Source organism: Mus caroli, chromosome 15 (genome assembly GCF_900094665.2).
Source record: "Mus caroli chromosome 15, CAROLI_EIJ_v1.1, whole genome shotgun sequence".
NCBI classification, from domain to species: Eukaryota; Metazoa; Chordata; class Mammalia; order Rodentia; family Muridae; genus Mus; species Mus caroli.
The window spans coordinates 67,086,306-67,218,846 of NC_034584.1; the positions used below are offsets into that span (position 1 = coordinate 67,086,306).

Consider the following 132,541-nt stretch of genomic DNA (forward strand, 5'->3'; position numbering starts at 1 on the left):
GAGAGAGAGAGAGAGAGAGAGAGAGAGAGAAAGAAAGAAAGAAAGAATGAATGAATGAATGAATGAATATGGGAGGGGGCCTCGATGTGTAGCTCAGGTTGGCTCAGAACTCACTGTTGAAGCCCAGGTTGGCTTTGAACTTATGATACCCCTGACGTATTCACCATATCCTGCATTTGACTTTGTGTTCTGAGCACTCTGTGTATGGGCAAAAGCAGAGAAGGGGACACACTGGACACCCAGTGCTCCTGGGCTTTCTGGCTCTGCTCTCAGCCTCTTTCAGATTTTTCTTTCCTTCTCACCATTTCCTAGAAACTTAGAAGAAATCCCGCCTCCCAGGCTGTCCCAATTCTCCTCTGTGGGTGGACGGGTGGGCAGGCTTGTATATTCTTGCCAAAGCCAGTGACTCACTGTGGAAAATAACTTAGGAAGAGGCCATTCAGACCTCCCCCAGGGGGTTGTAAGCAGAGAACCTCACCCCAAGTGCCTTATGGACCAGAAAAGATGGGCAGTGCTCTGATGTTTAAAATCGTCTCTCTCTCTTCTTCTTTTTTTTTTTTTTTTCATGTCGCTCATGAAAAGCCGTCTTGTTTGGGCTCTTCAGGCAGGAAGTTTTTTTTTTTTTTTTTCCCTTCCCCAGACATATTTACTTAGCAATTCCGGTCAAGAATCTTGCAGGAAACTAGCTTTGTGATTTATTTGTTCTGGAAGATTCCAAGAGCAGCAGTTTGGGCCTGTTTGATGTTAACAATTCTCATGGATGGGGTTAGCAGGGAAAGAACCTAGGAGCCCCTGGAGCAGTCCAATCAGGTCACCTCTTGCACACACAGCACTGTGTGCCTAACCTGAGGACCCATGTTGGCCTAGTCAGACTTGGGCCCAGAACAAGTTGTGTTTGCACAGGTTACATATGCCACCCAAGGGTGGAGATCAGGGTCAAAGCAGGAGTGGTATCTTCTGAGTGTCCCTGTCTCTCTCTGCAGACTTAAGAGTCTTGGGGTCTAGACCTATGGGCATGCCAAGTACTTGCTGTCCCAGATAAGACTTTAGAAGTCCCCCAGTGTGCATATTTTCGGAAATTCCACCCCTGTATTGAGGTCACTTCGCCTTGTGGTCTGGGTCCTGGGAGGCAGAGCTGTCTGGACAGCAGAGTGATACACTAGGCAGTGAGTGTAGTAGTACACTTGGGGGAGTTCCAGAATGCTCCTTCAAGGCGCCTTGAAGTACTACGTGTAGTGTTTGTCCCAGGGATGACGGAATCTTGACAACCTGCTTGGCTTCTAAACTCAGAGAAGGGCTGTGGTCCACATACAGGTGAACGGCTCTGTTTTCACAAGGAAAGGGATTCTGAGCCCTGGTACAATCCAGACGCTCCTCTAAGACAGTTGAAAGACAAGGCATACTTGGTGAGCTCACTCACAGGGGCTCCTTAGAGCGGTCAAAAATCATAGGAACCCAAAGTAGAATGAAGGATGCCACAGGCCAAAGGGAGGAAGAGACAGTGAATTAACCTGGAGTGGGAACACGGCAGACTCAGAGGTGGGTAGCTATGAAGGTTGTAGAGTAAACAGAACAGATACTGTCGTAAAGCGTGCATTGTGGCCATTTTCTTGCAGTTCAGAGAAGTAAGAGACAGGCACATTGAATCAGATTTACCCATAGCCAGAACTCCCAGCACCCTGTGCTTCTGTGGAGGTTGCATGGAGCAGGATGACCTAACCCTGGCACTGCCTCAGGGACTGCAAGTACATGTGTAGGATTTTCAAGCCGTGTGCCGAGTCGGAGTCTTACATTTTAAAGGTGTGTGCAGACTTGGAGTCTTAGGTTGACCTCTGCCTTCCAGGAAGCTGATGGTTTGGTCCTGATTGACATTGACCACGGGAGTGTCACCTGCTCCAAGTCTTCTGACGACAACATAGACATTCCTGATGTTCCCCTTCTGCTGGCACAGACCTTCATTCAGAGGTAATGTGAAATGGTATGTTTGAGCATGCCTGGGTTCCAAGTCTGTGTTTGCCACTTCCTTAATTTCTCATTGGGATGTATATTTTATGTAGTTAGGATTTGGGCATTGTATTAAATAATTCTCTTCCTCCTCCTCCTCCTCCTCCTCTTCCTTCTTCCCCCCCCTCTCCTTCTTCTTTTTTTAAGACAAGGTCTTACTATGTCGTTCTAGCTGTCCTGAATCTCTCTGTATAGACCAGGCTGGCCTTGAACTCAGAGATCCACCTGTATCTGCCTTCTGAGTGCTGGGATTAACGGCATGAACCACCATGGCTTGGCTCTAGGGGTCGCACCAGGACGTGTGTGTGTGTGTGTGTGTGTGTGTGTGTGTGTGTCAAATGCTCACCTGCTGAGCTACACGTATAAGCTCCCAGCCCTTATATGTGTTTTAGGCAGGGTCTCACTATGTAGTCAAGGCTGGCCTCAAACTCCCAATCTTGCTATTTCTGCCTCTGAGTGCTAAGGTATAGATGTGCTCTCTGGTCCCCTTTGGTCCTCCTGTTGGGGGCCCTGGAACGCTGGGCTGGGAAGCCAGGGCATTGTGTTTGAGCATGTCTGCTGGGCTTTCCTGAGCTCTCATGCAGGCTCTGTGGATATTCCCTTTCCTGGATGGTGCCTGCTAATTATTGGTAAAGTATCTCTAGTCTGAAAATCCAAGCTTTAAAGTACTTCAACATCTGTATTATTTTGAATGCTGACTCTGTGCCAGGAAAAAAATGTTTCATCCAATCTCATGTGACAGGTCACATTCAAAACACAGGTTTATGAGCCAGGCGGTGGTGGCACACACCTTTAACCCCAGCACTCAGGAGGCAGAGGTTAGTGGATCTCTGAGTTCAAGGCCAGCCTGGTCTACAGAGTGATTTCTAGGACAGCTAGGGCTACACAGAGAAACTCTTTGCCTAGAAAAATAAACAAAACAAAACAAAAACCAAAACCGTGGTAAAGTGCCTTCATCTATCTATGTCTTCATATAAATGTCCTTGGTGTTTAGGTTTGGGTCCGGCACTGAGATGTATAGTATATGACGAATATATACATATTCATAGGTGTATAGACTATATGCATATATGTTTAGGTACATGCAGGTATTCAGACTTTCACACCTGAAACACCTCTGCTCTCAAAGCTGGGTTCTTTGCTCTGGGGTGGGGTTAGAACCCAGGGCCTCAGCACATGCTAAGCCACATGAAAGACTCCACAGTCAGGCTGGAGAGATGGGCCAGCAGTTAAGAGCACTGGCTCTCTCCTCTTCCAGAGGACTCAGGGTCAGTCCCCAGCATCCACATGGCAGCTCACAGCTGTCTGTAACTGTGTCAGGGGATCTGACTCCCTCACACGGGCATGCATGCAGGCAAAATACCAGGTAGTGGAAAACATGGGGAGTTCACGGCTGCGGGAGCTACAGTTATAGCCATCTTCCTGCAGCGGCCTGGGGGGTTGGCTCAGGCTTCTGAGTGGATTCCTCTTGATAAGCATGGCAGAGTCATTCCATGCTGGCCTGGCTGTGCTGTTTGCTTTGGCGGAAGAACCTAGCATGGTTGGCATGCTTGCTTTTCAGAACTCAAGTACAGGGGTGTGGGGTTGGGTCCCTGCTGTGGCTGGCAGCCTCCTCCCCCCCCCCCCATGTGCCTGTGGGTGAAGCATCTTACAGAGTTTCAGTCCAGGACCACTGTTTTATAAACCTGACAGATCTATATACTTCTAAGCCCAATCCAGGCCATTGTGGGGGCTCCTTAACTGTCCTAGAAGACAGAGCAACACCTATATACACACATGTTTGGCTGGAGGGACACAGGGTAGGGTTTTTATCTCCCAGAATCCCCTAGAGGTCCTGGGCCACAGTGCTCTTCCTTTTCTTCTGATAAGAAGCTTTCTTCACTGTAGGTCAGGAATAAGGGCCCCTTTTTTGGTAGTGCCGGCTCTGTGTATGTGTATGTGTATGTGTATGTGCATGTGTATATGTATGTGTGTGTGTGTGTGTGTGTGTGTATATATGTGTGTGTGTGTGTGTGTGTGTGTGTGTGTGTGTGTAGGACAAGGTTCTACAGGGAACAGCTTCTTACTCCCAACTGTGCCCAAACAGAAGACCACCACACTGCAGGCAGCACCGCTGTGTTTCATTCAGGGGAGTCCCTGGTGTTCTGTCCCTCCTGTCCCCTGCTCTGTACTCTGCCTGGCGAATGTCAGTTTGGTGTTATGTGCAGTTGCCGTAACCCTGTCACACGGGGAAGGACCTGTGAGGCCTCACTGGTTAGGTCAGCAGGGCTGGGACACTCACCCAGGGCAGCCACACCAACCCGCACCTGCTCCTTTATGGTTCATGTGGTTTTGAATCATGCCGGGCCCTGCAAGCTCACTGTGCTCATGGCAGGGCTGTGGGCACCCAAGAGCATCTCCTCCGCCTTACCCCTAGGGGCCATGTACCTCTCTTCTTACAGAGCAGGGTCAGACTCTGCCTTTTCACGGTCATAGCCTCACCACAGGGAGTCTCCACTGGCCTTGATTATGTCCTGCTCTGTGGCTGGCTTCTCTTTTTTTCTGTTTCCCCCTATTCTGGCGTAAGATCCATGCAGTAGGGCCTCTGCCTGGTCCATACTCACAATCTGTGCCTGACCCACAGTGGGTGCACAAAGAACATTTGTGGAACAGACCTTGTGTTGCTCCTGCCTGTTTTAAATGACAGGCTTGTTTGCTGATGCCCAGGGCCTCCCTTGGGCAGATTTCATGTCCTTGAAATGCTGAGGACTGAGCCTATATCACCAAGCTTTTCTCAAAACATGGGCTTGAATGCTGATAGGAAGGCCTAGGCCTGGGTGGTGGCTTTGGCTTTGGGTGAGTTCCTCTGTGCCTGAGGACCTGCAGATGAGCCAATGGCTGCTCTATGCTAGAGCACTGAGTGGTGGCACTCAGGACCAGAGTGCTTCCGGTCCTGCCTGGGCAAAGGATGTTGCTGGGTCGCTGATGGGGCACTGTTGGGAACTATGGGAACCATGGGAACTCCTGGCAGCCCTGACACAGAAATTTCTTGTGTCCTGGAAGGAGGCCTGCTTGAATCTGAAGCAAGGCCTTCATGTGGTAACATTTGGAATTGGGAATTAACTTTTGTAGCCCTGGGCTCTTAATGCCCTCCCTCACTGATGACGGGCCTCAGAGCATCTTGAACTGTCTACTTGGCCTCTGCCCACGTCACACCAGGTACTCAGCTTCTCCTGCTTTTCCTCAGAGTCCAGAGTCTCCAGCTGCACCCGGATTTGTACCTTGCCCACCTGAGTGCCAGCACAGACTTGAACGAGGGCCGAGCCCGCCGCCGAGCCTGGCAGCAGACTCTCAACTGCAAGATTCAGCACATTACTCTACAGCTGCTCGTTGGCATCTTCAGGTATCACAGATCTGGGAGTGGCTACTGAATTCATTCCCCAGCCTTTCCTCATGACCAGCACAGCAGGGTCTGCTCTGACCTTGCCCAACACCCTCCCAGTCTTCACCATCTCTCTCTCCTATCACTGGATACACTTAAATGGCCATTTCCAAGGTGGCTTCCTGGGAGATGGTGCCTGTGTGCTCTGGCTGAAGGCTCAGGGTCAGTCCAGGGAAGGTGTGTCCCAGAAGTGAAGAGATACTGGGGAGGGTGGGGGGCATAGCCACAGGACTCAGAAACCAGCCAGTGCGCCATCCAAGGGGCTCAGGACAGATGAGTGTGTGCTTTGCTGCCGGGAAGCTCTTTGACATTGCCCACTTCATGGTGTGTGCCTGTGCTGCCTGAGCCCCGGGGCATCGGCTAAGTAGTCAAGTACAGTTTGTGTGTTGAATGTGACACTGTATAGGCGCTGAGTTCTTACTTCCAACAACTCAACCCGCATCGATTAAGGAGTTGTATCACGGCTTGGGGCCTTTTCTTCCTTCCAACTCTTACTTCTGTAGCATCCTGCTCCTCTCTTGCTGCTTGCTTCCTGCATCCACAGAGAAGGAGGCTCTGATGCAGGTTCTGGTCTCTTCTGACGGGTTGTCCACTCAGGGGAGGGGGTTGGCAGAGAGCCATGGCCCTCCCAGTAGTACTCTGATTATTTCCAAACTGAAACTTAAACAGCCTTGTCTTTTTGATGTCTTCACTTACAGAAAGCAAATTGATTAGTAAGAAAATGAAGTGGTATGTCAGAGACAGATTATATTGGTTTTTGTTTGTTGGTTTTTGTTGTTTTTTTTTTTGTTGTTGTTGTTAAAACTGTGGTCCTGGATATGTTTCTTTTTTATTCTTGGGAGGTACATTTTTTTGTAAAAAGATTTATTTATTTATTTATTTATTTTATGTATATGAGCACACTGTTGCTGTCTTCAGACATACCAGATGAACACATCAAATCCAATTACAGATGGTTGTGAGCCACCATATGGTTGCTGGGAATTGAACTCATGACCTCTAGAAGGTCTCTTATGCTCTTAACTGCTGAGCCATCTCTCCAGTCCCAGGGAGACCAATTTTTTTTTTATAACTGAAGCTGAGTTTCATAACTGAGTGTCTTTATTTATTTTTAAGCAAAACAACAACAAAACAGTTTATAACCAAGTATCCTGGTGCAAGCCTGTGATCCCAGAATTTTAGGAGGGAGGCAGAGGTAGGAAGACCCATAGTGCAAGGTGTATCCTCCAAGTTTGAGGCCAGCATGAGCAACATGAGAGACTAGTCACTCTGCCCCACACAAAACAGCTGGAAGAAAAGAAGATTCCAGGCTGTAAGACTCTGTCTCTCTAAGGAAGACACCAGGCACATCCACCCGGCCATACCCTGCAGGCCGTCGAGTATTTATAGCATGCCTCTGTAGCTTGGGGATATTGTAAACTGAGGTCCCATGGGCTGGTGGGACAGGTTATGGAGTGGAGAAGCTTGGCTGAATAGACTTGTGGCTGCATTGTGGGCAGCATTTTCATGCCCTCTACCTCCAAATTGACCTCTGCACCCAGTGGCTTTTGTAGCACAATAGCTGATTGTTGAGTCTTAATTGGCATAAAGAGCTGAGGTCCAAGGAGGCAGTGGCCCTGTCTCCCAGCTTCTTCCTGGTTAGAGAAGTGATGAGGACCACACAGTCCATCCTGATGCTGTCATCCTGGGATGCAGTGAGCTCCGAAGAGTGTGTTGCTCAGCACCATTCTGCTGCTGGACAGCATGACTTTGGGCATTGTGGTGGTTGAGTGCGTGGCCCACCTTCTCTTTGCTAGGGAAGTGAAGAATCACTTGAATTATGAGCACCGTGTCTTCAACAGCGAGGAGTTTCTCAAGACAAGGGCGGCAGGGGACCAGCAGTTTTATAAGCAGGTAAGAGGGGCGGGGCTGGGAGGCTCCACCCACTTATTCCTCCTTGTTGAACCGTTTCTCAAAGGCCTTTCCTGATCTAATCATGTCTTATTGTATTGGTCTTTTCAGAAGTTTTTTTGTTTTTGTTTTTGTTTTTGTTTTTGTTTTTGTCTGATTCCATTGCTACCTCATTTCTAAATTAGCTTTGTAGTATAGTACATTAATTAAGAGACACAGGATAAAGCATGCGGTTTGATGGACTGTGGCACATGTGCCTTCCTGGGTGACCATGTCCTCAGTCAGGGCATCAGGTCCCCTCTCCCTGACTTCAGCCTAGGCAGCCTTTGCTCTATGTGTGAGGAGAACTTGGCCCTGGGAGGGTTCCTTGCCATTGCCTTGCTAGTCTGAGAGCACCGGTTCTTTCTCTCAGAGACGGACCTTAGCTGTGTCTTGGCAGCTTCCTGACATTAGCCTAGGTTTGTGGGGGAGCCCTCTGTTTCTGCCCAACCCTTAGTGACTGGTTTGTCCAGTGTACAGAGCACAGGGGTCTTTGATCTGGCAGGCAGCCCTGTGCCCCCCCCCCCATGGGTCTGTTGTGACATATTTAAGGTGGGAAGAGCTGCCTGCCTCCAGGGTACAGCCCAGCCACTGGGTTAACTGGTATGACTCCCTCATGGCGCTTAAGTATGCCTCTCTTCTCCTTTTCTGCCCTGTGACCCTCCTGGTGTCCTCTGCTTTCTTATAGTAACCCAGGTCGGTTTGTGGACCCACTATCCGGGACAGGGCTCTCCATGCCAGCGCTGGGTTCTCTAGCTATTCAGACTGTTCCCTTCAACCTTTGTGTGGCCTATTTCTCTTTTGCATCTTCCTGCCTTTGCATACCTGGCTTGGGTATTCCTGGAACCCCACCTTGTGCATCTGGGTACCTTTTACCTCCTCTTCCTGCCTTTGTTGGGAGGAACCTGTAGTCCGAGAGCTTGCTTGCCTGTCAAAGCAGACAGAGCTAGTCTGGGCGCTGTAGAGTGTGCAGAGGTTCCTGGGATGCGGGGCACATATACCACAAGCACAGCTGGCCTAGTGGCCAGGCGACCTGGGCTTTTTTAGCTTTCGTGTTTTTTCAGGTGCAGGTCAGGAATCTCTGAGTCCATACGAACCAATTGCAAGCCTAGAGAGCTGGCTCAATGGCTAAGATTGTATTCAGTTTCTAGCACCTACCCTGAGCCCATAATCTCAGATATGGGGGATCTGACTCCTCTGGCCTCTGCAGGCACCTGCATATATTCACAGACACATTACTAAAAATAATAAAAATAAAAATGCATCCATTGTGAAGTTTCCTGTTTGTGCAGACTCCTGCCCAGTGGAGCCGGTGGGGGAGAGGCCATGCCTCAGTGGGGCTGCTGTTGGCTTTGGATGGAGGCCGGAGGACCATGAGCGCAGCATGACAGCCTTTCTCACATGCAGGTTTTGGACACCTACATGTTCCACTCCTTTCTGAAGGCCCGGCTCAACGGCAGGATGGATGCCTTTGCTCGGATGGACCTCAACACTCAGTCTGAGGAGGACAGGTGCCTAGCTCTGTTCGAGGTCCTCTTTGGGGGACTGAGGGTTCATATGTCCATTTCATTTGGACATACAAATGATCAATTCAGTGGGCTATTGAGCAGTTCACTAGGAACCTCCAAAGGTGCATCCTCTGTGTGTCCCCATTGCGTGCAGGCAGGCTTTGTGTGCCTGGCAGAGCATCCTGCCACACCCTGATCTCTGTCCGTCTTCACTTCCTTCCCATGTTCCCCACTCACCGGCCTATTTTTTTTCCCCTATGTTTTCCTGATTTCTCGTGTGCATCACCCACGGCCATGCCCTGTCCATCTCTGGGACTGTGGGCTGAGAACCTCTGTCCTTTCCCCCTGAGCTACTTGAGGCTGGACTTAGTGACAGGTTCTTACCCGTGCATGCCTCTCACCCTGCTCATTGCTCTGGGTGCCATAGGGAGTAGAGGCTCACGCTTACATCTTTGTGCCCATGAAGTGAACTCTTGCTTTTCCCTAGGATAGACAGGATGCTGATAAGTCCAAGGAGACCTACTGTGGAGAAGATGGCCTCTAGGAAGGCCTCACCCCTGCACATCACCCACAGGCGCATGGTGGTCAGCATGCCCAACCTGCAGGACATCTCCCTGCCCGAGCTGCCGCCCAGGAACTCATCGCTTCGGATAATGGACACCTCAAACTGCAGAAGCAGCAGTCCAGGTGAGGTGCTACACTCCTGCATCTATTCCCCCAGTGTTGCAGCTTAGAGATCATAGCCTGCTTCTGAGGGAGGGAATGTACTTAAGAATATAAACTATTTTGGCCAGGCATGGTGGTAAATGCCTGTTATCTTAGCAGCTCAGGGGTCTGGGGCAGGATTGGTGCTTGTGAGTTCGGGGCCAGCCGGGGTTTCAAGCTACCCTGTGTGAATGTGGTCATAGTGAGACTGAGTTCGTGCCTCCATAAAAACAAGGGGAAAAAAAATCCAAAAAACTGGTTTTTAAAAACTATTTTGGGGCTGGTGAGATGGCTCAGTGGGTAAGAGCACCCGACTGCTCTTCCGAAGGTCCAGAGTTCAAATCCCAGCAACCACATGGTGGCTCACAACCATCCGTAACGAGATCTGGCGCCCTCTTCTGGAGTGTCTGAAGACAGCTACAGTGTACTTAAAAAAAAAAAAAAAAAAAAAAAAAAAAAAAAAAAAAAAAAAACTATTTTGTGTCTCTGCCCCCACCACTGTGTGGGTGATAGATAAAATGCATGTCTGTATTTACAGATGTGTGATGGGATGCCCCTGGTTGGTCCCAGTCCCTTCCTAAAGGTTGCTGTTAGCTAGTTACAAGCTATCATTGTATTTCTGCAAAAACTTCTCAAGGCTCATCCTGTTCTGTGTGACATCATAGGCGTCTACTGTGTGTCCCACGGAGTCCTTACTGGGTAGGGAAGATTGTTGGGTGCTGTGCATGGCCTTGCAGCTGCTGGTCTTAGCTCGGGCTGTCTGTCTGAAAAGACAGTATGGAAATGACAAAGTCTCAAAGCTCAGAGCAGTAGGAGGAGGTGTGAGCCCCTTGGCAGCCACTTCCTGAGTGTCTGACCTCAGACAGACCAGTTCCTTTTCTGGGCTTGGCAGGTGTGTGCACACTCACTCTGGGACACAACCTGCCTGCCTTTTCTATGTTCATCTGAGCTCTCTGACCATTGCGGGCTCCACCTTCCTCCAGCCTCCATAGCCAAAGGACCACCTCTCGCATGGGTGTGGATGCAGCGGCTGCCTCTGGTCCCCTATTCCAAGGAAGCTTTTAGGAGGAGAGGGACTTCAACTCTTGGTCAGTGTTTAGTCCCCAGGGGGCTTCAGAGCATGCTTCAGAATGCCTGTGGCACTTAGCTCCGGTCTCTTTAGTCCTGACCTTTCGGATCTTTGCAGTGGGAGTACTGGGCTACCACTGCCCAGGCCACTGTTAAGGTGACAAATGCTTCTAAAGGCTGGGCCCTACTTGGCAGGCATATCTTGGCTTTGGTTATCAGCTTAATCTTCAAGGGCCCAGTCCTAGCATTTTTACTTAATATTCATAGTTTTAAAAACATAATTGTCCCATGGAGAATAGTTACTGCCCCTCTGGGAACAAATGGACTCTTCTTTACCTCTGGGGTATTGGGAATGCCCTGGAAGGGGCATGTGGGTGTTGCAGGAAATAGTAATAATTAAAAAATGAGCTGCATGCACCAGCAACTCTCTTACCGGTGGGCTGGCTGGCCCTGCAGTAGCAGGCAATGGTCGACTTGTTTTATCTCAAGGAGACTCTCTGGCCTGGAGCTCCTGGAACATCTCCACCCAGCTTGCTAAGTTCCTCCTGGTGGGTTGCTACCACACCAACCCCAGGCTTCAAATCCTCCATGACCTTTGTGGTGCACATCAGGCAAACTCACGTTTTGCCATCATACCTTTCTCTCTTGAACCCAGACGAGCCACCGCTGTGAAGAAGGACACAACACAAACTTAGTTCTGAAACAACAGTAACTCAATCACTAGGCACAACAGCTAAAATCCTAACTTGTCAGCCTTATTAAATCTAAATCCTCCAGTGGCAAATCCTGACAGATCCACCATTGGAACCCAGAGATGCTGTAATTACATCTTGTCCTCACTTTGTGCCTGTCCTAAACACCTAACTCTCTCCTGTTTCCTCTCTTCCTCTGTCCAACTCGGAAGTCCCGCCTACTTGCCCAGTGATTGGCTCCTTTATTCCTTAGGGAATTGGTTCACAAGAACAGTACCAGGCCCATCCACAACACGTGGGTTCTTGTCCAAGACACACAAAGCTGCCCTCAACAGTGTTATGGGTGCCTCTCTGCCTTTTCCAGGACCATGCTAATTACATGCATTTTTCCTTGTTTGTTTGGTTTTTAGTTCTCAAAGTGACCCCTAAGTCAACGTCTATGTTCAAGATCCCTGATATCCACTTCCCACTGGAGAGCCAGTGTGTTCAGGCTTACTATACAGACTTTATCACTCTCCTGAGCAAGACCATGGCGCTGTTGGGTCCTGGCGACTCTCTGCTCCTAGCGAGGTACTTCTACCTGCGTGGTCTTCTCCATCTGATGCAGGGACAACTGCTGAGTGCCCTCTTGGATTTCCAGAACCTGTATAAGACCGACATAGGGATCTTCCCGGCTGATCTGGTCAAGAGAACGGTGGAATCCATGTCGGCCTCTGAGCGGGCCCAGGCGGAGCGGACGCCTGAGCTCAGGCGGCTCATCACAGAGGTCTTTGATAAGCACGGCGAGGCCCCCAAGGCAGATGACGCCGTGAAGAACTTCGAACTGCCCAAGAAGCACATGCAACTCAATGACTTTGTGAAGCGAGTCCAGGAGTCGGGGATCGTGAAGGACGCCATCATTATCCACCGTCTGTTTGATGCACTGACCTTCGGTAAGAGGGCCCCACAGCATCTCTGGGTACCAGTGTCCTCCAGGTCTGCAGGTCTATAGCTGTAATTCAACCTCCTAAAGATTCAAGGTATAAAAACGATCTGTGTCCTCACTGAACATGGACACTGAACATGGACAGGCTTTTTTTTTTTTCCTTGTCACTGCTCCCTAAGGCCCGGCTGCTTAAATTCGTACTCATAACCATTTTCACCCGAGAGATTCCCAGAGAAAGTGCAAATATGTGCAAAGCAAACACTGACTGATACTAAATCACAAGGACGTGTATTTCTAATTATATTGTATACAATATGATATTAACATTGGTTGGAGAGAGAAGCAGGACTGGGATGTAGTGCCTGTCTAGTGTGCTTGAAGCCCTGGGTCCAACTCCAGCACCTACAATAAACTAGGCATGGTGGCGCACGACTATAATCCTAGCACGAGAGAGGGGAGATGGGAGCGTCAGAGGGTCAAGGATACTTGGTTACATAACAAGTTTGAGAACAGCCTGGGCTGTGTGAAGCTGTCTTAAAACTTTGTATTTTAGGGGGCTGGAGAGGTGGCTCAGCAGTTAAGCGCACTGACTGTTCTTCCAGAAGTCCTGAGCCATCATGTGGTGGCTCACAACCATCTATACAGGGATCTGATGCCTCCTTCTGGCCTGTGGGTGTATATGCAGCAGAGCATTCATATATAAAATAAATTAAAGAACATAGAAAAAAATCTATTAAAAAAAAACAGATGAAAGCAAATATCCCACATAAGGAGATGAATGTACTTATTTATTTTCACAACGAAAGTTAAATATTTTATTTTTATTTATTCTTAATGTATGTGCATTGGTGTTCTGCCTGCATGTATGTTTGTGTGAGGGTATTGAATCCCCTGGAATTGGAGTTACAGACATTTATGAGCTGCCATGTGATTGCTCATGTTGGAATTGAACCCGGGACCTCTGGAAGAGCAGCCAGTGCTCTTAATTGCTGAGCCATCTCTTCAGTTCCCCCAACCGCCCCCCCCACACCTCTGTTTTTGATACAGAGTCTTGCTGTATACCTCTAGCTGTCCTGGAACTGACCAGGTTGACCAGGTTGCCCTCAAACTCACAGAGATCAGCCTGCTGCTGCCTCTTAAGTCGTGGGATTAAAGGCATTCATACTCATACCTGGCCAAAAGTTAAACAGGGGGACATTGTGCCTCATATCTGCAATCTTGGCACCTGGAAATTGGAGGTAGGAGGAACTGTGAGTTCAAGGCCAGGCTAGACTACATAGTGGGTTTTAAGTCAGTCTGGGCTACAGAGTGAGATTGTCTTAAAAGAAAAAGAAAAAATTCTTGTAAAATCTTGACCAAATATTTGATTCTGCAGGGCATAGCCCATCTTCGGGGTTTTTCCAAGTTGCTATTTTGATTTCGTAATTGTCAATGCTTAGAATTCCACTTTGCATTAATACTTCATAAAAATGGTAGCTGTCTGAATGTTTAGTTTCAGAAATTATCTGAAATACCATCCTAATTCAAAGCCAAAATTCCCATAATGGTTTTCTTTAAATCAGCAACTCAAATTTAAGTCAGCGACTCAAGCTTAAAAAGCAATTTTGAGGTAAAATATTCTAAGATGGTGCAATGCAAAGATATACTAATTTGCTATTTACATGCTGAGTAACGACAGTAAGAAGATATTAGAAGTCTCTTTTTTTTTTTCCCCTGTAATGAAACCAGTATGTGTCTGTAAGAGCAGAAAACTCCGTACGTTAAAGACACTATCACTCGACACTATCACTCACAACACCCAGTAACTTCAAGTCCAAGTCAACGTCTTAGGCAGCTTTTGCTGGTGTTTATGTGGCCGGATGATATGCGCAGCCAAAGTGCACACGTGTTCAGAGTGAGGTTGCATGATGCAGATGGCTGACTTACACATGAGGCTAGCTGCCTCTGCAGAGTCATCTCACCCGGTGCTCACCCGGTGACTACACAGCTATGGCTCAGCTAAAGCACTCACGCATGCCCAGAAGCACAGAGGCAGCGTGCCAGGTGCCCGGGGAACCCACCTGACTAAGAAGGCTTTCCCTTCACCACGAGGCCCTTGTTCCTTGGGTTTGGCTTTGCTCTGTGTCCCCAGTGAAGCACTGTCCCCAACCCAGGCTCCGCTTTCTGTTCTGCTTAAAACCTCTGATGACAGATGCCCCCCGCCCCCGACCCCCAACAACATGCAGCAATGACTCACGGATCGTGTCCTGCCATCTGTGGAAGTTTGCGATCCTAATTTATTTCTCACTGAACCATGTTACCTGCACCGACACAGGCATCTGTTCTGTCTGCTGGCCATGGGGAGGAAGCCCAGCTCATCTATTGTCTTTTAACTGGGAGGGTCCTGGCACCTGTCCCTAGGGTCTGTGTAAGCTGGTTCCTCAGCTTAGAGCCAGGAGCTTGGTTGAGCTGAGTGCCAGCACCCTGACTGAGTGCCGCCCACTGCCTGGCAGAGCCTGCCTCATTGCCCCAGTGGTCTGCCTGTCCCATGTGAGCTAACACCGCCTGGCTTGTGTCCTCACTCATCTGATCCCATGCGGGCACTTGAATTTTGCATTCACCGGACTCTGCTGGCCACTCAGGTTTAGTCACCTGTCCATTAAGTTCGCCATCTGTAGATAGAAAATATCTGGAGAATGAATGTGCTTTCCGCTGAGCATGTGTGATGTTTTTCTTGTCATCATTCCCCAAGCTGTAAACTTGAACTTCCATGATGTTGGGCACATGACCCTGAAAGGGCTTAGAGCCCACAGGAGGGGTGTGCAGTTTCCTGTTAACACCATGTCACTTATAGAAGAGACTTGATATCTGCATATCCGGAGGAATAACTGTTTTGGGAGAGACAGGGATGATGGGCTACCTGTCACTAGCCAGGTTCAGTAGAATGCATACTTCTCAGGCCTCTGTGGGATAGCCTGCACTGCCTGGGGTCAGGAGGTGTGGACAGCTATGCGTGTGCTACTGTGTGAAGGGAGACAAGGCATTCACAGAAAGACCCTGAGGGGCCTACGGGCACACTTTTCCTCTTCCCAATGTGTGACCTCATAAGGATGTGAAGACTCTAAGGGTCCCCTGTCCTCCAGGGGCCCTCTGTGCAATGGCCTGAAAGGAGTGACTCAGACTCATATGGTTATCATTCTCCTGTGGCACCATGCTGAGCATGTCTGGTGGCCCCTCTGCTCGTCCTCAGCCCTGGTATGGCCTGGTCACCTAATTACTCAATGGCTGGTGGACCCTGGTGTAGGAAGAAAACCTGCCTTTCAGTGCCTTTCTTCCTCCTCTGTATGTGGTGGCATTTGACATCACCCCCTAGGTGCCTGAGAACCTGGGAAGTGAGTTGCAGCCCGGCGTCTGTTGTTCTGTAGTTGTGGACTTGGCCAATGAGCTATCAGTGGCCTTCAGTTATGTGGTTCCTTAAGTGGGAAAGTGCCCTGGGAAGGGGCAGGACCCCACTGTCACTGCTATGCGTGTTTTAGTTAAGTGGAGTGGCCACGCTGAAAGTAAAACTTGGCAAAGCTGAGTGTTCCCATCTGTCTTAATTAGGGTTTTACTGCTGTGAGCAGACACCATGACCAAGGCAACTCTTATAAGGACAACATTTAATCGGGGCTGGCTTACAGGTCCAGAGGTTCAGACTATTATCATAAGGTGGGAGCAGAAGACTGACTTCTAGGCAGCTAGGGTAATGTCTTAAAGCCCACACCCACAGTTGACACACCTACTCTAACAAGGCCACACCTCCTAATACCGCCACTCCCTGGGCCAAGCATATTCAAACCACCACCCCATCTTAGAGTGAACTCGGTGAGATCCAAGTGTACACAGGAGGCCTGGGGCATAGCTCAGCAGAGAGCTTCGAGACTGGTAGAGGCTAGGCCCAGCCAGTTTCACAGACCAAAGACCATCGGAATGGTTAACTAAGAAGTAGAGATTATATCATTTTGTCTCCAGACATGTGCTTTTGATTTTTCATTACATGTCTGGGGTTACAAGTTGAGTCACAATTAAAAAGTACAAATAGAACAGATTTCATTTTCATTATCGGCCTATAACTTCAAAGGATCTAAAGAATGCCTCCACCAAAGCAAGCAGGTTTATATAAGACAGTCTGCTTTTAGGCTGGCGGCATTTGCAGTTTTAAAGCACTCTAGGCAAAATATCTGAACCGGTCGTTTTATGAACAGCAAATCCTAACTCCTCTTACTCTCTCATTTCATCTATGCTATAACATAGGAAAAGTTATTTTAATCTATTTACTAAATTCTATTCCCCCAGGGCTGTACCCTCTATGACCCCTGTCCTTAAACCACATTTTCAGAGAGCTCTAAGCATACAGTAAACAGAGGCCTTGCATCTGTAACCAATTCTCCTGGCTAGTGGGAGTTTGTCAACTGTTTCTGAGTTTACCTGTTCCAATTATACTGCCTGAATATGTTTAGGGGCAGATAGACACCCCAAGAAGAGTCCGGGAATAATGGCCTCCTTTAGTGTTTATTGTGACCTCTAGGGCATACAGAAGGCTTCCAAATAGGAGCAGATGCTTCTATTTCCCTAAAAGCAGAAGGGACAGTAAGTTTAGGACATTCCTCAAAAGAGTCAGATATAATTTTCTCGGGAAAAGACGCAAAATGAATCATAACACAGAAAGTCCCCACGCATGCAACATGCAGAGACCAAAACTTAAAAGCGAGAGACAGACAGACAGACAGGCAGCGGTCACAGCATTCGGCTCAGCTTTGCTGGAACCGTGTCATACAGTTGCGCTGGCTTCACGACTTTTGCCATCTCCAAGAGACATGGCTGTGCCACAAGACCCTGGGTTCAATATCCAGTGTCCCAGTCCCATCCAAAAGAATATAATTTTAGTATTTAAAATGCTCATACACATTTGTTCATGTGAAGCCCAGTGCTGATGAGAATACACATTCTGCACTGCAGCTCACAAGGACTGGCCGTTCACTCCCTGTGCCACCTTCAGTGTCTGTAGCTGGCTCTCATGGGGATGCTGCCTGGAGGCTGCTGGGATGCGCCGGGGCTGGGCTGTGGAGGGAGGTGGGTGACAAAGTGGAGATCCACAGGAGTGGGCATCCTGTCTGTGGGTGTGGCCATTATGCACCTGCAGACTATTGCAGGTTGTCAGACAAACTGAGCATGCGTGTGACCATGTGCGGACATAGTGGCTGTGGGTGTGCACAGGGCTGGGGAAGTACCGTCCTGGCAGTGTTGTGGCATCCATGGCTAGCTGGTGTGCTGGCTGCAGATGGGAGAGGGCTGCCTTCCATCTAATGGGCTGTCCCTAGTCTTGTTGCTCCCATTGTGCATGTCCAGAGCACAGGAGCCCCTCACCTCCAAGGACAGGCAGGCCACTTGTCTATAAGAGGACATTTTGGGTTGTGCGTGCAAAGGCCTTACTGTGTGCAGCCCTGTTGACTGCTGTGGTGTGGGTGCTCAGAGGGTCTGTCCTCAGGGACGCACACGAAGGGTCCTTGGCTCTTTCACTCTCTCGGGCACTGGCGTGGTCTCGCCTTCCCTGTTCTGTTTGTTGGGCTCTTCCTGCACCACACGTAACTGAAAGACCTCTCATGTGATGTCTGATGGGGCGTAATGTGTGCTGATGGTTCGTTCCAGCTCTGTCAGTCTGCACCCTGGGGCCCCAGTAGGCTGTTTGTAAGGTAGCAGAGGAGGTCTCCAGCTGGGGATGCCTATCGAGCTGTCAATCACCTCAATGGACTCCTTGTTCAGTGTAAAAGGATGCAGAGGCTTGTCCCATGCATGGGGTCACCCCATTCCCTGTTATTTGTCTTCCTTAGTCACTTGTGTTAAACATTATACAGGTGAGTGCTGTATCCCTGCCCCAGGTGAGATTTACTTTCTCATTGGATGGATCCAGTGACATCAAAGCTTACATGGGGCTTGGGGTGTAGCTCAGTGGAAGAATATTTGCCTAGCATGGGCAAGGTCCTGGGTTCACCCCCCAATCTCTGCAAAACAAGAGAAGAAAATTTAAAATACATATTGTTCAACTACTTTGACTAGTAAAGCATAAAGAAAAAGAATTAGAAATGGCGCCACCTGGTGGACATTCCCATGCATGCATTCTGGTACTACCTAACTGATGATAGATCTTCCTTGTTGGACCACCTTCCTGTGGCCCCCAGCTGCATTTGTTATTTGGAAATTTCCTTATCCTTTTGGAACCTCTCACATCCTCCACAGCCCGCACATGGCTGTAAGCTTACCCATCACACAGTGGCAGCAAAACAGATGTACCAGGCAATTGTCACCATGACACTGTTACCACGCAGGCACGATGATGTGAACCCAGTGGGACTTTGTCCACCTCAGACCTGGGCCTCTGAAGGCTGGGCACAGGGAGGCTGGGCCTGGGGAGACGCACAGGTTCTGTGTAAGCAGGAACCAGCTGGCAGCGGGCAGGGTCTGTTCTTCCTCCTTCAGTTTCCTAGTTTGTACACAAGCCAGATAGGGGCTTCAAGGACGTGCTGGAGTTCTCTGTGAACCACACAGGTTGGGTGTTGGCAGATGCAGGTAGTTGAATTCACTGGTGCCCTGAGGGAGGTATGTAATGCAGCCAGAATAGCCTGCACTGTCAGGGAAGGCCGTGTATGGCGCTGTTTGCCTTTGTGTTGAGGGCAAGAGGAGAGCTTTTGTGGTATGATAGTTAGGATGAGCACATAACAACATGGCCTGCTGGGGAAGTGCTTGGTATGGCTGGGGTAGGATGTGAAAGGAAAGAGTGGACAGTCTGAGGGAACTTGAGGTCTTATGTGGCGGAACAGTCCAGAAAGGTTTGAATGAGGAGCAGGAAGGTTCACTTATGCTTTAAAAAGCAATTGTGGGGACTGCGAAAAAAAACCAGAGGCAGAGATGGCAGCAGAGAGGAGCATGGCCTACGCAGGAGCGAGGGCTTGAGACACACCAGAGCAACAGACAGGCTCCGGACGCATAAGCCAGGCGGGGGTAGGCGTGCAAAGTGAGCAGTTGGCAGGTGTCAGAAGCTGAGTGCAGGTGAGGGCTCTGGCCCAGAAGAAAGGAGCTTAAGACCAGAGGGAGGCTCTAAGCCAGGCACGGGGGAGCAGGACCTCAGAATACAGCAGGAACAGAGAATTGGCGCTCAGTGCGTGTCAGGCCAGCCTCAGAAACTGCTCAACTTTGCCTCAAAACAGTGTCCTTGTTGCAATTACTGTGACGACCTGTAGTAGGTCAGATTGCCCTCCCTCTGAGGGCTAGAAGGGACAGATGACCTCTACCTAAACCTTCTGCCCCACAAGCTGGGACAGCCAAAGGCCCTCCATCCATCCACAGAGTCCTGGGCACTGGTGCCACCTGCTGCCTGGCTTGGGTAGTGCCTGCTTAAAGTCCCTGGTGCTGATGATAAAGTTTCCTCGTTAAACTCAGGACATGAGAAGCAGATTGACCCTGAGACCTTCCGAGACTTTTACACCTGCTGGAAGGAGACTGAGGCAGAGGCACAGGAGGTCAGCCTGCCCGCGCTGCTCATGGAGCACCTGGATAAGAACGAGTGCGTCTACAAGCTGTCGAGCTCTGTGAAGACCAACCGAGGCGTGGGCAAGATCGCCATGACCCAGAAGCGCCTGTTCTTGCTTACCGAGGGGCGGCCCGGCTATGTGGAGATTGCCACCTTCAGGAACATAGAGGTGAGACGGTCCTGGCGCCAGATGCAGCAGGTCCCCAGGCTGCCGGGTGTCCTCTGGCACCTTCTGCACAATGGGCCTTTTGTGGCCCAGCTTGCTCAGCTCATATTATACACACACTCTCTCTCTCTCTCTCTCTCTCTCTCTCTCTCTCTCTCTCTCTTTGAGACAGGATGCTGATACCCAGCCTGGCTTTGAGTTTGCAGTCTTCCTGCCTCGGCCTCCTGAACATTGGGGTTATAGGTATGTGCTGTCATGCTTGGCCATATTCATTTTTTTAAATTTAAATTAAAAAAATTATATATATGAGTACACTGTAGCTGTCTTCAGATCCACCAGAAGAGGGCATCAGATCCCATTACAGATGGTTGTGAGCCACCATGTGGTTGCTAGGAATTGAACTCAGACCTCTGGAAGAGCAGCCGGTGCTCTTAACTGCTGAGCCATCTCTCCAGCCCCCTTGGCCACATTTATTTATTTATTTGAGACAAAGTCTCTCTATGTCATCTTGATTGTCCTGGAACTATGCAGAGCTCATGAGAGATCTGCCTGCTTCCTCCTTGGAGTGCTGGGATTAAAGGCACGTGCCTAGCCACATTACATTCTTCCAAAGGAGGAGGTCTGAGTCAGGTGTATTGGTGTGTGTATGTAATCCTGGCACTTAGGAGTCAGAGGCAGGAGGATTGTTGCAAATTTGAGGCCAGTGTGGTTAACAGGAAAAAAAAAAACAAACCCAAAAAGCTGGTCTGAATTGGGACCGGCTGATCTTATTTTGTGTCTTATAGTTATATTTACTGTCCCAAACTTGAAGCGCAGGGGAGTAGAGCTGGGGCTGCCAAGTGTCCTCAGTCTGAGTGGTCACAGCAGAGAGATGGACCGAGACCAGTGACCACTGGATTGCCACACAAGGCCTACAGCTGTAGTCCCTGCCTGACTTGCCAGCTGGCTCCAAAAGTCCTCAGGGAACAGTAAAAGGTTGTAACAGGCACTCATGCCCGGCATTGTGGCCAAACTCACCCTGTGTGGTGGCTTCAGGCCACTTGTTCTGTCCGCCATCAACCCAAGCATCCTCCCTGAGGTCTCATGTTGTCCTTGTCCCGCAGGAAGTCAGAAACAGCACTGTGGCATTTCTCCTCCTGAGGATACCCACCTTAAAGATCAAGACGGTGGCCAAGAAGGAAGTCTTCGAGGCCAATCTCAAGTCGGAGTGTGACCTCTGGCACCTCATGGTGAAGGAGATGTGGGCCGGAAAGCAGCTGGCAGATGACCATAAGGTCTGTCTGAGGTGGGGGAGGTCCTGTGGGCATGGGTGGCACCAGGTTCTGAAGGGGGCATCCAGAGCTTGCAGCACTTGGAAGGGAGAATTATGCTGTCTGCAGGGACACAGAGGCTGTTGTCCTGAGACCTGAGACCATGTGGCCTTTGGGGTATGAGAGGACATATGGGCTTCATTCAGTGCCCCTCTGTGTACACTCAGTTCTGGTGTCTTCCCAGTGAATGGGGGTAGGGTTGTTTAAATGGGGAGGAAACCATGTGTCAAACAAGCCAGGTGTGGTGGCATGTACCTACCTCCTATCCCAGGACTCAGGAGGCTAAGCTGGGAGGGTCTGGAGTTGGAGGCTAGCCTGGACCTTAGAGCAAGACCACGTCTCAAACAATCACATAGCCAAACCAAAGTAAATGGACCAAGGCTACGAACAGAGAACTCGCACAATGGAACTGCTGGTAAGGGTATGCAGGGACTTGTAGCCTCACCAGTCACCAGAGAGATGCAGACGACAATGGTGCCTACCTTTGGCACATCTTAGAAGGATCGGGCTATCTCGTGGCAGGAGAGGAAGATGGCCACTTGGGATGGGCTATTGCCTGTCATGGATCAGAAGTGAATTTGGATCCTCTCTAAGGTTCTGTATTTCATGAGCCCTGGCTTAGATGGTCAGTTCCACACCCACTGAAATACGATATGCAGATTAGCTATGCAATGGGGAAAGCCCACGGTGGGACCATTCCCACGCCTGTCACCGGCTACAGTCACAGCCAACTGTTGCTTTATGAAATGCCCCTGGCTATCATAGTGTGGTTGGGACAGGCATGAGGAGTCACGAGCTCCTGCCTGCCAGCATTTAGGGAAGAGAATGTGCTGGCTCTAGGAGTCAACCTCGAGGACTTCCCGTAACTAGAGAAGAAGATTACGTGACACAAACTCCAAAGTCCTCATCCATTCGGACCCTTCCGGTTGCCCTGACAAACACGAGAGGAGAAGTACTGTTCTCTTCAGTGAAGGAAACGCTAGGGAGACCATCAGGATTCGCACTGGGCTGACACACAGCTGCCTCTCTCCTAGGACCCACAGTACGTCCAGCAGGCACTGACCAATGTACTGCTCATGGATGCCGTGGTTGGCACGCTGCAGTCACCTAGTGCCATCCATGCTGCCTCCAAGCTGGCCTACTTTGTCAACATGAAGAAGAAGTGTAAGTTCTCTTGCTGAGCCGTGCTTCTGTGCTAAGAGGCTGTCTCACAAGAGCGTTTCTTCTGGTTGGCATCTATCACTGAGAACCCACCCAAGCTTTCTTGCCTTCTGCTTTTACTCTTTGGGGAGGGGGTAGGTCTTGCTTTGTAGCCCAGCTGAACACAGTCTCACAGTACTCATGCCTTAGTCTCCTGAATGCTGCTGGGATTACACACTCAGCTATAATTTTCTTGTCACTGTTGTGTGTGTGTGTGTGTGACTTGTGGACACACATACCATGTCACACAGGTCAGAGGACAACTTGCTGGAGTCAGTTGTCTCCTTCCACAATGTGGGTCTTGGAATTGAACTCGGATTACCAAGCTTGGAGGTAAAGTGCCTAAACTCTGAGCAATCTCAAGGGCCCTGGTTTGTCTGGAATAGCACTGTTGTTCATGTGTTTGCTTTTTATTGCTTGAGATGGAATTGGTCTAGCATAGGCTACCCAGGAACTTAGCATATAGCCCTGGCTGGCCTTGAACTCACAATCCTGCACCAGCGAGTGTTGCGATTTTTTTATAAGCAGTTTTAGGATTTTTTTTTTTTAAATATCACTTGTTGGCTTTCGTCCTCCCCTTCTTTATTTCATCTTGAACCTTGTAGCTCCTTGTTTTTTAGAATACACCTGCTCCTTTTTTTTTTTTTTTTTTCTGGTGTCCCATTTTACATTGTAAACTGCAGGTCCTGATCCTCAACTGAAGAATCCTTTGTCTGGCTCAGCACACTAGAAATGTCTGGAAGGCTGTAACTAAGAGCCTCTCTGGTCAGTGTTGGGGATGTGTGTGGTCAGAACCACATGTCCTGGATAGCCATGGCCTTTCTGCACTTGACTGCCTGTTAACAGATGGCAAGGGTAGCCCTGAATGCGTCTTCCTTTCCTTCCCTTCCCCTTCCCCTTCCCCTTCCCTTCTCCCTTCCTTCTCCGTCCCTCCTTCCTTCCCTCCCTCTCTCTCTTTCCCTCTTTCCCTCTCTCTCTCTCTCTCTCTCTCTCTCTCTCTCTTTCTTTCTCTCCCTTCCTCCTTTTCTTTCTTTGATTTAGTCTTGGGTAGCCCAGGCTGGTCTTGAACTCTCTCTGTAGCTGAAGATGGCTTGAAATTCCTGATCCTTCCGCCTCCACCTCCCAAGTGTTGGCTTTACAGCTATTAGTGGCCAAGCCCAGCATCTTTTTATCTTTAAAGGCTAGGCTCCTGGGACAGAAATCTCCAGCCTCCTTTCTGTTTGTTTCTCTTTGGCTCTCACGTTCTGAAGCCATCCTGAGGTCAGGGTTTCAAGTCTAGGATCAGTGTGCTAACAAGATGTCTTGAGCCTTCTCGGCTTCCGCTGTTTCCACTTTAAATGTCCTCCTGCAGCCTCCAGCTTTGAGACCAGCATACTAGAAATAGCAAACCTACGGAGGCCACAGAGAATGTGTAGCTTAAGTGACAATAGGAAGTTCATTTCGGAGCACGGGTTGGTGAAGTAGGGATGTCTGCCACACTATCTGGGTCCTGTTGATACTGAGATGTCACTCTTGTTCTGGACCCCTTTACCCGTGACTTCCTAGGGTTAGGGTACTTGAAGGGAAGTGCCACCATCCCTGTGATGGCTGACACACTCACGCTCTGCAAGAGGAATCCCCACACTGCTCAGCACCCCCTTCCGTGCCCTGATGGCCCGTTGGTTCACTATCACCGTGATCTCATCTGTCCAGGGTGTCTCCTGTAACCAGGAGCCTTCCTGACTCCACCCTTTCACTCAGCCCAGTGTTTCCTCAGTGACTCTGTGAGGTGGCTTGGGCTGGCACTTTCCCTTAAGGAAAATGTATCGATGGTGAGGTGTGATGTTTGTGAGTGGATGTGTGCGTGCCACAGGCGAGTGTTCATGCAGGTGTTGGTCCTCACCTTCCTCCTGGCTTCAGGTGGGGCCGTGTCACTTCTGTCACTTACTGCCGTGTACACCAGGCCAGTTGGCCCACAAGCTGTCTCTGCCCTCTGTCTGGCCATAGGAACAGGAGTTGCAGGGGCTCACCCGGCTCCTGGCTTACCATGGGTCCCCATACTCATACAGCAAGCAAGCATATATATATAACCCATTTCTTTCTTTGTTTTTATTTTACTTGTAATTCACTTCATATCCTGATCACAGCCCACTTCCCTCCTCTCGTCCCAGTCCCACCTTTACAAATCCCTCCCCTGTTGTCCCCTCTCCTTCTCTGCAGGGAAGGGGAGAGCTCCTTTGGGTACCACCCACCCTGGGGCATCTAGTCTCAGCAGGTCTAGACACATCCTCTCCCACTGAGGCCTAACCAGGCAGTCCAGGTAGAGGAAGGGGATCCAGTGGCAGGGAACAGAGACTGAGATAGCCCCATTCCACTTGTTAGAGCAACCATATGAACACCAAGCTGCACCTTTGCTACAGATGTGTAGGGGGCCTAGGTCCAGCTCCTGCGTGCTCCCTGGTTGGTGGCTCAGGCTCTGTGAGCCGCCATGATCCCTGGTTAGTTGACTCTGGATCTTCTGGTGGTGTCCTTGACCCCTCCAGCTTGCTCACTTCTATCCCCCACTCTTCCACAAGACACCCCAAGCACTGCCTGATTTCTGGTGTGGGTCTCTGCATCTGTTTCCATCAGACGTTGGATGAAGCCTCTCAGGAGACAGTTCTGCTAGGCTCCTGTCTGCAAGCAGAGCAGAGTGTCATTACTAGTGTCAGGGGTTAACTCGGTCACATGGGATGGGTCTCAGGTTGGGGTAGTGTTGTTTGTCTGCTCCCTCAGTCTCTGCTCCATCTTTATCCCTGCACATCTTGTAGGCAAGACAAACTCTGGGTTGAGAGTCCTTCATTTCTTTAGTGGCTATGATACTGTGTTGTTTGGCAGTATTACATATTCTCTACCCCTTCATCTGTAGTGGACACTTAGGTTGGATTTGCCTTCTGTCTAACAAAGGAAGGCTGCTGTGAATGTCTGTGAAGTGTGTGTCATTTCATCTGTCTTGGGTGTGCAGTCAGGTTTTACAAAGAGCTGTCCAAGAATTAGAAAATGACACCTTGGCTTAGCTTCACCTTGCCCTTTGTAATCTGTGTCACTGACTGTGTGGCCCTGATGGTTTCTGGTCATAGAACCTGTTCCTAAGCTGGGACAGAAGCCAGGAGGCTCAGGTGTCCCCAGGTTGCCTGGAGACCCATTGAGCCCTCCGGGAGCTCTAACAGTTTTGGGTCTCAACAGAACTGCTCCTGTGCTCAGATGAGAGTAAACTCGAATAAACACTATACTTCAGCTGTTTATACAACTTTAAATGCGCTCCTCCCTGGTGCCAGCAGTTCATGGAACAGCTTTCGAGAGCCTCTGTAAACAGTTTACAGAGTTGCCATAGTAACACCCAGCACACAATCTGTCATCATCACCTTGTTCCCAGGACGCAGGAGGAGCCATCTGAGCTCAGGTCACAGCACGCCGAATTCCTGATCCTGGTTTTAGCAAATCCAGAAATACCTTCTAATGCATGGCTTAACAAAGTGAGGACTCATGACATGAGATTCCAAGCTTAATTTGGAAACAGGGAGTCCACCTGTGATGGCAGGTCTATAAATATACAAATGAAAGGACCCGAGTCAGTCACCTGAGGCAGCAGGTGGAGAGGCAGTGGCAGAGGGTCCGGCCATCACTTCCTGCGTTGTTGGAACCCAGGAGCCATGCGGGAGGCATAGTGATTGGCAGGTTGCTGTTCTTCTACAAGCAAGGGACAGGACTTGGTTGTTTCTTTTGAAAAATGAGGACAATAACAATCACATCAGACGTAAAGCTTAATGAAAGGCCACCAGCGAGTCCCTAAGGCATAGCCTCTATTGCAGTGCAGGGGGACCCAGGGGACAGGAGGAAGTGCCTCAGGGTTAGTGGGAAGGCCACTCAACCTGGCAGGTGGTCTCAGAAACCTCCAGGGAAGGCAGTTTTTGATGGAAACGTGTTTGTGCAGAAAGAGGTGCAAGTGTGGTGTCTTGGTCATGTAACTAGACTAAGTGTCCATTCACAGATGAATGCAACCTCAAGCTGGCAAGCTGGCTAACTAGGTAAAGGCACTTGCTGCCAAGCCTGGTGGCCTGAGCTCAGTTCCTGAGATCCGCATGGCTGAAGGAGAGAACTGACTTCCACTAGTGCTTCTCTGATTTCCACATACATCCTGTGGTGTGCACACCACACACAAAAATGCTAACAACAAAAAAAAATAGTAACATAATAGAAAATGTAACATATACACAAAGGTGCACTGTTCAGCCAGAAAACATAAGTAGCTGCCACCTTCTTGCCTCTGCTCCGCATTAGGGATGAGGCCAGGGGCCACCTCCAATGCTACTCTTCATAACAGGTTTTCCAAGAGCGCCCTCTTCAGGCCGCGTACGGTTTTACAGTAAACTAACAGGCAAGCTTTACTTGTCCTATCCTTGAAAGGGGTAACCCAACTCTCGTGCCTGTGTTTCAGCACCCATGGCGGTCCCAAAGACCACCTCGGAGACCCTAAAACACAAGATTAACCCTTCAGCCGGAGAGACCGCTCCTCAAGCCATTGAAGTCCTGCTGTATACTCCAGGTATCTTGGTTGGGATGAACTTCTAGACTTGGGTTGGAGGTCAGCCTGGCAGCTGCAAGGGGAAACCCCCTTCTAGAAACAGCAAGGGTGCTTTCTGTCTATAGGATGGGGTCCTGACCCACAAGGGCAAAACTCTTATGGCCACTCTGCCCTCCTGTCGGTGTGGCACCTTATACTTGGGCAATGACTTTGGTGGAGACCGGAAAACTCACTCATCCCCTGCCCTCTATGGTATGGGACATTTCAGGTGCTACGTGTCAGCTCTTGTCTTTGGTTGAGGAGGATGCTGTTGGCAAATGGTTGTGTAAGCATAGGGCAGAGGGCTAGCCTATCTCCGTCTGGGAAGCCGGGCGCCTGCCCACTTCAGTCACCACACCAGCCCCAAGTGGACTGAAGTCTAGATGAGCAAGGTGCTTACAAGTAAGCGGAGTGAGTGACTCCCGGACCAGCACCCCCAACAGCACAGGCGTGACCTGGCCAGCCCCAAGTTCCTAAGCACTGAAGGACTCTATGTTTAACTACACTGGCGGTTTCTGGGCTGGTGAGGTGGCTTAGTGGGTCAGGGTGCCTGCCTGCTTGCCACCAACCCTGACAACCTGAATTTGAACCCACATCATGGAGAGAACTGACTCTCCCAACTTGTCATCTAGCTTCCATTTCTTTTTCTTTTTTTTTTTTCTTTTTTTAATTTTTATTACATATTTTCCTCAGTTACATTTCCAATGCTATCCCAAAAGTCCCCCAAAGCGCCTCCCACTTCCCTGCCCACCCATTCCCATTCTTTTGGCCCTGGCATTTCCCTATATTGGGGCATATAAAGTTTGCAAGTCCAATGGGCCTCTCTTTCCAGTGATGGCCGACTAGGCCATCTTTCGATACATATGCAGCTAGAGACAAGAGCTCCGGGGTTCTGGTTAGTACATCATGTTGTTCCAACAATAGGGTTGCAGATCCCTTTAGCTCCTTGGGTACTTTCTCTAGCTTCTCCATTGGGAGCCCTGTGATACATCCAATAGCTGACTGTGAACATCCACTCCTATGTTTGCTAGGCCCCGGCATCGTCTCACAAGAGACAGCTATATTTGGGTCCTTTCAGCAAAATCTTGCTAGTGTATGCAATGGTGTCAGCGTTTCATCTAGCTTCCATTATGTGTGCACGCACACAAACATACAGATAGATGATTATGATTATGATAATAATAATAATAATAATAATAAGGGGGCTGGAGAGATGGCTCAGTGATTAAGAGCACTGACTGCTCTTCCAGAGGTCCTGAGTTCAATTCCCAGCAACCACATGGTAGCTCACAACCATGTATAATGGGATCTGATGCCCTCTGCAGGTGTGTCTGAAGACAGCTAGAGTGTACTCCTAAATAAAAATAAATCTTTAAAACAAAAAAGAACATAATAATAGTTTCAAGAAATTACAGTCAGGAGAGAGGGAGCTCAGAGGCCGTGCTGGCTTGTGTAATCCTGGGATGTGACATCCTCCCCATGAGGGACTCCCACCCAGCCACTGGCGCCTAACTCTCTGAAACACAGACCTCATGGAGGAGGCCACCCTAGTGCTGACACTACTGGCTTCATGATGAGTTAGGGCAATGTCACACTCAAAGCTAGAGTCGAGCTGGACAGGATGATATTGGCCTATAGTCCTAGATACACAAGAAGTTGAGTCAGTACCAGCCTGGGAGAGTACTAAGATCTTATCTCAATACGCAACAAAGAGTATCCCTTAGAGTGCTCAAACTTTTAAAAAAATGTATGCCAAACTGGATGTGATATGGTGCATATGTATAACCACAGTATTCAGGTGGCTGAGGCAGGAGGATTATCACAAGTTCAAGGTTAGGGTGAGCTACATGAGACCTCATCTCAAAAACCCTAAATAAATAAGTTGGGCCCAAGCACTAAGTGTTGATGAGAACCTGAAGCAAGATGGTATGTAAGCTTTGGGTAGGTATGGAAATCGGTGGGCAGACAGTGCTCTCAACCGCTGAGCCATCTCTCCAGCCCGCCGGCCTCTCCCTTTCACGCCCAGTGTTTACCAGTCCTCTTCACACCTGCTTACCCGTGGACCCTGGTGCAACAGTACCTCCCCACTCGGCAGAGTTGTGAGTTCTAGGAGCTCACAAGACCCCAGACTCGCCAGGGAGTCGTCGTCACGCCCCTGCACTCTGCACTGGTGTTCTGTGGTTATCTGGAAGGCAGGCGGTGGCCGCTCCCCACCACCACTGATCTGACAGCTTTGTTGCCCCTTCAGGGCGCCTGGATCCTGCAGAGAAGGTGGAAGATGCTCACCCCAAGCTGTGGTGTGCCCTGAACGAAGGCAAAGTGGTCGTGTTTGATGCCTCCTCTTGGACCATCCACCAGCATTGCTTTAAAGTGGGTTCCTCGAAAGTGGTGAGTGCAACACCTTTAACCCAGTGGGATGCTCAGAGTGACTCAATGGCAGCCCTTCACCTAGCAACCCGGGGTGACTTTAAGAAGCCAGAGAGGCCTTAAGAGCATGCTGTCTGCAGAAGCCCTGATGGCTTGCTTGGCCATTCCTACAACCCATCTCCATTACTGCAGATTCAGCCACCTGCTAAACTTGTCTTTACTCCCCCTTCCTCCCTCCCCCCGCCCCCAAATCAATGCTCACTGTGTGTGACTTAAACAAGGCTCTGACTTGTCAGACCCTGCAGGATCATTGCTCTTATTCGCAGATTTGGGGCTGGTGGTACATGTGCAGACTGTGAACCTGGCTTGTACATCTCTCTTCCATCTTGGCTCCCCTTAGAACTGTATGGTGATGGCGGAGCACAACCAGGTGTGGGTGGGCTCCGAGGACTCTGTCATCTACATCATCAATGTCCACAGCATGTCCTGCAACAAACAGCTCACGGATCACCGTTCTCCGGTCACTGGCTTGGCTGTGCACAATGGAAAGAAGCCCAGGTACCAGGGTCCTATGGAGCAGGAAAGAGGAAAGGCTTGTCTCCCAGGGGTGTGGATGGTAAGGGGTCCCGGCCTCCTGGCCAGGCAAACAGTGTGTGGAAGGAGACATGCGTGGTCTGGTTCTGCTTGTGGGTAAAGAGGAAGGAGTCTCTTGAGATGGCATAAACGGTTTTGGCTCTCTGCTTTACAGCCAAGAGTACTCAGAGCAGCCAGTGCTTTTGGCAAAGTGGAGAGGGCGCACCCTCCAGGAAGTGCTGGTTGTGGTTGGATTTCTCATTCTTCCACACATCAGAAATCTGGCTTTGTATGAAAGAGCACCTCAGTCCTTGATGTTGACTCTCTCTAAAATGCCACTGTGGGATATCTCTCCCCTATGACCCCAAGATTCGCCAAAAGGCCAGCTGTTTGCAGGCTGATGGGGTCACTTCCCCCTGCTGAATCTGTAAGCTAGTGTTGTGTCCTGGGGTGGGTCTGGCATCCGGGTTACCTTTATTTTCAAACCCATCCAGCTTGCTTCAGGGGGGTTCCACCCTTGCAAGGCAGGCAGCTCTGGATGCTGGCACCAATGGAAGGTCACCCTGTCATGTGAACCCCATTTTACCCCCCAGTTTCATGACCAAGCCATTTTAGGAGAGATTTGACCCATGAAGCTCTCAAATTATGCTGGGCATTATGAGGGTACCGGGGTGGGGGTGCAGGGTGTGACCAGGATGGATGGGAACTGGGGTATGGCTCCCAGACTGAGGCTTCCCTATCTGCCCATCCTCCAGTGGAGCCAGCATTCAGAGGCAGGTTTGGGAAAGCCATGGAGGTCACCCACCTCAAGGCCACCTACTTCCGGGCTCACTTGTCCATGTATATCCTGATGGAGAGCCTCCCTTGTGTATTGGTCTCCCAAAGCCACAACAGTGCCCTAGACAGAGAGATCACTGGGGTGGGCTGGGCTCCCTCTAGATGCTGTGGGAGACTCTCTCTGGCCTCCCCAGATATGATGGTTGCCTTGGTGTCTCCTGGGTTGTATACATTATTCCAACTTCATGTTACCACACCTTCCCACAATGGCCTATGTCCATTTGTAAAGACCCCAGTGCTAATGGGTCAGGGCCTGCTGTAATGCTGGTATGTCACCTTGGCTACACCTGCAGAGACCCTGTTTCTGAGTCAGGCTGTATTCTGAGGTGCTGAGTGCAAGGAATCCGCTGTGTCATTTCTCGGGAACACAATGCAACCCATGATTGTGTCACTGTCTTTAAGAGTGCCAACTTCTAAGCGAGCTATCATACATGCCCGACAGCATGGTCAGATCTGACGGAGTAGAGCCCAAGGGAATTCTCGGAGAGCAAGGCAGGGTCTTCTAGCTGGGTGGTGCAGCCTCAGTCCTAGCAGCATCTGCCTATGCTTCGTGCCACCCCTATCCCTGTTCCCTAATGTGGTACCAGAGGTGCTCCTGTCCTCCCAGGCTCAGGTCAAGTGGGACATTTTGTGCTTACCTGAGAATGACAAGAGCTGGGAAGTCACAGGGGTCATCAGTAGTACTGGCCACTGCCCATCTCAACCAGCCACAGTGGATGCCTACCCCAGGGTGCTGATGTGCCTGCCCTCCCTGGCTCCTCTGAGCTGGATAGCCCTGCTCAAGATTTGGTGCAGTGAATGGTGGCACAGGGTTTCCCTGACACCCCATCAATCCCACAGGGGCTAGAGAGGGGAACTGAGCACCTAAAACCCTGATGTGTCCCTGGCGTGTCACACTTATCATCATCCCTACTGTGAATGGTGCCTTTCTTATCCCCAAGGTTAGATGTGAGGTGTCCCGTGGCCTGTTAAATGCATATGCGTGTTTGATCCCTCAGTGAGATCTACTCCTGTAGTCTGGATGGGACGGTCATCGCATGGAATGTCAGCACACTGCGAGTGATCAGCCGGTTCCAGCTGTCATACTTTGACCTCCTGTCCATCAGCCTGCACAATGACCGTGTGTGGTGTTGTAAGTTTCCAGGTCTTTGGCCAGTGAGCATGGTGCCCTGATGCTGCGTTCGCCCAAGCCCCTTTCCCTCACTGTACTTGTTTCCAGCTTTGATTCCTCCTCTCCCGACAACCATGCTGTCCCAGTAGCTTGGCTTGTCCCTCTCCATTCCTTGACATGCTGGTGTATTATAGATGGCTGCCATTCTGCTACTTCTCTGCCAGTCCCCGGCTCCTTTTCTGTACCCTGGCCCAGTGACCCTGTCTTGTCCCCTGCAACCTCTTCTGAGTATGCCACACCTGCCTCTGAAGGCAAGCCTGACCCGGCTGGCTCGGCTCGCTACTGTGTCTTGTGTCATTCCAAGCCCCTCCCTAGGACCCCAGTGTCTAGAGCCGAGTCAGTTTGCCAAGGGGTGGTGGGACGGCCAGGCTCTAGGCTGGTGGCTCGTGTTCCGGCACAGTTTCAGAACATCCTGGGGCACGGGAGCCACCTGTACTGTGAGGCCGCTCTGAAGCAAATGGGAGCCTTGAATGCAGTCGGCCATGTGCTTAGACTAACTTAGTGTGCCATCTCTGCATGTGCTTCCTTGCTCTATCTGTCTCTGTTGTTCCAGGGTCCTGTGTAGGTCACACTAGCCACAAATTCGCTAGGTAGCTATGGCTCGTCTTGACCTTGCAATCTTCCTGCCTCCACTGTCCCCAGCCTTCAGTGACTCAGAAGGGACCAGGCCTTGCCTAAGGAGAGCTGATGGACTCGAGTCTGCCAGCCTTGCACACGCTCTCTTACCTTGCCTGCCGCCACCCTCACTGAGTATTTTAACCCAACTCTATCTTCTTTTCTGCTCTCTTTTCAGCTTCCCTTCCCGCTTCCCTTTCGCATGGGTGCTCTTAAGGGTGGTACTGCGTGGTCTCTCATCACTGGGCAGTCAGCAGCCTTCAGAGAAATTAAGAGAACTTATTTTGCCAGGATGCCTAGTTCCTGGTGAGTCCCGCCACCCAGCTTTCCCCTGCTTGCTGTGCTCAAGAGGACTGAGCTTGGGACCCTGAGTTCCATGAAGTGACCGAGTCCAGGAAGTACCTGTCTGTGTTAGAACATCTCATGGGAACTGTGAGACAGGCTTCATGGCCATCATAGGAAGAGGGACCCAGCTGGGCGGGCAGTACCTGCCTTTCAAGGGAGACCTAGGTGCCGGTACCCCTGTAGCTCCTGACTCTGCCTGACTCTCGTTTTCCCTCCTCCTGACTTGTGCACACCCTGCCCACCCCTCCTCTTGGTTTTTCCTCCTACAGGTACAGCCCACAAGATCTTGGTGGTGACCCCTCAGGGCTTTGTTCGTCAAGAGCTGAAGCATCCGAAAGATGCCTCCTTCCTGGCCTTCCAACTTCTGCCTGAGGTACTCCAGGCCTGTATGCATAAGTCCGGCCTTGGGCTGTCTTGGTTGCAGTGCTATTGTCCCACGGTGATTTCTATCCCAGGAGCAGCAGCTGTGGGCGGCCTCTACGGGGCTCAGTGAGCTGTATATGTGGAGCCTGAAGGATCTGGACCAGCCTCCTCAGAAGACTGACTTACAAGACTGTGCTGAGGTCACCTGTATGATCCGGGTGAAGAGGCAGGTGAGGTGAAAGTGTCTGGCCACCAGCATCCCCTCCGGTTCCTCTGGCCTTGTCTTGGTGGCTCGGCCTCCTCTTGCAAGGTTCCTTCCCACCTTAGTGGGAATGAGTGGGATATGAGGCTGGCTGTGACACAGGTTGTCACGTGCCTCAGATTTCACGGTGCTCTGTCTGCCTCATTTCTTCCCCTCAACTGGAGTCCCAGTCAGTCAATCCCAGGAGTGGGCAGGCTAGCTGCTTTTCTGTGGAGCTTCTGGTGCCTGGCAAGGCCATGCCAGACCATCTTGGCTGGTGGATGCCCCTCTTCCATCTGCCAGTCCTCATGTGGCACCGCTCTGTATTTCCCCAAGGCCCTGGGCCACTGACGCTGGCCACATCCCACCTAGACTCTTTCCAACTCATTTCGCTTTCTGAAAGGGTGTGACTTCCTGGGAGACAGTCCTCACCACAGCATAGTCTGCCCAGTTCACAGAGGTCCTACATCCCTGGTACAGCCATATCCTCTCCTCCAAGCCGGAAGTCCCAGCCTACTCGTCACTGATTGAGAAGAGCCCAAGCCTTAACTGATAGCGTCAGGTGCCAGCCTTCCATCACCATAGCAAACAGCTTGAGGAGGGGAAAGGTTTCTGTAGGCTATGGCCAGCAGACCCACAGTGCCAAGGTCCAGCCTCAGCTTGTAGAGGGGTTCTGAGAGAAGGGGTCTGGGAGTGGCAAAGACAAAGGACTCAAAGGCAAACCCTGGGCCCAAGATGATGACTTCTGTCTGCTCCGGACAGCAGCTTCCCAGTCGGCTTTGTCCTGCGTTCTCTGGAGATCCCAGATAGCTCTCTGTTCTGCTCTCTAAGAGACAGCAGCTCTCCAAGAAGTTCTCTTCTGCTCTTCTAAAAGTCCTCTAGATCATACACCTGCTCTCTTATTTACATATTAGTCCAGTCATTTTACTCCAGGTTCCCCTTTAACTATCCCACAAATCGGCATCCCAAGACCCCAGCCCCTTAATTCTTTGGAGACAGCAAGCACACATTTTCTTTTAACTTTGCAAAAAGAATTCACAAAGATCTGCCTGCCTCGGTTAAGATAGCTAGGTGTCCTGAATTTTCCATTTCTACCACACCTGGGCCTAACCTCGCTGTGTCCCAGGGCGGCCCCAAGCTCAGGAATCTGCCTTTGTAAGTGTAAACCAAAACCTTAGCTGGGTGGGATCTCCTTTGCTCACCACTCCCTAAGTCTCTTCATCTCCTTTCTTAGTATCTTTCTGACAGGTGGAGTCATAGTGCAGCTGCCTTTGTTCCTTTAGATCTGTGAGGTCCCTTGTGCAATTCATATTGCATCCTTGTATTTTTGCATAGTTGAGAAATTATGTATTGTTGAACTCCTATTTTTAGAGTTCTTTTCCACAGCCTTAAGGGCTGTCCTGAAGGTCCCATTATTTACCATTCTGCTGAGACATCAGCCACACCTTCACCTCCCAGACTCCTGCCTTTTCTGATTAAAATAGACTCCTTAATGACAACTGGGAGGCCATTCTTTAAAGGAAGAACAGGAAAATATGTACATTATGTACAAACAAGCCTTCAGCCTGCAGCAGCCAAGGACACTCCTGGAGGAATTAAAAAAAAAAAAAAAAAAAAAAAAGACAGATGTGATAGGTCCCAGCCCTGACTAACATGTGGCAAGGTGTGGTCCCACTGTGTGGCTGGAGTCAGCTGTCAGCTGCTCTGCAGTGTGGATTTGGTGTGAGGCACACATATGCTCACCACTCAGGTTCCCACACCCATCCTCTCACAATTACAGCTGAAGTTGCCCTCAGCAGATCTCAAGTCCAGGAGACAGCGTGAGCTGTGGCCACATTATCCTGGGGGCTCTCAGGCCTGAAATTCTGTCCTAGGCCCTCCAGGTGGCCCAGCCACTTGGCCAGCAGGAAGGACACGCGTTTGGGGAGGTGCATCTGTCACAGAGCACTGAGCTTCAAGGGAGTATCTCTGTTTCTTTCCTGCAGATCTGGGTGGGCGGCAGGGGGCTGTCTCAGGGAAAAACCAGAGGGAAGATCTACGTGATGGATGTGGAGAAGGTGATGGTGGAAAAGGAGCTGGTGGCACACTCAGACACCGTGAGGACCCTGTGTTCTGCTGAGGACCGCTACGTACTGAGCGGAGCGGGCCAGGAGGAGGGAAAGATCGCCATCTGGAAGGTCGAGTGAGAGCTCCATACTGAACCAATGCTGTCTGTGAGGGACCGCCTCCCGACCCTCCAACCCTCCACTGTGTCAGTGGCCAGCTAGGTGGGGCCTGTCTGCTCTGGTGGCCTTCACCTCCTTGGGCGAGCAGCTACAGCTTACTGCTGATAACCTCCACTGTAAAGTTACCTCATATTACCTAGAAACTCCCAGAACCCATAACTAGAAGTCAGCACCTGAGCTGCCAACTCAGCTGAATCCCATGTGACTTGTGGTCCTCTAGGCTGGCCTCTCCTCTTCGTGTTTACCCTTAAACACTTGGGCTCATTGCCATTGGTGTAGGGCAAAGGCTAGTGTGTCACAGTCAGCCACAGAAACAGAGCCTTTCGGGTTTCCACCAACTTCCTGATTCCAGAGAGTCTTCTGAGCATTCGAAGGTAATCACCGACCGAACTGGCTTGCACCGACCGAACTGGTTTGCACCGGGCAGGTGATTCCTCCTTCAGGGAAAGTGACCAAGGCCTGGCCCAGGGAGGGGACAGTGCTGGCCAGATTTGTCTGTGTAAAAATTGGGCAGCTGAGCGGCTCTGTCTTAGCATTAAAGGTTTAATGAAGACACCGAGGACTACAGGCAGGAAGCACATCTCACAAGCACAAGCGTGAGTGACTGTGTCACTGGCTTGTGGCATAGCTGCACTTTGCGTGTCTCCTGCATGTGTGGATACAATGCCTCTCTCTATTGAACTGTACATAGCTATCTGCACGGAGGCTTGTGAATGTGTTTGCCACACTGGCCCAAATTCATTCTGCAAGTGTTCTGTGAGGTTTGTATGGATGCTGGACACGTAGAGGAAATGGCCTATCTCCTGTGTGTCCTCCTGTGAGTTCTGCATGGAGCCCTTGGGATCCCCTGCCTTGGGTTTTCATGATTCTATGTCCACCATTGGAGAGGCAGTCACTAAGAGGTTACCAGTGGTCTACGCCCGTCTCTGAGATCAGACCAGGGTCCAGAGGTACTTGAGCCCATGCTTGTGAAGACCCAGGCCTGAAGGGTCCGTGTCACTGACTGCTGGCTCACTCGAGGTGTGGCTCCCTTGAACACAGTGCAGAGGATCTCGGAGCCACACCTCTCCCTAGAGTCTGTGTTCCCTAAGGGGTGTCCCATATGTCCAGAGGGACAATGTGGCCAGCGGCCAAGGGCACAGGTTCACATTGTCTTTGTAAAAGTCGATCATAAATGCATTCTAAGTTATTTAATGCCAGTCCATGTATGACCAGGTGTTTACAACTTGTGATAATAAACCCTTTTTGTTAATAAATGCTGGTTGCTTGATTTGGCTGCTGTGAATGGATAGCAGGGTCTTGAGACTGGAAGTCCAGTTTTCTCTGCAGTGCTTGAGATTGAACCAGGGTCTGTGTCTTCCTGATAAACAAGGGCTCTAGCACCGAGCCACATCTTCTCAGCCATGGAGATGTCTGGGAGTTGAGCACTTTTGCTTTTGTGACAAGGTTGAACTCTGTAGCCCAGGGTGGCATCAACCCCCAGCTCCTGCCTTGATCAACCAAGTGCTGCCGTGATAGGCATGCCAACCATAGCTGGGACACATGGGAGACCATTTTGAATTTCTCTCTTTATTCTAAACACCAATCAAGCTGTTCCAAATCAGACTCATTTGTGGTGATTTTAATTTCTACGATCTCACATAGAACAACCAACTGGTACAAAGAGCCAGAGGCTTTAGGGAGTAGGCACTTGTACCAAGAGGAGAAGCAGTGGAGTGGCGAGGGCCATTCCCTGGTACCCAGTGGACTGGAGTGAGCACATGGCGTGATATTTGTGAAGGAGCCTTGTGAGGGATTATTGAGATGAAAAGGTGCACGTCTGTGCCTTTGGTTTCTCCCGTCTTGGATATAACCAGTTAGGGAGGGTAAACTCATCCTGACGGTGAGGAGCGTGTCTCGCTGGGTCTAAGTTTTTCCGTAAGGGTAAGAAGTTGTGTTGTGTGGCTGAGGGTCCTAGGAGTGGGCCTGCCATGGCTCTGCAGGGCTTGACAGTGGTCAGGCAAGGGCAGGCAGGACCAGTGGTGTAGTCAACTGTGCATCACTGACATCTCCATGTGAATGGCCGCAAAATGAAACTTACAGAATGACCTACCAGGCTGGGCAGTGGTAGTGTATGCCTTTAATCACAGTACCCGTGAGGCAGAGGCAGGAGGATCTTTATGAGATTGAGGCCAGCCTGGTCTACAGAGTCAGTTCCAGGACAGCCAGGGTTACACAGAGAAACCTACCAGGCCCAGTAGTGCATGCCGGTAGTTCCAGCCCTCTAGAAGCCAAGGGTCATAAGCTCAACAGCAGTGTGAGTTCAGAGCCAACTAGGGTAACTCAGTGGGGGAAAAGGTGGAGAGGGGCTGGGGTAGGGCTTAGTGTTTGCATTAGTTATGTTTCTTGTTGCTGTGACAAAATTTGTGCCAAAAACAACTCAAGGGGGGTGTATTTTAGCCCACAGTTTGAGGGTCTGGTCCATTCTAGTGGGGAAGTTGTGATGGCAGGAGAGGGTGGGACACTGGTCCCATTATATCGACAGGCAGGGACAGACACAGGTGATTGCTGGTGCTGAGCTGGGCCCCTAACCCTTGGGACGGTGCCCCTTGAATTGTATTAAGTGTGCATGGACTCTATTCTCTGATTAAAAGAGAAAGACTGGCTGACTACATAAAAATGATCCAACTGGGCTGGTGGGATGGGTTCAGTGGGGAAAGTTTGCTACCATGCCTGACAACCTGAGTTCACTTCCTGGGACCCACATGGTGGAAGGAGAGGATGGTTCCTTCCTGAATGTCATCCTGTGTTGTCTACCAGAGATGCGGTTGGTAAAAACATGGCTGCGATAAAGGGCAAAGGATGGGATACAAGCAACGTGCACACACCACGCATGTGGCTGTGCTCCTGTAAGACCCGACCACCTTCGGCAAACTGTCACTAACTGTCAATTTACAAAGTGAAGGCTGGGGTCAGGAGTTCAAGGTTATCCACAACCATGTAACTTTGATACCAGCCTCAATAAATAAATAAATAAATAAATAAATAAATAAATAAATAAATAAGACACAGTCTCATATTTAGTAAGATGTGTTAACAGAGACATGAAACAGAATATGGACAAACCCCAGACTAAGGATGGAAGCTATGGTATCTTCCTATCAGTGGCTTGGTGGAACCCCGAGGGGGTAGAATATCCAACAGCAGCAGTGTAGAGGGAAGGCTCAGGCTTCCCTGCTGCAGATGCTGGACAGTACAGTTGGGAAAGGTCTGACTCCCAGAGAACAGGAAGATGCTCTCTGACTACACAGCGTTAAAGTCCTAATCCAGCTCAGGAGGCAGAGGCGGGCTGTTCGGGGACAGCCTGGTCGACAGAGTGAGTTCCGGGACAGCCAGGGCTACAAACAAACAACAAAAGGTCCTGACCTTCTAGAACATGCTCTCTGACCACAGAGTTTCATTCGATATCGCTACACTAAGTTTATGAGGTGCAGTAAATCCCTAAAGGAACCGGGCTACACCCTCAGTTCTAGCCATGGTGTTTTAAAGTGTTGGCAGCTTACGAAGGCATTTCCTCAGAGCACCTATTAGGTACACACATGACCTAACAGGGAAGACTCGCTGCTTTTCCCAGGATGGGGAACAGGCAGGATGTTTGCTCTCATGTCCAGGCAACACTGCATGGAGGCTCAGCTACTACACTGGGCAACAACAGCAAACATACAGAGAGTGGACTGGTTAGGTGTGGAGGCTCATGCTTATAAGCCTAGCATTTGCGAGGCTGATTGCCAGGAGCTTGAGGCCATCCTGAAGCTATAAGATGAGACTTTGCCCACCCCCACCAGAAACAGAAGGAAAACAAGGGCTGAAGAGATGGTTCAGTGGTTCAAAGCACTGGCTGATCTAGACGATTTAGGTTTAGTTCCCAGCACCCACTCGGCCTCTTCTGGCTTATTTGAACACTGGGCAGGCATGTGGTGCACAGAGGTTCAAGCAGGGAAAACAGCCATCCACATAAAAGAGTGCAAAACAACAGCTAAGGAAGACTAGTCTATAAGGACCAAGGCTGTCTGCTCGCAGCCTTAACCTGAAGAATGTGAAACTCCCCTCGGTAATGGATGTGATGTCAGGACACAGGATTGCAGCAGAACACTGGAGAGATTTAAGCTGTACTGATAGGGTAGAGCAGCCTGAGGTGGAAGGATGGAACCAATGGAAGAGATGGAAGGCCAGACCTGAAAGCTCAGACACCCCGGACAGAAACTTTATAAAAGTCTCAAAAGACACATTGTGTTCGTGAACTGCAAAGCTTAATATTGTAAAGACGTTCTCTGCGAAGTGACTGGGATTCATGAATTCCAGTGGAGCTGGGATTACACTATGTAAAGAAATGCTAAGAAAACCGCCTTAAAGAGAGATCAGAGAAACAAATGGCCCAGGATGTGAGTTTGTAAGCATCCCTCCAGACTGCAGTGATTGGGGAAGCAATGCTGCCAGAAGGAACGCACACCAACAGGAAAGCCACTGGATGAGAAGCACAGAGATGTGGGAAGGGTATGCATCAGTGTTAGGCACTCCCCTGACATAATGCGGAGTTGGATGCTCTAAAGACAACTTTGGGAAACTACTGCAAGACTGCTTTCAAGAACATGTGAAGAATGCTACACATGACTCCATCGAAACACAGTATGAAAGTGGAAAAATGAAAACCCAGGCACACTGGCTCATACCTGTAATCCCAGCTTTTCTGAGGCTGAGGCAGGAGGATCACGGTGAGTCTGAGGCTACCCTGAGCTATAGAACAAGGCCCTGTTTCAAAATCCATGATATAAATGAATAAATTAAAATAGAAAAAAAAGGAACCATAACTAGGGGAAACATTAGATCTGACAAAAGCCTTTTTTTTTTTTTTGGTTTTTCGAGACAGGGTTTCTCTGTGTAGACTTGGCTGTCCTGGAACTCACTCTGTAGACCAGGCTGGCCCCGAACTCAGAAATCCGCCTGCCTCTGCCTCCCAAGTGCTGGGATTAAAGGCGTGTGCCACCACGCCTGGCTGACAAAAGCCTTTTTAAAAAAAATTTAAATCCCCAATATGTAAAGAACATTTACAAATTAAGATGAAAAGCCCAACTGAAAACTGAGTAAAAGGTACCTTACCAATGAAGCTACTTAGATGGCCACTTTAAAAAGATGTTCAGTGGGGCTTAGTGCTTAAAGGCACTTGTTTCTGTTGTCCTGGGTTTGGGTCCCAACCTCCATGTGTTGGCTCACAGGGCCTGCACCTGCAGCTCGAGGGCCTTTGCAGGCACCTGTGCACACAGGGTGACTGTGTAAACACACAGGCAAAACACTCATAAGTAAGAAACAGTTAACGTGGTTAGTTTTTATGCAACTTAAATCGAGTCATTTGATGGCCAAGTGTGTGACATCACACATTTTCATTAGCACAGAAAAAAGTGAACTTCCTCAGCCAGGAGCACTGTGCATACCTGTCACTCCAGTGTGTCCGGACACACATGGGAAGTCTATGGGGTGACAGGAGACTAGGGGCTCTTCGCCTCAATAGTCACTGCATACATACAATCTTAGAGATTGACCTTTGGAGAGCTAGGAGAGGGTCCTGGCCCAGGACTGCTGCCACCTCTCAGCTGAGGTTACACAGATAGGGTGTTTGAGCCATAAGTCACTCACTGTCTGACTGCTGCTAAAGGCCTGGAAGGTGTGGATTCTGGCTCCTGCAGCCAGCAGTGGGGTGGATGACCCTTCGGAGAAATTCTTTCCTGATTGCCACCCTTGAGATCCCCTGAGATCTCAGGCACTTGTCAGGGCTGGTTGATGGTAGGGGTGCCACGCCTAGCTCTCCCCGTCTGACTTGCGTGTGTATGAAGCTAGGATCCCAGGACCCTGAACCAGCATTTCCTGTCAGAAACCACTGTTCTTTGGCCCAACTGCAGTTTGTAACTGTCTCCAGGGTCCTTTAGGGCTCCACAGTGGAAGTTCGTAGCTAATGTAGCAGCAGCTAGAGGCTTTCCACGGGTATGTATGTGTATGACTCTAGCCCCATGCTCAGGGCGTGACCCAGGTTGAGAACCCTATCAAGGGTTGTTATAAACCGTAGCAGGTCACTAGGAGACACATGACACAGTCTGCCCCAGGAAGGAGGCATGGGACACCCATCTCCAGCACCCAAGGGTGTACACGCACACAAGGGACAGCTCCCACCAGACACCTCCCCCTTTGCTCATTGGAACCTCTCATTGCTCACCAGTTTCCCTACATCAGGGAGGGCCCCATCCTCCCACCAGGTACAGGCCCGACCTCCTCACCTCTGGGCAGGAATGACTCTGGGAGGCTGAACTGCAGGAGCCTACTTTGCAGACTCAGGGGAGCTCCGGGGACTCTGCTGTGCTTTGCAGGCATTGGCCACAGCCAGGAAGAACATTCTGCCTCCCACTGGACTCAATAGGCAGGCAGCCACTCAAAAAAGACAAGACCACACTGTCATCTGCAATGGTAACATTTATTGAATTAACCACAGCGTAACAGCAATAGCGGCAGGGAGACGCTAGCCTGGCAGGAAGGAGTCAGGCCATACACGCTGAGTGATGTACAGGGACCAGTAGCCCAGCATGTGACAAAGAAAGGACAAAGCCCTAGAGGGGCTCTGGACAGCAGCAGACATCAATATCCACCTAGTAAAAAACAAAGTTGTCGTGTGTGATAGTACTCTCTCTAGAATCTGTTTCTTCATAAATTGTAACATGTGTTTAACACACACTTAACTGTTGCTAAAAATCAGCAAGAGCTATTACAGTGCTCCAACTTAATAAGTTGATAACAGTTGTCCTGTTTCCAGTTCACAAAGGAACTAAATCGTTTTTTGTTCCGAGGTGCCTGGGGAGTGCCATTGTGCCGAGGCCTTTCTAACAACTGTTCTTCCTGCTACTGGGTCCCAGCACAGGACCTTCAACAGGCAGCAGGGGAGGCAGCTGGGATGCCCAGGTTGCTCTGTGCTCCTGGAGGCCCAAGGGTTGCTGTCAGAGGGGCTGTCTCAGGCTTCCCACCATGATGCTGGCTTTTCATGAAGTGGTGATGAGCTATGGGTGTGCACGCCCCCTGCCTGCCCCGTTTAATAAGAGTCAGTCCAGCAGACAGCATGGCTGCCGTGCTGGGCAGTCCCCAGGCACTCTCGAAAGCTCACATGCAGAGGGGTAAGCCCGTTTCTGGTGACAGCCATGGAGGAGGACCCACCGGTGGCTTCACCTGCACAATCCAGGTGTTGGTTGGTGGCTGAAGGCAGAGGTTCATGGGGAAGCGGCACAGCTAGGGGGCCATGGCGTTTGGTGTATGTGAGGTTGATGAGCGTCTGGTTTCAGTAGATGTTTTAGGACACTGACCTGTAGCACACATAGCCATGGTTGCTGCTCCTGCACTGACCACTGGCCACAGACAAAGGGAGCCATTAACCCCATGCGTTGCAGAAGCCAGTGGTAGGTACCAGGGAGATAAGGCAGCCAGGCTGCAGCTGATGGGAGGGGTCACTGCACCTTCTATGACATCTTGACCACTCCAGGAGGCTACCATCCAGATCCTGCTCTGTCACTCCCAACTTTGTCCAAACCATCTCTCACAGGGCCCTGAGGATCTCAAGGGTGGGAGTCTGAGGGCTGTGCACCTGTTGGTGTGAATATTCCAGCTGAGACCTTAGGCTAAGAACAGACAACGTCCCATAGCTAGCTTTCCAGATACCAGGAAGTGCCACCATGCCATTCTGCCCCCAGGCTGTGGACCACTTAACGGGCTTGTACTCTCTTGCAGGCAAACTTTAAAAAAATGTGTTGATTTTCACGGGAAAGAGAAGCGGGCTCCCTTCCGTTAGTAACCTGCATGCAATTCTGTGGCCTGGGACCAGTGGAATTCCTGCTAATCCCCTACCACACAGGTGCTTTTCACGTCTAAATCCCAAGGTATTACAAAGCTAACTCCTCCGTTTGCATCCTCAGCACTGGCCACAAATGGGCATCTGTTTGACCCTTCCAGTCCCCTGGGTCCAGGGAACCGAACCACCTTTCCTCTCAAGATCATAGGCCACGGAAGAGCTACTCAGGTGCACTCTCTGGGATCCCAGTGCCTGTGAGTGCTGGGTCTGCAAGTCCAAGTCAGGAAACAGAAGTACCTGGTCTGGTCTGAGCAATACAAGCTTTGGCATCACCCACTGCAAAGCCAGCCCTCGTCCCTTGGCATCTCAGTGAGGGAAGGGCTAGGCAAAAGGGCCTGGCTACTTGTTTACTCTGGTTGAGACATCATCCACCTCGAGGCCCATGGCTCACTATATTTATCTGTAAGGAAGCCCAGAAATCAACTCTGTTATCACCCTTGGGTCTCATCCCAAGGGCCCTCACACTGGCCAGACCCACAGACAGCGGCCTTTGGATGCAAACCCTAACAGGCTCAGGTCTTAAAAAGTACCAGATGTGCAGCCTGATCTGACAGTAACAAACATGCATGCCTCTGGCTGACTGTTCTTACTGGGTGTCAGCATTTTACTGGTGGCTTTGCCAAGACCTGTGCCATAAACACAGTATCCTTGTGGTACTTCAGCTTATGGTAAGTGGAAGCCATGGCATCCTAAGGTCTGGACCACTGTTCGTGGCGATCCTATTATCTCTTGCTCCTATGGGTGTGGTCTCTGCTAGACCTCAAGCCCCCTGTCAGTCATTCTGCTTCAGTGGGGAAGGTCTGCAGAAGCCTTTGGGTGAGGTGTTGTGAGCAGCGTGTGTCCTAGGACCTCACACTCATTTTGATGGTTCCAGGTTTTGCCCACCTAAGTGTCCTATGCGTCCTTGCCTCTCTCTGTGTCCTCCTATGGCAACGTGGAAAAGCAGGGTGCCTGAAAACAAGAGGCTGTAGTCCTTTGTTTCAGGAAGGAGGGAATACCATCTTAAAACTATGTTGCACAAGAGTGACCTGCTAAGGATGCTGGTTGGAGGGAGGAGCCCAGAAGTGCCTGCTTCCCCAAAGAGACAGAGCACCCCGCTGATGGGGCTGAGCTGGCTGGGGGCTTAGCACTGGGACTGTGTTTTGGAGTCCAACTTCCCCTACCCAAGAAGGAGACCTGCAATTCCATTCGCAACACAGAAAACACTGGAAGGTAGAGACAGTTCTCTGCAGGCATAGGCTCGAGGGAAGACCCAGGCAAGGGGAAGGTACCCTTGTATCCTGAGCTTGCCTCTGCTTCCCAGATATAAAACACTAAAGACGACAAAGTGCCACCTGTGTGGGGAATGTGGCAAGAGAGCCCAGGCCAAGGACATAAACACAGTGTTCCTTTGAAGACACAGAAAATTCAAGTAATTTATTTAAAAACTGCTTACTTTCATCTTGAAATATATATGTATATATATTTGCTTTAGAATGCTCATATTGCAGCATGATTCTCATGCACTTTAAAGTACTTTATGTAAAAACACCAACCGAGGCAACAAGAGCATGGCTCTGACTTCATCTGGGTACCATCCAGGGAGGTTCTCCCCTCTCCTGAGTGCAGACCGACTGTTTCATGAACCGAGAGACTGGAGTTGTTAAACAGAGACGTCGTTGGAAAGTCTTTACCCACAGCTGTACTTGCTGAGCCTGCTTCCCTGAAGCCCATGTTCTGCTCATGTGCAGAAACGGGACACCGCAGGGATCGTGGGTCAGCAGCCCGCCTGCTCAGGCAGATGCTTGCTGTTCTTTGCCTTCATCCCACTCCAGTGACCGTCAGCAGGAGCAGGTGAGGAGTTCACAAGACTTCAGTTAGGTTCCAGCGAGAATCAATGTCAGCAATGTGGTAGGAGGTAGGCTCGGCACCTTCCCGTGCCCTGCTCTGATGCCACTGTCTCCCACTCTCGAGGTAGCCGTGCAGCAGGACTTGGGAGCCGATGCTCACCCGGAGGAGCTCTGTGCCTGATTTCCAGCCAAACGTGTAGAGACAAGCTGAAGTGTCCCACGGAGCCAACAGCTGCCCTGTGGTGGCTTCTGGGGAGGACCACGAGGGTAGGGACTGGACAGACAAACTTACACACAAGCACGCAGGAGGCACACTGAGAGTTCACATTCAGCCCTGCTGGTTGGTGCTGTCCCTGGGTGGGATGTCTGGAGGCTGCCCTGGGGAATGGCTGCCTTCTGCTCAAACACCTCTGGGACCTTTCCCCAGCTTTGGTGTGTGGTCTCAGCTGTGCACAGGATTGCGAGCCTAACTCGCCAGAGATGATGTTCTTCTAAGAAAACCACAGTTGTGAAAAAGAAAATACTGTTTCTAAAATAAACAGAAAAATACTCTGAGGCGCTGCAATACCAGACTGATGCTGAAGGTGTCTCCAACAGACACCTGCTGGGCAATCTGGAAACTGCGCTGCTGTCTGCTGCCTTCAGATGGTATCTGCCAAGGGAGTCAGTTTCTGCACTTCCAATTACTGGTTTAGAAATGCAGACCCTTATGTTTTCTAAATTGCTTATTGACTATGCTGTGAATATTTCACAATTTAAAACATGCAGAATGATAATACCTGCAGAATAAAAGACAGCTGAAATTAAGTTCTTTTTCAATAAAAAAAGATTTCAAATGATTTTTTTTAATCGTGGGAAAGGTAATTAGTGTGATATTTTTGTCTAATAGCTCAAACCTACCCTACACCTAACACCTACTGAACTTGGACTGTGCTCTGGGAAGGAACTCCAGCTCGCACGGTATGGGCAAGCCTAACCCCCAGCGCGCCCTGCCCTCCAGTGTGGAATGTACCAGCGGGGGCTCACACCATGGACTCCGTCTCCAGCAGCCCCCGAAGGCCCCCTTTCCGAGACAGCTTCAGTACAGTGGGCTTCTCACTGCCCGCCCCACCCTCGCCTTCGCCAGCGGGCCCTGAGGACAGGCCTTTCTGTTCCTCCTTAGGCTCCTCTGACACCTCAGGGTAGATGACCAGGAATGTGGCTGTCAGGAAGCCCAGGAAAGAGCCCACAGAAGCCACTATGGGGATGACAACGATACTATTCACAGCGTCGACCACGCCTCCAAGGGCAGATGCAACCAGGATCTGGGAGATGTAGACCTGACAGGAGAGGATGGCGCAGTCAATGCCAAATCCACGCTTGGAATTCCCCGGACTGTGGTGGACATACTGCAAGGGAAGGGACACAGGTGTGAGGGCACAGAGAAGGCGGTCTTCATTAGTACCTCAAGGCTATGCACACCGACTGCACTGAGGGAGGAGACACACTTGCCTAAGCTAGGCAGCTAGCAACTGGATTCTCCAGAGCCCAGCCTGGCACTGGGCAATAAGGAGAGAGGTAGAACATTATGGCTCATAGTGGGAAACACAGAAGTAGTTCTACAACCTAATCAGGACCTTATTCCCCAGAAAACTACCTCCAGTCCAAAGAAAGAGAGGTAGGGCAGACTTAGGGGTGCCCCCCCCCTTACCCTGAAGATCTCCTTGGAGAGCAGGGAGCTTAAGTCACTCACATGCATGTGGGCTCAGGTGACAGAGCAGGGAACACCAACCAGGCAGTTCTATTTGTTCATGTTTCTTGAACAACATGAACATGTGCATGCCTGGCACAACATGGCTACACTCACCCAAGTCTCCAAAGGAGACTTTGTCCTAGAGATATGAAGGCCAATCTACCCAGAAGATAGAAACCACAATCAGATTTTAGACTCGTGTACACCACAGTCAGAGGGAGATTTTAAAGACACCTTGCAGAAACCAGAAAGAACAGAAGAGAACCCCACCTTACTCAACTGACAGAGGCCACAAGGGAGCACCACCCATTTCACCATATATGGGACATGCTAGGCCACAGATGGTATAATCAATCAATTTAAGGACTGAAATCACGTATGTATGCTTTCTCTAATTTTCATTATTAGAAACCAGTCTACTACTACTATCATTAAAAACTCCAAAATGGGGCTGGTGAGATGGCTCAGTGGGTAAGAGCACCCGACTGCTCTTCCGAAGGTCCAGAGTTCAAATCCCAGCAACCACATGGTGGCCCACAACCATCCGTAACAAGATCTGATGCTCTCTTCTGGTGCGTCTGAAGACAGCTACAGTGTACTTACATATAATAAATAAATAAATCTTTAAAAAAAAAAAAACTCCAAAATGTCAGAAATTCACCATCATACTGAATAATCATGCTGAATTCAAATCATGGGTTCAAAATAGAAATCAAGACAAAAAAAAAAACCATAAAAATCTGTGCACATAGGGAGACAGATGTCAGCACAGGTGCCTGTCTTCCTCTGCCACTCCTCACCCTGTTCTATGAATAGGGTCTCTCACTCAGAAGAGGGCGGTCTAGGCTGCAAGCCCCAGGGACTGTCTTTGCCCCCTGGCACCGGGGTTATAATTATGGGCACATGCTACTATATCCCAGGTCTTACATGGGTCCAGGATATCTGAACTCAGAGCCTCATGCTTGGACACTACCTTTATCTACTAAGCTATTTCCCCTAGACCTTAGGAAAATCTCTGAAAAAAAGATTTTTTTAAAAGTAATACAGTATCTGGGTGTGGCTATCCGTATTATGGATCTCAGCACTCAAGAAGCAGAGGCAGGGGCACTCTGTAAATCCCAGGCCAGCCCAGAGATACTAGTGAGACCCTGCCTCTGAAGGAAAAAAAGAAAAGCTGTATATTGAAACTTCTAGGTGTACATGACAGCTCATGTCTGTAATCTTAGCACTCACTAGACAGAGACAATAGGGCTTCTGGGAGTCCAGGCTGACCTCCATAGGAATTCTTGACCAACACAGGCTACAACGTGATCACAGGGGTGACCCTGAATAACAGAGCCGAGCAGCTCAGGATGCGTGGCATCAAGACAGAGCTTCCTACTTTAAAGAAGAATGAACCACACCTGTCAAGAACAGAGAGAACTGGCCAGAGGCACAGTACATGCACTTATGTGGCCATCTGGTGACACGGCAGATAGGGTGGGAGGCCCTGGGTCCCACGACTCACTTGTGAAAGGCTAGCAGGTGGTTTAGCCTGAACAGTTATGAACTCTGTAGAGTAATGCATCTATAAAACACCACCGCTGTTAGGAGTGGGTGTGGTGAGCATGAACTGAGAGAATTGATTTTGCTTTAATGATTAATGGGATCAAAGGTGTGCGCCAGCGTACCAGGTGCATACTTGTTCCTTTCTTTATAAAATAAGGTCTTAAGTAGCCCAGGCTGGCCTTGAACTTGCTATAAAGGATCTTGAGGTTCTGGCCATTCACCTTCCTAGTGGGTGTATAACTGCTTCCTCTACACCTGGCTCCAGACCCTTTACATAGGGCCCAACAGTAGCTCAAAAGCCGTGGCTAACAGAGTAGCTCTTCAAAGGCCACAGAAGTGAACGGCACTGAGGCTACTAGATCAGGGGCCAAACAGTGAGTCTGGAAAGGGAACTGCCCACAGTGGGGAAAATGATGGTAGAGGGGGTTGTGGGTCCAAGGGGCAGAATGGTCAGAGGAGAGAAACCCTGGAGCCAGAGGATGACTAGGAGAGGAACAGCTGTTGCCTTCATCAGAAGGGATGACAGAGGACAGCAGGTCAGAGGCGGCCTCATCATCACCTCACTTAGCATCCTTAGACTGCTGTACCTCCTTGATGTCATGGTAGTGCCCTAGGAGGGCATAGGGGCAGTAGGAGATGCTCATCGAGACAACGCCCATGGTGCTGATGGTGACCATGGCCACGTAGACGTTGGGAAACATGGCCATCACAGCGGTACCCACGGAGAAGCCCAGTGTCCCCAACATGTAGATGATCCTGATGCTCAGGTCATAGTTGTCCAGGTACTTCTGTAGCAAGGCTGTAGAGAGGGTCACAGGGATAATGACTTAGGTGCTGTCCACACACACCCTTTACCCCCAACACTGCTTCCCTCTGGTTTAACCTAGGCCTGCAGGTATAAATTAGTCTCCTGACCACCTGAACCGCGCCGCCCCATGCCCACCTTGATTCCTGAAAGAAGCCAGCTCTCTGGCCTCCATGGGATGCTGACTGCCCACCCATGTCTCCTTGGGAGAAATCTCTGGCCCTTCCCTTGTCACTCTAGGTTCCCAGCACTCAAGGCCAGTCTGAGGATCCTGCCTCCTGATTGGGTCCTCACAGGTACTGCCTCCTGCAGGAATCATACTGGTGATAGTGGTGTGGTCCCCGTCACCCAACCTGTCCCACCCTTCCCGCTTCAACTTCAGATCAGGCAAAGCTGACTTCCATTCCAGGATCAGACTGAGTATGGGCAGATAAGAAGGAGGACTGACAGAGGCATGCTACCTTAGGATGGGAGTCTATCACCCCAGCCATCAGGCTCCTGTCCTTGGCAGGCTGGACAGTGCCCTTCAGACTGCTGGGCCCCAGAGGGGGTTGGCATGCCAGGGACATCATGCTAATCAACAGGTGCCATCCATGCTAGACAGTGTCCTGAGCCAGCACACAGGACAGCCTCCTTGATCCCAGGCCACAACAACCAACTTTAGCAGCTTTTCCTCTATGGAGGCAAAGGTCAGGATTCCGATACTCTGGGCATGCCATCTTCTCACCTGAGCAGATAGCACCAGTAGCAGCGTAGATGACCAGGCCCCAGCAGCCCATCTTCACGCCAGCATTGTAGGCATGCCACTTGGTGGAGTTGGAGGGGGCCTGTTGTAGAGAGAGAGGAGGTTGAAGGTGTTTGCTGCCCTTAGGGCAGAGGAGATTACTCTGCACCCCATGCAGGCAGTCCAGGTCAGTATCTGGTAAGCTACTTCCAGTCCCTTCCTGGCCACATGCGACTGTTGCCCACAACGAGAAGTGGAATCCTCCTGCCTGGCCCTGGAATAAGGCTGGTCTGGACCTGCAGAAATGGTTCTGCCTTCTCTGAGCTGCCATGCTAGCACCTGAAAAAGGTATAACAGAACAGACCATTGTGGCCACCTACACAGACAGTGTGAGCCCAGAAACACAGGCAGGGCCTGGCAAGAATAAAAATAGGCTGTTACACTTTGATAGTTGAATCAACACTCTGTTCACGGTTTTCAAAGTGGCTCTGGCACTGTGAAGGTCCCTGGCATCACAAATGGTCAGCACAGGGCCCACTGCAACAACATCTCTGTCTCAGCTGTGCGAATGACCATGCAACAGGATGCACATTGGCCAGCTGCCTGCTGGGCATTCCCTGACCCACATGGCTGTGTGAATGCAGGGGCAGTGCACGCAGGATCACACAAAGCCCTGACATGGAAGCTGCCTAGCTCCCTAGGCAGTGGAGTTAGCAGCCAGAGGCTACTCACCTGCGGGTTCCCTTTGAAGATAACCTGGCCCATGAAGTCAGTATAGAAGACAGCCTCTGCGATGACAGAGAACCAAGTGAGTAGGTGGCAGAGGCAGAGCCACATCAGCTCCTTGGGCATCTTCAGCATGGACAGCCACAGCAGGCGCACGGTGGTCTCTGTCTCACCCTCCTCACTCTCCGTGTCCCCGCTGGAGGCAGTGGCCCCACTCTGGTTGCGGTGCCTGGAGCGCTGCCGCTGCTGCAGGTCATACAGGTCGCTCATGCTTCGGGACGGCTTGATGAGGACCACTGCGTTGGCCCGGCGGTAGCGGTAGCAGTGAGATCCAATCTTGCCGTAGTATGAGAAGGTGCTAGAAGCCTGCCTGTGAAACATGTGCCTACGCCGCCTCATGGAACCAGATGTGACTGAGGGCTTCAAGTCTACCTTGGAGCGGCTGAGGGAGTTGATTGGTGGGGAGCCTCTCCCATTTGGGACTTTAGCTTCATTCAAGTGATTATCAAGCAAGGTGTCGTCCTCCTTGGTGGACTCCCTGAGGAACGTGGACAGGCGGGGCAGCTTGGCCCTCAGGAGCTCTTGGCTGGTGCTCTGGGGGGTGCTGGGGTAGGAAGCGTCTTGGAAGATGGAGGGTTCGATGTCATGCAGGAAGAGCAGCTGGGGCTCCATGTCCAGTGTGGCGTCAGCCATGTGCAGCACCGAGTCACTCTTGCTGCGCACAATGTCCACATCGAGGTAGTCCAAGGACAGCTCGTGCTCTGACTGCACCTCATCTGGGAATGGGGGGCTGCCGTCCTGCATGCCCCCACCAAGGGAGCTGAGGCGGGAGGCAGGAGCTGGGGCGCCAGGCTGAACGCTGGTGCCGGGCAGGGTGGGATCCTCAGGCCCGCGGTCCTGCTGTGGGCTGTACTGCTCCTCCTCAATGCTGAAGAGATGCAGAGCCACCGACACAGAGAAGATGACGGCAGCAAAGAAGAACAGCACCTGGTTCTGCGTCTGGAACCAGTCACCTAGGAAGGTCTGCGTCCAGTCCAGCCCACCCAGCACGTAGCCAATGGCCCCACCAAGGCCTGTAGATAGAGAGGGGACAGTGAGCCTCAGCCCCAGCACAGGGCTGTCCCTTGCACAGGGTTATGTGGCGAATCAGTGAGATGGAGAACAAAAGGACAGCTGAGACAACAAAACAGAACAACTCAGGGGACTGCACAGCTCTTAACACTGGCCTAACACTATTCCCAGTCAGAAACCAAGACAACAGGAGTCTTGGACCCAGAGCAACCCTAGCGCACCCACGTGCTCCCCTCAAGCTGAGTGACAGAGCCTGGGCAGTGTCTGCCTGGCAGGCATGTCACCCGCCCAGGCAGGCCTTGCTCCCTCCTAGCCTTGCTCCTCAGCCCCTTTATCCTGTTGGGTTCACATGTAAAGTGAGTCCCAGAGCTTCCTAAAGCCCTGTCTGTCATTGATCACCACCACCAATGACCACCGATCCCTCCCGCCCACCTGGGGCCTGGGGTGGGGCTTTACCAGCAGAGAAGGCGTGTATGTTGAGGGCCATGTCTTGCTCCTCACTGTCTACCACATCCAGCAGGTAGGCACGAATGGGCCCTTCAGTTGCATCGGCACTGAAATCCAGGACCACCACTCCCAGCACCGTGAGGACAATGCCAATGGGCTGCCGGCTGGGAACATCACCGAGCGCCAGACCTGGACAGAGTGTGGGGAAGCAGTCATATGCCAGTGCCAACTGTCAGGCTCCTCAGGCAAATGCTTTCAGGAGAGCAGGAAAGTTGACCCCATTCCTGTGGTTTGTGCATGTCCCCTTTTGTCCAGCCCTCAAGAGCTCCCTCTCTTAAAAAGGATTTATTTTGTTATGAGTGTTTTGCCTTCATGTATGGACGTCCATCTTGTGTGTGCTTGATGTCGGCCGAGATCAGAAGAGGGGATCAGATCTTTTGGAACTGAAGTTACAAGTGGCCACCATGTGCATGCTGGGTGGGACTTGAACTTGGGTCTTCTGCAAGAGCAGCACTGCTCCCTACTAAGCTACCTCTCCCTCCCTCATAGTTTTTCAAGAAAGAAGGGGAGCAGGTTTTTCCTCCTCTGCCAACCAGGCAACAGTGGCCACCAGCTGGTAAACCTACTGGCATCAGCTACACTGGCTGTGCAAGGACCCCTGCCTGTCTCTATGAGGACGCCATCTCCTCCTGTGCCCACCAATACAAACTGCTCTCTGCTGCTTCCTGGGCTGGTTGGCTCTGCCTTAGCCTCTAAACTAGACCCAGGCTGTGAATACATAAGGACCTAAGGCCACACCTCCTTGGCAGGCACCCTGAGCACCAAGGCTCACCTGATAACCAAGCCTGCCTAGACTGATCTCCAGACCTGAGCCCTCCTTAGCTTATACTGGGACCAACCCTCAGGACTAGAGGTGGGGCAAAGACAGGTCTGTCCATGAAGTACAGTCCTCTGGTGACACCTTGACAGGCTGGCCCATGGGTTGCCCAAGGAGACCCTGCTAGCAAGGGAAGAGCTCAGGCTGAAGAGTGGGTGCCTTCAGCCTGGCTGTATGCGGCAGTGTTGCTCTCTATACATGCCTCCACATACAGCAAAGTAAAGGAATGCCTGCAGGTGATATAGACAGGCCCAGGGCCTGCAGAAAACAGCGGAAAAGTGTCACCTGCAGACTCCTAGCTGGGAACCATCTCTGCTGGAGGATCCGCCTGGTACAGGTGTGACTCAGCCCAGAATGAGAATGACTGTCCCTACCCTGGCTCTCAGAGCTGTGACTGCCCCCTGGGGATGGTCTTGTGGGGCCCCTCTCTCTCCATCCACAGCCCTGCTGCCTCTGGAACGTGGGCAGACCTGTCCCTTAGAACCTACACTGCACTCCTTCCCCCGAGGAGCCAAAACACAAGGCTTTGTTTCTACCGGTTCTGAATGGTGCCCGCAAGGCAGAAAATATTTTCCCACAGAGAGTGGCTTTAATTAAAAACAAAACAACAGAAAGAGGCAAAACAACACACGAGGCATGAACCAAGAAAACAAACATCAGACTGGGTTCTGGACATTCTCAGTACCATGTCTAAGAAAAGGAGAACAAAAAAGAAAAGATAATTTCTGAAATCCTTCTGGAAACAGGACGTGGTGTCAGATACGCATTAAAAACAAGCCATCACAACAGGAAGCGTTTCCCTGTGAACAGGTTCCTCCAGCTTTCCCATGTGGGGCCGGCTCTACTGCCAAGCTCCCTGCCACAGTCTCCACCAGGAGGTCCTCAGCAGCCTGAGCTGGTCCTTGCACAGTGACCCAGTGAAGTCACCAGATAAGGCCCCCAAAGCACGTACTACTGCAAGCTCGGCAAACACTCACCTATGGCGGAGCCGTTGAGGAAAAGTGCAACACCAATGAGGACCCCCACACACAGCGCAAGGATGAAGGGCCGCCTGCGGCCCCAGCTCAGGGTGCAGCGGTCACTTGCAGAGCCAATAAGCGGTGTGAAGATGAGGCCGAGTACGGGGCTCAGGAACCAGGTGAGGCTGTAGTACTTCTCAGGGAGGCCTGCAGGGACACACAGCCTGTCACTCATCATGTACACCCTACATAAACACATACTCTAGCTCCCTCAAGTCTCCTCAGGATACATCTTTTCCCTAAGGGTCCTCTGGAATTGAAGATGCTAGACAAAGAGGGTACTCCAGACCTTAGAACCAGTACTGGGCTCTGCCTGAAGGACCACTATGTTGCTGGTACTGAGCAGGGCTGAGCTACTCAGCTACCCTGTCCCTCTATGTCATACTATGGAAGTGGTACAATGCCTTTGGTTGCAGGAATAGAACAGCCACTGAGGAAAATCTATTATAGAAAGTCTTGGCAAGGGTCTCCAGAGCCAAAGGCCCCCCAGTGACCCTCCTGAGCACCGGGATCATAAAAGCTCACATGTATCCACCTGGAGCCAGGAGGTCACGCAGGGCCCTGTCTTCCATTTAGCTTTCCAATCTGCCCAGGCATGACATGGTGAGTGTGGTGGCCTCTGGATGGAACCTGGACAGCCTGACATCAGAGGCTATGCCACCTTCCTGTCATACAAACTCAAAAGTGGTGTCAACAGAGCAGATGAATGATGGCCCTGGGTACAGGCCAGCAGCTCTGAGGACCCTCTGTACCACAGAGACCTTGCACCTGAGCATATGCCACACCACTCCTTGACACGTAAAGGCTCGTCAAGGAGCCTGTGACTACAGGACAGAGTGCTGGTTGTCCTTAAGGTAGAGGGCAGTGAGTAGAGGCTGGAGAAGCGTGGCACACCATGTGTCCTGGATGTGAGTGCCGTCACGAGATCAGCAAGACTCCCCATTTTACAGCGACCCGAAGTGTGCTTAAGATCACTTCACCACTTCACCAGACAAGCACTCACACTCTAGGGACACTGAGGAAACAGACTCATGTTGAGCTGGCAATCAAAATAAACGTGTGGGAGGAGAGCATGTCAAGGGAGGAAGCACCTTGCAGAACCTCGTGCCATCACGCCATTAGGTACCAGGGCACACCGCCAGGGTCTAACGTGTGTGGGCTGACCTCTGCAGCCATGCCTGGCTACAGGAAGGCTAGATCTGTTCCCATCCCAAGTCAGCAGAACAGAGTCAGGGAACCAGCGTCTGCCCAGTGAGTTCCGACAGACAAGCCAAATGGAGTTCTAATGGTACGGGGCTCTTCAGTCTTACTAGGCAAGGCAATCAAGGGACTGTTCTGCCCTTCAGTAATGCCCATGTCACGTGTCCTGTCTCTTAGGGGAGGGGGAAGCATCCGAAGCCTCCCACCCTGTAAATAAGGGGCTCAATTCAGTCTTGTGGGCATGGGGCATTGTCATAGGACCTGGTAGAACCTTAGCAGGCTTGTCCTTCCCTGCCTGGAGCAGCTGTCTTGCTGTCACTGTCTCAACACCTGAGGAATGGGGAGGATTCTCCATTCAGGTACCACCGCCTTCTGCTGCCCACAGCGCCTATCCACCCTGAGCACAGGGTTCCATACTCTACAGAGTAAGGCCCTGAGTTTGTCTCAGTCAGGTTATAGCTCTATGAAGACACTGAGACAAACAAGTCCCCTTGCCCCTTTCCAGTCGAAGAGCCAGAGAGGACGTATAGAATTTTACTAGGCTGGATGGTGGTGGCGCATGCCTTTAATCCCAGCACTTGGGAGGTAGAAGCAGGCGGATTTCTGAGTTCGAGGCTAGCCTGGTCTACAGAGTGAGTTCCAGGACAGCCAGGGCTACACAGAGAAACCCTGTCTCGAAAAAACAAACAAAAAAGTTTTGCTGACTCAATTAAGTTGTGAGACAAGGCCCATGTGGGCCAGGCCCTCTCTCCTCCTACACAGTCTCTCCTCAGAGCCGATACTGTTGATGCTGTTGTACAGTTCCCGGTGGCCAGCCTGCCTCTCAGCAGGCAGATACCCTTACCCAGGTGCCTCACGGCCTAGGCCCAGCAGTATGGCCCCAATACCAACTCTGTTTGAGACAAGTCCCCATGGGCCAGAACTCTCCCAGTGAGGTGACAGTGCAAACACCAATGAAGCCTGTGGCCCCACCGCCCTAGCATCAGTAGGCCCAGGCATCAACCCCTCGAACACACAGCTTGGCAAAAGCCACACTGGCAGGTTACACATACAGGTAGACAGGAGTCACAGATGACTGACAGGTTCAGAAACTGCACGCAGGAAGTCTGTGGCATCTAGCAAAGGGTCAGAAAAAACCCCAGGCAGTGAGAAAGGCAGGCACATGTATTCATCTGAGCATAGAGACTGGAGAACAATGTGCTTCCTATCGATGGACTAGAGTACAGAGTAGCAGTCTACTACAGCACTCTACAGACTAGAACAGAACAATAGATGCTCTCACAGATGGACCACAGACAATGCAGGCTTTAGAGCAAGGTGCTCAACATTTTGGCACTTGAGCATGGCACTGTCATCTGTAGTGTGTTGGGTTACAGACACATCCATCTGTGGGCTGTAGGATGAGCACACACAGTATACAACAACAGGCCTTGCAAGCAGCCAACAACCAGCTATTAAATGAGGCCCTACACTGCTGGGGTAGCTAATGAGAGACAGAGGGGCCAGTGAGTACTGGCCCCCTCCAGGTGGGCACATCACACAAGACTACCCAGGAATGGAGACAGAAGCATCATCCAAGAGACCTTGGACCAGTTGTCACTACTTTTACAAGAAGTGACAGCTGTAGCCATCACGGCCCAATAGCCATGGTTCCAGAACCAGTAAGAAAACTCTGCTGCAGAGATCACATGGCCTCCCACACACGCCTTACAAAAGATGGCTGTAATACTTCCTGACACAAAAGACTTAGAGAAGGGCTGGAGAGATGGCGCAGCAGCAATGGCTGCTCTTCTAGAGGACCTCAAATCCACATGTCAGCTCATAACTCCAGTCCCAGAGGATCCCACACCTTATTTAAGGATTAATGTCTAAGTTTTATGTAGTCAGTCTGTCTGTCTGTCTGCTGGCGTCCAGGGCTGCTCACTCACTGGTTCTAGGCGCAGGGATGAGCACCGGCCTACAAGCTGTCAATCTCAACTCCAGCCCTTTGAAAAGCAACCAGGGGAGGAAAGAGTTTATTTGATCTTAAAGTTCCTCAGGTCACAGTCCTCCGGGCAGAAATCTGGAGATGGCAGCTTACTGGCTTGTTCATCCTGTCTTTTAAAAATAAAATGTAGGACAAGCTAAGTAGGGGTGACAGTCCCCATAATGGGCTGATTCATGTCAATCATGAATCAGAAAAATTGTCTACATGTCAGTTTAACAGAGGCATTTTCTCAGCTAAGGTTTCCTCTTCTCAGATGACTCTAGCTTGTGTCAGGATGAGATAAACCAACCAAGACACCCTTGGAGAGGTTAAACTGCTGTGCCTCTCAGTACCGTTAGGTCTGCATCCTCTGTACTCAACCAGGCAGCCACCTTGTCACTGCTGATGTAGGAATGCGAGCTACAGTGTGAAGCTCTACACTCGGCACTTAGCTGACACTGTTGTACTCTGCAGTACCTGTGACAAGACACTGACCAAGCACAACAGCACCCCCCACCCCCAAGTTCTCTCCTGGAAGAGGTATGGAGCTGGGTGAGACCTCCACATGCTGCTAACAGCCATAGGGTGGTTGACTGACTGCTAGGAGGCCTGGTGATACACCAGTGTGTTGTGCTGGAGGAATCCAGAATCTACTGGAATAGGAAACATGGCTGGGCAGCTGTGAGCTCAACTGTGGAAGACTGAAGGGTAGTAAGTAGCACTGGCAACAGAGACCCAGGGCTGTGCAAACCAAAGAGGGGGACACAAGCACAGGGGACACAGTACCAGTGGTGGCATTTCAGCTGCTTTTTGTCACCCCCGTCTATTCTGGAGTCCATCTTAGACTCCAGACCCTGGCCTCCAGGAAATCAAATGCCATTTCAGCTACCTGTATGAGAGCTGCCAAAGCACTGACCAGAAGACAGCACTCTGTTCCATCAGAGATCTCCAGTGCTGCCCAGGGTGAGCAAAAGTGCTGCAACCCCCAACACTCGGCTGCCAGCACCCACATCCCTGGGATGCCTCAGCCAGGCAATTCCCAGCAAAGCCCTAAACAAACACTACGCCAGTCCCTAGTAAATAATTTTTGTTTTTTTTTCAGGCAAAGGTTGAACAACAATGGTGGGACCCGGAAGGTTCCCTGTTCACAGGAAATACTCACTGTGTCACTGTGTGTACATGGGACAGCCCACTGCAACACTTGGGTCACATGCAGAGGTTTCTATTCACAAGGGCATTTTTGATAAACTGGTGTTTTGTGGGGGAGGGAGGCTGGGAAACTGGCCTATAAATATTTAACAAAAGGTCCAGGATGGGAATAAGAACTCATTCTTTCTCTCAATGGACAAGTCTGCGAGGCCAGATAGGTTTGTACTCCTAGACAAAAACCCCATGATAACACGCGCTGGTGAGAAGTTCTTCGTGGGAAAACTCAGCATCCTCGAGTGACCTCAGGAGTCTGACAGCAAGCTGAGTGTGAACCCACTGCAGGGCAGCCATGCTAGGCTGCAGAGTGAGGAGTGGGCTGCCTTCCCCAGGCCATGCCACAACCTACACAGTTGGAGAGGTTGCCTCAGCTCTGGTAGCAGCACTCACATCCAGCACTGACTCCCACTGCCTTAACCTCCACTTCATTTATGAGATGGGGTGAGGTATGCACATCTAAGGACCCAGGGACTTAAGTAACACAGAGACACCACCACCATGAGCCACTCCACTCCAGCAGGTGTACACTCTGCTTGGCACCAGGGAAGCAGAGACAAAGCAGCCTGGGATAAGGAATAAGCAGGAAGGAGTGTCTTACCAGACGCCAGTGGGGAATGGTACAGAGGATGATGGGATAGCACTGAGCTGGTCTGAGTCCAAAGGAAAGGTAGTCAGATGGCACAAGTGAGTAGCTCAAGACAAGCTTCCAGAGCCTTTATAGTTATACCAGTAACTAGGACTAAGGGAAGACGTGCAGGTAGCAGGCAGAGGACCCCAGCAAGGAAGCACAGGTGCTAGACTGAGTGGCAGTGGGGGAGGGGGAGAACAGGGCCTCTGGTGCCTTTAGGAACACAGTCTGGTTTTGCTTGTGTGTGAGCATTACTAAGCCACTCCATGTTGGACATCTATTTGTGTAAAACGGTACACAGGAGTATGGCCAGGTGGCATCCCTGCTTCAGTGGCATCTCTGAATTGTGAGGACAGACAGGAAGGCGGAGGAGGAGCCATGCAACACCTTTACCTAGGTCTGAGCAAAGCAGCCTCCATTCCCAGACACCTTTCTCTGCCTCCATTCCCAGACAGCCTTTCCTTCTTCATGTCTAGGGCTAAAGAGTACCCAGAGAGGAAACACTTGGCAGGCGGGCCTAGTAGGACAAGACAAAGAACAGGAGTAGCCCTGCCTGGAAGGAAGGACTGTTGGAGGAAAGGAGCTATGGAAACCTGCAGACAAGCCAGGTAGGCAAGGCTCACGCGCCAGGAGAAGCTCAGAGGTATCTAGTCCAGAGCTGTGGGGCACCAGAAGGGCAGACAAGCTTTAGGGGGTGATATATGGGGGCTCAGAAATACGTGTGTCCAAGGGTCCATCAAGTCCCCCAAGGTCAAATGCCAGGAGAGTACAGGCTATAGAACAAATAGTCACTGGGAAGCCCCTGCCTGGCCTGGTAGCTCTGTTGAAGGTGACCTGGGTTGGAAGGACACTTCAGACTTTTGACTCATTGGCTAGACTCTGACAGTACTTTCGTTTTCAAAGTTTCAGTTCCTTAGACAGGACATGGAAAATGGGCCTTCGTGCCTATTCTCTGCCTCCTCCCATATCCTTCTAGGTATTATTGTATTCCTCCATCTAAACTGGCTTAGACTTTTTAACAGAATCATACATCCCCCAGGGAGGAGTTCCAGAAGGAGATGGGGGCTGTGTACTGTGAACTCTTAAAGCAGATCTGCAGCACTCCTGCCTTAGCATAGACAGACTAAGACTGGACTCAAGTTTCCTGTCGTGTCATCTACCCCTGAACAGGTGACCCTTTTGTTTGCCCTTCTTGAGCATAAGGTGCATCTGGCATGCCCAGGGCTGCTCTCAAATGAGTTATGTAAAGTGAAACAGACTCTTCAACACTGGGCTTATCACTGCCTCGTTTCCTGTGCAGGTAAACACCTCTGCCCAGGTCTGCATGCAGAAGCCATACTGGGCCTGTCCAGTCAAGTGTTGAGCTGCGTTTGGTCTGCGCAGCACTGCTGGGAACTGGTGAGACAAACATGTCACCCTCAGGATTCTGCACTCAGGACGGCATATACATAACCCTGGTCACTAGTCACGACCCCCACTACTGAAGTACACTTCCAACCCAAAACCTGTACTGCGACGACAGCCGAGCAGCCTCGGGTGTCACAAGGATACAAGTGAGGAAGTCAGGTTACACCCATGTTCTGGACAAAGGGACAACAAAGGACAACGAATCCAAAGTGGTCCTCAAGGAGCTGCCAGGCCTCATGAGGAAGGCTGCTGGCAGGGAGGCCAGCCAAGCTGGGCACAGAATAGAGAAGTGTTACTGGGCTTCGGGTTCTACAAGAGGAAGAGGCAGTGCAACTCACAACTGCTGCTGGGTCAGAAAAAAGTGCCGCCTAAACACAGCAGTCGCTGTAGTCACTCCTTCACAGGAAAGCCCAAACTGCAGGTATGCGGGTGGCAAGAAAGTAACGTACAAATTATGACTGTTCCTCGAGCTACTTGCATCTGCCCCAGCCAGCACATCTTGGCTATCAGACCCAATCCAGGCCCAAGTTCCTCCTCTGCCCTCACCTTAGCTCAGCCACCTGTTGGAGAAAGTCCTCCCTGCCCATCTCCTGCCTCCCTCAGTTTCTCTCGGCTCCCCTTCTGTACTCTGTCTGCAATGCCATGGAGGCTAATGGGCAGCTCTTTGCTCTGATGTGCCCACGAGTTACAGATTGCATCACTTCCTGTCACCACCATATCCCCGTCCTCACTTCCCTGGGGATGTGGCTTGCCTGACATTCGCCAAGCTCCAGCTCCTTTAAAGCACAGCAGAAAGTACAATACAAAATAAAAAGAGGAAGCTGACAACCCATTTCTCACCAAAGGCAAGTCCTATTTATAACTGTTTACACAAGTTACATGCGTGCATATTCTTTGTAACTTCAATTGAAACAGTTACCTTTTCTTCCACGTTAGGCAAGAATCCAGGGTTTTGCACAAGTCAGGCAAGTGGTCCAGTGGACACCTTTTATACTGCTTGCTTTTAAGAATAAAGGCAGCAGGCTGGAGAGATGGCTCAGCAGTTAAGAGGCCACACTGGACTGGACTCTGTTTAAAAAGCCCACTTCTCCCATGACAACAGTATGCCATCTCCCTCATGCACACTCCCTAGCTGTGCTGGACTAATGCCTGGCACACAGAGCAAGCACCTGTGGGCCTTGATGGGGTCTCTGGGTGGCTGATACCTTTAGTCTATCTTTTCAACATATATTTGTAGCATTTTGTTAACATTTAACTCACTTCTGGCTTTCATCATAAAGTTTTAAATGGCCATTTCCTGCAGCAACTGATTAATTTTTTGCCTTCATTAACCTGTTATGTATGTTCTATGTCCTACTGCTCTGTCCTCAAATACAAGGGACTCTGTAACTTTAGCAAGTGCTTCTCAAACCACCCTGCCTCATCACCAGCCTCATGCACAGTGCAGTTCGGGGGTCTGGAGCACATCTCTGTGAGGCATCCAGGCTCTGAATCACAGCATCCTCGAGCACTGCTCCTGGCTCACTAACCCCGTCTGGTCACTATGTAGCCTTCACCTTCACTTCTCCTCACTCAGCACTCAGTGATCCTCAGAGACATCGCCTATTGTGTCCTTCCTCCTGTACTCAGCCAGGGAACCTCCATCAATACATCCCTATTGTTCCCAATTCTGTCTCTGAGTCATGACAGGGAAGACTCCATCCAGGCAGAGGGCATCCAGGGCAAAGTCCACAACCTCTGCCTCAACTCAACTGGAGCCATGTTCACTTACAAGCTTTCTTCTCTGCAAAGTAGCAGTTCAGGTGACATGCCCAGGTGTCCTGGCCAGCCCCAGGCTTTGGGCTGCCATGTCACTTCCACGCCAGGCACGCTGCCCAGCACAAACAGGCAGGCGCTTAGTAAGAATCTGACAAAAGAACAACAGCCTACAGAATTCCTTGGGAAAAACGACTGCGGTGACTATTTCATTGTTTGTTAAACACAATGATCTGAAATGCAAGGAAATCCAGACTTCCCTCCCAAACACAGGAGCATAAGCTGCTATACCACTCAAGGTGGCCCCGCCCCGCCCTCCACATGCATACACCATGCATGTACACACAGACAAGCAGGCACAGTGTTGCCCTTCAAGGGACCACAGCCCTGACTGTCTGTGGGGGAGGCGAGGATGTAGGTGGCACAGGAACTCTTTCTTGGGTCTCTGCTGGGTGGGAAGTTGCTGGTGAAATATACCAGTATATTCTATTTCAACCAACCAACAACATGCAGCACATTTCCAAACTGCCCCCTCTCCCCATGCAGTGTGTGTCCTGTGTGTCCTGTTGTGCCCAGCTTACATCACTGAGCAGAAAGCCCTCAAGGTTTGCCCCTCAGCGCCTCCTCAGTGCCCCCTTCAGCCCACATTGCAGCAGCCTTGGCACAGGGCATAGAGCACTCTGTGGGGAAGGGGCCATGGGATAACAGGTAAGAAGCCTGAGTGTAGGTGATACTTTGCTCTTGTTTTCCTGGGTTAGGACTTGAGTGCTGCAAACATGCAAGGGATCACAGGTCACTGGCTGAGGTGCTAGTCAGGGAGCCTGGGTAAAGTTCCCGAGAGGCACCTGTGGCCAGGCTCCCTCACTCTTAGAGCACCCATTCTAGCCCAACAGTGGCAGCACACGCTGGTGTGACAGTCACACCAGGTAGCTACTCTCCTAAAGTTCTTCTTTCCTATGTCAAGAGCCAGAGCTCTAGGACTGCATTTTCTCTGGCATGAACGTCTGTAACCTGGGGTGGGGTGGGGGCAGCACACACAGTAGAGCTCAGTGGATAGAGTACTTACCCAACACAGACTAGGTCGTGGGTTCTGCCCCTGCTACCACTACCCTTCAAGAACAGGTAAGCCTGGGAGCTTATTTTGTCTGCCAGGATGGTTAAGGTCCACAGCTCAAATGAACCTTCTACCTAGCCTAGTGCTTTCTTTGGGAGTGGAGGGTGAGGGTTCTGATGCCTAACTCCAGCATTCAAGCACACTGGACATGGATACTGTATACTTCCACAGCCCTAGGTATTCAAGACAGGTAACAAACCAAAGGCGTGCTATCTGCACATAAGCCCTTGAATACCAAAGGTGGCAGAAAGAAGTCCTTAGGAGAAGTCAGAGCACCCAAGTGGCAAGAGGGTACATACCACTGACATGGCATACAGACCCTGCCGTGGTAGGGAACACCTCCAGCATCCACACATCTGCATGTGCTCACACGCTTCCTGTAGAGATGAGTTGTGCTTAGATGCCTCTGGTGGGATGGTGCTTCTCGGGCGAGCTCACCAAAGGCTTGCCATGTTGTGTGCTTCAGAGGCACAGCAAGGCGGCCAGCTTTGGTGGCCGTGTGCTGGGAACCTAAGAAGGGCTGGGCTCAGCCACAGCCAGGAAAATGACCACCCTGATGACAACTCAGTGTCAGGCCACTGTGCCTAGCCTACTGGCATCTAAGAGTGCATGCTCCCTGCCTCCCTGGACATTCCTCACACAACCCCTTGAATGGGGAGGGAAGGGCACAGAGGTTGTTCTCATCTTCCAATGTCTCCGTGTGGATGATTACTAAAGGGCTGGCTTTCCCCACAGGAGGAGGAGCTGGCTCAGGCTTCAGCGAATGAATCCTAGACACTCACCTGTTCCCCCGGAGTCTCTATAAAGACTGCGTTTACAAAGTGCCCAGCTCTATCCTGACGTGGGAGACAGTAAACCAGCTTTTCCCACGCACCAAGCTCCAGACCTCACTGTTTGCTCTTGGGTGCTACTCTTCAGAACCTTCCCCTAAGCAGAGCAGGCAGGATCTCACGCTAGCCCCGTAGTTATTCATGAGTCAAGTCCATAGACCACAACAAAAGGCACCCTTTTCTCCGTTATCTCATTTTCCTTTCCCCTTGAGTATACTTCCTGAGCCAAGAGGGAAACAATAAATGGTAGTAGGAGACTGACCCCTTCCTCAAGGGGAGAATGGAACAGGAGAACACAGCACAGGGGGGCATCCAGGAAGGCTAGGCTGGCTCTCTACAAGTTTCCCAGAAACTCCCCAGCAATCTGTTTCCAAATCTGTCTTTCAAAAGCAGCTGTATGCTCACATCTGGTCCCCAGTTTGAGATGCCAGAGTGTATGTGATCTAGGAATGGCAGGGTGCATCACAAACCATAGAAGATAGGCAGGGCAGGTGTGTAGATCTGTCCTGAGGTGCTCTTTCAGGCCCTGCCTCTGCTCAGACTCTCTGGAAGGGGCAGCCTGGTAGCCAGCTGGCTTCATATCACATGGGGGTTAGGAGAGGATGGGAAGCTAGGAATGATGGCACACGCTGTAATGCCTGTACTTAGAGGTAGAAACAGGAAGACCACTACAAGTTCAGGCCAGCATGGTCTACACACTGAGGCAGTCTGCCAAGACTACACAGAGACACTGTCTCAGACATACAAAGGAGGTTGAGTGAGAGGACTTGGAGGGTAGTAAGCAGCACTGGTCAAGCAAACCATGATAGGAGGAGAAAACTGCTCCTCAAAGTTGTCTTCTGACCTGGACACTGGCACTGTGGTGTGTACACACACGAGCTTGAGTGCACAATACAAATAATGTGTGAATGAAAAATAATACATTAAAAGCCAGAACAAAACCTACATCCACATTGGGGACAATGACAAAGCATGAATTCAGGTGCCTAGTGTGTAACCCTCAGAGGAGAAGGGGACAAGAATGAGAGATTTCAATGTCTTAGGGAGTGTAGAACATTGGGATTCTGAATGGGGTAAAAATATCATCCCACCAAGAAGATGGCATTGAATTTTTTGAATTTTTTAAAGAAATATCCTGTGAGATGGGGCTTAGAAAGGCAGGTGGACTGGACTGGGTCATGCATATCTCAGTGACACTACTGGTACCTGGAGTTCTCCAGTGTCAGGTCCCTGTCACAGCAGCCCAGTCACCTTCTGTCCATCAAAGACTCCCTCAGGGATTCAGCAACAGCCCCCGACCACAGACTGGCACCTCCACCCTAGGGCTCCTTCCCAGAGAGAGGGCTTCCCTGTCAGATTTACTGGCATTCTGGGAGCTCATGTGGGTAGAAGAGCTCACCAGGGGCAAGAAAAGAGCCGAGGTGCAACATGAGCGGTGGCCAGGCCTATAATTCCAGTTACTTGGAGTCAGAAGCAGAAAGGCCAAGAATTTAAGACCTGTCTGAGCTATAGAGGGAGTTCAAGGGCAGCCTGGGAGACTGAGAGTCTGCCTTGAAACAAGCAGGCAAGCAAAACAAACAAACAAACAAACAAACAAACACCTAGCCAGGTTTGGTGGTGAGCACCTTTAATCCCACTACCTGGGAGGCAGAGGTAGGCAGATCTCTGAGTTTGAAGCTAGCCTGGTCTACATAGCAAGTTTGAGAATAGCCAGGGGAACACAGAGAGAGACCCTGTCTCAAAAATCAAAAGTAAAAAGTTCAAAGTGAGCCAAGGGTATGACCCAGTGGCAGAGCATGTGCCAACCACACAGCAGGCCTTGAGCTCAATCCTAACTCCACATACATCCAAAGTGCACTAAGAAGTAGGTGCCGTGTCACAGAGCTGCAGCCCCAGCACTTGGGGAGTCTGATGGGGAGAATTCAGAGTTGTAGGCCATGCTGGTATACAGAGAGAGAGAGAGCCTGTCTCTAAATAAAAGGTTTGAAGTATCAACAGTAAGAAGAATTAATATTCTGAACACTCCTGCATGGTGGGAAGCTGAGGACACAGGCTGGGATCTTATGAGAAAAAGAAGTCTCTTGGTCTGTCACGTCTCAAGCTGAGTAACACGGTGATGCCGACCCTGAGAAAAAGACCCTGGTATCCAGGAGCTCAGGCTCTTGTCCTTACCCAGGTGTTCTTGCTTAGGGTTTCACTTTCCTTGGCAGCTGTGCAAAGTGATGTGGCCCAGGCCTCTGTGGGAGCCCAGGTAAAGGAGGAACAGCCGCTCAGGTCTCACATGTGCCAGACTCCATTGGTGTAAGCACTCTAGATATGTGACTGTTTTCAAAAGAGATGTTGGTATAGAAATAAACCCGCTGGCACTGGATGAAAAAGAGAGCCAAGGCTTTCAAAGAGTCAGCTTTGGCTGTGGGACATGGCACCTTCCAATACCCACCACTACACAGGCACAAAACCCACCTATGCCATTTGAGCAAATAATGGAGATGACATAGAACCCAGGGGGGTCTTTGAGCTGCTATCCTAAAGGCAAACGCTATGGTGTATCATAGGTGGAAGGGTGGCTGGCTGGCCACACCTCCTTCTGCTCAGTCCAACCTTCTGGAGTCTCCTCTATTCCCACCCTTTCGTTGGGGCCACCATGGGGAAAACCAGGCTCAGAACAACCAGACATTATTATCAAGGGCGGAGGATACTGAGGCAACCCCTTAGAGGACATTGGCTTCTCCGTGCTAACAGGTCCCAGCCAGCCCTGTGCCAACAAACAATGTAAGGCACAGGGAACACAGGCTTCGAAACTTGTTGGTACATCAGAGGGACAAGGGAGGCATCCTGCCACATGGCTGGTGACAGCCAGAAAGAAGTTGGTAAGCAGCACTTGACAGCCTTTCTGCACCCACCACGGAGGCTCACTGACCAGCTTTGCAGGCAACAGTGTAACAACAAGGACAACTCACTGAGAGGCATGCACTCACAGGACGACCAGGGACACTGCCGAAGGGCGAGCCTGCAGATCCTTGTCTGACTGCTGCTCCTGGACTGAGCCATCCATCAGGCCCACTGGCGTCAGAGGTTTGAACCTGAGCGATACTCTGCTCACTAGCTTCTGCCTGCTGCCTTCCACACAGGAAGTTTTCTATGGGAAATTGAACATTTGAAAAAGAAAGGGCAGGCTTCCTACCACAAACCATAGACAGACTTTATGAAGAGGTATTTGTCAATAAACACCTGTCCTTTGAAATCACTCTGAGGGCCAGTAAGATGGCTCAGTAGGTAAAGGGAATTGTTGCCAAACACGATGACCTGAGTTCGATTCCAAAGACCCCACACACACAGTGGGAGAGAACTGATTACTGGAAGTTGTCCTCTGACCAAGTACAGAACTACAACCAATCAATCAGTCAGTCAGTCAGTCAGTCAATCAATGTAAGTGAAAATTTTAAAGCAATCTGACACTTTTTAGAAAGATGAATATACAGCAAGGCAGTGGTGGCACATGGCTTCAATCCCAGTACTGGGGAGGCAGAAGCAGGTGGATCTCTGAGGATAGCCTGGTCTACACAGTAAGTTCCAGGACAGCCAGGGTTACATGGAGAAACACTGTCTCAAAAAATTTTTTTAAAAAAGGGAAAAAAGATAGATATACTCAGGTAACAGGAAAACACTATGTTCTAAATCATAAAGGGTTTATAAAGTGAAGCCATAAAACTTCAAACAGAACACCAAGAGCCCACATATCAGCTTCCTATTGCTGTATGACAAGGGGAACAAGGCAGAGTGGCTTACAGCATTTGTCATCTCACAATTTCTATGAGTCAGGAACCTGATGTTCAGCTCAGTAGTTTGGCTCAAGGTCTCTCAACAACTGAACTGCAGGTCTTGACCGAGGCTGTGGTCACGGCAAAGCTCAGATGGGAAAAGGTCTGTCACCTAACTTCTCACCAAGCACTGGCAGGACTGGTTTGTCACAAGCTCTTAACTTTTAAAACCTTGGGCCTTGCTTTGCTGGCTCTTGGTTGGAGCCCTCATTGTCACGTAGATATCTCCAAGAAATCACAGCAACTTCTAGTAAGATGGGGTCACTGAGGGACTAGTAGTTCAGCCTATAATCCCCGCTACTTGGGAGATGTACATGGTAAAATATTTATTACCCTCAAATTAAGTAAAATTACACAACCTCATGTAATATTTAAAAACAAACAATAAAAAGTGCCAAAGGTTACGTGGCAACAGTATAGCCCATGAAGTGTGTAGGTTCCAGGCAGCTGTGGCTCCTGGGTCTCAGAAGCTTGGGACTGTCAATCACATCACTGTTGCTATAACAAAAGAGGCAGACCAACATAGAAGGCCATTCTGGCTCCAGATCTGCTACAAGATCTGGATGGAAGCCAGTTCTCAGAAGGCTTTGACAGGACAAAATAAACACTAAGTAAGCCTGATGCCTCTTTCCCCCACACTCTCTCACTAGACAAGCTGACTTCTGTGACCATAGCATGACTCTCCTCTCCTCTGGCCCTGCTGTCTTGTACCCTTTCCCCAGAAGTCAGTATCTTCAATCCTCAAGATGGTCTATGTTTCTTTCCCTCGGGGCACCTCCAAAATGACTGGGGGCGTGGTGCTGGTGCTTCATGTTATTCATCCCACCTCTCTGAGGCTGAGGCATCTAAGGACAGATGTGGTGTCCTGTCTGCCCCAGTGCCTTCAAATGACAGGCCCCATAAGGGATGAGCAGCTGCTCACGGTCAAGCTCAGCACCTGCTTACCCTCCAGGAGAGCCCCCGGTGCACCTGCGCCATAAGCCCTCTGGCCACCTTCCAGGCCTTCTGAGAACTGGTTTTGGAAGCTCAGGGTAAAGATTAAGGTCTAATTCCCAAAGCTAGTTTGCCAGAATTCATAATGGAACCCCAGAATGAGACCCATGCTAGCTACTTTCCTAACTTGGGCCACAGAGCAGTGTGTGAGGCAACGAGGCAGTGTCATAAGCCTGCTCCCACAGAGACCTGTGTGCTGAGGCCAAAGCCACATCCCAGTGTGATGGAAGAAGTGGTGATGACCTCACAGGGGAGGGCAGTCCACACGCTGAGATGACTAACATCAGCACATCAGGGTTAGCTAGCTCTCATCAGGCAAGGAAGGATACAGTAATTTTCTGGCAAGAAATACTGCGAAAACAACCAAAGTGGACAGATTTTTACACTATTAATCCTAATTCCATGAACATCTAGAACAAAACTGATGTTTCTAAATTGAGTGGCCCTTTGTCTAGTTGCTTAGAAGCTTCAGAGCTGAAGAATTAAGTTTTTAAAACTCCCCGTGCCTACAGAGAAAACCAAAGATTCTGACAAACTTTGGGAACAACCCCACTCTAGTGGCAACCAGGGAGGTTGCAGAACCTTTGGGGTGGAATTACATTCAGCCTCATTCCATAGGTGAGAAATTCAAGTGTGACACAGGATGGCTTGCCATGGGGGTCCAGCCAGAGACCTCCACAGTCAGTGTGCCCACCATGGCCAGAACCAGCTTTTCTCAAGTGCCCTGCCATAAAGACCTGCAATGCAATGTCCAAACCACAGGAAGGAACAAACCCTGAACCAGGTTAACAGGAGAAAACTGTCACAGAGGACAAGGGCCCATGGCAGTGCTCCCCAGGACCCTGAGTTTCAGCAGCTGTGACTAAAGCTGCACACTCAGCGGTTGCCAGGCCCACCGTGCTGACTTACCTATCTGTAACAGTATAGGTGTAACCAGTGCTGTCTCCATCGCGTAACAAAATTCCCTGCCAAACATCACTGCCCCATGCATGACCCATAGGCGTGTGGGGATTCTGTCTATGGACCCCTCGCTTGTGGTCTCCTCTTGGGTCTCCGCCTCTGGGTCTCTGGGTTTCTGAGGGTCTGGCAGGGGCACAGGCAGCTCTTGTACTTGCATAGATTCCGAGTCGGCATTCTGCGGAGCCATTTTCATTACCACCAAAATATATATATTTATATATATATTTATTCTACCTATATAAATAATACTATCATCTCTCTCCAATGATAAATTAAGACGTCTTCTCGCTCTGCTGCAGGTGCGTTCCACGGCAAGTAACTCTTGTATTCCACTCTGTACCAACAGGCGTCTCAACCTCTCACAAGAAGTGCAGCAACACGAAGGGTTTTTGGTTGAACTGTAAACATATGGCTTGCTGGCTCACTGTGAGTTAGAGTTAAAAATCCATAAGGGCCACTCAGTTAATACCAGTTTCATCATCATGACTGTGAAGGCGCTGTAGTTACTTCTCTTGCTACAGAGAGGTGGGGATCTGACACACACAGGCGGTCTTCTGTGACTCCCCATCGAGCGGCTAGAGGATCTGCAAGAGAGCAAAGACAAGCTGCAGTCAGGGGTGGTCTCTGTCCACCACAGCTGCCACTCGACCCCCCGGAGCCTGCTCATCACCAACAGCACTCAAGCTCCTGAGAATTATACCTGAGGCAGCGTTACAAAGTGCAGTCAGAAGGGAAGTGGACAGGAAATAATGCTCACTCTCTAGCTAACACTGATACACTGGCACCTCTGTGTCAGTCAGGTATTCCTGTTGACAAGAAGCATCAGGACTGTCCTGCTTGGCCCACCAATATCATGAAAACAGAGTACAAAGGAAGAAAGGGAAGCTGGGAGAACAACTGACAGACCCACAAGAGGATTCATGAGACACTGCCTGCAAATGTACAATAAAAATAGAAGAGAAGGCCTGGAGAGATGATGGCTCAGTGGTTAGAACTGGCTGCTCTTCCTGAGGACCCAGGTTCAATGCCCACATGGCAATTCACAACTATCTGTAACTGCAGTTCCAGGGCATCCGGCACCCTTACACAGACATACATGCAGGCAAAACACCAATGTACATAAATAAATTTTTTTTTTTTTTAAGAAGTGGAAGAGGCAAGCTAGACAGTGCAAGGATACCAGCCCCACTGCTTCACAGGCAAGTTCAAAAATCTATGCCGAGGCTGGGTCTCAGCATGGAATTCAACAGCAGCTTGGGAAGTAGCCCTTGACCTATCTAGATTAGAAAACACAGTGATAAACAAATGAAAGTTAAAAGACCCTGCATACACACACATGCCACACTGTTAACTTCTAGCAGCAGAGATACCTTGCCTAAGTGTGGCATTACCAGGGGCTTCAACACAAGAGCCCTGTCTTGAAGTCTGTTCCATTCCAGTTTCTGTGACTAGCTTATCTCTACTTAGACACACACAATGGTAATGCATCAATTCCCAGTGATAACTGGGTGTGTCCTCTTAGAAAGGATCCAAACATCAATATGGTGGCACACAGATGTTAGGCCAGCACCAGGGAGATAGAGGCAGGAGGATCTTGAGTTCCAGGTCTGCCTGACTACACAGCAAGACCTTGACTCAAACCAGTGTGGGCATGCGCACGTGTACCACCCCAACCTCTTTGAGAGCTGGACCTCCAGATGCTGGGTTCCATTTGAAGGGCTACAAAAAGTATTCCCATTGGATATGAAGTTGGGTCTGTAGGCTGACAACTTACCAAACGTTTCTCAATGACTGCTTTGGATAAAGTATTTCTAGTACTATCTTATTAGTAAAGGTGAGTTCTAGCTAGCCCCTCCTCCCCTCCCCTTCTAGGATGGGCAGGAAGCTTGGGGTGAGCACCACTTAGTCCTCCTCTCAGCAGCCCTCTGGGCAGGCTCAGGACAGCCCACCAGAAGGAGGTTTCCCAGAGCACCGCGTTCAACTCTTCCCACCCACTCCCACTCACTTTGTTCTTTGGTTGCAACTATAACCCACTCCTCAGACCCACCCCCACTTCACTCCCAGAACAGAGATTCAGCAGTCTCAGCTAGCTACAACGATTCTCTGTCCCCAGTATCACTGCAACTCCACACTGTAGCCCTCATCTGCAATCTCCCCCTTAACTATCCCCTCTTCCATATAAACCTCAGTCAAGGACTATAGAGATAGCGAGACCACTCAGCAGTCGAGAGGCCTTCCTGCCAGAGGACCCAAGTTCAGTTCCCAGCAACTGTTGGGCAGATTACAACTTCCTATAACACTTCAGGGGATTCAACACCTCTTACCTCTTAGGACACTAGCACTCATGTGCACATAACCTTACATGGATATTAATACATATAATTAAAAATAAAACAAAAAAAACCCTATTTACCCACTTTATAACATTTCCAAGATTTTATCAGGAGCCACTTGCAACACATACTTAACAGCGGTGAGGAAACTGACCCTAACGTTACCCCAGCTTGCTACTCTTGATCTCGACTTTTGTCCCGTCACTGTCGAGAGAAAACACCATGGCTTGCTTTATTCATGTCAACCTGCCAGTCTTATGTCAAACAGGGCTCTTTGTGACAGGGACATTTTCAGGACATGTGTCCATGAAGTTTGTGAAGCAAAAACAGATCAGCTGGTGTTGGACAGAACAACAGTGATTATTTTGCAAGCAGCCCTAGATACATAACTACAAACACCAAAGCATTCAGCTCTGCTCAGTGGCCTTTGACCCACTGCTGCTCAGCCTCAGAGACGGTGTGCCTGAAATGCATTGCTAAGACTTGGCTCTGCAGCAACAGTAAAATGAGGCAGTAAATCTGAAACCAAGCGGTGGTACATGCTTATAGTATCAGCTCTTTGCAGGGTGGAGCTCAAGGTTGTCCTTGGTTACATAGCAAGCTTGGGCTACATAAGGCCTTACCTCAACAAAACAAAAATAAAGTAAGACAAAAATTAACCTCCAATATACAGGTGTGCAAATCATTCTAGGCAGCCCATTCCAGTCACAATGTACCAGGGTATCTACTGGCCAGGGACACTCCCACACTCTGTGGCAGTTTGCAGCACCCAGCCATCAGCCCCAAGGCTGAGTAATGCTGGTCCAAGGGTTTCTGTAAGATGGTTGAGCCTGGGCCAGCTAGTTGGCTCAGAGAGCACAACCTGATATCCTTGGGACCCAAAAGGTAGAAGGAGAAGCCATCACCTGATTTCCACTCACAGCATGAGAAATCTTAATCAACTCCAAACCAAGTATGGCCAACTTTCTTGTAAAGTCACAGATAGCCTCTGTTGTACGTCTATTTAGTTGTTGGTTTTGAGGGTTTTTTGTTGTTGTTGTTTTATTTTGTTTTTTGTTTTTCTAAACAGGGTTTCTTTGTATAGTCCTGGCTATCCTGGAACTCCTTCTATAAACCAGGCCTGGAACTCAGAGATCTGCCCGAGTCTGCCTTCCAAGAGCTGGGGTTAAATGTGTGCTAGGCATGCATTTCCACCTCAAGGCTTGCTGGGTTGTTTGTCTTTAACAATGCGTTTAAAATGCAAAACCTGTTGACCAGTCCAGCAGAACTAGGACTCCAGGCTAGATCTCACTAGGCTTTTCTGAGATTACAGGTGCTGACCTATGCCCTGGAGACAGACAGGTCAACTAGCCTTAGGAATCTCACAATAGAGTAGGTTTTTTTGTTGCTCCATCCAAACAGCTTCTGGGCTTCCAATTCCCACCCGACCTGACCATATCACCATTGTTGATGTGTTATCCCAGGCTGCACAAGACAGAGCTGGAAACCACATGCCATCAAGCCATTTGCTGGCTCTGAAGATGTGATGCTCTCAACTAAAGCTCAGTCTCCACAGCAACACTACACTTCTCAGACTGGGGATTTATCGCAGCTTACAAGGAAGAGAAGGCCAAGTAAGAACAGCGAGTATCCAGCAAACCACTGCACAGTAGTGTGCAGTTTCTGGTCACAGCTAGCACCAAGCCTATGGAACTACACACACCTCTGCCTTACCTGGTTAGATCAATGCATGGTGGCACAAGGACCAGGGGAGTGCAAAAAGAAACAGACATCAAACGGGAGTGGGGAAGGGAGATGGACAGACTCTGGGGACTCACTATTCAAAGACTCAGAATTTGTGCAGGGTGCGCAGATGAGAACACAGGTCCAGGCAGTCTCAGCACCCATTATCTCAGAAAAACCTGGCATTGAGCTGCACAATTTACCTGGAACAGTGCTGCCATCTTTGAAGGGGCTCAGTCCAGTCCAGCTCTGGGATCAGAGAGGCCTATTGTAGCTGCTTTTGCTCCCTGGAAGTTTACACCGTACAGCCCTACTATGCTTCCTGCCTCTCTATACCAGCTCAAGACACACCAACCTTCCGAGACTCCTTCCCAGTTAGGACCGTGGGCTCTGCTCCTGCCAATACTGTTGTAACTGCTGGGCTGGATGGGATAACACACAAGCCAGCTGTTGAGCAGTCCCTCATGATGCACTAGGAACTCACTTCCCTAACTTGGTCCTCCTGCTGCTCACACTGAAACTGGCCACACATCAGAAGGCCAGTGGGGTTCAATGAATGATGATGTACCACCTAAGAGCAGTAGCAGGAAGGACACCTGGGGCCTGTCCTGACTACTGTCACACTCCAGAATTCTAGAACAGCCATGTCTGGTGAAAGGCAACCAGCCCCCTCATCCTAGGTCTCGCCTCTCTGGGATCCTTGTGGATAGTGTGAGTGAGTGTGTGTGTGTGTGTGTGTGTGTGTGTGTGTGTGTGTGTGTGCTGGGTTGGGTACCTGCCGCTCACGTGGTCCAGATGAACAGACAGTAGATCTGACATAGGCAAATGCCATGAGCACCTTCCAGATGTCCTGAACGAGCAGGCCTACTGAACATGTCTCAGTCTGTAAACTAAGTCCCAGGCACAGCCAACCCACAGCACAACCCACCACAAAGCATCTATCTAACCCTCTAAGAGTTATATATTTTTTTATTACATCTTTTCCTCAATTACATTTCCAATGCTATCCCAAAAGTCCCCCATACCCTCCCCCCTACTTCCCTACCCACCCATTCCCATTTTTTTGGCCCTGGCGTTCCCCTGTACTGGGGCATATAAAGTTTGCATGTCCAACGGGCCTCTCTTTCCAGTGATGGTCGACTAGGCCATCTTTTGATACATATGCAGCTAGAGTCAAGAGCTCCGGGGTACTGGTTAGTTCATAATGTTGTTGCACCCATAGGGTTGAGGATCCCTTCAGCTCCTTGGGTACTTTCTCCAGCTCCTCCATTGGGGGCCCTGTGATCCATTCACTAGCTGACTGTGAGCATCCACTTCTGTGTTTGCCAGGCCCCGGCATAGTCTCACAAGAGACCGCTATGTCTGGGTCCTTTCAGCAAAATCTTGCTAGTGAATGCAATGGTGTCAGCGTTTGGATGCTGATCATGGGATGGATCTCTGGATATGGCAGTCTCTAGATGGTCCATCCTTTCGTCACAGCTCCAAACTTTGTTTCTGTAACTCCTTCCATGGGTGTTCTGTTCCCAATTCTAAGGAGGGGCATAGTGTCCACACTTCAGTCTTCATTCTTCTTGAGTTTCATGTGTTTAGCAAACTGTATCTTATATCTTGGGTATCCTAAGTTTTGGGCTAATATCCACTTATCAGTGAGTACATATTGTGTGAATTCCTTTGTGATTGTGTTACCTCACTCAGGATGATGCCCTCCAGGTCCATCCATTTGGCTATGAATTTCATAAATTCATTCTTTTTAATAGCTGAGTAGTACTCCATTGTGTAAATGTACCACATTTTCTGTATCCATTCCTCTGTTGAGGGGCATCTGGGTTCTTTCCAGGTTCTGGCTATTATAAATAAGGCTGCTATGAACATAGTGGAGCATGTGTCCTTCTTACCGGTTGGGACATCTTCTGGATATATGCCCAGGAGAGGTATTGCTGGATCCTCCAGTAGTACTATGTCCAATTTTCTGAGGAACCGCCAGACCGATGCTCATTATGAGCATATGGACTTTAAAAGCAGCCTGATGAGCTCGGGGGGCGGGGGGAGTCCTTTTATAATCTGGACTGGATTCCACTTGTGTTTTGGAGAACTGTTGTCCGCTATAGTCTAATCTTTGGTTTTCTTTCAAGTCTTCTCTGAGGAAAGCCCTTGAGGACTCTCCAAACTTTTCCTGCTCAGTCTTAACTCCACTTGCCACGTCTCTGTTAGCAAGATTCCTTCTTCCTTGGTCAGTGAACAGTTGAAAGCTAATAATGTTGCCTGCTCCCTCAGACGTTTTATGACCCTCTTCATATACCTGAGGCCACTGACTTTTTGTATTTCAATGTGTCTAATGCTTTTGTCTGTGAATAGACAAAAAGAGACTAGCCAAGTTAACAATCTGCTCACCATTCGCAGACTTGAATGGCAGAGCTTCTGAATCCCAGAGATACCTGGCTGGCTGGCTTGCTCATTCGTTTCCCTGGAGACAAGGCAATCCTAGATTTCTTTCAAGACCTCTCCATCTGAACTCAATCAAGCATAGCTCCTTGTTGGGACTTAGGTCCTTGCTATGCCTTTCCTGGGCACAAAGACCTTGTGGGGTGGAAATTCTTCCCTTGTGGGCTCCCTATGCCATCTCTGGTATTCCCCATCAGAGCCCCAAAAAAGAAAAGGAAAGAAGCTTGAAGAAGCAAGCAAGGTGGAGCCCTGACTCCTGACCAGAGAGAGGCCTAGCACCCAGCACTCAAACCAGCACATTTCAGGAGAGAATCAAGTATCATAAAAGTAGGTTCACTGCCCAAAAGGCAATGTCCAAAGCGTTATCTCCTAGTGCAGGACAGCTGCTCCTTGGAAGGAGCTGCTCCGATGCCATCCCTGGAGAGAACACTACGTAGTCACATGCAAAAGCTTCCTCTGAGAGACACAGTGTAAAGTGCCCAAGCTAAAGGATGATGGCATGCAGGAAGCAAGGGCAGAGGGACCAGCTGCATCTGCTCATAGCAAGGCAGCTCTGCACACCTGAGAACTTGAAGGGAACAGCATAAGAGCAACTGTGGCTTCTTCTGGCATCTTCTATTAAGCAACCTGTGACATACCCAGGACAGCTTTCCTCCAGTACAGCAAAGAATGCTTCCCTTGGAGCCTGCTCCAGCAAGTTGCACACTTGGTGAAAAGTCTGCAGATGTACTCAGACAAATGCATCGACGATTGTTCCAACCAACAACTTCCTCTATTGTCCTGTTTCTAATGTGAGTGACTGATGCCAAAACATGTGACTTCCTTCAAGCTGCTGTGGAAAAGTGGCTGCACAGCAGCTCTGATCCGTACCCAAGCTTGGCTCAAAGTTCTGGGGTATGTTTTCTAGGCACATGTGTGTGTGTGTGTGTGTGTGTGTGCATGGTAGAAGGTGTGTCTGTGTGTGTACGCATGTGTGTTGCATATACAAGTGGAAGCCAGTGATTAACATTGGGTTTGGGTTTCTTTCTTAGTCTCTCGCCAATTTGTCTACTCAGGGATCCCTGTCTCTGCTTTCCAAGAGCTGAGGTGACAAATGGGCTACCATGATCACCTGGCAATTTGTGGGTTCCAACCCTGGAAGAGGGCAGGCCCTGCACTTCTGAGCCACTTCCCAGCTCCACAGGTGGAAATGGCTACGTTCACTCACCAGTGCTGTCAAGGTCAATGAGGCCCTCAGCCTGGCCATAGCTCGTCACACATATCCTCACACGTGCAAACTGTGTGTTCTGACTCCATGTGGCCAACAAGTGCTCAGGGCTGACTAGCTTGTCGTAGCACCCACATTCACATGTATATACAGGCATAAATTGAGGTACCACACCCTCAGAACACCAGGAGTGCAGGAGATGCTCTTTAATTTAAAAGTGTAGTCGCTCAATGAGCCTTGTAAGTTGAAAATATCTTTAAAATATGGTGATTCTATCCCTATTCACCCTGTGGCATAGCCTTCTAAGTACTGTTATCAGCTACTCTCAAGAGCAGGTGGAAGTCTGGATTTTTGAGGAACATAGAGAAAGGACCTTACCAAATTGCTACCCTGATGTGGGGGATCAAAATTCAAAGTTCAAAGTTAAGTATGGAGAGGGAGTAACCACCTGCCTTTTTCACATCAACGTAAATCCAGAAAGTTGCTGGGGCAATCTGACAGAGATCACAGTGTAGTACTAGGTAGTAATGGAACCACAAACAGCCCTGAATGATATTCACTTACATGATGTTCACAGCTTCCTGGTCCCCACTAGCACCTCTCTCCAGATGATCAGAAACACCACAAACCAGTAAAACTGGACCAATGGCAGGCAGCAGACAGCAAAGAATATCAATGAGTGGACCAAGAATTAAAAAGATCAGTTGAACCCAGGCAGTCTGAAGTGTCCATGGTACAAATGAAATACAGCACACAGCAAGCCTGTTTTTTACTGGACAGCACGTAAGCAATGAATTTGATGCTGTATTAAGAGAATGAGAAGATAAGCCACAGACTAGGAATAAGGATTTGCAAAGAACACAGCTGGCAAAAGACAGTTATCCAAAACACATGCTAAGAAGACAGCCTGATTAGAGACAGGCTGAGGGCCAGGCATGGTTGCAAAAGTCTGGAGCCCTAACATGTGGGCTAAAAAACCAGGGAGGGTCAGAGAGTAGTTCAGGATTGGCCTAGGCTGGGTATTGAGTTCAAAGCCAGCCTGGGCTACATGACATGAGATTGTCTCAAAAATTAAAAACAAACCCAAAAAATTAGTCAAGGATCCTAAAAGAGAGGTCAAAAGACACAGATATATGAAAGCATGCAAAGTTATGAAAAAAAGGTCCTTCATGTGTCACCTAAGTGCCAGGTCTCTACACACCTGCCAGAATTGCCCAAATCCAAACACCAAGCACTAGTGAGATGTGGTACAGCCTTGCTCAGTCACTGCTGGTGGGATGAAAAGGGTGCAGATATAGGACCCAGTCTGAACTAAACATATCACCCTGCAATCCAGAATTCAGTTCACATGTTGCATGTGCTTGACCCCAAAACCCTGCACACAAACACTAACACATAACCCTGGTTGTTAATCTGGAAGCAACCAAGATGTCTTCCAGTAGGAGACTTAATGAACTGTGGAGGAAGTCAAATATGGCACACATGCCAGCACCCAGCAGACCGAAACAAGAGGATTATGACAAACTGGAGGCCAGCCCAGTCTACATGGTGAGTTGTGGGCTAGCCAGAGTTCACATCAAGACATAGAGAACTGTTAAATGCAAACTGCTAAGCGGCAGGAAATGAGCTTGAGAAAGGAACCAACCATGACTCCGAGGCCTTCTAGATAAGAAGACAGAGAGTAAAGAGCTGAGCCTGTCTTTCTACCTATGCAGCAGGCTGAGGCAGGAGGATTGCATGTGCAAGGCTTGCTTAGGCTACAGAGTAAGGACACCAGCCCAGGCAACTTACCAAGACCCTGCCTCAAAAACAAGAAGTAACAACATTTGGGAGGCTGAGCAAAAGGAAAAGGGGTTCAAGGCCAGCTTCTGGTACATGAGAACCTGTCTGAAAACAACAAGAAGAGTAAAAGTAAATGAGTAAGAAGGGTTGGAGACCTGGCAATGGTAAACTGTGCACTGGACATTGCCAGGAATGAATGCTTAGAAATTCTGAAATCCCTCCCTCTTGCCAGGAGTGATGGTAATACTCGTAATTCCAGTATTTGGGAAGCTGAGGCAGGAGAACTGCTGCAAGTTTAAGGCCAGCCTGAGGTCTCCCATTTAGTGAGGAGGAGAAGAAAACAATCACAGAACCCAAAGATACAATTCTCTTTCACTAGACAAGAAGCAGAAACCAGTGTGTCAATACCAGTGACTCATCAAGATGATTAAATTTTTACTTTTGTTAAGAAATTGGCACACTGCAATGAAAGTAAACTTCAAGACAAACACACACTAGAATTCATTAGTTCATCTAGAGAAGCTGTCACACCCTCCACATAAACTGTTTATGTAGACAGGGAAGGGTGGTGGGTACCTGGAATCCCAGCCCTGGAAGGGTGCAACAGGAGGCACCATTGTTACAGCTTCAGGAAGCCAGAACAACAGAGTACCAGTGTCAAGGTCTGCAGAAGTGGTATGGGGACCACCCAGACCCTCTTGACCCTGCCCAGTCAGGATGTCTCAGGTACAACTAAGGGTTCTTCCTCTAGCCTGGTGCCCACCACCCAGGACCCCCCACAACAGAATCCCTCAGTTTCTCTCAGCCTGTTTGTCAGTAGCTCCTGATTCCTGTATCATCAACTAGTGGGCATATATCTAGGATGTACTGCAAGACCCCAGCAGCTGACAGAGAACATGACTACCATAGGATCCAAGGACCTAAACTAAAGTGAAGCTGTCTCAGCACCAACTGGATACTGCAAGGCCTCCAAGCCGATTTGCAGACCACGAATGTAACTCACAGGTGCTGTGTTTACATGGCTGGCACACCATTTCTGGAAGCAACTTTCCCATCTACAAAGGAAAACATCAGAATTGCCAAGAGAGCTGCAAGAGACTACTGGGAATTCCCAGGGCCTTTGGGGCATGGAGTACAGCACAGCCTGGCCCAGATATCTATGAACAGAGTCTTAGGAAAACAGCCTGCAGCTGGACTACCAGCACTAGTCCCTGCATGGAGATGGCTGGGATGAACTGATGGGGTAAAAAGCAAGCACTAGCTTAAGAGTCAGGTGGAGGCAAGAAGCTCAGCCCCTTTCCATAACACCTGTCCTGTCCTGTCCCTCAAGCAGCAAGCCACGGCACCAACTCAGCTCTGACATGGTTGTGCACACTTGCAAGAGTCCACAGCTTTACCAACATAGCACACAAGAGCCATAAACACGCATAAACACACACACACACAGAGACACACTGACACACAGATACCCTACACAGGGAATCAATCTTAGACTGCAAGAACTACTGGCCTCTTCAACTTTAGTTTCTCATGGATCTTCCTGGCCTTTAAATCACACAAAGGACAGGGATGGTGATCATGAAGGTTGCTAGTACTAACAAGACAACCCCCAATATACACTGAGGCCAAAATCTTGAGTGGAGTTACCCAAGGGTTCGGGCTCTGCTGAACTCTGATTTTCAGTTCACTCCGAATCCTGTAAGAACTCCCACCTCTGCCCTTCTAACACTTGAACGGCCCCAGAACGAAGCTTCTTACCTGGGCCGGTTACTTTCCCCTCACACTGTAGATCCACTCTCACCGTCAGAACCCTGAGAATACGATGTCCATTATACTGTCCCCTGCTTCTGCCTCCCCCTTCTGCACTGGCTTCCAAAGGCCCTTCAAAGAGCCCCTGTGGCTCTCCAGCAGTTATCTGCTTTAAGCTGTCCATACAAGGTCCACCCCAGGTCACATATCTGCTGAGGTCTCTCTCTGCCAACTGCTTTCAATGCTCAGAAGCCCCTTCTTAGTTGGCCTACACAAAGCAGCTGGGCAAGCCTAGATGCCAGAACTGCCTGCCACACTAGACACAAACAAGGTGCCAGCTTAAAAGGAAATGCCACTGAATCTGAGTCAAACAGGTAAACCCCAGTGGTGAGTAACACAACACTACATATGTGCTATTACTATTAACAGGGCTTCATTGTGTAGCCCTGGCTGGCCTGGAACCTATGTTATAAGACCAGGCAGGCCTTGAACTCAGAGATCTGCCTCTACCTCCTGAGCGCTGAGGTCATAGACATATCGCACTATGCACAGACAGAAAACACCTTTAATATGGAATCAAATCAAAGTATCCATTACTCTGTTTTTTACAATGTGAAGGACATACTGCACACAGCAGTGCACACCAACCACATGGGAGACTGAGGCAGAAGGATCACTTGAGCCCACAGTCCGAGGTCAGCCTGGATAACACTGTCAACCAAAAGCAACAACAACAAAGAGCTGGGCAGAGTGACTTATGCTTGCCATCAGCACTAGAGACGCTGGGCAAGAGAACAGCCATGAGCTACAGGCTAACCTGGACTACATAGAAGATTCTGTCTCAAACAAAGGACTCGAGGGGAGACATGGGGATTTTAAATGAAAAACATTTTTACGCTGTTTTGTTCTGAGGCCTAGCTGGTCCCACACTGGGTTCTCTAGTGTTACTCTCCGGAGGGGGTTTGGGCAGGACAACTATTTTGTTGTTGTTGTGCTTTTGGTTGTTTTTGTTTGTTTGTTTGTTTGTTTTTTGTTTTTTGAGCAGGGTCTCACAGGGCCCAGAGTGGCCTCAAACTCTCTAAGTAAGGGTGACCTTGAACTCGACACCTTCCTGCTTTCACCTTCCTGAGTGCTGGGATTAGAGATGAAAATACTTTGTAAACAGACTCCCTCTACGTTTTCTACTAAAACCCAAATGTCAAGGGGATCAAGCTGGCAGCCAGCATTTGAAGGCTCATAACAAAAAACTACTCGAGTGCAAAATCACAGTGAAAATAAGACAAGCAGCCCCCAAAGAAAGGGTTCTCTGTGGCGTGGCTTCCTTACCTGGGTCTGTATGTTTCTTCGATCTGCACTATCAGCTGAACAGAAGGGATCTGTTTTTTAATTAACTGGCAATGAGAGGTTTCTCCTCCCTTTTTTCTAAAGGTTTCCAGCACTGGCAGATTTGCTGCTTCGGGCCACTAGAGTCAGAATGGAGCTCTGGCTGCCATGGAAACTGCAGCAAGCTTCTAAACAGAGAAGCTCCTGGAACCCAGGCCGGCTGAAGGAAGATGTTACAGCTTTTAATATAAAACCCACAAGATGAGCCCCGATCAGACCCTCTCAGTGCTATGTTCAGGGCAAGCCAGATGCCAACAGACTGTGATTCTGTTACTGACCATGCCCTCCAGGGGTCAGGGCAAGGAAACAAGTAGAAGGAGCTACATGGAACGAAAAATTAAATAAAAGCCTGTCATTTACACACATATTCAGGAGCATTACTCACGAGCAGACCTCAGAGACAGGACTGCAGTTGAGCAATACCACTGTGTTGAGTAAAATCCCTTTGACAGTGGTGCATGTGATGTCTAAAAACAGAGCCTTTCAGATCCCAAATGTGTGCTGAGGCAAAAGGGGATGTGAGGTTCAACTCTAAGTGGTGGGAGTTTCCTGAAATGACAGTCCACGTGCTCAGATACATGCTGACATTTTAAAGGAGGGGAGGTCTGAAGAACTAACTAGTCCCCTCTGCCTGCAGGGTGACACCCCAAGCACCCTGCTATATCACTTTCTTCCACCTATGCCACTCAGGGCTGCAACTTCCTCGCTGTGCTGTAGAGCGAAGGGGCGGGACTGCAGAGACCACAGCAAGTTCAGCATAACTCTTCCTGGATTATTAAATTAAGGACCTTCCTTGTTGACTGAGTGAGTGGTAAACACACTGTAGAGCCAGGACAAAGGGACTCAGCCCTGAGGTGGGCATGAAGGAACAACAGAGGCTTTGCCACATTACTCAGAATGCACACGGTTTAAACAACTTTTAGAATTTTCTTTTTAACAGTTTCAGACCTTGGTTGCCAGCAGATGGCAGACAGCAGTAAGTGAGGCTGGGAACGGGAGTGGGAGAATAGGAAAGGATTGCTGCTGTATTTGGTAAAATGTTAAAGCTCATTTTCAGAAAGTCCAGGTTTGAACAGATAAAGAAAGCTTACTTGTGGCTGCAGCCTGGGACTACCAACCCTCCTTAAGGCCAAACAACCCAACAGCAAGATCAGTACCGGTATCCAAGCAACCTCACCTGGAACCACAGGCCTGTGAGTCATCGAATTGTTTATCAGCATAGCTTTGTCTGTGTTCAGCCTCCAAAGGAGGCTGGGAAGGTCACCTCTGAGGAAATAGCACCTGGAGGACTCCAGCTTCGCCCTGGTAATCCAGAGTCCAAACAGACCCCCATGCCACTCACTGAGAGAGGAGGGGACCTGGTCAGTCACTTCTTCCTTTTCTCCTCCCTGCTCCACTCAGAATAGCTGCAGACTTTGGACAACTGGCATAGCAGGAAAGGGCCATGTCCCCTCAATGCACACCCCTCCAAAACCTCCACCTCTACAAAGAGGTTTTCTGTGTCGAGGAGGAGGAAGTGCTGTTTGGCACTCCTCTGGCTCTGGAGAAAAACTGTTATACCAGGTCCCCAGCATTTTCTTCACACTAGGGACTATGGCTTGCTGTTCCTTGAATTCCTGCTGCACTGGAGCCTCTGTTGGCTGCTGAGATGGCAAACCTGGGCAGGACACAGCGACAACATTACAGTGCAAGGTACTAACACTCAGTACCCACTGCCTCCAAAGGATCAAAGCTGCTGGGGTTTTCCACTAAGAAGTCTCCAGTGCCCACAGACGTTAGCTACAAAGTGGTCACCCATACACAAAATCGTGTTGTATATTGTTGTCTTCTGACAGGAAATACCCAATGCTAGACGTAAAAGATGCACCCCTTCTAGGCATTAAGTCTTTAGCGTATGAACACATACACAAAAACATCATTTCAGGCTGGGTTGTAGCTCAGTGACAACGCTTGCCAACATGCACAAGGTGTCTCACTGCATCTCTGGCATCACACACAAACCAAAAAAAAAAAAAAAAAAAACCAAAACAGTGTTGCTTCTGTGGGTCACAGCCAGGTTATTTATGCTGCTCTATCACTAACTTCAGCTAAACACTGAAGACAGGCCGTCTGCTTGTCTACCCAAACATTCTCCAAGGCTCAGATACATAACAAGGTGGCTCCTCTTTCTAGGTTAGAGGAGAAAAGAGACAAGAACCCTAAGCCTGCTTCTCCTGGGAATGCACAGGCCTATATGGGTCAAGAAGCTCTACACGGGCCAGGTATAGAGGGCATATGACAATTTCAGTATTTACGAAGGAGAGCCAAGAGGATCTCAAGTCTGAGGGCAGTCTAGACCTCATCATAACAAGACTCTAAGGTGGGGAAGCAGCCTTACTCCCGCAGTGCTTCTCAGGGTCAAGCAAAAGGCCCAACTTGGTTTTATAACTAAAGACATAAACAGACCCCCTTTCCACTCAGTCACTTGTGAGTGCCAGAGGCCTAGACTCATACAGCACCAGGTTCTGGTCTGGGAGCCAGTTGGATAATGCCGTTATCTTGAATAGGACTAGGATACAGCCACTTGCAATCCAGCTGCATGCAGGTGCTAATTCGGAATGGTCAGGCACAGGCCAGAGGTCACTCACAGCCTTTCACAGAATAGCATGCTATACCTGGCATGCAGATCCAAACGTGCACAAAACATTTCAGCCATTCTGTGAGACTAGCAGCCATCTCTAAGACTATTGTAGAATCCTTAATATCAGATGCATTCCAGTCAAATAAAGACTGGAACCAGCAGACTGGAACATCCGTGCAATCAGCACTTAGAAACAAGAGAATTAGAACACAGCTATAGTGATGGGAGTTGCAGACAAAACCCATTGCAAAGATGATTAAGGAATGCTTGTCCCTTAGAAGCAACTCTTGCTGCTCTGCCTTGGCTATGAAGCTGAAACATGAACCTTTATGCTGACAGAAGTAGGCAGGCAGGCCACAGTACACTGGGCACAGTGTTTCCTCATTCTTGTATGCAATATATATGTGTGTGTGTGTGTGTGTGTGTATATATGCATATGTGCGTGTGTTTCCTGTAAATGCCTAGTGCAGGGTCACATGTGAGTCTACTATAGGCACAAATCACTAGATTCTATAGTAGACCATGCCAGAATGAATACATGTAAAGTGGTCTGCATTTTGTCTAAAGTGTAAACAAATGGAAATTCATTTGAAAATCTGTATTTAGACTGCAAACTTCTGTGCAATCGGCCAATTCTACAGTGTTCTTTGACTCAATGCTGCCATCCTGGACATCTGGGTAGAGTCCCCTAGTGTACTCCATAGAATACAACCCAACAGGAGTTTTATACCCAGGTTGATGCCCAAGGGGATAGACAGTGGCCAGCTGTGTACGCTGCCTCAAGTTACAGAAAGAGCTCAGAGTGTTGGCCAAAGGCCAGAGCAGCAAGGGCAAGGGCAAGGGAAAAGAGCAAGAGGCTTGCAAGAAAATGGAATCAGCTGACCAGAGAGGAAGAAGTCCTAGGGTCTTAACAAGGTCAGGAGAGTCCAGACAGAGCTTAGCCCAGAACCTGTCACATCAAGAACTGGAGAGACTGAGAAGATGTGGGGGAGGGGCTCGAGCCTCCAGGACAGTCACCTCTGTCCTTAACTTTCTGGCCTCTAGGCCTCACCACTGACTTCCTTACTACTGCTCTCAGCTCCACATGTACTATCACTGGCAACCCCCTTCGTGCTCTTGAGGACAGAACCCATCTCTCAATCTCAGACCATACCAGCCCACCCTCACTCACCTTCCTATTCTGAGTGCCTAGAGAAAGCAGGAGCTGCTCAAAGTGGAAGTGCCCTGGATGCCAAGCTCCTGGCTCCTTCCTGCCTTCCAGGAGGCATTTCACAGCCTCACACCCACCCATTCGGAAAGTCCAGGGAATTGCCACGTGAAGGGTGTGCACTAGAGGGAAGCCAGCTGTGGCTAGCTTTACTACACAATAAAGGAGTTCAAAACCAACCCCCATCCTTCAGATCTGTGGTCACCTCCATCACACTCAGAGGGAGGAGGTCCTCCCAGGTTTTAAAGTGACAACTCATATAAAGTTGGGGGCTCCTAGTATAAAAGTCTGCATTTCTGAAAAGCCTGCCAATCATAAAAGAGCATGCCTAGGGAGCTGGGAAGATGGCTCAGTGGTTAAGAATTCTGACTGTTCTTCCAGAGGACCTGAGTTCAATCCCCAACACCCACATGGCAGCTTGCAACTGTCTGTAACTCCAGTTCCAGGGACCAAACTACCTCACAGACACACATGCAGGCAAAACACCAATGTACATAAAATAAAAATTAATAAATCATATTTTTAAAAAAAGCATGCCTGGATATATGCATCACAAAAGCTCCCAGTGTTCCTGGTCTAAATCTAGGTCTGAGCCCGCCACAACAGACAATATATATCCACATGAAGAAGAAGCCTTTACAAGAGAGACCACAACAATTCCATCTGTTAACAAATGCTAATCAAAAGTCAGGCACAACTGCCTCAGTTTAAGGCAGTAGTTCCCTTTCAGCAATTAATAAAGTCCTTGTAAATGCTCCCCACGCCAGCATTTTTTAAATTTTTTTTGGAGGGGGCAGGATAAATATTAGCTTGGGACCTGCCTACACAAGAAGTGAAAGCTGACAAAGAGGCAGTTTTACAAAAAAAAAAAAAAAAAAAAAAAAAAAAAGGAAAAAGAAAAAAGGAAGAGGAAGAAGAGAAAGAAGAGGAACAGGAACAGGAAGAGGAGGAGGAGGAGGTAGAGGCTGCAGTAGTTGCAGGGCTTTGGGTGCCAGGGTGGGCTCTGCCTCTGACCTCTCTGTTCCTGGTCCCGTTCTCTGTGTTAATCCTCAGCACCCTGCAGGTGGCAGGTCCTGGGGGCTCACCATCAGGTGCACTGCCACAGTCTCCTGGGCAAGTTCAGTACTCAATGATAGAACAGAGAATGGAAAATGAGCTTATTAAAGGGAGAGGCTTAAGATACTTTGGGGAATAAAAGAGAACAGTGGGATCTTGAGTCTGACCAGCTTAGTTTCTTTCCTTCCTTCCTTTTTTTTTTTTTTTTTTTTTTTTTTTTGGTTTTCCAGACAGGGTTTCTCTGTGTAGCCCTGGCTGTCCTGGAACTCACTCTGTAGATCAGGCTAACCTGAAACTCAGAGATCCACCTGCCTCTGCCCCCCTAGCACTGGGGTTAAAGAGACGTGCGCCCATACCACTCCGCTCATCTGCTTGAGCTATTAATAAAGGGCTAAGTTTCTGATTTGGAATTACAAAACTTTAGATACCAGTTTCTGATGGAAGCCAAGTTTAAGAAACCTCACTTCTGCCCACTGTGTATAAACCTTCCCTAAGTCCTGCTGTTGTTCACAGCCCTGCCACCCAGTTCCTGCTCACTTCAGATTCCTTCCAGGTGGGTAGCAGCGGGGCAGGCCTTGCTGCCAGAGCAGCAGTCAGCCATGGAAGACAGGTGGGCAGGAGGGCAAACCAGGAGGTGTGAGAGAGAGACTCTGCACTCTGGGGCCTTCGTCAGCTATCCTAGGAGACACTGAGGGCTTCGGCTGCTCAGTTTTCTGCCACTGAAGACAGAGTTGCAGGGATGGCTGGCAGCACACCAGAGAACTGGTAAGACATTTTCCACAGGAAGTCTAGGACAGATCATACAACTTGAGCATGTTCCTGTGTGGATGCTACAGGTCAGAGCTAGGATGCTTTCACACAGACCTTACTAGTACAAACCCACTTTAACATGGGTCCAAAGGATGATTTGTCAACTGCCTTTAAAGGGCACATTCAGCACCATGCTGACCTCCGACCACAACATTCTTACAAACAAACTGCAGGAAAGCCAGAACGAAGAACACCAAGGCCTGCCCCATGGCAGGGGGCCCAGGCAGAACACGAGAGAGGCAGGCCAGAGCCGTAGGGGCAAGGACAGCCCTGGCCTTCTCCTTGAGGCACACTATGGACGGAAAGTTAGCCACAGCTGGCAAGGCTGCCTGGTGTCTATAAAAGCGTTCCTCCCAGGAGATGGCTGGAAACAGACACTCTAAGATACTTTCATTCTTTTCCTTATTTGCCGTTCTGAAAAATAAGCTGTTCTTCCTACTCTGCAATGGAATAGGGTCAAAATCTTCCACAGTCAACAGCAACCCAAAGAAAAGAGCACCAGATCCAAGATATTTCCAGTTTGGCAAGTGGCCCAAGGTAAGTAACTCTATGCTGTTTACTTGGTTCAAATAGAATTCGCCTGGGGATAAAAACCTAATCCCTTAACCAGTCAGCCTGTGTCCCTTAGTCCTGCAGACAGAGGCCGAGGCATAGGCACTTTTCATCTCCTTTTCATCTCAATGTTCCTCTGTCTCTGTGGTGCCCACCACCTAGAAATGTCCACTCCAGACCCACTGTGGGTGTACAGCCTGCATGTTCCCACTCAACTAAGTGATCTATCAATGTGTGCAGAGGGATAGCTAGCAGAGGCCCGTGCAGAATGGCCTCTGAAGCTGACAACAAAGCTCTGGGTTCACCTGCTCCAAAAAAGGATAGCCATCTCAGGACAGGGCCCTCCTAGGCCTCCCTCACCTTTCAAAGATGCTCCAATAACTCCTCCCTCTTTTGCTATAGGACTATCACTGTGGACTCTTCATACTACCAGTGAAGTGAGTCATGCATAGCAACAAGAAAGGCCTCTCCAAGGAGCCATACACAGATTAGGTGCCCCAATGCAGAGATGAGCATTGGCCCTCCCCCAAAGCCAGAGCCTATCCCCCGTGTGCAGAGATCTGCAGGGTACTTCTAGGTATACAGCCTGCAGAGTAGTCTTCGGTAATGCCTGTGTGAGCTGCATCCCACTGAGGCATAAGCCACTGCCTCCAATACACACTGCTTCTCCAGGACACACACCTACCTGTTATATAAGCAGTGCTCAGGCACACAGGCCAACAGAAGACAAGGAAACTGCAGCACATACAGCACGGGACTCACTCCTAAGGCAGGAAACGCAGCTAAGCAGGCTTTGGACAAGGAACACTCTCTGCAGCTGCCCCAAGGGTCTGCTCTTCTCAGCCAGGACATTTAAAGCATTAAAGTTTCAGTCTTCTCACCGAAAACCCTCAAAAGGCCAAATGACAAGCTTCAGCAAGGGTTCACAGTGCACCTCCACATTCCCAGGGCCAGGGAGCGGGCTCCCATCCCATGGTTTCTATTCCAGACACGGCCTCCAGGAGTTGGGATAGATCATCAGCAAGCGCAGGGGTAAAGGACAGAGATCCAGTGGATCTTCTGTAGCTGAATACACAGTTGGCTAAGGTGTCCACTACACACTGGGGAAGTCTAAATCAATTTCTAACTAAAGGTCAACTTGTGGACAGTACCTAGAGTCACAAAGGCATAAGGGGAGATTCCTAATTCCAACAAGAGGGAGCCCACTGTGACACCACTGTGCCAGATGCCTACATCCCTGCTACCACCTCCAGCCTCTAGGAGGACAGGTCAGAACTCAGCTTCTCTTCTTCCCAATTTCTGCTGGAACTGATGACAAGGGAACAATAAATGACTCGGTTTGGTGAGTGTTCTGAAAAGCCATGACCCTTAGCACCAGAGGACCTCTAATGGGGCTCCAACCTTGTCCTTAGACACTTGGTCTGTGAGGTAGCCTCAAGTGCAGTCATTTAAAGCAGATCAAGGCAGGAAGTGGTCATTGTACAAGCCCACAAACACGTGCAGACCCTTAAAAAATTCAGGGGCAGGAAGGGCATGACAGCACACACCCATATTTCCAGCACTTAAAGGATCCCATAGGTTCTAGAACAATGTGACTTACAGTGAGTTCCAGGACCATATAGGTTAGGAAGAGATCCTGTCTAAAAACCCAACATAGGCCTGGAGAGATGGCTCAGCAGTTAGGAACACTTGCAGAGGACCCAGGTTTGTTCTTAGCACCCACATCAGGCGATACACAACCGCTTGTAAATCCATTTAAGGGGATCCTGGCCTCCATAGATACAGAACTCTGCTACACTCAGACATTTACATATTCACATAATTAAAATTTAACTAGATTGCCCGGTAGTGGTGGCACACGCCTTTTAATCCCATCACTCAGAAGGCAGAGGCAGATCTGAGGTCCAGGACAGCCAGGGCTACACACAGAAACCTTTTTTTCAAAAAAATCCAAATTAGAAAATAAATTAAACCTGGGGCTGGAGCGCTGGCTAAGAGCACTTGTTGTTCTTGCAAAGGACCCAGGTCCGACTCCCAGTATCCATGTTAGAAGCTCATTGTCTCCTTGGGCACCAGACATACATGTGGTGCACAGGGGTACACACAGGAAAATACTCATAAAAAATAATATTCCTTTGTCTTAGCTGCCCTAGGAATACAGGTGTGTGCTATCATATCCAACTTATTCAAACTATTTTCAATCCAGAAAATAAAAGCACTAGCTAATTAACCCTTATTTTTCAAAAACCACAGAAACACCCAGGATTGTTGGTTCCTGTACTGGTTCCTGGTCCCTGCAAAAAGGCCAGAGCCCATGGGGAAGGGAAGGGTTGGAGTCACCCGCTGTGGCCCTCCCCAACATGAACCTCTACCATTCTCTGCAAACCCACTACACCTCAGGTGGAAGCCATCAAATGAATTACCAGTGCAGTGTCAACTGGAAACATCCCAATGTCTCCATGGTTTGCCCTGCTCAAGTCGGATTCCATCCCTGACTATTGAGAAACTTAGCAACGGCTTGAGCAGAGCAGGATCCCAAGAGCAGCATGGGCTCCAGCAGGTCAGACAATCTCCTCAGACAGCAGGACATCCTGCCAGAAGAGAGCAAGAACCACCCACTAAGGCAAGGCCCAGGAGAAGGACCCACACTGTAAACTCTCAGTACACCTCACTTTTTCCTCAAAAGACTGGTTTAGGGAGAGGACATGGTCACACCTCAGCAATCTTCCCAGGCAGTGCTGATTCACAGCCCCAACCCTGCTGACAGGTGAGTTCACTTGGTCCTGAAAGTCACCAACCAAGGCAGATCAGATCTCACTACCTGTCCCCAGTCCCCACCCTCCCCAGGTCAGCTGGCCACAGGCATTAACCCTTTAGGACTCCTAGAGGGAGGGAGTGCCCAGAGCTGGGCACTAGGCTCCTGACCCAGTTAGCTGAGGTGCCAGTGTGTGCTGCAGACCCTCTGGGTCCCTTTGTCTGCATAGAACGAGTCTCTGGAGCAGGTGGGCAAGGAGTCGGCAAGTGTCAGTTACAACAAAAATACAAATTATCTGCATGATTATAAACAGAATATATTCCTTCAGGTAGCTAATAAACCTAAAAATAAATAAATGGGAAAAAGCAGCAGAGTGTCCCAGCCAGTGCTGTAATCTTGACACTTGGGAGGCTGAAGCAGGAGGAATGCACTGAAATCAAAGTTGGCCTGGGCTATGGAAAAGTCAGTTGTAGGACATCCTGGGTTATACCACAAGTCTGTCTCACAGGAAAAAAGGAAGGGACCAGAGAGATGGCTCAGCTGAGTAGACACCTACTGCCATGCCTCAGAACCTGCGTTTGATCCCCAGACCCTGTGATAAAAGAAGAGATCCAACTCCCTTTATCTGTCCCTGACCTCCATATGCCTGTACACACACACACACACACACACACACACACACACACACACTTTTTTTTTTTTCTTTAAAAGAGTCTATAAAGGCTTTAAAAATTAATGTAAGCTGGGCTTCCTAATCCCAGCACTGAGGAGATGAAGGAGTTGAAGGCCAGGCTCTTCACTTACATGTAGGTTTCCCTTCAAGTCCTTACTATTCGACCACCTTCCAATTACCTCTTCCACCTCCAGTTTCACTTCCCAGGCAAGCTGACCCATCCTCTGGCAGCCACCTCTCAGCATTTTGAAACCTGGATCTAGCTCCACACTGGAGGGACCCAGTGCCCTAATACGAGTGACAGACAAACAGTACTCACGCTACCTCCCAGCCAGCCATCAAGCCCTGCTCCAGCCCAAAGGAGCCTAGCCTGTCCCTTCTCCTGTGACACATGTCTAGGATCCCCCACAGGTCAGATCATCCAGCTATGTCCCACCACAGATCATCAACTCCACAAAATCAAGAAAGCCCTTCCATCCTCGGGCCTCATACCTGTCCTCGCGGGACCTGCAGAGCCTGTGTGTTTGGGCTCATTTTCATTTCCCCGCAGACACTGCCTACTCAACTGTTTCCTGTGGGTGTGCAGCAAGCGGCGCTGAAACTCACAAGGTGTTTCCCATGAGCCAACTGCTTTTCTAAAAACTCCATCTATACTAGCTCACTAACCTCCCAGCAACCCCGTGTGGGAAACTCTAACATTAGTCTCATTTTACAGAGAAGAAACTGAAGCAGGAAGGCAAGAGCAGAAAGGTGTCAGAACCCTTCCCCCTCCCTTCCTTCAGTCCTGTCCTATCTGTACATAACATCCCCAGAGACCCCAACTTCCCTAGAGGAAGGCAGAGCAGGCTGAGGTGTTCATAACGGATTGGTGCCTGGTGTACATCACAGCCAGTCTAGGGCCTTCGGGAGAACTTCAAGCCCTCGAACATCCAGAAGAGGAAAGAGGGTATGGCTGATGAGGCCTGACCGGCTGCATTCTCCAGGAGCAAAGCCAGAGTGGTCCTCCCCTCCTCCCCTGGTTGTTAGCTGGAGTGACTCAGGGAGAGTTCATGAGCAGGGAGAGGTGATGTGAGAAGGAAAGAAAGGGCCGGCAGTGAAAAAGCCAGGCCCTTCCTCTCCAGGTTCACCAGTGCCAGGAAACTCGGTCAGCAAGCACCCGTGTACGCCCGGAAGGCAGACAGTCCCACAGTGTGGAAGACATTCAAACACACCCAAGCATTCACAGGGAGCTAACAGATGGAGCACCTGACTCAGGGAAGGTGACCGACACAGCTGGGCAGTCACCTGTACCATATAGGCGCCATTCTTCTAAACACAGAGACTTACAGCAAACTAAGGTTTCTATCAAAGCACTCTCCAACCAGAAGGGAGTGGGTACAATCTCAAAGCAGAGAAAGCTCTTCAGACTGGCACGAAACTCCCAAGACACGGAGCAAAACAAAAAAATAAAAAAGATAAACCAGCCCACATGGAAGCCTCTGGGAATAGGAGGATACAGTACTCTAAAGTCCAAAGACAAACTGGGACAGCCTTGTCAGTGCAAAATGAACTAGTGCTGGCAGCAGCAGCTTCTCCTGAGAGGTTCGCTTTTAGAGGAGGCAACTGAGCTATGAGGGGAGCCCTCCTCCACCCCACCCACCCATCAGGTCCATTCACAGCTATCATTCCTACAGAATCAATACACATGCTGCTTTGGGTTCGAAGCTGATACCCAGCTTCATGCCTCTACCTGTTGTTTGGGGCACATGGCAGGAGCTGGGCTGGGCAGTTGTTCTGCCCCTGGAGCACCTATTATACTACCACTGCCAGGGATGGGAGTGGGTATGCATTGTTCTAGGGGAATCCTCTTCCATGTAAAGCCAATGGGGAACTGGATCTGACACATAGGATGCTAAGTGATGTGTAAGATGCAGTGAGATCTGACTGGTAACCCACAGGTGTTAGGCCTTGACAATGCAGGGGGAAGTTCAGGAATGCCCTATCATCCCAGGAGGAAAGATGGAACAGTGTGGGAGTGTGGTTCAAAGGCATGGGGTACCAACCTAGCAAACTGTGGCCTAAAGACACAGATAACCCCAAGAAAATGGCTCTAGGGAGCCTTGGGCACAGAGACCAGAACAGTGATGGTTGGAGGAGATGAGGAAGGACAAGCCACACACACTTCTGCGTAGGAAAGAATAGAGGACTCCTGGCAAGAGCCAGGTGGTCAAGTCTTAGACTTCTATTCTGTTACTGAAGAAATGACAGCCAATCATTTTAACACACATTGATAATCCCAGCTCTCAGAAGCCTGGGGCAGGATTGTGAGTTCAAGATCAGCCTAGGCTACATAGCAAGAGACTATCTTATAAAAAAGGAAACTGTAGGCTGATCAAAGCCCAAAAGCCACTAGTAAGAAGTGATATTACAGCTTGGTTCTTCATGGAAACAAGGGCCTGTCCAGGACAGAGGGATGGCAGAGGTGACCTTTGTGGCTGGCCTTCTCCTGGGCCTGCCTGCCAGGAAGCCAGGTGCTACATCTGCAGAAGCCATGCTGAATAGGAGCAGGCTTCCTACCACAAGAGGAACTAAGTGGCCACATGGAAAGACTCTGGAGGTCCCTGTCTGTGGCCTCTGCAGAGGAGTCTCAGGGGACGCTAGTGAGCAATGCTGCAGCCAGCTCCTCCAGTCCTCCAGCCCCGTCAGAGGCATCCATCCCATCCCTGCCACCCCCATGGTCAGCAGCCAGCTAAATACCATCTCTGATCAGCAGGCCAATACTCAAGGGCTCAGACCCTAGGCTGGTCCTTTGCAGTCAGTACCTGCCAGTTCTTACTGAAACAAAACATGAACTACTGACGAAGAGAAAGAGAAAAGTGAAAGTGTATGACAGGGCTACATCACCTAATACAACATGCCTACTCAGTATACAACACATGGCACATGCAGTTTATCTACCTGTGCTACAACAGTGTGACAGAACAGACTTCATGAATGTACTACATAAGCTACCTTCTACAGTAAGACTGAATCAGACTGTGTACAAAGGACTACATTTATCATATAGATTCCATAGCTCAGCTGTTCATATGCCTACCTTCTACATCTACTGACCCAACCAACTACAGGCAGAAAATAGTCACAGAATTGTCATGTCAGGCCGGGCGTGGTGGTGCACGCCTTTAATCCCAGCACTCGGGAGGCAAAGGCAGGCGGATTTCTGAGTGAGAGGCCAGCCTGGTCTACAGAGTGAGTTCTAGGACAGCCAGGGCTACACTGTCTTGAAAAACAAACAAACAAAACAAAACAAAACAAAAAAAAAACAAAAAACTACCCTCACTCTGTTGTTGCCTTTATGATTTAGTTGAGCAATTTATGTTGGTACAAGGAAGGAAGGAAGGAAGAAAGAGAAAAAGGGAGAGAGAGAGAAAGAGACAGGCAGACAGGAGCTGGGGATGCAACTCAAAGGTGGAGCTCTTAGCTGATTATGTATGAGGCCTTGGGTTCCATTTCCAGTACTTAAAAAAATAAAACCCAAAAAGAAAAAACAGAGAAGCCAGGGGCAGTGGCACACGCCTGTGGCCCCAGCCTCTCCCCAGGCTAAGGTAGGAAGAAAATACTTAAATCTACAAATTTAAGAACAGCTAAGGAAAAGGATAACACTGCCCAGCCATGGTGGCACACACTTTTAATTCCAGCACTAAGGAGGCAGAGGCAGGTGAATCAGGCAGATATCTGTTAGTTTGAGGCCAGCATAATCTAAACAATGAGTCCCAACATGGCCAGAGCTATGCAGTGAGATCCTGTTTCAACAACAACCAAAAAAGGAGGAGGAAGAAGAAAAGGGGGTGGGGTGGAGAGGGCAACATATCAAGGCCTGCCCTGCCCTCCTCCTCGAGGGAAAAAGATGGTTTTTAAGTTTAGGAAACTATACGAAACTGGCCAGGTCACCAGGCTGAGATCCTTCCAGAGCTCAGCAAACACTTGGTGGTATATGAGAACATGGGTCAAACTGTTTTCTAGGCGCAGTCCCAAGAGACAGACAGAAGTATAAACAGCTATAAGTAAAACTGCCACTCTGTCCAGTCAGACCAAGTAAAGGAAGCACAGGGGTGCTAGTGTCTGCAGACAGGCAGAGGTGTACTTGATGAGAAGTGGTGAGTCTGCTTGTTTTGAATCTTCTGCGCATGGCCTTAGCTCCCTGTTTTGAGAAGAAACCCAGGGCTGGCCCTCTGGAGGAAAGGCAGAGCTAGCAACACACTCAGCAAAATCCTGGTTTCACATTTCATAACCAACACATTCCCTTACCCAGATAAGCCGTGCTGTCACCTCCCCCTTCAGCTTAAGCAAGCCGCCCAGCACAGCCCCTTCTCCAAGGTTCCAGAAACTAAGCCTACTCCGTCATGCTTGCACCTGCCTGCTAGGTGTGTGTGTGTGGGGGGGGGGGGGGGGGGGAACGGGACGACACGGACAGACAGACAAGGGGGAGGGGGAAGGTCTATAAGGCCACCCCAGCACACAACTGGCAGAAAACAAGGCCAAACAGTGTTCACAGTATATTCCTGGGATGGCTCTCACTGCACAGTCACAGAACATGTCCCCAGGGAAGTCACAACTGCAGCCAGACCCACCACGCCCCTGAGTCCTGCCTTCTCAAGCTACACTGGTGAAGCCAGCTCCCTCTCCTCCTGCTTTTCCCCTAGACCCTAAGCACCCATGAACGCACAGCCAGGAGCTCTCACCACACAAGGGCCATGCCAAGTGACTCCAAGGGAGTCTTTCAGATCAGGCAGGGTCACCATTAGTTAGTTAGGTGCACCCCTCTGTTGAAGGCCCAATCCTTGCCCGCCCAGCTCTGTTCTTTCATCCCTATGCTCTAAGCCCTAGAGGTGGAAGCTCCCTGCGGGCTGCTCGCTCACCCCAACTCCTTCTCCCTCCCTCTACTCACAAGGGTCCCACACTACGACAACACCAGAATCTGTCTTTCCATAGAAGCAGTCCCCTTGTACACACATGGCTTCATATGCTTATGCATATACCAGATCTCCATGGAGCCATTAGTGTGAAAAAATAAGCAAACAAAACTGTGCAAGAGGCTCGCAGCTATAATCCCAGTACACAGGACACAAAGGCAGAATTTAAAGTCAGGTTCTGAGGGTACAGCTTAGTGTTACTGCACTTATCTAGCATGCATGAGGCTGTGTATCAAACCCAGTAACACCGATAAAGAAAAAAAGTTATTCTTGAGCAGAGGAATGTGAGGTCTACCTTGGGCTAAAAATCTAGACAAGACTGGGCTATAGAGCCAAAGGGGAGGGGGCAACACCACCACCACCAAAGTGGAAGCAAAACATATCCATCCTACTTCAGCAAAGGAGGTAATGGACAGTAAGGAGGGGGCAAAAAGGACATGGGCACGAGGTACAAAGGCCAGGTGCAGAGGACCGCAGAGGCAAGCAGCACTGTAGAGTGAGCACTTACCTCAGAGAGGCTGAGGGCACCTGGGCTTCCCCAACCCTGCTTCCAGGGGAACTCCCTGAGCTGACGGGAGTGTCCGGACTCACAAAGACTTGGGAGGAAGGCATCAAGTCCTACTGCTACAGACCTCCAGCCCCAGGCATACCACCATTCTCTCCTCAACTGACCAAGGAAGAAGCTGGTCCACCAGAAAATGGAAGACTTTTGCTTGAGATGGATGTAGGTGCAATTCCTTTACACTGAAATGATGTCACAAAACTTCAAGCATATCCCATCCATAATCCTTACATCTGCTAGCATGTGGCAGAGCCCAAGACACAATGGAGCTGTGTCAATGGCACCCACAAGTATCCAAAGAGGTTCAGCCAAGCCACCTCACAGTCTCCTGAGATGTCTAGTAGGCACTGTTTCTCTGAGTTGTTTCTAAGATGAGATCCATAGGTGGACAGAATGACAGAAACAAACTCTCAGTGCTAAATGTCCAAAGTCAAGGACCGCAGACTGAGATCCAGTCTGGTCTCCTGATTATGAGAAAGGGAGATATATACCCCTTCAGCAGGACTCTGACAAGGCCACCAACCAGGTCTGCCCCACTTCCCAGAAAGCTGAGGGCCAGGCCCTGTCTTTCCCACCACCTATGGAGACGACTGGGAGCAAGTAGAGGTCCTGCCAACTCCACCTTCTAAAGCAGCAACTGTTGCTCAGTCAGATGCAGCCAAATGGTGGCTTGGCCCCCAGAACAGATGAACATAGCACCCCAGGCTCCAGCACCCTGAGCTCTTATGTGATATCTCGACAAGACCAAGGTTATGTCCCCCCTCATCTCACACTGTGCTTAGCACACTGACAGAAGAGATGGTCAGGAGCAAGATGCCCAGGTAAGGGCTATGGCAGACCATGTAACAGGGGTGAGTCAAAGCGTATGCAGCACTCCAGGCAGTCAGTGTACACTGGGCCTACAGAAACTGGACCCCACAGCAGGCCAGGGGCAATTTCAAGGGGCATTTCTACACGCTGTGCCAAGCAGGTTCTATGGTGATTAAGATCACTTACAAAGAACCAAAAGAGAGTGCTACGGCTAGATAGCACATACCCTCCAGTCACATGCAGGAACCCTACTCCAAGGAGGTGGGGAGTGGGGTGATGAGATCATGACAGAGACCTGAGTGAGTGAGTTCCTCCTTCATGAAAAGGTTGGGTTAAGGCCTTGTCCATTTCTAGCACAAGGCTACAGCCATAAGGCATCTCTCGGAAGCACCAAATGTTCCTCCCCTCAGCAGACAGTCCTGAGAGCACCCTTGCTCTTTCTTGGGCCTCCAACCTCCAAGTCCATATAATGGGAAGTAAACTGCTGTTTCTAAGGCCCCAGCCTATAGTATTGATAAGATCCTGGTGTCCCACTAAATTCAGTACACCATTCCAGAAAAGCACTCAGTTCCCAGAGGTGGCCTGGGACCAGGACTCTCAAATCTACCCCGTGGTGTTGTACAAAGTATAATAAGCATCACAACTGCCTTCCCTGTAGCCACTAAGATCCAATGCACCAGGTCCAGCAAAGGGCCCACAGACAGGAGCAGGAACCCCCTGCTTACTCCCAGGCAATGCTCTGCAGGAGCCATCCTAAGACTCCAAAGCAAAGCAGAATTGGGTGGGCATCAACAATTCACTGGGTGGATCAGGATCTGGGCAAAGCATGGGGAAATAAGCCTACATTCCCTGTTCTCAACTGTTTTCCTGCGCCATTCTAGAGGTGGAAGCCATGCTTTGTACTGTTGGCTTCCAGTCTCCCACAGACCCACATAAAAACCCTATCTGGGCCTGACACCACAAACCACCATCACTCCTAGCAGGCTTATCGGGACATAGCGCCCCTTGCCAGAGATGGCACAAACTGTCAGTGCGGGCTGATAACAGTGGTGACAATGCCACCCGTCTGCACCCACAGCTGCTCCTACCCTGGAGACCTGCGGGCAGAGCTTCTTTCTGCCCCACATCTTCCTCCATTCCTGCTGACACTGCCACGGGCAATCTACTCCTTCAAACCCTGCTCTGATTTCATTCTGCACTTGGTTGGTTTTAAGCATCGCCTCACTCCAGTATCTTTCACACATGCAGAGTATTAGGTGAAAATGACACTCAGAACTGGGAAAACAAGCTGGGGATGGTGGCCATATGCCTATAATCTCAGCACTTGGGAAGTGGAGACAGGAGATCAGGAGTTCAAAATCCACCCTCAGCTGTCAGCCTCAGCTACATGAGGCCCAAGTTCAAAACAAAAAATTATATATATAAATTAGAAGCTCAGGGCTAGGAATATGGCCTGTGATTGAGTGTTTGCCTAGCATATAAGGCCCACCAAACTTTTCAGGTCATAGTGGCACATGCCTAAATCCCAGTAGTCCCAAAGCTTAGGAGACTGAGGCAGAAAGAGGACATGTCCCAGACCAGCATTGGCTACATAACAAGACATGTCGAGCAAAACAAAAAAAGACAGTTCAGACGAGAAACACGTAGATAGTTGTAGGCGCTGGGTAACAAGCAGAGATGACAATATCTCTTGTGCTGTTCACCTTTCTAGGTCTGAGAACAGCAATAACAAATTTCAAAAACAACCTTCAGATCAGACTAGGGACCACCTGCCTGGACATCTTCCAAAACTGGCCCAGGTCAGGTTCCTGTGCCTGTGGGCTCACTGTGCCAAATGTCTGGCCACACAGAAGCATCATCAGGGCAGAATAGATCTTAGAACCAACCAGCCCTGGCCTGGCTTACAGCCTAGCTGACCTGACAGGAGGGAGGACATAAGAAGGAACTGGGTACCAGGGCCGTGCTGGGAAAGCTTCTTATCCTCACAGCTGTAGAGAACCAAGTGAGACAACACAAGGACTGAGCCAGTGAGTACCCCATCCCCAGCTCAGGGATCCTTCTTGCCATACTTGTAATAAAGAAGTTTAAGACCAGCAGCTGAGCAGCCAGTAGCCAAGATGAGCCTCGTCCAGCAGTGGGCATTCTCTTGGCATGGGTAGCAACAGCAGAAGGGCCTCGAGCTGGAATGCAAGGAAAGATGGCACTTCCACATTTCCCTGGGCAGAAAACAAACAGCATGTTAAGTAGCGCTTGACTTGAGAACATAAGCCAAGCAGCCTGACACACCCTGGGTATGCACCAGGCTTGGCCACCCGTGATGGTGCTCTGGGCAAGTCAGTTAACCTTCACATTCTGAGTTCTATCAGAGAGTTCAATGCCCTTTGTTAGTGGCTGTCACTCCTACTCTTCAAGTGTCTATTCCACAAGAACAAATACCCCTTGGGCCCATGGTTATCATACAGAGACCGAAGGCTATGTGAACAGTGGTGGTTTCTGGGCCAAGGACACAAAGCCAGGGCTGGCCACTCCCTGTACTCCTCCCAGGACAAAGCTGGGCTCTGCCAAGCTCCCACTAAACAGTAAAAGGTACAGGCCCCTCCCTACCCTCTTCAGAATTAAGATCACATTAGCTATATATGACTCATTCAACAAGAGTGGAAATGTTCTCAATAGCTTTGCAATTCCCTGTACTTTGCCTTAAGACACAACTGTTGGTCTCCCAACACACACACACACACACACACACACACACACACACACACACACACAGGCCCCACTCCCCATACATACCCAGTTATAGGCCATTTGTTGGGAGAAGGACAGTTTGACCTATAACCTGACCTCCCTGTTCAAGCTCTCCCCAAGTCAGACCTACCTTCAAATGTGCTGAGCAATGGCAGAACAGGCTGGCCCATTCCTTGACCTGACTCCATCCAGCAGAGGGGAGTGCTGCACAGAGGTGTACAGGGCCTCACTCAGCGGGGGAGGGTTCCCCTATTCCAAGCTTTGATGCAAACCGTTTTACATAAGCGATATGAAAAACCACTAACAGTCACTTCAGTATTCCAGTTGCTTGCCTGACTGGGAGATTTGCATGCTGGAAGGAAGCCAAGGGGAGTGCAGTTATTTCTAAAGAAATAAAGCAAGAGGACCTCTATCCTTTCCTGTACCTGCTTTCCTTCAGCACACAGATTCCCCAAATCAGGAGACCCTACCCTCCATCCTGATGCCCCAAATACCAAGGGAACTGAAAAACAGCTGCTGTGCTGGAGATAAGCAAGCAAGGCTCCATCTTCTGGGGTCACTCGACATCTCCGACAGCCTCATTCTTTGATTTCAATTGTCTTCTCCTACCCCAGGAACAAAGGGGACAGGGTCCCCTTTCTATGCTGACATGTCCTTGCTTAGACTGCACTCTTTGGTTTGTGGGTTTTTTTTTTTTTTTTTTAGTCTTGCTCTGTAGCCCAGGCTGACCTCAAACGTCCAGTGGTGGTAGATGTAAGTCTCCACATCCAGCTCTCATGTGCTGTGCACACCAGCAGTGACAGCAGAGACAGGTGAAAAGCCAGGCTGGACCATGCTGTGGGACTCTAGAGCAGTCAAATCTCTTGCCCACTGGGCATACAACACTATCCCATATGGCTGGTTTCACTGCTCTCCAGCCACTGCATGTTCTGTTCTGAGCATGAGGTGACAACAATTTGTTGTTGAATTACTAAACATCCAACAAACCAGCATTAACATGCCTTAGCAGGATCTGAGGATAGTTAAGCACTCCACAGCAGCCCATCCTGGGTTCTCAGGAAGAGGTTCCAACACCCTCGTTTCCCAGTCTCTTCATCATCCTCCCTAATCCACCCAGTGGCTCTCACCTGAGACCTGCAGGAGCCCTCAGGCCTAGAGCAGGAGAAAGAGCAAATGGAAACACTGGATTACTAAGCAAGAGGCCCCAAGAAGCCCCAGGCCCAACCACCTTAGTCTTACTGCCGATGCCTTTTTCTGGCAAATTAAATTTTAACTCAAGGTGTAATGCCATAGGCTTACATTTTAACCAACCCAAATAAAGATGCAAAGCCCTAACTGAGCCACAAATGCCTTTGAAATTCCCCATCTTTCTGCCATTTAACACTGAACACTCAGAAGGCATGCAACATAATACTGAGCTATAAGACAGACCATCGCCAGGGACAGCGTAATGAAGCAAGGGCTTTGTCCCTCAGATGTGCAGGAGGCATGTAAAAGCATGGGGTACCCTGCAAGAACACTCTTAGGGTCCCCAGGTACAGTCCTCACAAAGTATCTCCTAAAATTAACTGCCTGAGAAGTCCCTGGCAGGCCACATCTAAACTCAAGGTCACCTTCATGCTTTCTCCACACCTAGACAAAAAGAAGGCTGTCAGACAGTGTAATGGCTTGTGCTTATAATACCAGCACTTGGGAAACTAGACAGAAGGATTGCTGCAAGTTCCAAACCAGCCTGATGTGGTACAAGACTCTGTCTTTAAAAAAAGAGAGAGAAGACTGTTCTCACAGAATGTTCCAGCAGCAGAGGTCCCAGGGACAGTTCAGTAAGTCCTTTCCCTGAGACAGACACCTTATAGGTCCCCTACTCAGCCACTCTGCTCAGAGACCAAATTCCATGGTGTTCCAAGGCATTCTGCAACGTCTCACTAGGCCTGATAATGAGTTATGGTTCTGTGGCCAGGGTCATAGACGAGAGTTACAAAAGTCAAAACTGCTTTTCTGGACTGAGTTGACACAGCTTAAAGATTACAGAAATGTTCTGAATTCAATTTCCACGTACTTCTGTCACACAAAAGAACAAAAGTAACCAATAAAAAGTCTTTCCAGTATAAAGATAAGTTACATTAGAATAAAACTTCACAGGCAGAAAATGAAGCACAGCCATCATCAGTATGGGGGTGGGGGTGACTATTGTTCTTTTAAGGGGCATTGATGGTGGGAATGGTGTCACTAGGGTGTCTGGCATTGGGTCTTACTTTTAAATGCCTACAAATAATACAAATGACATCTTTTAAAGTTATTCAAAATTGGAGCCAGGCACTTGGGAAGCAGAGGCAGGCAGATTTCTCTGAGTTCAATACCAGCCTGGTGCACACAAAAAGGTTTAGATATATCCATATTTTTAAATATGTCCAAAGTTTTTTAAAGTTATATGACAGCATTTGCACAAAAACATGGGCAGGCATCTATTTTAGTGAAACTTGACCACTACTGTAGATGAGAGAGATTTTTTTGGTATTCAGCTAGTCTTCCTGGGTCCAGCTTTCATCCTCCTGCCTCAGCATCCTGAATGCTAGGATTACAGGTTTGTGCCACCATGTCTGCCTCGATATTTTCTTTCCCCCTAGTATTTTGAGACAGGGTCAGTCATTGCCCCAGACTAGCCTAGAAATTATTATGTAGCTCAGGCTGGCTTCAAATCTGCCTCAGCTTCTTGTTCAATACAAGTGATTTTACCTCCATTATAGATGTCAAACCCTGGCCTAAAAAAAAAAAAAAGATAAAAATAAATAAATAAATAAATGGTGGTAATGCACACATTTAATCCCAGTATTCTGCAGTCAAAAGCAGGTGGATCTCTTGAGTTTGACGCCAGCCTGGTCTTCAGAGCAAGTTTCAGGAGAGCCAGAGAAACACACAGAGAAACCCTGTCTTGAAACAAACCGGAAAATAAACAAATAGGTAAGTAAACAGATGGAAGTCTAGCGCCATAGCTCAGTAGGTAGAGGAAATTGCCACATGAAGCCACAGCAAAGCAGGAAAGACCCACCACTCAAGTTGTTCTGACGCCCACATTTTGCACAGTTGTACAGACGTTAAAAAACTGTTAAAAAAAAAAAAAAACTGCAACGGTGGCACACAGCTTTAATCCCAGCACTTGGGAGGCAGAGGCAGGCAGATTTCTGAGTTCAAGGCCAACCTGGTCTACAGAGTGAGTTCCANGACAGCCAGGGCTTCTCAAAAAACCAAAACCAAAACCAAACCAAACCAAACCAAACAAACAAACAAAAACCAAAAACCCTAAAACAACGGAGGGCTGGGCATGGAGTCTGTATCTTTTACTCCAGCATTGGGATGAGGAGCCAGAGGCAAGAGGGTGCCTGGAACTCACTGGCCAGCCCCCAGGTTCAGTAGGAGACTCTTGATTCAAAGTTAAGGTAGAGATCTGTAGAGGAAGATACCCAGTGTTAGTTTCTGCATACACACACACACACACACACACACACACCCACACACCCCCCACAGTGATGGAGAGCTGCAGTGGTGGCAGTGAGCACCACACAGGAGCCTGGGCCTCGAAAAATTTGATGGAAAAATACTCCCTCCTTACTCCAAACCAAAAATCACACTCTGCTGATTGGCTGCACTTCCCTCAAGTGGTGACTAAGTTGCTGGCAACAGAGAGCTATTTATTATCCTTTGGCTTACAACATCTAAGTGACTGCATAAAATTATGCAGTCGGACTTGTACACAAAGTACAGTGTCCACTGCATCAGAGCCAAACGCATGCCTACCTCAACACTTCAATCTTTCTTTTTTATCTTCTAGTCTGAAATGTAGCTTTTCTCACTCCAGATTTTCCCTTGTCTGAAAGGGGGATGTGGTGGCTAACTGAGTCATGTGGCTGCAAGTTCAAGAGACACTAACTACAAGACCTCAAGCCAGGGGTTGGCTGTGTAGGATCCATTAGCCATGCAAGATTCTGGCATAGCAGTTCCCATGCCAGGGCCCTTCCCTCCCTATCAAACTGTCCAGCTGGGAAAACCCCTCTGTAGCTGTGGGAAGGTTCAGCTGGAGACAGGGAAACCCAGTCTGAACAACAGCTCCCAGGTCTGGGCTTCAAAGAGGAAAGGAAGCTAAGCTTAAGGTTCAAAACTATAACTGGGCGGTGGTAGCACACGCCTTTAATCCCAGCACTCGGGAGGCAGAGGCAGGCGGATTTCTGAGTGAGAGGCCAGCCTGGTCTACAGAGTGAGTGCCAGGATAGCCAGGGCTGCTCAGAGAAACCCTGTCTCAAAAAAACAAAAATAAAATTAGATTAAAAAAAAAAAAAGGATCAAAACCATAAAGCAGACCCCAGAGCCTACGACTGTTCTGGGTTCCGCTTGTGAGCAGCCTGGCACCCTCAGACCCATGCACTCAGAGGCCATGCCTAGCATCAAATAAGGATGAACAAGACAATGAGAAGGTTAGCCCCTTTTAAAGGAAACCCAAGCCAGGAGTGGCAGTTCATGGTGGGAATCTCAGCAGTTTTGGGATAGAGGGAGGAGGACCAGAAGTCCAAGGTCATCCTTGGCTACATTACGAATTTGAGGCCAGAATGAGCTAGGAGACTGTGTCTCAAAAAAGCAACAACAAAAATGGGCTCCTCCAGAAAGCTGATTCAGTGGTTAGAGCACTTAGTCTTGCATAGGATCTGGGTTCAGTTCCCAGCACCCATGTGGTGGCTTACAGCCTTCAGTAACTCCAGCCCCAGGAGATCCTCTTCTGACCCCACTGGACACAGTCACAGATATGTAGTAGGACATACATTCACACACATAAATAGTAAACGCCAAAAATAATAGACAGTCATACACACAAAATAATAAAATAAATAAATCTAAACAAAAAACCAACAACAACCACACCTAAGCAGTAGCTGAGCCACAGGGAATTTGGGACTGTCCTCTCTCTGGCCTCAGGCTGTGTGTCCTTCCCACAGCTCCCAAAAGCCCAGCAACAGCATCACTGGAGACAGATACACTCGGCCATCCACACTGCCTGTCAGACTCTCTATGGCACTAACACCCACACCCTCCCAGGAGGACACAAGGCTGGCCTCTTGAGAAGGGGCATGAGGAAAGCTCACGGTAATTCCAATGAGAAACAAAACACAAATGGGCTATGTCTGCTGAGTCTGTGGTATCCAATCTTTTCTTTTTTTAAATAGGTCTCAGGCTAGAGAGATGGCTCGGTGGTTAAGAGCATGTACTGCTCTTCCAAGTTTGATTCTCAGCATCCACAGCAGACAGTTCACAGTTCCCCAAGACTCCAGCTCCAGCGGGCTGGGAGGCTAACACCTCTGGCCTCTGCAGCCTACACGCTCATGCACATATCCATACAAAGACACACATATATAGCTTCAAATAAAACTTAAATATTGAAGAAAAAGGGGACTCCCTACATAGGCCAGACTGAACTTGAACTTTCAATCCTGCTGCATCAGCCTTTAGAATGCTACAGTGTTTTATTCTTAAAAACACTTTACAGAGCCAAGCACCTTGGTACAAAACTGTAATTCTAGCACTTGCCAGGAGGAGGCACCCAGGAGGTAGGAGTATCAGGAGTCCAAGGTTAGTCTTAGCTTATGTGAGACCCGGTCTTTAAAAAACAAAATCCCAAACACACACAACCAATAACAAACCCCAGGCACACTCCAGCCTTCACATAAAAAGCAGAGCAGTGCCAGTCCTGAGCCTGACCAGGTTCCTCAGGCTGGGAACAGGGCTGTCTTTTCCCCTAGCATGGAAGAGGCCTCAAGTTTCTCTGAAAGGGAGTATCCCAGGGCTCAGAACTTGATAGTGTGTGTGTGTGTATGGGGGGGGGGGGGAGACACGACACTCGAGGCACATTTTGAAAGTTCCCATTTAAAAAGATCCTTGTTCATTGACTTTGGTGGAGCAGTTACGCTAATGCAAACAAGGAGAGCTTGTCTAGGAGCTGGTGGGGGAGGTGCTTCAGCTGAGCCCTCTGTAGACTCTGGTTTGTGGGGTCTTCCACCCCCATGATGGCATTTCATACATGAGACTGTCCCCACTGCTGAACCTTTACTGGGTACCTCTGAATATTTGTGTTACCTGGCCTGCAGTCAAGGCTCTCTCCTAATGGCATATCACTAAATGTACCCTCGGTGACATAATTACATTATGATTAAAAAAAAAACAAAAACAAAAACACAAGGAACCACAGGAGGCGAGCATGGAGCAGCATCTTCACCCACCCTTAACAAGAACACAGCTTTTAGCACATTCTGGTTCCACAAATTACAGGCACAGTTCTGCCAGGGGTGTTCCCCAGGAGGGCACTAGCAATTTGGGGTTGTCTGCCACCTACAATGATCACCAGCCACTCTTATTCCATGCCAGGCCACAAATCTGTCAGAAACCACCCCTGGCTGCCTATCCAAAGCTGGGGCACCAGGGTCCCCAGGACAATGAGAGGGCACAAGGCAGGGCAAGCAAGGCATCTAAACCCCACCACCACCCTTGTGCAATGCCCTCATCTGCCTTCTTCTGGATGACAGATGAAATCAGTTCAGCATCCCCTGAGCACCAGCTCCAATACCTTCTGAAGATCCTTCCCTGCACTAGAGACCAGCAGTGGCAGCATCATAGCCCCCTTCTCCCCAGCAGCTCCGCAGGGCAGTCAGACAAGGGCAAGAACGGTTTACTGCTCCCCCAGCCCCGACTCCCTCCTCTCCAATAAGCAAAGTTGGAGGGTGTTAAAAGCAAACTACCTTGGAGATAACCTGGTCCAATCTCTGGTCTGCTTTCACAATGCAACAAGGGCCAAAGCTGCTGCACACAGCATCTCCGCAAGGAAGCCAGTGAATCCTCCAAGGCACAGGGCGCTGGCCCTGGGCCACCTCCCTTCACAGTCGCTGGGTTGAGGCAGGGATGTTTCCCAAATAAATCACCCCCACATATACCTAACATGCATTTCAACCCTTTCAAAGGAACAACTTCTTCTCTGCAGCAGTCACAAAAATGACCACAATCAGCCCGACTGCCACTCAAGTGCAGGATTTTCAGGTGACCTACTTCCCCAATCTCTCCCCCAGAGCACTTGATTTCTTCATTATGCTGGCGTCTCTTCCCACCTGGAGCCCACACAGCTTCAGGCCAGGGTCACTGCCTCTCCCCCTTCTCAGCAGCTTCTGAGAAATCTCTGCAGAGCCTTAATCAACTTGCTCTTCTAATGCAGGATTCGGATCTAAGCAGCAAGAAGGTGTTGTTCACATTTGTTTCAAAGCTGATGGAGGCTCCCGGTTTCAATGACCAGCCATTTGTCACCCTTAAGCAGTAAGGCGCCCCTCTAGCTTTTCACTTATGCTTTCCTACTACAAGGAAAAATAACAGAGGAAAAGATTTCCACCACACCCTACCTGTCAGCAGACAGTGGAGCCAGCTGCAGAGAATTTGCTTAGAACACACTTCACCGTGCAGTGAGGCGACCCAGGTGTATTAAGGCCCACCCTAGGAGTTTCTGGGCCTAGACGACCACTAGAAACAATTGTTTCAATCATTCGCTCATCTTTCAAATTCTGTTTGTCAGGCATTCATCTTTCTTTGAACACCTCAGTACAACAAGAAGCTGCAAGCCCCGTGTGTGGTCAGCAAGGGGACCAGAAGGAGAAACTAAGGCAGAAGTTGAAGCCATATTCTGTCAGTATCCCGCGGGGAATGCACAAAACCCTGACTTCCCCAGGACACCTAGTACCTCTTCCCACCCATAGCTGGCCCCACCTTGTAGAACTCTTACGAATAACTAACCAGCAGGCTGTGCTGCCCAACTTGGACATACCTCCCCTGGAAAAGCCCTCCGCAGGAGTGTGCTCTCCGGGCGCCCATCTAGCGCAGCACACCTTGGAGAGGAATGGGTTAAGCTCAAGGGACTGGAGGAAGATTGGTCTCGGGGAGAGGGACGGGGCTTCTCCAAATCCGAGGCTCTGCACCCGGAGCGGAGCATAATGCTCCGGTCTTCTCCAGGGACGAGGTGGGCTTCGGGAAATAAAAAAAGGTGCCCGAAAAGGGTCAGGCCATCAGCTAGCAGCGCTGCAAGCAATGCGTGTTTGGGGACAAGGATAGAGAGCGGTGACCCAGGAGCATTTCAAGGTGGTGGGCCCAGAGCTTGTGAACTCCCAGAAGTTAGCAAGGGCTGGGCAGAGGAGGGTGTGCACCCAACGCCAGAGGCGGGAGGTTGAGTGCTGGGGTGGCCCCGGACGGGTGTACAAGGAGGGCACAAACAGCGGCCGCAGGGCCCGGGATGCGGACCAGCAAGGGCAGGTGCGGGATGCACCGCAGCAGCCCGGTGGGGGCGGGGAGAGACGCGGGGTCGGTCGGGCCACCGGTTCGAGGCCCGGACCGCGCGGAGGGGGGCGGGGCGGCAGGTGCGGCCGCTCACCTGTCTCCTCCGGCCGGGGCCGCGGGGCTGGCGGGGCTGGCTGGCGGCTGGGGTGCGGGGCCCCGGGCGCACCGGGGCGGCGGCGGGGCGTCCGGGCGGCGGCTGCGCCCTCGGCGGCGGCCGGCCGGGCGAGTCCGTCAGTCAGCTTCTCGGACGGGGTGCGAGCGCTGCGAGGCTGCGGCCAGCGCGCGGGGACAACGCCGCTTTATCAGGTCGGAAACAGCCGCTGCGCGCCGCTTCCGCTGACGCAGCGCCGGCCTGCGCCTCATGACTATGCAGTGGACTCTAGGGGCGGGGCCTGAGCCGCGGGCGTCCATTGGTCAGGAGCGGCCTGTGGCCCCGCCCCTACGAAGGTCCCGCCCCCTACCGCGCCCCGCCCTAGGCCTGTTGGTGGGCTCTAGAAGGGGTTGTGCGTTTGGCCGCCCTCGCCTGGTTTTCCTGCCAGACACCCTCAAGGTCTCCAGGCCGCAGCTGTGTAGCGCGATGTGCTCACCCTCCGCCAACAGAGCTGCACCCCTCCTGAGAGCAAACTGACTGCTTGTAACTCCCCCATCCTTATTCCTTCCCAACCATCGCACTCCCCGGGCATCTCCCCTTTCTGAAGCACTTTGAACATCCTTCCAATCCTGTGAGCCCTTGGGAGAGTTGGGCAGGATGTGACCCATGCATGCCCAGGGCATCCAAGCCTGGGCCACAGAGCCGACCTCTTCCCATTGCTGAGAAGCAGAACAAGGCCAGGTCCGGAACCGGGGCTGGACAGATAGAATTGCTGCCTGATGTCAGACAGCCCTATTGGCATCCCAGCCCTAAGTCCGTGCCAAAGTTTAAGTGGTTTTGGACGAATTATCACACCTCTCAAGGCCCCGATGTCCTCATCTGCAAAGCAGAAACCCTAAGATCTATCTGAGAAGCTAGGAAGAAATTTAGAAATAAAGTGTCCCGGTCAGCCTCCAGAACAGCTAAAATGGGAAAATCTGACAATGCCAAGTGCTGGCAAGAAAGGGAGCAACTGGAAGGCTTGTACACTACTTTTGTGGAGGTGCAAAACTCACTGCCACGTGGATATCTGCTTTCTTATTTGTTTTGGGTTTGGTTGGTTGTTTTTGAGGCAGAGCCTCACTACATAGCACTGGCTGACCTTGAATTCACTACCTAGACCAGGCTGGCCTCAAGCTCACAGAGATCTGCCTGCCTCTGCCCTCTGAGTGCTGCCACACCATGCACAACATGGAAATCTGCTTTAAAGGATCCAGTGCCCAGTACTTTCACACCCAAGAGGCTTACTGAACTTCTGTTTTCTGTTCTTAGCAGTGCTGTTTGGAGTAGCCTTAAGTGGAGACTGTACTGATAACCTGTAGGTCATTAAAGGGTTATATAAATTGTGGCATACTCACTATTGGATTGACACTGAATAATTTACAGCCACATACAAAGTATAAGGGGGACTCTTACAAAAGGACTTTGAGCAAAAGAAGTCAGATAAGAGCTAGGAACCAATCGATCAGTGTAGAAACTTCGAGATTCTCAGAAATTCAAAGCCAGCTTGGGCTATTTAGTGAGTACCAGCTTGGACTACTTCACACACACACACACACACACTCGCATGAATGAATGAATGAATGAATGAGGTACAGTACTCCACTTGTTTTCCCAGCGCTTGGGAGGTCTGTGTAACATTGAGAGTTCCAAGCTGGCTTTGAACTTCTGAGAATCTCGAAGAAAAATCTATCTCGGGGAGGGAAAAGTTAGATGTATAAGGTCTCATGCCTATGGAGTTGTAATTGTGTGCAGCAGGTATTGGGAGTCAGGACAATGGCTAAACTTGAGAGAGGGTGCCAGGAAGTGGGTATGATGGATGAGTCCGGGTACTAGTTTGCTTGTGGTTTTTGTGCACGTCTGTGTGTGACTCATGGGTGACCGCCAATGAGGGCATGGCTCCCCTGTTCACATTTTGTTGTTGTTATTTGGGTATTTACTTATTTAGTGTATATTTTTTTCAAGGCAGGGTTTCTTTGTGTAGCCCTGGCTGTCCTAGAACTAGTTCTGTAGACTAGGCTGACCTTGAACTTACAGAGAGCCTCCTGTTTCTCCCTCTCACATGCTGGGATTAAAAATGTCCACCACTACTGCCCATCGAGAATTTTCTTTTTAAATTGTGTGTGTGTGTTTCTCTGTGTGTGTTGCTGTATGTGTCTGTGTGTGTTGCTGTGTGAGTGCAGGTGCCCACAGAAGCTACAAGAGCCAGAGCTGGAGTTGCATGTGGTTGTAAGCGGCTGATATGGGTGTGAGATCCTCTGCAAGAACAGTATGTGCTTTTGACCAGTTGAACCATCTTTCTAGCCCCTTGCAGGCCTCAGGGAACAAACTCGGCTTATCAGACTTAGCAGTTAGCACCTCTAACCCCTATGTCATCTCATAAGCCTCTCCCTGGTCGGCTTTTAACTTGTAATTCCAGCTGCAGTGTGTCATCTCAGTGACCATGTACTTTCCCGAGTCCTCATCTGGAAATGACCATGGTGATGACAACTGGAGAGATGGCTCAGCAGATAGGACACTGCTCTTTCAGAGCTCAAGTTTGGTTCCCAGCAACCCCATCGGGCTCCCAGCTATCCAACTCTCTGTACCTACAGTCCCAAGGAGATTCAACACTTCCGGTGTCTCCACCCCCACCCCCCTGCCCCCCGCCCGGCACTGGCACTCTTGTACACAGACACACACATACACACAATTTAAAACAATAAATCTTTCTTTAAAATAGAGTTCTCTATGCCATTAAAGATTAAATAAAATAACAAAATGAGAAGTTTCATTTGTCTGAAACAGAGTTTCGTGTAAAGCAGGCTATCCTGCAATTCACTGTGTAGCCAATGATAGATACCCTTGGACTCCTGAGCCTCCACTCCCCAGGTAACAGAATTGCCAGAAGAAAGTGCTAAATCAGCTGTTTGAAAGATTTCTTTCATGTTGTTGTTGTTGTTGTTGTTGTTGTTGTTTGAAGCAGGGTCTCATTAGCCCAGGCTGGCCTCAAACTCTGCCTGTACCCAGGGACGAGTATTTTATTCGTCCTTTTTATTCTCCTGGTGTAGACCATTACATTCAGCTTTAAAAAAAAAAATGATGTCTTTGAAAAAGACAGTACAGGACGAAGTACCAAGGGCGGCTGAGAATGTTCGTTGTTTAATTATTTACTAACTGATGATATTTATTGATCTTTTTCCACCTTCATTCATCAGCAAGCAGATAGGGAGTGTCTGGGAACGGCGACCTCAAGCCACACTGGACTCCGTTACTTAGAGCCGGGAACTCCTCTCCCTAGGGATGCCACAGACGAGAGGGAAGCAAATACAAATGAGTGAGTGAGCATCAGCAGAGGCAAGAGCCTTGTTACAAGTTTGAGGCCAGCCGGGGCTTCAGCTCCATGACAAGACTCTGTCTGAACCAAGTAACAGAGGACAGTAGGACCTGGGTCACTGGGATGTGTAGGACCTGGGTCACTGGGATGTGAACGGTCATTTCTGAGCCTGAGGTGTGGGAATAGCTCAGGCGTTTAGTTCTGTGGTCTAGAGCTAAATGAAGATATCAGGTAAAAGGCGAGAGAGAGACTAGGGAGATGGCTCTGTTGATAACAGGGCTTGCTTGCTCCTTAAGCATGAGAACCTGAGTTTGAAGCCCTACCATGTTTTGAAAAGCCTCACACATTGGGGATGGAGAGACAGCTCAGAAGTTAAGAGCCCTGGCAGCTCTTCCAGAGGACCTGGGTTCAAATATATCTACACATATACATATTTAAAAAGCCTGACAGTGCTACACATAACATAATCACAGCTCTGAGGAGCAGAGACAAGCAGCTCTCCAGACCTCTGCAGTCTGCCAGCCTAGCTGAAAGAACAAGGCTCAGATTCGGCCAGAGATCCTGTCTCAGGGCAGTAAGATAGAAAAAGATATAGGAAGATTCCTCAAGTCCTTTTTTGCCCTCTGTATGTAACTGCATATTCAAATATATGTGCTGTCCCACACACATACACACATCACAACACACAAACACATACAGCACACACACATGCACACACACCATAATACATTAACACATACACACCCCACAACATATACACAACACACTACACTACATTCACAAACACCACATCATATGCATACACATACTACACTATACATACCACAATATATTCACACACACTATGCACACTACCACCACCACAAATACACCACGCTACGCATAGCACATATACACTCACACAAGGTTAAGGAAAAGTATGTCCTCACTCTGTATGTGCTGCAAGCACTATGTGCGCCTGTGTATGTACATTTGCATTGTCACTATTCGGAGGTGTGGCCTTGTTGGAGTGGGTGTGTCTTTGATGGAGTGGGTGTGGCCTTGTTGGAGGAAGTGTGTCTCTGTCCAGGGGTTGGCTTTGAGACCCTCTACTTAGCTGTCTAGTCTTCTCCTGGCTGCCTTCCAATCAAGATGTAGAACTCTCAGCTTCTCCAGCACCATGCCTACCTAGAGAGTGCCATGCTTCCTGCCTTGATGATAATGGACTGAATCTCTGAACCTGTAAGCCAGCCCCAGTTAAATGTCCTTTATGAGAGTTGCCTTGGTCATGTGTCTCTTCGCAGCAATGAAACTCCAAGACAGTTATGCATGAATGTGCCAAAGGTCTAGGGTTGAGCCACCCTGACTGTATTCTGTCCCAGGCCAGGCTTAATATCCAATGCTGCCACCAAGGAGGTTTGATGGGTGTGCAGCCTTTGGCTCTGCTCTCATGCTGTCCTTGGCAGCTTGGGAAAGGGTTCTCAGTCACCAGGTGACTTCTCCCTTCTCCAAACTCTCCATGATGGACAAGGTCGTGAATAGTTGCTGCCCCACCCTGTCCCAAGAGAGCTTGACATCAGGCAGCCTTCTTGCACTAGGGTCTATAAGCCCTGTACCCACACCTGTCTTCCTAGCACTGGGGAAGACAAGGCAGGAGAATCAGGGGCACATGGCTCTTCTCTGCTATAGAATGACCTTGAGATCGGTCTGGGCCACACAAAGCCCTGTCTCAAAACAAAAATAAATAAGCAAGGCTCTGTACCTGGACTGTTTTAGGGGCAAGAATGCTTGGACCCTTACCTGTCTTTGGGCTGAGCCTGGGGAACCCCACTGGCTTCATAGACAGGAGAATGCCAGTTTTGATTTATCATCCCATCTCCATCTTCAGATGCTTAGCAGTTGCTTTTTGAACACTTAGGGTTTTTTCCTTTAACTTTGTGTGTATGTGTGTTTATGTATGTGCACGCATATGTGTACAGGAGTGCAGGTGCCCTCAGAGGCCTGAGGAGTTGGATCCCACTGAAGCTGGAGTCATAGGTGATTATGAGCCACCTACCTAATGTAGATGCCAGGAATTGAACCCCACCCCACCGAGCCCTATGGACTCAGCGATCTTCCTTTTTTGGTTTAGTTTGGTTTTGGTTTTTTAAGACAGGGTTTCTCTGTGTAGCCCTGACTGTCCCGGAACTCACTCTGTAGACCAGGCTGGCCCCCGAACTCAAGAGATCTGCCTGCCTGCCTCTGCCTCCCAAGTGGTGGGATTATAGGCTTGTGCCTCCACCACTCTGCTGCTCAGCAGTTTTTAAAACAAGGGAGCCACAAACTACATCGCAAATCTGGAGTTCTTGTTTGTAAAGAACAGTGATCTCCCAGGTGCTTGGGAGCCTGGAGTGCCACGATAGCTTCATTGCTGTCTGCTCTATTACCCGAGGAGGCCTGCTGCATTCTTTCCATTTTGGGCCCTGTGTGTGTGTGTGTGTGTGTGTGTGTGTGTGTGTGTGTGTGTTCCTCTTGAGACAAGAAGGCCTAAGAAGTTGTACCTGCCTCTGTACAGTATAGTTGACCCAAACAAGACTCACCTCTGGGTCACATCTCATTAGGTGTCCAGTCAGCAAGATGGCAGATGCAGGAAGGGAGGATTCTGTCTATTGTTGTAAGGTGTCTTTCCTTCCCTGCCCATCTGTGTGCCTTACCCATGAGGAAATGAGGGCCCATTCAATAAGGATGTCTGCACTGCACCCTGTGTTAATCAAGACAGCTACCAACTGGTGGTCTTCCCTGAACTGCTCCTCAGCCTGTGCTAAGAAAGAGGAAACTCCCACCTCTGGAGTGCATAGCAAACCTGCTGGACCACAGCAGAGGGGAGGACGACACTTGGCAAAACCCAAGAAGTACTCAGCAGAAAAGGAGATGGACTTAACCCAATCATATCTATCCACACCCTGCCCTTAGTCTTCTGTACTTTGGGCACTGGCATGATCCCATTTCACAGACAAGGAAGCTAAATGGGGGGCAGGGGAATGTCTAACCTGAGTATCCTCCCTGCTTTGCAGGAACTGCTGAAGGTTGAGGGCAGGATGGCCCCAAGGGAAAATCGATGGAGGCTGTTGAGAGGTACAGATGCCTATGTGCATCTAGGGCACACTCCCGAGGGCCTGTCCCATCTGCACTTCCACAGACCCTCCTCTGACTCTTCAGGGTGACTGTCCTGATTCCCTCTGAACTTTCCTGGGGGAGACGTCTGGCCTCTCTGCAGCGGAGGACGCGACAGATTGATAAGCGATAACCTTGGACTTGTGGGTTCCCGGGAGGGGAGGGAGGTGAAGCACATTGAAGCCCTGCGTAAATTAGGATGGCTCAGATTGTACTATGATTAAAATTCAATAAAGAACTGGGTGTGGAGGTCCACGCCTGTAATCCCGGCCCCCGGAGGCTAAAGCTGAGGCTGCAGGATCGAGAGTAGGAGGCCAGTCTGGGCCACAGAGTGAGACTCTGTCACGAAACAGACAACTAAACAAAACAACAACAACAATAAGAACAACAGTAGCAACAAGCACACCCACTTATTAATTGAGGCCCCTTGCTACCTTGCCAGATCCCTTTCATCGGAAGGTAAGTTCACTCGGAGTACTGTTGCCTGCTTCTGAGCATGGGACAGGTGGTTCTGAAGAGGGTAGAGAGAGAAGACATAGGCTGTGTGGCCTGACTGCACAGTCCCTGGGTAAGCACCTTTGCTCATACAACTGTTTGCTTTCATTTGTTTTGAGACAGGGACTCTCACAGCCCAGAATGGCCTCAAACTCACTAGGTTAAACCAGGATTGGCATCAAATTCTTGATCCTCCAGCCTCTGTTTCCAGAGTGCCAAGATCATAGCAGACATGTACTACCATGCCCAGTCCAAGCTTAAAAAAAAAAAAAAGTGAACACCTTAAAAAATTCCTATTTTCCAGTTCCCCATTGTCTCAATTAGCATGCTAATTTAACTGCCAAAGATTTTGAGCAACCCCTGTGAGCCACGCCCCTTTCTCTGCTCCAGGGCTAAATAGTTCAGCTCCATCTAGTATGCCCTAAAACCCTCACCCCAGCTAGCCTTGTTTAAGTGCCCTTCAAAGCATGTACCCTGGGGAAGTATCCCCCCCTCTGCTTCCCCCCTGCTATAAGCCCCATCTGGAATGAAGTGGGTGGGAACCCCACGGAGTGGGGCAACTCCCTAAGAAGAGAGTGAGTGAGCCTAGACTCTGAGGCCAAGATCTCCCTCCAGCAAAGTAAAGATCTCTAGCCTCCCACAAGCCCTGAACGTGCAGGTCAGAGGTCCAGGGGTCTTGGCAATGAGGAACCTCAAAAAAACCTCAGTTTTGGGCAGAGCTAGGTCAGTCGGGACTTTAGGCTCCAGAATTGGCCACAAAGCAGAGATTACTGAAATCCTCGGGAGTCCACAAATCTTTCCAAGGTCATGGGGCCATTTGGGACTAAATGACATGAATATAGTCACATAATTTCCAGGGTGATCCCGAGGTTGTATGGACACCTGGGGAATCACATGACTTCAAAGTTAGAATTCCTTCCACTGCCTCTGCATGCCAGGCGAGTCCTTCCCTAAGCCGTCTTTCCTATCTGTGAAGTGAGAAGAAAATGTCCCCATAGCTCCAGCTCTGCAGTGAGGACACCAGGAAAGGATGATGAAGGACGGTCCCATTGAGGCCCAGGGAAGTTCAGGACAGCATCAGCATCAGACGGTCCCTCAGATAAAGCAGACTTGAAAGTGAGTGTCTGTGGGTCCTTGAAAGTATGAGGCTAGCTTGGGCTACATCGTGAAAAATGTGATGAAAAAAACAATTGACAGCAACAAAAAGATGTTCATTGTGCTGTTTAATTATAATCCTAGGGGAGGTAGAAGCAGGAGAATTAAGGGCTCAGGTGTCAGCCAGATAGTCAGGAGGCAAAGGCAGGCAGATGTCTAGTTCAAGAACAGCTGGGGCTACACAGAGAATATCTGTCTCAAAAAAACACCAACTGATCAACCAACCAACCAACCAACCAAACAACCAACCAACCAACAGCTTAGGCCCTCTGTGATCAAAGCCACCTTACAAGCCAGGCATAGTAAGCCAGCGGCACAGGTCCATCATCCCAGTACTCAGAGGCAGGAGCAGGACCACGAGTTCAAGGCTAGGATACCGTCTCCAACCACAAACAAGCTGCCTTAAGCACATAGCAATCCAGTGCTGTACCAATAGCACTCTCTGTAGAAGAGGAAACAGGAGCCGAGTATCAGGCCTGGGATCAGACAGTGGGCAAGTGGCCCAGCAAGGATGTGAACCCAGGAAGGCTGTCTAGCTTTTGCAAGCAGCTTCCAGGCCTATAGGGAAAGGGGTGGGGGGAGTGTAGCACAGCACCACATATCTGGGTCACCCTGTCAAGAGGAGCAGGAGCATGGAAGAGTCACATTGGTTCGGCTGGCCTCAGAAGCTGCAGCCATGAACCAAATGACCAGGGTGACCTGGAGAGGAGGCAGGGAGCCAGCCGCCCACAGCAGGTGACAGGGTGAGGCACCTGGCACAGCTCTAAGAATGAAGGGTGAAGACAGGTTATGTATGGGACCGCCCCTCTGGCTGGCATCAACAAGGCACTGCAGTCTCCAGGGTGCTCCTCCCTATGGGGTCACAGCCCTCAGCCAGGAATCCATGTCTTAGGACAAGTCCTCGCATCACTTGGAGCTGTCTCTCCTCCCTCTCACCTTTGTGATCAACCCCCCCTGATCCTTGCTTTTCTTGGGCCAGACTGCCCGGTGTGCCACCCCCCCCCCCCAGACAGCCTTTGAAGGTCACTGTAGATGACTGTAATTCCTGCCTCCCTCAGCGTTCAGCTGACAGAAAGCTGAGAACCAGTGAGCTGACTCAGTGGATAAAGGCACTTCTCACCAAGCTTGACAACCCGAGTGTGATGGTGAGAGGAAAGAATTGATTCCCTAAAGTTGCCCTCTGTGTGTTTACATTTTACACACACACACACACACACACACACACACAGAGAGAGAGAGAGAGAGAGAGAGAGAGAGAGAGAGAAAGCAGATAGATAGATAGATAGATAGATAGATAGATAGATAGATAGATAGATAATAAATGGATGGATGGGTGGGTAGATAGTTAGATGTAATTTTTTGTTTGTTTTTTGTTTTTTTTGTCTTTTGATACAGGGTTTTTCTGTGTAGCCCTGGCTGTCCTGGAACTCATTCTGTGGACCAGGCTGGCCTCGAACTCAGAAATCCATCTGCCTCTGCTTCCCAAGTGCTGGGATTAAAGGCATGTGCTACCACTGCCTGGCTTAGATGTAATTTTTTAAAAGATTTATTTATTTTATATATGTGAGTACACTGTCTTCAAACACAACAGAAGAGGGCATCAGAACCCATTACAGAGAGTTGTGAGCCACCATGTGGTTGCTGGGAATTGAACTCAGGACCTCTGAAGGAGCACTCAGTGCTTTTAATCACTGAGCCATCTCTCCAGCCCGATAGCTGTCATTTAAGAGCAAAAATAACTGGAGAGCCAGGCATGGTATGACACATGCTTATACTCCCAGCTCCCGAGAAGCCAGAGAAGGAGCAACCTTAGTTTGAGGCCAACCCCCAGCCTAATCTGCATGGTAATACCTTTCTCAAAAGAGGATGGGAGGAATGAAGAAGGGGTAGGGTAGTTGGGAGATGCTTGCCCTCTTTGGATAAAGTCTGGAGTTCTGGGTCAGTCCCCAGCACTGCGTAACACAAACTGTGATTGCATAAGTCTATAATCCTAATTTGGAAGGTAGAGGCAGGAGGATAACAAGTTCGTCCTTAACTATATGATAGGGTCTAGGCCAGCCTACGTTACATGAGACCTTGTCTCAAAAAGCTAAGAAAAAAAAAATAAATAAAATAAAGCCTATTTCAGATGCCCAGAACCCATTGTTAGCATTCTGTCTAAACTCCACCCCACAGTTAACTGGCAACAGTCAGGTATGCTCTGCCTCACAGTTACCTGGCAACAGCCAGGTATGCCTGGCTCACTATAAAAGGGGCTGCTTGCCCCCGTCCTTCTCTCTTGCCTTCTTGCTCCCTCTCTGTCCCCTCGCCCCTTTCCCCTTCTCTCCCCATCCCCCCCATGTGCTCATGGCCAACCTCTACTCCTCTATTCCTCTACTTCTCTTCTTCTTCTTCTTCTTCTTCTTCTTCTTCTTCTTCTTCTTCTTCTTCTTCTTCTTCTTCTTCCTCTTCCTCTTCCTCTTCCTCTTCCTCTCCTTCCTCTTCTTCCTCTTCTTCTCCTCCTCCTCCTCCTTCTTTCTTCTTTTTTTTTTGCCTCTGCCTCCCAAGTGCTGGGATTAAAGGCGTGCGCCACCACCACCCGGCCAGGCAGATTTCTGAGTTCGAGGCTAGCCTGGTCTACAGAGTGAGTTCCAGGACAGCCAGGGCTGCTCAGAGAAACCCTGTCTCGAAAAACAACAACAACAACAACAAACCCCCCAAAACAAAAAAACAACCCCAAAACAAAAATAACAACAAAAAACAAACAAACAAAAACCAACAAAAGAAGAGATCTTATCTCAAGATGATAGGTGAAGGCTAACACCAGAGACTGTTCTCTGACCCGCCCCCCACTCCACACACACACAAAGAAGGAAGGAAGGAAGGAAGGAAGGAAGGAAGGAAGGAAGGAAGGAAGGAAGGAAGGAAGGAAGGAAGGCAGGGAGGCGGACAAACAGAAAGAAAGCAAGAACACTCAGTTTCTTCACCAGGGCAAGGGTGGGATGAAGCAGGCCTCATTCCATGCTGGGCACTGCTAGAATGAGCAGGGCGGAGTACACCAGAGAAACACAGAAAATTGGTGGTTTCTTTTTTTTAAAACAACAAAAACAAAACAAAACAACAACAACAAAACAAAACAAAACAAAACAAAAAAAAAACGGGAGCTGGTAAGATGGCTTGCCACCAAGACTGACAACCAGAGGTTGTCTGTCACATGGTGGAAAGAAAGAGCTGACTCCCGGAAGTTGTCCTCTGACCACCACACATATCATGGTGTGGACACCCACACACTAAATAAGATGCAATTAAGAAGGAGGTGTGGTGGTACATAGCTCTAATCCCAACTCTGGGGAGGCTGAGGCTGAGGCAGGAGGATTGCTAAATTCAAAGCCACCCTAGGTTACAGAGAGAATTTAAAGTAGCCCCGGTTACAAATTGAGACACCTTTTCAAAACAAATAAAAGGTAAGAAGGAGTTGGAAGAGGGCAAGGCCAAACTAAAAGGCCACTCGCCCCCTCACCGCAGAGATGAAGTGGGCCAGCTGTTTAGCATCCAAGGCAGTAGCTCTGCTAGTTGGTTGCCTGTGGCAGGGTCACTACTGTCTAACCCCGAGGCTGGTGAGCCAGAGACGTTGCCAGGAGTGCCTGAAGTCTAGGGCCAAAAATGGTGGTTGCAGAAGGGCTGGCTGACCAGGCTGGCTGTCCAGTCCTATTGTCTGTGGAGCTACTTTAGCTCCAAGGAGCTTTGAGTGTTTGGGCTCGTTCCCAGGGACACCCCTTGGATACTGTGCTGGAGGTAGAAAGGAACTTTGAGGCCTCCTGGGCTGTAGGCTGCCATTGAGTGGGACGGCTCAGACCTCCCTAGTCACAAGTCTGGAAAACGACTCCCAAGCACCTCTAGTTTGGGCAGGGCTGGGTCCTGGGGCAGAACTGACAGAGACCTTCCTCCAGGCTTGCTGGCAAGGGAGTGCTGGACAGTCAGCAAAGCAACCTAGTAAACAGACTGAGAACCAAGCCAGCGCTCAGACAAGCCAGAGCCAGTGCTGATACAGCAAAGCATCAGGGTTTGAGATATTCCAAGGTTTGGGGTGAACATCTGACCAAGGACAGCTCTCAAAACATGACAAGAATTGTGACTCTGGGTAAGGCAGGGCTCAGAGCAGATCAGCATTCGAGCTCAGTATATGAGTGTAGCCAGGATTAGGGCTCAGCATGTGGCCAAGGGCAGGACTCAGTATAGAACTGAGCATGGTGGTGAAATGTCAGCATTTGGGAGGGAGAGGCAGGAGGATCAGGAATTCAAGATCATCCTTGGCTACAGACCAAGTTTGAGGCCCAACTGAGCTACTGGAAGCCCATCTTAAAATCTAGAAAAAACAAACCCTCAAAATTCCCACAGCAGCTGAAGAGATGACTCAGAAGTTAAGAACACTTGCAGCTTTTGAAGAGGACCTCGGTTAAGTTCCCAGTACCTACAGGGCAACCCACAACTGCCTTGTAACTTCAATTTCAGGGGGGGATCTGATGCCTTCTTCTGGCCTTCTTGGCCACCAGACATGCATGTGATGTACAGACACACATAGAGACACTCAGACATGCTATAAAATAAAACTAACAAACAAACAAGCAAAACCTACAAAAAAAACCCAACAACACAAAACCTCCAAACTCAGTGTAGTTCAGTATAGGCTCAGGGCTTAGTGTGTGACCAGGTACAGGCTGTGACTAGCATTCAAAGTCTCAGGTAGATTACAGCTCGCTCTGTTCCTGGGATAATGACTAGTTTGTAAGTGGGCTCATGGCTTAGTCTTCGACTAGCTACAGGGCTCAGGATGGAACTGATGTTACAGTTAAACTCTAAGGTGGCCTCAGGTTAGAGTGACCTCCTTTATTTGAACAGATGGACTTCATTTTGCCTTACTTTATCCTGCCCTTTCCTGAGACACAGGTTTTTCTATGTAGCCCAGGCTAGTCCTCGAACTCCTTTTAAAGTACTGGGGTTATATATACATGCACCAGCCCACACAGCCTCCATCTTTCTTTTTCTTCCACTTGCGGATCATCTGCTCTGCCAGACTCTGTCGTGGGTGGCAGAGACTCAAGCCCCATGCAGCTAAAACCTAGACTGAGTTGACTTCTCAACTGCTGGGTAGGCCACCATTGTGAAATATAGAGACAGCTTTGGAGCTCAGGGAGGCCCAGACCCTGGAAGGTTCTGCAGGAGGTTCTGTGAGAGGCCTGCACTGGGTGGGTGAGAAGGCATCTAGCAGGAGTTACTGCTCCAGCAAGGGGTCAGAAGTTGGGGCAACAGAGCAACACGGCATAGCGGGGAGCAGGGGCTAGGGGTGAGAGGTGGGGATGAGGTGGGCTCTATGGTGCTGCTCTGTCCCCAGTGAGGTTCCTGCTAGCTTCATTAACTTGAGCACGGAGTGTTCTTCAGTCAGGAGTCAGCACGGTGTGTTCTTCAGACAGCGATTCCTTCAGCGGCTGGTGGGCACTGTCCCTGCATACGAAGCTGTCCACTGTGGGTGGCACTGTGAGGTGCCAGACAGTGGGAAGGAAAGAGTACAAGGAGCTGGTAGTGGGAGGGGCCAGCTGGTAGTGGGAGGGGCCAGAGTGGTGGAGGGGGTGGGTGGAGATGAGGGCAGCAAGCAGGTGAGGCAGAAAAAAAAAACTGGAAGGAAAAGAGGGAGCCCAGAGATGCTGCACGAGGGTCACTCTCTGCTGCCCACCCTCCTTGGATCCTTGACTCTGCCCCTGTAGCCCTGCAAGCCCATCTCCACGTTTCTAGCTGGAAGGCGTCATCTTGGGACCTTGCTGGCCTCTGGCCCTCTGCAGGGTAATATGGGTTCAGAAACTGAACAGGTAGGCATCCCAAGAACACTGTGGCACGGCCTGGGCCCACCGTCGTTACTTGACCATCTCCAGGTCTGCCTTTGCAGAACTTTTGGAAGGATTGTTTTGTTTGTTCTGAGACAGGGTCTTCTGTAGCCCAAGCTGGCCTGGAACTCACTATATAACCAAGGTTGGCCTTAAATTCTTGTTCCTTCTGCCTTTATCTTTCCAAGTGCTGGGATTATAGGAATGTGTCTCCATGCCAGACTGGAATAATCTTTTTCAAACATAGTGGCCAGGTGCTGTCCCTGTTGGAAACTTTGCCTCCTGATGCTGGGTCCTGAACTTCTTGGTCAGCTCCCATGTGATCTTCCACATACTACCCATGAGGGACTGGCCCATCCCAAGATCCCTGCTGTCCACCCATGCGGGAACACAAACCTCTGGTCTCTCTGTTCATTGCCTTAGGCTGCCTTCAAGGCCAGGAATAAGGTCACCCTTATCCTACAGGGTGGGGTACAGAAACGGAAGGAGGCCCACCTCGTTCTCACCCAACCTGCTAGGTTGGTTCAGCACCCTACGCCTGAGGAGCCTGCAGCTACGCCCTCTTCACCACTCTGTCTAAGAGCAAAAACTTTGGCTGCTGGGCTGGCAGCCTCACCGTGGGGGCTCAGGCCCTTGGGACATCCTCCTTAAGATCTGGAGAGCACCAGGGCGAGAGAGAAAGGCCTCTCTTTGAACGAAGCCTCAGGGCTCCAAAGTGTGAGAACAAGCACTCAGGCACAGCTGGCTTCGAGGCATGTGTGCCACAGGAAAGAGAGGTTTCCAGTCGAGTCAGGGCAAATCACATGCAGCCAGAACTCCAGGTTCCACATCTGCAGCAGCAAGCAACACACCATCCTCACAAAACCCAAGAGGGTTCCTGGATCCTTTTCCGAGTGCAGGCCCAGTATCTCCCTGGCCTGACAGCTCACATCCCAAGCCCACATTAAGGCTGTACCGTAGGTACCCCTAACTTCAATATAGGATGGGATCAAAGGACATATAGGATGCAAACAGTCACTTTCCTTATCTGAGCTGTGTGGTCAGACAACCTGCTTCCTCACTTCCTTTCCCCATGACTAGGGGTATGGCACCGACATAGACAACTATCACATTTGATTCTCTGATATCAAAGAGACTTGCAGCTTATGAAGCGAGTGTCCCCTAGGGTAAAAACTAGGATTTGCAAACACATCCCTACCTGCACTGCCTAGACTTTAGACCTATAGGTGAACACGCACATGTGCACATGCATGTATAAATGTGCACACAGTTCTGTATGCCCTGCTCTGCTCACTGTGTAGGCTGTGGGTTTTCCCTATTCAGGGCCTAGGATGCTCTGAGAGCTGTTGGAATCATTCATCTTTGCTCTTCCCACCTCTGTTTTCCGATGCACTTCCTGTTGCTCAAGTCTTCCTGAGAAGTCACTCAGCGCCTCAGAGTGTCATGGGAACTGCCAGGCACAGGGTCTGGGTCTCCTCCTTCCTCCTGCTTGGGCCCCATGACGGACCTCCGGAACCAAGGTTATCGATTTTCCTTTTTCTTTTTTCTTTTTTTCTGTGGATTGGTGTTGGCCTGCATGAATGTCTACGTGAGGAAGTCTGATCCCCTGGAACTTGAGTTACAGTCAGTTGTGAGCCGCCATGTGGGTGCTGGAAATTGAACCCAGCTACTCTGGAAGAGCAGACAATGCTCTTAACCACTAAGCCATCTCCCCAGCTCCCTGAAGTTATCTTCCATTAATGCTTTCTACCCTGGTAATTATGCAGCCTCTTGGCCCTCAGGCTCAGCTGCCCTAAGGTGAGAAACCTTCATGTCCCTGATCCCAGAACATTTGTCTGCCTCCAGTGCTAGAGCTCTCCGGTAGGGTTTCTGCCTGCTGACTGAGGTACTCATAATCCCTGTGACTCTTGATACTCTGTCAATGGGGGACAGAGGAGATGTTGCTACACATTTATCCTGGCTATAGCCCTTCACCTGCCTGAACCTCAGTTTCCTCATCTATAAAATGGGACAGCACTCCCATTAAAGGGCTTATGGAGAGGAGGAGAACTTATTTCCCTGGGACTCTCTGGTAAAGAGAAGCAGTTGAGAGAGACATCAGGGTAGAGACAAACTGTTTATCCCAAAGGCCACAGCTCCCCCAAGGTCTGAATCTTTTCTGAAGCTTCTCCGACTCTGTGAAGCAGATGGGAAAAAAATTTAAGTTAATGCTCTGATCAGCCAGTGCCATGCCCTCGGTGACCAACCAAAACACTGGAACACAGCTACACACTTGGCTCTGACTCCTTATGGCACAGTTGGTGGCCTCGGGGAGGACACAACAGAGAGGATTCCACTCCTGTGAGCTCCACAGACCCTGCAATGACCCCCGAGGGCAAGGGGATTAAGAGCAGGGTTTGCCTGGTGTGTGGATGAAGAGGCAGGGGTCCAAGGGATGGAGGGATGTATATGGACCCACTCAGCTCTGGCTCTTGGCCGCTGCTAAGCTCAATGCGGTCCCCCCCCCGTCCCCCCGCCCCCCACCCCCCTGTGCCTCGGTTTCCTTATCTGAGAAATGAGGCAGGAGTTCAGGAGGCTGATAGGGCTCCTCACTCCTCTTACACATGCTGTTCACTCCACCCCGCCTCGTTCCTAAAGGCTTTCTCTGTCTCTAACATGATTCCAGGGCAAGGGAGACGTCAGGCTTGCAGAGGGCCTCACTGGAGATACTTCCTGGGTGACGCAACTCTTAACAGCTCTGACGTAGGAGGGAGGACCTGAGGCAGTGGGAGTTGGGGCTAAACTTTGGTCAGGCAGGCCAGCCCTGCCTGGCCACGCCCTCTCCGAGCCTGCTGCTCGGGGAGAATGGACCCTGCAGAACTTTTTCTAAGTGTCATCGAGACTCTTTCTAAAATTGTCTCCCCCGTTCCCACCCCGTGGAGCTCAGGAGGGCGATGCTGTCAAGGGGTGAGAGGGTGACTCTCAGGGACTCACTCTGGGCTCCGTGACTCTTCGTCCTTCTTCCGGGATCACTGAGAAAGCACTGAAGAAAAGCAAAGGTGCCTCCAGGTTGGGCAGCTGAAAGATGCCAGGGTTTCAGCAGGGCAAGGTGGGGCCTGGAGCAAAAACATCGATACACCTGTGGGTGTCTATAGCCAAGGACTGGGGTGGAGGAAGAGGACAGGGATGCTGTTGCAAGGACCCAGGTTTTGAAATTTGGCTCTGACAGCATCCTGGTGAACTTGATTCACCCCATCAGCCTGGGCTCCACCTCCTTCTGAACTGCTGTCTTCCCCTCTAAAGGCAACCCGTTTGCGTCCTGGTGAGAACTTGGTTTTCCTTTCCTTTCCTTTCCTTTCCTTTCCTTTCCTTTCCTTTCCTTTCCTTTCCTTTCCTTTCCTTTCCTTTCCTTTCCTTTCCTTTTCTTTTTTCTTTTTGGTTTTTCTGAGATGAGACAGGGTTTCTCTGTATAGCCCTGGCTGTCCTGGAACTGACTTTGTAGACCAGGCTGTCCTGGAACTCAGAAATCCATCCGCCTGTCTCTGCCTCCCAAGTGCTGGGATTAAAGGCGTGTGCCACCACCACCCAGCATGAGAACTTGGTTTTCTTACAGACTTGCTAGGAGGAGACCTTAGGTCATGCCACTGGGAGGTTAGGTGCAGAGAGGGAGTCCTCCCCGCTGCACTGGTTGTCATGTTGAATTGTGCCCCAATGGGCATATGTGGGAATCCCAACCCAGAGGACCAGAAGATGCTCTTATCTAAGTAGCTGAGACCTGATCCCAGTGGGCTGCATCCCCATACAAAGGTGAGATCTGGGACTGGGAAGATAGCTCAACAGCTAAGAACAGTCTTCCAAAGGACCAGGGTTCAATTCCCAGTACCCATATGGGAACTCACAAGTATCTGTAACTCAGTCCCAGGGGATCCAGCACCCACGCACAGATGTACACGCAGGCAAAACCACAGAGCAAAGGTACCATATCGGTTCAGGATACTCCAAGACCATGTTCTCAGCACAGAGAAGATGTATTTGCTCCAGAGGGACAGGGGACTGGGAATAAGAGACAAAGACAGGTGTTAGAGGACCAAGGAGAAGGGGAAAGAAACAAGGGAGAGGGGGAAGGAATGTTTGTCCTGGCATAGGTGGGGGACAATGCCTGCCTCTAGATAGAGAGGAGAAAAGGAAACCTCATGTCAGAATGGGTGTTTAATTTTTAATTGGGCATGTTAATTACGTGAGCCAAAGGGAGCTTTTGATTGCTAGACTTCAATACTTTGGTAGCAGGGCCTTGGTAGTCAGCCTCAGGAGGAGGAAATAGACAAACAAGGGAATAGACCTTGGTGGTTAGCTTTAGGAATGTAGTCTAGTGTTTTTTTAAGCAAGGCAGAAGGAATGGGGGCAGGGCCTGCCAGAGCCATGTTTGCCATGCTCAGGCTAACCAGAGTCCCTGACAAGGCACATAAAATAAAAATAATAAGCCGGGCAGTGGTGGTGCAGGCCTTTAATCCCAGCACTTGGGAGGCAGAGGCAGGTGGGTTTCTGAGCTTGAGGTCAGCCTGGTCTACAGAGTGAGTTCCAGGACAGCCAGGGCTATACAGAGAAACCCTGTTTAGAAAAAAAAAAAAATAACTAACTAACTATCTAAATAAATAAATTGTTTTTAAAGGGGGGTCAGGGGAGTTTGATGGGGTGTGTGGTGTATGTCTGTAATCTCAGCATTGAGGTGGTTGAAGCAGGAGGATTGCCACAAGTTTGAGGCCATCCTGAGCTACATAGTGAGTTCCAGACCAGATGGCCACAGAATAAGACCCTGGATCTTGGAGAGGAGTATCATGGTACTTATAAGTTAGTAGCTTAGACAATGTCCAGGGCCCCCTGGTGACTTCTTTAAAGTCTCTGTGCCTCAGTTTCCCATCCACCAATATCAGCTCTTCAGGGACTTACGAGGATCGCGTATGGTCAGGATTGGTAAATTTCTAGACAGAGCCAGAGAGTGTTTTGTTTTTGTGGCCCAGGACCTCTCTGTTGTAAAACTTTGCTTCTGCAGGTACAGCATGAGACCTAGTGACCAGAGGCTTAAGAGGATGTGAAGATAAGCGCCTGGATGCTAGCGTTTGGAAGGCAGAGGCAGGAGGATAGCTGAAAGTCAGAGGCAAGCCTGGGCTGTAAAGAACAGGGAGACCTTTTCTCAAAAGAAAGGTTTGTGCGGGAGCATGATTGTAAAACTCCTAGGAAGAAAGAAGATATTCTAAAAAAACAAAAAAAACAAAACAAAACAAAAAAAAAAAAAACACTTGTGGCCTCCCTTTGGCGGTTGAAACAATGTAACCCAAGAAACTGGAATTTCCCTGGGTGTCTCTTGCTGGAGAAGGAAAAGACTGAAACCTTATGTTAGCCAGAGGGGGAAATTTGTTTACTGGAATGAGATGTATAGCTTATCAGACCAATTTGCAGGAAAGACACATGCCCAGACAAGGATAATTGATTGACTAGGAGTGCTTAGCTGTGCACACCTCTCTCCTTTATTGAAGCTGGATCTCATGACCAGACCCTGAGGAAGATAACCTTGGGAGTGCAGGGTAACCAGACCTCTTCCTTCCTCACCTCACTGTGGCGTCTGGATTGTCACTTAAAAAAAAAAAAAGATTTATTGCCAGGCAGGCCTTTATTCCCACTCAGGACTCAGAAGCCAAAGATCTCTAAGAGTTCAAGGCCAGCCAGGTCTATAAAGCAAGTTCTAGGGCAGCTAGGACTGTGCAGGCTCTTTGGAGTCCAGATGAGATATTGGATCCCTGGAGCTGAGTTACAGGTGGTTCTGAACCACCCAGTCTAAGCAAGAGCAATACATGCTCTTCACCTCGGAGCCATCTCTTGCCTCTGCTTTCTACTTTTAACTGATCTATTAAGCCTGGCTTACTAGGGCTGCCAGGGCCCAGGCTCTGACCTTAATAACTCTAGTAATAGTTGTGTTCAAATAAAGCTTTATTTGTGGACCCCGAAAGTTCAATTTCATATAACTTTCATTGGCCATTAAATAGTCTCCTCTTTTGAGGTTTTCAGCCACTTAAAACATAAAAGTGGTTCTTGATTTGTGTGCGTGCTTGTGTGTATGTGTGTTTGTGTGTGTGTATTTCTCTCTGTGTGTGTAAATATATGATGTGATGTGTGTGCATGTATGTGCATGTAGGTGAGCACATATACCATAGTGTATATATACATCAGATAATTACCTTGGATTTAGTCCTTGCCCTCTCTACTTTAAGACAGGGTCTCTTGTTTACTGCTGCATGTTCCACGGCTATGACCTATAAGCATCTAGAGCAGTGGTTCTCAACCTGTAAATCATGACCTCCTTGGGAGTAGAAGGACCCTTTCACAAGGGTCACATATCAGATATCCTGCATATCACATATTTACATTATGATTCGTCACAAAAGTACAATTATGATGTAGCAACAAAAATAATTTTATGAGGGTACTGGGAAGAGAAGGGGGGACTCATATTGGGATGTAAAGTGAATAAATAAAAAAACAAACAAAAACAAATGGAAAACAGTAATTTTATCATTGGAGGTCACCACTATGGTGAGAACTTTGGTTTCCTTAAAAACCCAATTATGTTATATGAATATGTTTTTGTTTTAATCCCAGGGGTGAGATATGGGGCTGATCAGATTGTCCACAGCAGGTGACTATGATTTGCCTCGTGCTCTGGCAGGGGTATGATTCTGCCAGCTGAAGATAGTTTATGTTTGGAATTCTGGGGACTCTCGGAAGGATATAAAAATGCCAGAACCTGGAGAGAAGCAGCAGCTGCTGCCCCCACCCCTACCCCTCACCCCACTTCTGCTAATGGTCTCTACTGTTGCTTTTGCTGGTTGTGCTGATTGCCATTGCTTTTGCTGGGCTGCTGGTTGGAGATATCCTGATAATAAAAATGGACTTGCCCCAAGGAACTCAAAGCCTCTAATCGGCAGGAAATAGTCTAAAGAGATCTATGCCCTGTTTCCCCTCTAACCTTCATTCTCTACTACCTAGTGTTGGGTGGTTGGAAGGGACTGGGATTGAGAAGGGTGGTAGATATAAGAATCCAATAAAATAGCCAAAAGGTACAGTTGCACGCCACAACATGAGGAACTGCATTAAAGGTTTGCAGCATTAGGAAAGTTGAGAGCCACTGCTCTAGGGAGTCTCCTCTCTCTACCTTCCATATTGCCGTGGGAACTCTGGGATTATAGATGTGTGCTACAGTTCCAGGCTTTCTGTGGCTCTATATTAAACAGGTCCTGGCCAGATTTTGCCCACAGCTAGAACTTGTCAGGCTAGCCTGATGAGAAAGGGGTCTCTCAGCACCAGGGGTGGGCATCAGCAAGAAGTGCTCTACTCTTTTAGGGCTATGATTAAGACAGTACTGGAATTCACTCCCTCCCTTCTGCTGATTCAGTGAACTTCCTGTGTTATCTATCCCTCCAGCCAAAAAAGTTGCCCAGTATCTATTGTGCACATAGCTTCCAGGGGTCCTTGAAAGAGTGGCAGGGCTTTTGGCTCAATAAAGCAAGCTCCTTTAGTATCTCTCCCTTTCTACAGATAAGCCAACAGAAGCACTCATTCAGGCTTTAACTCACTAAGTTGCAGAGTCTGACCTTGAACTCTTGATCTTCATGCCTCCCTCTACCAGAGTGCTGGGATTGCCAGCTTCCATCCTTATGCCTTCCTAGTAATTTAAAATTTTTTGATATTCTTGTTTTGTTTTAAAGAAGAAAAAAATGGTGTTATAATCCCAGCTCTTAGGAAGCTGAGGGAGGGGGATTACTATGCATTGAGGCCAGCCTGGGCTACAAGGTGTCCTGGTTTTGATAGGTTGCTGTGATAGATACCATGACCTACCAAAAGCAAACTTGGGGAGGAAAGGATTTGTTTCATCTGATCCTTGCAGGTCTCAAGTCATCAGTGAGGGAAGTCAGGGCAGGAACTCAAGGTGGGTGCTCAAAGCAGAGACCACGGAGGAGCACTGCCCATCAGATGCTGGCCCAGGGGAGCTCTAACTCGGATGCTGCCACAGGCAGGATCCACAGGAGGGGCACAAGACAAGTCCTCCCACCTTGCACAAGAGGTGAGGACTGATCCGGGTGCTCTGTTTCTGGTAGGCACATTGTGGAGTACAGAACTCCTTAAAGTCAGCCCAAGTGTCTATCTTCCACTGCTCGACCTACTATTGTTTTTAATTTTTAAGGTTTTACTCTGTGCGTATGTGTGTGTGTCTGTGTGTGTCTGTATGTCTGTGTGTGTCTGTAAGTCTGTGTGTGCCTGTGTGTGTCTGTGTGTGTGTCTGTAAGTCTGTGTGTGCCTGTGTGTGCCTGTGTGTGTCTGTGTGTGTGTCTGTAAGTCTGTG

General features: G+C 49.6%; 2 protein-coding genes across 7 annotated transcripts in view; one reads left to right on the plus strand and one right to left on the minus strand.

Annotated features, from left to right (window-relative positions):
- The window catches only part of Dennd3 (DENN domain containing 3), a 60,233-nt gene extending 23,184 nt beyond the window's left edge, over nucleotides 1-37,049 (plus strand). Inside the window, exons 8-24 of one of the 3 annotated variants that reach the window (XR_002379836.2) lie at nucleotides 1,844-1,965; nucleotides 5,231-5,386; nucleotides 7,222-7,318; nucleotides 8,762-8,865; nucleotides 9,350-9,549; nucleotides 11,738-12,259; nucleotides 19,708-19,967; nucleotides 21,068-21,238; nucleotides 22,309-22,438; nucleotides 26,931-27,038; nucleotides 29,305-29,444; nucleotides 29,824-29,981; nucleotides 31,832-31,965; nucleotides 32,798-32,925; nucleotides 33,234-33,337; nucleotides 33,420-33,557; nucleotides 35,554-37,049. Coding sequence is in view for 2 of the 3 variants with exons in the window: in XM_021183344.1 (XP_021039003.1) it covers nucleotides 1,844-1,965; nucleotides 5,231-5,386; nucleotides 7,222-7,318; nucleotides 8,762-8,865; nucleotides 9,350-9,549; nucleotides 11,738-12,259; nucleotides 19,708-19,967; nucleotides 21,068-21,238; nucleotides 22,309-22,438; nucleotides 26,931-27,038; nucleotides 29,305-29,444; nucleotides 29,824-29,981; nucleotides 31,832-31,965; nucleotides 33,234-33,337; nucleotides 33,420-33,557; nucleotides 35,554-35,754 (2,745 nt within the window). In the remaining variant the exon portion in view is untranslated. The other 2 variants (XM_021183344.1, XM_029470055.1) reach the window with 2 other exon arrangements.
- A 5,224-nt stretch (nucleotides 37,050-42,273) lies between these two features.
- On the minus strand, nucleotides 42,274-110,223 carry Slc45a4 (solute carrier family 45 member 4). Of its 4 annotated transcripts, XM_029469804.1 has the most exons (9): nucleotides 101,860-102,026; nucleotides 101,054-101,200; nucleotides 70,319-70,953; nucleotides 54,448-54,636; nucleotides 52,603-52,782; nucleotides 51,082-52,148; nucleotides 50,353-50,452; nucleotides 49,408-49,619; nucleotides 42,274-46,928 (listed from the first exon to the last, which is right to left on the minus strand). In XM_029469804.1, exons 3-9 carry the CDS (start codon nucleotides 70,560-70,562, stop codon nucleotides 46,563-46,565), a joined length of 2,358 nt encoding a protein of 785 aa, XP_029325664.1. In that variant the 5' UTR covers nucleotides 70,563-70,953; nucleotides 101,054-101,200; nucleotides 101,860-102,026; the 3' UTR covers nucleotides 42,274-46,562. The 4 variants fall into 4 exon arrangements, with proteins under 4 accessions (XP_029325664.1, XP_021039669.1, XP_029325665.1 ...); XM_021184010.2 differs by lacking the exons at nucleotides 101,054-101,200; nucleotides 101,860-102,026 and adding an exon at nucleotides 110,176-110,223; XM_029469805.1 differs by lacking the exons at nucleotides 101,054-101,200; nucleotides 101,860-102,026 and adding an exon at nucleotides 109,576-109,975.
- Between the last annotated feature and the right edge of the window lie 22,318 nt (nucleotides 110,224-132,541).

Coding starts and splice junctions, on each gene's coding strand:
- Slc45a4 (XM_021184010.2), bottom strand. CDS start 70,562: ATGAAAATGGCTCCGCAGAATGCCGACTCGGAATCTATGCAAGTACAA. Junction 54,637..70,318: donor ACCTATACTGTTACAGATAG/GTAAGTCAGCAC, acceptor GTGTCCCTGCAG/GCCTCCCTGAGAAGTACTAC. Junction 46,929..49,407: donor ACTACCATGACATCAAGGAG/GTACAGCAGTCT, acceptor CTTCCCTTGCAG/TATGTCCACCACAGTCCGGG.